The following is a 144,179-nucleotide window of genomic DNA, read 5'->3' as shown; positions in this document are numbered from 1 at the left end:
CAGAGCTTCAGACTTACTAGCCTGGATCTCATATGTAGCTCCACCCCTAATGATGTCACCACTAGGGGGCGGAGCTACACAGACCGACGGTGACAGAAACGAGGGAGGTAAGTGGACCTCGTCTTCTTTATACACTATATACAGCTATCTATAGATACCTGCATATCCTGTATACCACCCAAAGAGGCTATAGGAGCAGGGAGTCCTGTCAGTCTGGTGACAGGATTCCCGGCTCCTGTACAGTATATATGGGTACACTATGCCCCCCTGTATACTATACAGCCGGGGAGGTGAGTAGTGATGCTGTACATCACTCCTCATCTCCTTACACTCTGTGGATTGGGTACTCAGCATCCGACCCACAGAGTGGTACCTGAAGGCAGTGAGAGAACTGCCACAGGGGACAAATTTGGCCGTTTCCACACACCAGGGAAAACGCCAGAAAAAACGCCAGAAAAACTGCCAAAACTCAGGAAAAACCTGTGGCAGTTTTTCTGGCGTTGTGCGGGCTCTGGTGTGTCCCTCATATAAAGATACACTGGCGAATGTCTCAATTTTAACATCCGTGTTGAGGGATAGCCAATGTCATTGTATACATCTACCACAGTAGTGCACCTATATTCTTGTATTGTATTATTCTAATTGTTACACATCCACACTGTTTATCTGGTGTAGGATTCTATTGTGGCACTTGTAGTCTGTTCCAGGCATCCTCCATTGTATGCATTTTTTGCTGGGGATCGCCCCTAGCAACGGACTACAAGGGCAGGATCTGCTCCCCCAGTATAAATGCACAACTGCATTTGGGGTTGAGCACCTCCAGCCATTTGAGACCACGTTTTTTGTTGTTGTTTAAAAATTTATACTTGGAGGTGTGTAAACTCCATATGCTAATGCACCTTGAACATTTTCCAGGCAGCATTAAGGTTGCACCTGTGAGGCCATGCACCTATCAGCCAACTTGGGTGGGGCTTGTAGCCTTTCTCTCCCTCCTCCCATTGTATGTGGCTCAGTCACACCGGAGAGAACTGGGAGCAGGCTGCACGTTGGCCTAGTGCTACTGTAATTGCCCACTGGCCCATGGTTTTTGCTTATTACGCACAGGTAGGTTAGCGTTAGGTTCCGCGCCATTTGAGAAACCTTGGGGTTGGTGTGAGGGCTCTGGTGTGTCCCTCATATAAGGATACACTGGCGAATGTTTAAATTTTAACATCAGTGTTGAGGGATAGCCAATGTCATTGTATACATCTACCACAGTAGTGCACCTAAATTTCTGTATTGTGAAATTCCCAATAAGTTTGATGTGTCACATGACCCTCTTCCTATTGAAAAAACAAAAATTGGATTCAAAATGGCCGACTTCAAAATGGCCACCATGGTCACCACCCATCTTGAAAAGTTTTCCCCCTCACATATACTAATGTGCCACAAACAGGAAGTTAATATCACCAACCGTTCCCATTTTATTAAGGTGTATCCATATAAATGGCCCACCCTGTAGAGTAAATACCAGTATTTGTACCACAGTAAGCCAACCTGTGTATGCCTTTCAAAGAGTATAATGTAATTGGACTGTATTCTGTCTGCACCTGCATCTAGAAGTGTTTAGAGGTTTCATTTCTGCACTTTGCACTATGGGGACAGCTCATTTTACAAAATAACTGTTGGGTTCATAGAGGACCAACAAGTTAGCTATAACGCCATGACACTACCATCTGCTTCCCTTATGGGACTACTATTTCTAGCTAACCTGCACTATAACTCCTATTATCCTCTGGGTACCACACAACCACTCCTCTGCACCTCAGGAATCCTATCTTTCATACATAACTTAAATAACTTTAGTTGGAAAATGCACCATCTCGCTCAGCAAAGGGGCCCCCAGACGCCACCCCAAGTGTGTGTGTGTGTGTGTGGGGGGGGGGGGGGTCATTGTGTGATCAAAATGGGACTCTATTCTTCATAAGGCTGCCATATAACAGCTCATCTACCAGCCTGTTTACAACACCCAATGTAGATGTATAATTTCAAGTGCCAACTTGATTCCCACTACCTGTAAATAAAGGCTCATCAAATGTTGCAATTTTCAATTTTGCCCCACAAATAATTTTAGTTTGGTTTCGTCTTAGATTTTTTTGCCAAATTAATGATGTTATTACAAAGTAAAACTGATGGGGCAAAACATATGGGTCTTTAGGTGGAAAATTGAAAGCATTATGCCTATTAAAAGGCGAGGAGGAAAAAACTAAAGTGCAGAAATAAAAAAACAAAAACAGATGTCCTTAAAGGGTACCTCTCATCAAATAAACTTTTGATATATTTTAGATTAATGAATGTTGAATAACTTTCCAATAGCATGTTAATGAAAAATATGCTTCTTTCTATTGTATTTTTCCCGATCAGTCCTGTCAGCAAGCATTTCTGACTCATGCTGGAGTCCCAAACACTCAGAGCTGCCAGCCTGCTTTGTTCACAGCCAAACTGGCTGTGAACAAAGCAGGCTGGCAGCTCTGAGTGTTCTCCTTTGTGAACAAAGCAGACTGGCAGCTCGTAGTGTTTAGGACTCCTGCATGAGTCTGAAATGCTTGCTGCCAGGACTGGTAGCGAGACCCCTGGTGGTCATTTCTTCAAAGTGGAAAATTAAATAGAAAGAAGCATATTTTTTTATAACATGCAATTGTAAAGTTATTCTGCATACATTAATCTATAATATATCAAAAGTTTTTTTTTGATGAGAGGTACCCTTTAACCCCTTAAGGACCCAGACAATTTTCAGTGTAGGACCCGGCCATTTTTTGCACATCTAACCACTGTCACTTTAAGCATTAATAACTCTGGAATGCTTTTACCTTTCATTCTGATTCCGAGATTGTTTTTCCATGACATATTCTACTTTATGTTAGCGGTAAAATTTTGTCGATACTTGCATCATTTCTTCGTGAAAAATTCCAAAATGTTATGAAAAAATTGAAAATTTTGAATTTTTTTTAAACTTTGAAGCTCTCTGCTTGTAAGGAAAATGAATATTCCAAATACATTATATATTGATTCACATATACAATATGTCTACTTCATGTTTGCATCATTAAGTTGACATGTTTTTACTTTTGGAAGACATCAGAGGGCTTCAAAGTATAGCAGTAATTTTCCAATTTTTCACAAAATTTTCAGGGACCAATTCAGTTTTGAAGGGGATTTGAAGGGCCTTTATATTAGGAATACGCCATAAATGACCCCATTATAAAAACTGCACCCCTCAAAGTATTCAAAGTGACATTAAAAAGGTTTGTTAACCCTTTAGGTGTTTCACATGAAGAGCAGCAAATTGAAGGAGAAAATTCAAAATCTTCATTTTTTACACTGGCATGTTCTTGTAGACCCAATTTTTTTAATTTTTACAAGGGGTAAAAGGAAAGAAATCTTCCTAAAATGTATAACCCAATTTCTCTCGAGTAAGGAAATACCTCATATGTGTATGTCAAGTGTTCGGCGGGCGCAGTAGAGGGCTCAGAAAGGAAGGAACGACAGTGGGATTTTGGAGAGTGAGTTTTTCTGAAATGGTTTTTGGGGGGTATGTCACATTTAAGAAGCCCCTATGGTGCTAGAACAGCAAAAACATTTTTTACAAGGGGTAATAGGAGAAAATGCCCCCCAAAATTTGTAACCCCATCTCTTCTGAGTATGGAAATACCCCATGTGTGGACGTCAAGTGCTCTGCTGGCGCACTTCAATAAAAGGAGGAGTCACATTTGGCTTTTCTTGTTTTATAACTGTTTATTTTATAAGTTTACACAAAAAAAGGTTTTTGGGGGGGCATGTCACATTTAGGAAGCCCCTATGCTGCCAGAACAGCAAAAAAAAAAAAAAAAAAAAAACCTCAAGGAACTTAACAAGGGGTCCAGTGAGCCTTAACCCCTTAAGGACTCAGGGTTTTTCTGTTTTTGCACTTTCGTTTTTTCCTCCTTACCTTTTAAAAATCATAACCCTTTCAATTTTCCACCTAAAAATCCATATTATGGCTTATTTTTTGCGCCACTAATTCTACTTTGCAGTGACATTAGTCATTTTATCCAAAAATGCACGGGGAAACAGAAAAAAAATATCATTGTGCGACAAAATCGAAGAAAAAACGCCATTTTGTAACTTTTGGGGGCTCCCGTTTCTACGCAGTGCATATTTCGGTAAATGATCTGTGACGCCATGATCCGAAGTTTTTATCGGTACGATTTTTGTTTTGATCGGACTTTTTGATTAATTTTTTAATGGTATAAAAAGTGACCAAAATACGCTTTTTTGAACTTTGGAATTTTTTTGCGCGTACGCCATTGACCGTGCGGTTTAACTAATGATATATTTTTATAGATCGGACATTTACGCACGCGGCGATACCACATATGTTTATTTTTATTTTTTTTTACACTGTTTTATTTTTTTTTATGGGAAAAGGGGGGTGATTCAAACTTTTTTTTAGGGAAAGGGTTAAATGACCTTTATTAACACTTTTTTTTTTACATTTTTTTGCAGTGTTATAGGTCCCATAGGGACCTATAACACTGCACACACTGATCTTTTACACAGATCACAGGCGTGTATTAACACACCTGTGATCAGTGTTATCAGCGCTTGACTGCTCCTGCCTGGATCTCAGGCACGGAGCAGTCATTCGCCGATCGGACACCGAGGAGGCAGGTAAGGGCCCTCCCGGTGTCCGGTCAGCTGTTCGGGACGCCGCGATTTCACCACGGCGGTCCCGAACAGCCCGACTGAGCAGCCGGGTCACTTTCACTTTCACTTTAGAAGCGGCGGTCAGCTTTGACCGCCGCTTCTAAAGGGTTAATACCGCACATCGCCGCCATCGGCGATGTGTGGTATTAGCCGCGGGTCCCGGCCGTTGATGAGCGGGAGCCGGCGCAGGACGTAAATATACGTTCTGCGTCGTTAAGGGGTGAAAGGGGTATTCCAGGAAAAAACTTTTTTCATATATATCAACTGGTTCCAGAAAGTTAAACAGATTTATAAATTACTTCTATTAAAAAATCTCAATCCTTTCAGTACTTATGAGCTTCTGAAGTTAAGTTTGTTCTTTTCTGTCTAAGTGCTCTCTGATTACACCTGTCTCGGGAAACGCCCAGTTTAGAAGAGGTTTCCTTTGGAGATTTGCTTCTAAATTGGGCGTTTCCCGAGACAGGTGTCGTCAGAGAGGATTTAGACAGAAAAGAACAACCTTAACTTCAGAAGCTCATAAGTACTGAAAGGAGTAAGATTTTTTAATAGAAGTAATTTACAAATCTGTTTAACTTTCTGGAGCCAGTTGATATATATATAAAAAAAAGTTTTTTCCTGGATAACCCCTTTAAAACCTCACAGGTGTTTGACAACTTTTTGTTAAAGTTGGATGTGTAAATGAAAAACCTTTCCCCCCCCCCCCCCAAATTTTACATTTTTACAAGGGGTAATAGGAGTATTGAAATACCCCATGTGTGGACGACAAGTGCTCTGCTTGTGAACTACAATGAGGAGGAGGAGCACCATTGAGCTTTTGGAGAGTGATTTTGTTTGGAATGGAAGTCAAGGGCCATGTGCGTTTACAAAGCCCCCCGTGGTGCCAGAACAGTGGACCCCCCCACATGTGACCCCATTTTGGAAACTACACCCCTAACAGAATTTAATAAGGTGTGCAGTGAGTATTTACACCCCACTGGTGTTTGACAGATCTTTGGAACAGTGGGCTGTGCAAATGAAAAATTACATTTTTCATTTTCATGGACCACTGTTCCAAAAATCTGTCAGACACCTGTGGGGCATAAATGCTCAATGTACCCCTTATTACATTACATGAGGGGTGTAGTGTCCAAAATGGGGTCACATGTGGGGGGGGGGTCCATTGTTCTTGCACTATGGGGGCTTTGTAAACACACGTGACCTTCAATTCCGGACAAATTTTCTCTTCAAAAGCCCAATGGCGCTCCTTCTCTTCTGAGCCTTGTAGCCCACAGAGCACTTTACATCCACATATTGGGTATGTTCTTACTCAGAAGAAATGGGGTTATAAATTTTGGGGGGCTTTTTTCCTATTCTTCCTTGTGAAAAGGAAAAATTTAGGGTAACAGCAGCATTTTAGTGAAAAAATTTTTTTTTCCCATTTTTCCATCCAACTTTGATGCATTTTCATTAAACACCTGTGGGGTGTTAAAGAGCATTATACCCCTTGTTACATTCCGTGAGGGGTGTAGTTTCCAAAATGGGGTCACATGTGGGTATTTCTTTTTTTTGCGTTTATGTCAGAACCTCTGTAAAATCAGCCACGCAACTACAACTCCCAGCATGCCGAGACAGCTGTTTGGGCATGCTGGGATTTGCAGTTTTGCAACATTTGGAGGGCTACAGTATAGAGATGCACAGTGATCTCCAAACCATGGCCCTCCAGATGTTGCAAAACTACAAATCCCAGCATGCTTAGACAGCAAACAGCTGTGTGGGTATGCTGGAAGTTGTAGTTTTGCAAGATCTAGAGGGCCACAGTTTAGAGATCACTGTGCAGTGGTCTCTAAACTGTAGATCTCCAGCTGCTGCAAAACTACAAATCCCAGCATGCCCAAACAGCTGTCTGGGCATGCTGGGAGTTGTAGTTTTGCAACATCTGGAGAGTTACAGTTTAGAGACCACTGTATAGTCGTCTCAAACTGTAGCCCTCAAGATGTTGCTAGGCAACTCACCAGCTTCCGTAGGATCTAGGGAGCCAGCCGCACGACATCGCCGCCCACTGATCTCCGACACCGATCGTCACCCGCAGCCTCCGCCGATGAGTAAGTGGACTTCGGCATTGGTCCTCCTCGGTTTCCCTGTTCTGCCCCACCTATTGTGGGTGGGCAGAATGGGGAAACTGAAAGTTTAATGACCCCCCCTGGGCATTTGCGCAGGGTGCCTGCTGATCGATATCAGCAGTCACCCCGGTCCGGTCCCTGCCTGGCGCGAAATTCCCACAGGCGTACAGGTACGTCCTGGTTCCTTAAGTACCAGGGTGTCAGGACGTACTCGTAAGCCCTGGGTCCTGAACAGGTTAAGGGGATAAAAGACGAGGAGGAAAAAAACAAAATACAAAAATAAAAATTGGCCTGGTCATTAGGGCCAAAATAGGCTGCATCATTAAAGCATTAATGTGAGCATTATGTCATTGTTAAGGAAATTACTTAAGCGGGCCACACCTAAACAATATTTAGCTTTAGGGCTCCTTTCATGGGAGGCATTTCCTAACGACTTGTTAGTTTAAACGGAAAAAATTATAAAGATTTAAAATGTATTGCCAACTGTTTTTCCTTGGTTATGGTAATGCTCGAAGACTACTGAGAAATTATGCTTATAGTAAGCTGTAAACATACATTATGGCCCAGATTTATCAAACTGTGTGAGAGTTCTCACAGTAACCAATCACAGCTCAGCTTCCACTTTACCAGAGCTCGTTAGCTGAGCTGTGATTGGTTCCTGTGGAAAAATCACTAATTTTTTTCCTCTCACACAGTTTGATTAATCTGGGCCTATATGTCTGAAAGCATTATCAATACAAAGGAAAGAACAGACACATTGCAGCCAACTATAAGAGTAGTAGATTCTGTAAATAGTGTCCAAAGCAATACAAATTCTCAAGATGTAGATTCTATTTTTAACACAACTGGCAGAAAGATCCTAGAGTGAAAACCACGAGCAATAACACTGTCTGTAGGAAATGCTGCAATATTGTCTGTAGGAAATGATGTCCCCCACCCCCATGTCTGATCAGCTGTACAAGTAACACGGAATCATCTAAGAGTGGAACCTCCTGTTTTCTTAGGTTTTTTTTCTTAATGTCTTTGGTTGGGATAAATACTTTGAATGTTAGTATTGGCAAGAGGGAATTAAGGATGATTCACTGAGTTCCAGGACATTGTCTTACAATGTTTTTTCCTTTCCTAGAAAACAAGCGTATATTGATGGTCTGTTTACCAAAATAGCTTCATACACTAATGAAATGTCCCATGGCTCCAATCACTTTAGGACCATATTAGTACATAAAACATAGTAAATACAACTTAGAGTTGTGGCCCAGTACAGGAGCTGCTCTCCTGTACCTTTTTCTGTGTTGTGTGGGGGAACTCTATTTCAGTGTCCCTGAGTCCACCTTCATTATGTGTATCCTAAATGTTTAACAGTGTCCTATGTTATTTATTAATTTGTCTTTCTAATGTTCATATGCCTTTAAATGTTGTTACCAAGTCATGTAACCAGGGAAGGTGACAGTGACCAGGTGACTTGTGTGTGACCTATGGGAGTCCTCCAAATTACTCCCTTATATACTAGGGAGGAACTAGCTACAGTAGTTCAGTCTAGAGTCAAGACCTGAAAGTGTCTGGTGTCCTAACAGAGACCTAGACCTAACCACGCAGCCACACTTCAATCACCAAGTGCCCCTTCAGGTGAACGTCAAAGCCTGGAAAGCAACTGCAGGGGTGAAGTCTAGTCAGTCATAGTCAAGTCAGTCAAGTCTGCTAAAGTCAGCGTGGGTCTGCATAATTCAGTCCAAGTCCACTAGAAGTCCCAGCTAGCCTGCAAGTCTCCTAAAGTCACTTGTCATCTCCTTGGGCCTAACTGAGCTGTAAAGACTATTCCATCTGTCTGCCTCAGTAAAGCTGCCGTTGTTCGGTAGCTTTGCATCGGAGTGATTATTTTCCCAGCGCCTATCCCAGGAATCAGCGGCCATACCTCGGGTTGTGTAGAGGATAACCCTGCCCTGGCATCACGAAAACAAGGGGTTAATGCCATCTGCCCCTAGGGTAATAACGTCTGCCCTTCCTCACACCCTCACCACATTAGTATATAAATTAGTTCATTCTATGATGGGAAGCTCTCCCACAGACAACCTGTACTCCTGCCCCCTTAGAGCCACTGGAATGAACACCCAAAGCCACTCTACATACTGCTAGGGTGATGTAAATGGATAAACCTCCGCTATGGCACCAAATAAGTATTTAAAGCACGGCAGCACTGCATTAATTGTCTCCATCAAAATTGTAAAAAGGGTTGTTTTATTACTCTTTTTCCTCTCTTCAAAGAGTCTTGGGGGATATTGACCAATGTGCGCTTCACTAAAAACAGCAAAAATTTTAACATTTGCATAAGTTTTGCACAAGCTCCAGCTGTGCGCAAAATGTATGCAGTAGTTCTCCGATCTGCACCGTGCCCACCATAGGACTATGGTTTCAGCCAAAGGGGATGTGATCAGCCTACCCGCTAAATTTATTGCGGTTTAAATATATTGTTACAGAACTCAAAATCCTGCTTTCCTTTACACATTCATAATAACAAATTTAAAAAATCTGGCTTCCAGAAAAGTTTATACTGTATACCCCCCTAGTTCATTCCTGCTGACAGCAGGGACAGTATACATCACTGCACTATTACATAATATCATTACATTGCTCACATGACTATGAAGTAAATATGAAGTCTAGGATGGGGACAGCTGGGTACTTCCTTAGAGTGTCATGGCTGGTCCAGACGGTTTCAGACTTTATACATCACACACTTCAATAAAGTGGGTTCCAGACCCTGGCATAGCATCCATGTAGGCAGACCAAGCAACTGCTATGGGGCATGTGGGATGGGGGGGCAACTGCGGTGGTTTGCATGAATAGGCCCGACACCGCTGATCCCAAACCTCCCCTCTTCCTGTCAGCACAGCAGGACTTACTCTCAAGTTAGCGGGTTGTTGGTGGTTGATTAGTGGGGAGTATGGGGGCAATTCTGATTTTTGCTATGGGGCCCCATGAATTCTAGTTAGATGCCTGATTCCAGATATTGTTTATAAAACATACAAAAACAAATTTCCAGGCATAAACCAGGCACTTTCTTAGCCTGATGAACTGTCCAGTTTTCCAAAAGTAAATCTGTTTTCTGTTATATATTTTGTAGAATTTCTGATATTGCAATTACAAGTTTAACCCCTTAAGGACTGGGGGGGTTTCCGTTTTTGCATTTTCGTTTTTTGCTCCTTGCCTTTAAAAAATCATAACTCTTTCAATTTTGCACCTAAAAATCCATATGATTGCTTATTTTTTGCGCAACCAATTCTACTTTGTAATGACGTCAGTAATTTTGCCCAAAAATCTATGGTGAAATGGAAAAAAAATCATTGTGCGACAAAATTGAAAAAAACCCCGCTGTTTTGTAACTTTTGGGGGCTTCCGTTTCTACGTAGTACATTTTTCGGTAAAAATGTCACCTTATCTTTATTCTGTAGGTCCATACAATTAAAATGATACCCTACTTATGTAGGTTTGATTTTGTTGGACTTCTAGAAAAAATCATAACTACATGCAGGTAAATTTATACGTTTAAAATTGTCATCTTCTGACCTCTATAACTTTTTTATTTTTCCGTGTATGGGGCGGTATGAGGGCTCATTTTTTGCGCCGTGATCTGAAGTTTTTATTGGTACCATTTTTGCATTGATAGGACTTATTGCACTATTTTGGACTTTGGAATTTTTTTGCGCGTACGCCATTGACCGAGCGGTTTAATTAACGATATAACATTTCCGCACGCGGTGATACCATATATGTTTATTTTTATTTACACTGTGTTTTTTTTTTTTATGGGAAAAGGGGGGTGATTCAAACTTTTAATAGGGGAGGGGTTAAATGATATTTTTTTTTCACTTTTTTTTGCAGTGTTATAGCTCCCATAGGGACCTATAACACTGCACACACTGATCTTTATCATTGATCACTGGTTTCTCATAGGAAACCAGTGATCGATGATTCTGCCGCTTGACTGCTCATGCCTGGATCTCAGGCACTGAGCAGTCATTCGGCGATCGGACAGCGAGGAGGCAGGTAGGGGCCCTCCCGCTGTCCTGTAAGCTGTTCGCGATGCCGCGATTTCGCCGCGGCTATCCCGAACAGCCCACTGAGTTAACCGGCAGCTTTTACTTTCACTTTTAGCCGCGCGCCTCAGCTCTGAGCGCGCGGCTAAAGGGTTAATAGCGCGCGGCGCCGCTATCGGCGCTGCACTCTATTAGCTGCGGGTCTCGGCTTCACTATGACGCCGGGCCTGCCGTGATATGATGCGGGGTTACCGTGTAACCCCGCGTTATATCACGGGAGCAGGACCAAGGACGTACCTGTACGTCCTTGGTCCTTAAGGGGTTAAATTAATCTTTGGTTCATAAAATGTAATTTTCACAAAAAATGAAGGCGTTATTTTCATTAAAAACTTGATATCCTTTGTCTCAGACCAAGAGCCTAGGGCTACCAGTCTACAAGTAAGCTAAAGTCACAGCTTAGTCAGTGTCCAGTCAAGTCAAGTCAGTCACTGTCATCTATTGTCAAGTCAATGTGGCCTGCACTAAATTGTCCAAAACCACTGCAAGTCCCAGCAAGCCCTTAAGGTCTCAAGTCACTGGTCACCTCCATGGGCCTGGCTACACTGTATGGACTGTTCCATCTGTTACTCAGTAAAGCTACCATTATCTGTAACTTGGCGTCAGAGTCATTATTGCCCCTGTGCCTACCCCAGGATCCAGCGGTATACCTTCGGGTGGTATTGAGGATAAACCACGCCTTGGCGTCAGGAATACAAGGGGTTAATGCCATCTGCCCCTAGGGTAATTCCACCTGCCCTACATTTCACACCCCGTACCACAACTTTTGGCGTCACGAACAGGATACGGGTGTGCGCCTTATGCAACAAGTCCTCCCCAAGTCTGAACTGTGTCCAATATTGTCAGAAAATCGCATGCCGATGCAAATAAAATTTGCGCCAGAAAGTGTACGGGACTTTAAAAATTAAAAGTGTTTTACCCGAGGCGCTTGTGAAATAGAGGAGAGGTGAAGAAAGAACTGTTATTTGCCATTGTGAACTGCAGAGAGTCGGTACCTGAAAGGGTTAATTTGGGCTAGTGTTTCCTGCACACGCGATCGATTGCAGCTCTGCCCTATCAGTCCCCAGTGGTGAAGCCTCTTCAGCACGGTGAGGAGGAACCAAAGAGCCGCTCTTTGTTGCACAGTGGAGGATTTTGCCGACCAGACCAAAACAGGAAGATCCCTGGGCGCAGCCATATTGGAAGCTCTGGCTGTTGTGTTCGTCTCTGTGGTTATCTGTCAAGCACCCGCTGCGCTGCACCCGCTCTGCTAACACCAACAATTGCCAGTATTAAGTCTCCGGTGTCAGTAGCTGTTAGTCTTAACCCATTAGTGCCTGCATGTCTGGTCACAAGACTATTCACAACCGAGTGCCTGAAAAATAGAGGGAGAGCATCCATTACAGTACCCCCATTAGCCAATGGAGACCCCTTCACCTTGAGGGATTTCAAAGAGAGGATCCAGAGTTTGCTTGTCTTTTACTCTTTCCCTCCTAACCAATAGTGATGAGTGGCATTGGCCATATTCGAATTCGCAATATTTGGCAAATATATAGACGAATATTTGTCCTATATTTTCAAATTTCGTGTATATGTTATATTCGCATATTCACGTATTCGAGGAAGAAAACAGTGGGCGGTGGGCAACTTTACTAGTGTTTGCTAGGGATGTTGTTGATAACCTCTGAAAAGTGTATGTGCATCATTCTAATTGTCCCACAAGTGAAAAGAAGGAATATTCGAATATTCACAGATGCGAATATGCTAATATGCACATATGCGAATATGCAGGAAAAAGTGAATATTCGTAATTTCGAATATATAGCGAATATATTCGCAATATTCGTGAATTTGCGATAAAAATTTGAAATGACTTCCTCAATTTAGACCAATATATGGAGGGTTAACTTCAATATATTAACCTATAGATTCCCCTAGGGGAATCCAAAAATTACCCTATTTTCCCATATATACATATACTTTATGGTGATCCCACAAGCTTTATTAAATAATAGTTAAAGGTGTACTAAATGAACAAAACTACACACAGTTAAAAAGTTAAGCAGGAGAGGCAGCTCGATGTGTATAATATATATTGATATTCATTATATAAATTGGCAGAAAATTCTCTGCTAATATCAGTTGTCACTATTGATTGAGCTGAACGTGCCTGCAGTGCGCGTTCTGCAATCCGAGCTGCTACTATGCTTATTGTTTAAAAAATGTCCCTACTATGCCCCCCTCAACATGTTTCGCTGCTCCTGCAGCTTTGTCAAGAGGTGCAAATGCATTTGAAATGCAAATATTCGCACCCAACACTACTAACCAACAGGTGCAATTGCTCACAGGACAACTACAGGGATCAGCATTAGAGGAAGTCCGCACCTGGCCAGCCTCTGAGAAGGCAATTGTAGAGCAGATCTTTGAAGGACTGTATCAGGTATTTGAGTCACATTCTCCATCAGGTACATCTCCGGCTGTATGAAAGGTGATAAAAGCCAGGTGAGACCGTGAGAGCATATGCCGTAGCGCTATAGAATGCCCTAGAGATGGTATGTCCAAAAATGAGATGGTATAACTCCCGAGCAGGGCAACAAGGTGTTAATGGACAGATTTATTCATGGGGCTCATAATAAGTGGGACAAAGCCCAGCTGAGAATGTTGGCGGTCCAAAACCCCAACATGTCATTCCCCGCTTTCAAAAGACTGGCTATCCAGTGGCTAAGTGATTGAGTCCGGGACTGAGTTAGAGGAAGTTTGTACACCCCTTCCACCCGTTCATGAGCCACTAGGGGCGGTAGACAGACCTCTACCACCACCATCACCAGCCCCCATCCCAGTGTCCTCTACTTTGCCAGTCACCGCAGCCTCAGATTTACAGAGTGTTAGGCAGGACATTGAACAACTGACTAAGGCTGTGAAGGAGCTTGCCACCTGGGCGGCTCCACCTGACCGTGAACCGCCCCTGCCTAGAAAACCTACCCCTGCTCCTGCTCCCCCCCCCTGAAATTTCAATTACTGCAATCCTCTGCCCAATAGTCCCTCGGGGACTCAAAGACCGACATTGGAAAATGCAGTGCTGAGATTTAAACGGATTTCCCCTGAGGTCACGGACTGGCCCTCAGGAAAACAGTCATCAGGTCTAATCCCCGAATGACCTAAGTCAGGACTCTCACTTTATATTGCCTCCTGCCCCTATGTAAAAATTGTTGAAGACAGTGTACCATCACAAGTGTCTACTATACCTAAAAGTGTTTTCCATCAGCATTGGGATGCTAGTTTTTTATTGTGTGAGCCTGATGATGTTAACCTTCGAGTAGTTGCGGGTAATGGACCACCAGTCCCCAGACATGGATACTGGGAGCCAACCATTCATTTTGGAGAGCATGTACTTAGTGGTCAGGGAGTGATAGTAACTAATGTGACAGATAAGGGGTCTGCTGAGTTTATATTGGGGAGGAACATTATGAAGAATTGTTTCACTGAAGTGTTAGATACCTTGTATGCCTCTCTTCCCCATATGTCCCCTTCAGGCCAGCGGGCTGCGCAGCACCACTTGAAAGTTCTACAGGCTGCCTAGAGGAAACTTCTAGGAAGGGATATACATATGTCCTGTATATTGTATAGAGAGAGCTACCCCACTATGGATAATGGGAGAATAATAGCCTTTCATGTGACCTGTCTGGTAACCCCTCCCCTTCCTGTCCGACCACTTATCCCTGTAGCACAAACCCCTTGTTATGTCTGTTTTGGTCTGTGTTCACACACAGCCTATTGCTTGTGCATGAACAGTTTTATCTTCCCTTAGGAAGAGTTAAATGTCTCTGGCTGTTTCAGCTCTGTTAGCCAATAGCCTTTTGGGTGTGTCTATTTAATGTCAGCCCAGGCTAGCCTCTGGTTGCTGGTTATTGAGATCTTGACCTCCTGATGTCTTGCTGCTAACTTGCTACTGCCATGCTGCTAATGGAGGCTGGGTGAAACACTCTTTGTTTGAGTTTTTATATCTACTTTATCTGTTTTAGCATGTTGTTTGTAGTTTCAGGTTTTAGCCATGTTTTGGCATGCTCTTGTTTAGTCGGTTTTAGGATTTATTATCCTTTCTGTTTTGTATCTGTTCACACTATGTCTGACTCTTGCTTGTTACCTATGCTCTGTATGTTATTCCTGTTCTGGAGTCTTTTCAGACTCATCCGATTTTAGTCAGTGTTTCATGTATTATATTTCTGTTTTCCTGCTGGGCCAGCATCCTGACCACACTGCGGTGTGTGTGCAGCTGGTCAGCAGTCTATTTGGATTTATTGTTAATGGCTCTTCCTATAGTGGAGTGGAGTGTCCAGTTTGTGTGTCCAGTGTGAACAGTGTCCTATATTTTTATCCTGTGTATCTAGATATCCCTGTTACCTGTCCATGGAGAATCCGGGGAATTGAGAATTAGAACAAGATATCTCCGTGCTCCAAGGTGGACTCTGGGAGATTGCGTTCTAGTATCAAGACATTCCTGTTTCTACTTGAGGTATCTGGGATATTGCTATAATTCCTGTTTAGCTATAGATCCCTGTTTCTGGTCCATAGACTTGGAGTCTATTGGATGTTCTGGGGGATCATGCTGCTCCTGAAGTCTGTTGACTTATCCGTTTTCCTTTCTGGTGTTTTGAACTCTATTTGTTATTAGTTCTTGTATTCTGATCTCTTGAGTTTTGTACATGACTACTTATATATAGTGACCTCTGTTCATGATCACAGATCTATAGAGTCCTCTGTTCATGACCACTGAGTCCTCTGTTCATGTCCGACGATCTTTAGTGTCCTCTGTTCACATCCGCTGATGGTGTTTTCTGTGCTGCTCACTGATCTGTGTCCTCTGAACTTATATACTATAGAGTTGTATTTTCCTGTTAGTTTTCTGGTTGGTGACCGACTATTAGTGTGTGTTTTTATTAGGCCCCAGAACTTTAGTTCAGGGAGGGACTGGCACTCAGTTGGCAAGTTGGCAGGGAGAGCAGTTTTAGGGTCAGTTTAGGGCTCACTCTCCCTGTCCCCCGGTCAGTCCCTAACACCCCTGTTTTGAGAGATCTACTACACAGTGCATGTCATAAAACCTGACCTTGGCAGCTACCCCAGACTAATTCACTACTATCAATTGGCACAAGGAGCCACTTACTGTCAGACATTTAGGGTAGGGTCACACGTAACGGATCCGCAGTGTGGGTTTGGGCAGCTGGAGGCACACTATAGGCTCGAATGACCGGCGTATCCACAGCGAAAAAGACGCTGAGCTGGAGTCCAACAAAGGTCCTGGGCTCTTGCAATGGAGCTCCTGTACATCTTTTCTCCATAGAATTGATTCTAGTCTTCTCTATCATCAAGGCGATGAACAATAATCCTCTTTCTCTGTAGGCTTGGAGAACTTCCTCCGGATGGGATTAGGTGGGTATTCCCAGATTTCGAGGGTTCCGTACAGGAGCGAGGAGAGCCCAAATTTCTTTCTGTGCTTGATGAAGGGAAAGTCCTACAGTAACTTTAAGTCCTCCCTGTCCTAGAGCTTTCTACATGAATGTGTATAGGCCTAGTTGTAGTGTGTAGGTTAACCTCTGTGCTACTGGCCTTGGTACAGTGCTTGATGCAAATACATAAGCAGTATAGAAGTATGAAAACAACAAGAAGTATGAAAAGTGCAACAACATATAATTTAACAGGGTTCATCCGACACCCTCCACCAAAGCTTCACAATGGTCCCACTGGGACACTGCAGTAATAGGATATTAAAATATAAAACCTTTCGAAATAGGAGACACCCATGCTGGCATAGGAGGCCTTATAGGCCAAGCAATGCTTCCTGTGAAAAGAATAAACAAGGTAGATTTATTCCAGAAGAAAAAGGACATGATCTCTGGTACACCTGTTGAATGTTACTTCCTTGTAAGGCAATGCTTGACTTCTTTAAGAACTTTGAAGCATGATTAAGGATTTCAGAAGATCAGCTCAGAGGGAGCACAGGTAGAGCAAAAGAGTGAGGGCCTGTGGAATGGCTGAGGATTGTAGTCCTCGTGGCAGTCACTGTCTGTGTCCCACTGGACACGATGACATGCACCAGGGACTAATCACACATTGGTTGGCAATGTAGTTCCACCATGGCACGCGCTGTGTTAAAGTACTGGCCAATGGTGATGTGGGGTACCTTGGTGATTATTTGAAATGATGATGCCTGACTGGGGTGAACTATAACAATAATGGTTTTTAAGGTCAAGTTCATATCAGTGTTGTGCTCCAATCAGAGGATCTCTGCTGGCTAAGTCTGTTAAAACTATGAGACGAGCTGAAAAAAAAATACTGCAAGCAGTAATATTTTCTCTGCTCAACTCCTTAGAAAGGACACCTGACAGAAACCCTACAAACCCTTTTCAAAGTCAATGGGACCCATTGGTGTCCGTTGTGCCCTGACACGTTCAGCTGAATGAACCCCAAACAGGATGAAGCACAACACTCATGTGAACTTAGCCTTATACTGTAGAGTTTAGCAATATTTTCCACATAGGAGGGACACTTTTTAAACAATCAACAGGAAGGCGTTTGACTGGAGCAGGGTAAACCAATGAGTTAGTGCTTCTGGAATACAAGTGTTCTAAGCTAGTCTAGCCTATCTTGTTGCTAGCCCCTTGTCTTTCCCCCTGGAGAACCTTATAACTGCTTGGCTCTCAAAGACCAACATAGTCCATCCTTTAAAAGTGAGGGAAATATTTCATGGATTTAAAATTTTTAATAAATAAAAACCTTAAAAGTGTTGAGTTCATATGTTCCCATTTACCGTGAAACCCCTAACAAACATCTCTGCAACCAATTGCCTTCACAAGTCACAATCGCAAGTCACATAATATATGGGTTCCACCTATCTGCAATTTAATCTCACTAGAAATACACCTGTTCTGTGAAGGCCTCATAGTTTGCTAGAGCTCATTACTGTACAAACAGCAGCGTGAAGACCAAAGAGCTCACCAAACAGGTCAGGATTAAAGTTGTGAAAAGATGAATGGAGGCAAATACACGGCAATCCTACAACAAAATCAGATGCAGTTTGCAAAACACTTGAAACTGGGACAGGTGTTCATGTTTCACGATGAAAATAACGTTAACATACAGCTAGAGCTACTATGAATGGTTTAGATCAAAGCATGTTAGTGTCCTAAAATGGTCCAGTCAAAGCCCAAAATCCAATTCAGAAGTAATGGCAAGACTTGAAATTTTTTTTAAAGTAAATACAAGGTATATAGTAATACAAGGTAAATACAAGACTTGAAAAAAAAAGTTAGTAAATACAAGGTGCTTTTCTGTGCTGCGCTAGTGGTGGTGGCTAGCTCATGCAGCTGTGAATTAATTGCAGGGGTTAAGGAGGAAAGAAAGCAGTGATCTATATACATTGCTAATGCTAGTTCAGCTTCTGTATAGTAACAGTGGTGCACTATGTACTGCTGTTTACTATATGGTCAGCAGGGAAAAGTGGTGATGCTATGCTTCACCAGTTATCTATGTACAACCAAGATATGCAAAGCAGTTCTCACACGACTTTTTCCAAGTGTCTTTCTGTTAAAGCCAGTGTTTCACTTCAGCTAGGAGTCTTAGAAACTGACTGGGAATGTATGCCCAGCCAGAAATCTCTCCAGAAGGAAATAATACTGTCTAGTGAGAGGCCTGTAATCGTGGGACATAATAGGTAATGTTTCTCCTTGAAAAAGGTGCCATTAAGACTTATAGGCCATGTACGCTCCACTGGGTATTCTGGGAAGATAGGCTATGTAAAGCAGCTCTCACACCACTTTTTACATGAGGCTTTCCCTTAAAGTCACTCCAACTAGGATTCTTAAAACTGACTGAAAAAGTATTCCAAGCCAGAGATCTATCCAGAATAAAAGAATACCAATCTGCAGACAGTTGTTTTGAGTTCATGTCCCTAGTCAGTACAGAGCAGGGTGCTGGCTGGCTAGTGTGGGGCCACCAGGAAATTGGTGATACATTCTTTTTAATATTCGGTTATACAATCATTTGATTATGATTCATTTCTGATGACCTGACACCTATTAGGTTCAATTGACACCAACTTAAAGGGAAATTGACATCGGAATACCCAGCAATAAACCCAATACATAGGGTTATAGTGCAGGTAAACTCGATTACAATAAGGTATAATTTACCCAGAATCACGGTCCGGTTTCCGAGATACCCATTGTATTAGCCTCCATTGCTAATATGTATGGGGTGTCCCGGCACCGTATTTCCCCTTGTTGGGGGGTCCCCAAAGTCAGATTCCCTAGGACTGTGGGGGTCCGTTTTCCAAGTTAGCCCCTAGTCACCCCTTAGTAGGTTCATATTTATAGAAATTATCATTGTAAATATGTATATTGCATTACTCACTTGTTTGGCGTTGCAGGACCATAGGTCATGTGACCCGTTACCCAGAACTCTATGGTATGTTGAAGGACCTTAGGTGGTTCTTGTGTCACATGTTCACCCACAATGCCGTGTAACGGTGAGTGACAGTTTTTATGGACCAATCCAAAACAGCTCAGCCCCTGCCCATATAAGGGAGCTGTGGCCATTAATCGCTCTCTTGGGTTGCTGTCACTGAACGAGGTAGGACCTCCGCAACTTTCAAGTACGTTTACTAGGCCAAAGCCTTGCGTCCTCGGCCTATACCAAAGCTGTTGTACTTCTACAATTCCCCGCTACACTCCGCAAGATCACTGGACCTAAATACACCCCTAAATCCAGCAGATCTATGCTACGGAATCTTATAAAAGCTAAACTGAGCTTATCTGATCCCAACCAACTGTCAATCGCTGCTCATCTGTATAGACTCTGTTATCTGGACTGTTATTGATATTGCCTGATACAGAAAATCTTCAGTAAAAGTTCTTGCAAGTTTTCAGTTAAACAGTGGTTGTGGACATTCCATTTATTACGCACTCACCTATCGCTCTTGGGAAGGGTGGCGATAGGCCCAGCACCATTACAATATTTAACCCTCACCCTGGCATCACGAGTGACAAGGGTTAACAGCACCCTTTATTATTCAGAACCGCAACACCCCAACTACCCTATACCCCACCAAGGCACTACATGTAAATATGCTAATATGCCGGCTTTGCAAAATGGAGGTTTGACCTGGCATGCTGGGTATGGTGGGTCCCACCTCCATTGTGCAAAGTCAGCCATTTCAAGATTAGCAATTGAGACTAATACAATGGGTATCTCCGGAACCGGACCGTGGTAAGCGATACCTCAATGTAATCCAGTTCACCCACATTATAACCCTGTCTATCGGGTTTAGTGCAGGAATTTTACTTTCTAAGTGAAATCTTTGGCAATAATACACCATGTCTGCATTATCCGACCACCCCTTCAACTAAATAAAGTATTTGTAATAATAACACTCTGTTAGGTAACTGCTGTATTGGCAATGTCTATCCCTTGTCATTGATGGGAGTGTTTAAAGAGTGTTATTAATGGTGGAAAGGGGAGACTAGGCCAAAAAAGGAAGGCAATTCATTATTTTGGCAGCAGGGCCACAATAATAACTTCATTTCCGGATTTCAGCTCTCAAAATATTTTTCACTTCATACTTTGGGCTGTTGTACTTTGTACTGTGCCGGGTTTCCAATTCCTGACAAAACAAACCATTTCCCGATTAGTTTACTGGAGTTACAGTGACCTCTAGTGAGAAGAATTAAGAATTCTCTCTATTTTTATTTTATTTTTTTGCAGTTTTGATACTGCAATGCCAGTGGGGTGTATAACTGCATGGATACTAGGGTCACAACTGACTAAGGCATAAAAGGCATTTAACCCCTTCCTGACATATAGCATGGCTGGCCAATTTATGTCATGCAGTGCCAGTAGGCTTAGGAAGCGAGTGAACATAGCTATCAGCAATGACAGACATGAGCGATCATGCCGATTTCCTTCTTTTAACCATTTAAATGCCATGATCAATAGCGATCATGACAAATAATGACAAGTTGGGAGCATGATCGGCACTTCGTATATTTGTGGGGTGTGTATCTTTTCCTATTTTTGAAATAATATATGAAATAAATAAAGTATTTGGTATTGCCGTGTGCAGAATTTCCAGACTTTTAAAATATAACATTATTGATCCTGTATGTTTAACGACTTAATTACTTAAAGGGGTAAACCGGTAGAAAATATATATTTTTTTAAATCCACTGGAGCGAGAAAGTTAAACAGATTTCTATCCATGCAAGACAGGGGCGGATCCAGAGTCGAGTCTCGGGAGGGGCACTATTAGAGTATTTTGTGTTGGTGGACAGAAAATAAGATGTTGCTTACGGAACTTACAATATTATTAAATGTATCATACAGTCCTAACCTTGTTTAAGACTCTTAGGCCATGTTCACATGTCAGAATAATTATCAAATACACCAATTGCCACAGAATGGGAAAGTGCTAAAGAAGTTTTTACCATTTAAAACTACAGCTTCCAGTATGACCTAAGTAGTGGTAAGGGGATGCTGGGAGTTATTGTTTCACCCATCATTACTGCAGAACTTCTTCAGTGACTACAGCTCTGATGGGACACACACATGAGGATACAGAATGATATCAGTGACTACAGGTGACGTCTTCTCTATAGTCTTTCCTTATCTAATTCAGATGTACTTACCACGGGACTTGTTTCAGCTAAATGTTCTCTCTGCAGAACTTGATGCCCAGATGGCTCCTCACTATGTCAGCGGATTCTGATCCTCTATATAAAAACAATAATTATAATACTGCCAAACACTGTATTCTTCGAATATAATACTGGCACATACCTTCTGAATATAATTCTGACACACTGTACCTCCTGAATATACAACACACTGTACCCTCTGAATATAATACCGCCACACACCGTACCCTCTGAATATAATACTATCACACACCGTACCCTCTGAATATAATACTACCACACACTGCGCCATCTAAATATAATACTACCACACACTGTGCCCTCTGAATATAACACTATCACACACTGTGCCCTCTGAATTTAATACTACCACACACTGCACTCTCTGAATAGAATACTACCACACACTGCACTATCTGAATATAATACTACCACACACTGTGCCCTCTAAATTTAATACTACCCCACACTGCACTCTCTGAATATAATACTACCACACTGTGCCCTCTAAATTTAATACTACCACACACTGCACTCTCTGAATAGAATACTACCACACACTGCACTCTCTGAATAGAATACTACCACACACTGTGCCCTCTAAATTTAATACTACCACACACTGCACTCTCTGAATGGAATACTACCACACACTGTACCCTCTGTATATAATACTACCAAACACTGCAGTCTCTGAATATAATACTACCACACACTGCACTCTCTGAATATAATACTACCACACACTGTACCCTCTGTATATAATACTACCACACACTGCACTCTCTGAATATAATACTACCACACACTGTACCCTCTAAATTTAATACTACCACACACTGCACTCTCTGAATATAACTTGCTGTGCAGTGCACCCTCTGAATAAAATACCCAAATGTATTGTGGCCCATAAAAAAACGTACCACCACAGAAATTCCTCATAATCTACAATATACTTCTGAAATGCAGAACACTCTGTGCCTTCACATATAGTAATAATGCCCCATCTTGTGCCCCTACATAGAATAATTATGACCCGTCCTGTTCCCCCCACATAATAATGCCCTGTGCCCCTAACATATATTGCCCCCTGTGCTGTGCCCTTCACATATAATTCCCCGTTCTTTGCCCCTCACATATAATGCCCCCATCATGTGTCCCTCACATATAATGCCCCCCGTGCTGTACCCCTCACATATAATGCCCCCCGTGCTGTGCCCCTCACATATAATGTCCCCTGTGCTGTTCCCCTCACAAATAATGCTCCTGTCATATGCCCCACACATATAATGCCCCCTGTGCTGTGCCCTTCACATATAATGCCCCCGTTCTTTGCCCCTCACATATAATGCCCCCATCATGCACCCCTCACATATAATGCCCCCTGTCCTGTCCAGTCAGGGGGCATTATATGTGAGGGGCACAGCACAGGGGGCATTATATGTTTGGGGCACATGACAGGAGCATTATATGTGAGGGGCACAGGACAGGGGGCATTATATGTGAGGGGCGCATGATGGCGCATTATATATGAGGGGCACAGGATGGGGGCATTATATATGAGGGGCGCATGATGGGGGCATTATTTGTGAGGGGCACAGCACAGGGGGCATTATATGTGTGGGGCACAGCACAGGGGGCATTATATGTGATGGGCACAGAACAAGGGGCATTATATGTGTGGGGCACAGCACGGGCATTATATGTGAGGGGAACAGCACAGGGGACATTATGTGTGGGGCACAGCACAGGGGGCATTATATGTGTGGGGCACAGCACAGGGGGCATTATATGTGTGGGGCACAGCACAGGGGGAATTATGTGTGGGGCACAGCACAGCGGGCATTATATCATATAATGCCCCCTGTGCTGTGCCCCACACATATAATACCCCCTGTGCTGTGTCCCACACATATAATACCCCCTGTGCTGTGCCCCCACACATATAATTTATATGTGTGGGCACAGCACAGGGGGCATTATAAGTGAGGGGCACAGCACAGGGGGCCCCCCTGTTATGTGCTCTTAACATATAGTGCCCCCAGGGCTTTGCCCTTCAGCACCTCACATTAAAAATTCCCCTTTCTCTTACCCCCCCCCCCCCTAAGTTTTTAAATCCCCCTCCCCCTCCAATACAGTGCCCTTAACAGTGGCACATATTCTGTCCCAAAAATCCCCTGGGCCCTAAGCATACTCTTTTTACTTACTGTATGCTGGCCGCAGGGACGGGATTTCTGGGCGCCGGCGCGATGATGTGACGTCATCGCGCCGGCCTGCAGAGGATCGCGTCCCCGCAGCTCACACGCTGTGTACTCACAGCGTGTGACTGCCTAGGTTAGTGAATGGTGGAGCGGAAGCTTACAGCTTCGGCTCCACCATTCTAGGGGGCGGGGGGCAGCAATCTCGGGGGGGGGGGCAATTGCCCCGTTGCCCCCCCCCTGGATCCGCCACTGATGCAAGATGAGAGAATAAGTAACACAATGGCACTCACCATCCGGTTACTTCAGCTTTATTGAATCATCTTCAAAAATACACATGAGAAACAGTGCTTCTAAAGGGAGACATCGTTTGGAGCGGGGGGCGCTTGAGAAAGTACGCTCCAGTGTACAAAACAATTGTTGCATTCCTCATCTCCCCCCGCTACCAACGATGTCTCCCTGTAGAAACAGTGCGTCTCGTGTACATTTATAAGGATGATTCAATAAAGCTGAAGTAACCGGATGGTGAGTGCCATTGTCTTACTTATTCTCTCATCTTGCATGGATATTGAAGTTACTTGTCACAATAGAGCACCACCGCTACGGACTGCACTGTTAGGCTCCAGCCGGGTCACACCTCCTATCCTTTGAATTTTCATTGCATCAACAGGCAGTGCCAGATCTTCCTTGTCTTCAGTGGACTTTGCTACCTAAACAGATTTGTAAATTACTTCTATTAAAAAATCTTATTCCTTCCAGTATTTATCAGGTCCTGTATGTTACAGAGGAAGTTCTTTTATTTTTGAATTTCTTTTCTGTCTGACCACAGTGCTCTCTGCTCCATGTCAGAAACTGTCCAGAGCAGGAGAGGTTTGCTATGGGGATTTGCTTCTGCTCTGGACAGTTCCTGATATGGACAGAGGTGTCAGCAGAGAGCACTGTGGTCAGGCAGAAAAGAAATTCAAAAAGAAAAGAACTTCCTGTGGAGCACTGTAGTCAGACAGAAAAGAACAACTCAACTTCCTCTGTAGTATACAGCAGCTGATAAGTACTGGAAGGATTAAGATTTAAGGTCTGACCACTGGGATCCCCCGCAATCTCCTGCACGGGACCCCCACTCTCCCACTGCACTAGGCAGCGGCCAATACATCCCCTTTATGTATCTCTATTGGGGAGCTGGAGATACAGCCTTAGGGAAAGGAGGCAGGGATGCTGGATATGCCGAGTGCCGCCTCCAATATGCAGAAATTAGGGCTACATAGCACCGCAAACAGAATAGAGGCATGGAAATCTGTCAAGCCGGCTCCTGCCTCCATTTGACACAAGACTTCATTTGCTTACTAACAACAGGGGCCATATATAGACAACGGCTGGACATACATTATTTTAATCCTGTTCACCCGCACCATACCCTGGGTAATGGGTTTAGTGCAGGTGAACAGCCTGTCAGTTTTCTTTTATAGGATCTTATCATAACAGTTGTGACTGGTATGTTGAAAAAAGACTTTATCCCTGCAGCTCCTCATTGAAACTGTCAGTTTTCTCACTCACAGGGGGGTATTTATCAATTTTGCCTGTTGAAAGTTTCTTTTTACCCTTTTTTTTTCACTTTGGTTTTCGTGGACATGGACCAAATTTATCATTTGGTGCAAGTTGTTAGTACTTTTGGCTCAAATGTTGAAATCAGCCGTTCACAGCGCCTTTTACACAGAACTTACCGCCACAGAGGACGCGTATTTTACCCTGTAGAGCAGCCATTTCGGAGTCCCTCCTGCAGTATATCAGCAAGCGACACAAGTTATTTTCTTTTGTGGGGTTTATATATATATATATATATATATATATATATATATATATATCATGTGAAATGGATTTTATTTTCAACTTGAGTAGTTTTTTTGTTTTTGGTTACTTTAGTGCAGTGGTCTTCAACCTGCGGACCTCCAGATGTTGCAAAACTACAATTCCCAGCATGCCCGGACAGCCGTTGGCTGTACGGGCATGCTGGGAGTTGTAGTTTTGCAACATCTGGAGGTCCGCAGGTTGGAGACCACTGCTTTAGTGCTTACCTTTCCTGAACCTGTGTGGCCATGTCCAATGCTGACTCAACGGAGGGTGAAGGTTCCTCAGAGACAACTATGTCGCAGGATAGTATTGAGCAGCCCCGGAGGCGTCGCTGCTTTCACAAAAAAAATGTTTTTAATGTATTTTGACTCCTTTCCATTTTCTGACATTGCTAAGTGTGTTTTCTATGTGCAAAATTTCTTGGCAGGGATTTGCGCCAAAAAAACGGGATTTGCACCAAAATTGCAACAAAGATCGATTGACGCAAATGATGAATTACTGACTAAAGTTAAAATCACACACAGGATCGTGTGATTTTGAGAAAGTTCTAAAAATGACAGTGGAGAAGATGCACCAAACTTTGGCGCAAAAAGACACTGCGCCAAAGTATTGCGCAAAAGTTACGTTAAAAAAGACACATAAATCCTTTGATAAATACCCCCCACAGTCCTTACAACTGTGTGACACAATCAGTCATTCTTATGCTTAAAGGGATAATTCGGATTGCATAAGTTATTCATAATTTTTTCTGTTTATGGCCAGACCAACTGCATTGTTATATACATTTAATTCCTGAACTGATCTGTTTTCCCTGTTGGACAATGCTGTGTTGGGCAGGAAATAAAGAAAAGCCTGCCATCCTCTGTCCACTGTATCTCCTCTCTTCCCTTTCCCCCCAACAGAGACAGAGATAATGTGACACTTTGTCCTGGCTTTTAGCATCCTTGTCTTGTAAGCCATGCCCCTTTCTGACATCATACCTACAAGCCACCCTTTCTAACATTGTCCAACCAAGCCAGCCCTCTTTCTATTATAGCCTGTCAAGCCACGCCCCCTCTCACATCATACCAGCAAGCCATGCCCCCTTTCACTGGACTGCTATAATGATTTTTCCAACATTGTGGCAAAAAGGTTTGCTGTATTACTCCAATTGTGCAGATCACTGTAAAAATATTAAATTTTACATGAGTTTTGAAAATTGCAGCAGAAACTGCCAAAATGCTGTAAAAGCATGAAAAGTGCAGTAAAAAATTCAACATGTGAACACAGCTTAAAGACTTTAAATCTTCAGAAAACACTTCTGTGGTGTCGGGTGAGGGTAATGTGGGAATTAACCTTCTCGTGATGCCAGGGTGTGGTTGACCTATACACCACCCGAGGTAGACAAGCTTCTCCTGTACCAAGCATGAGGCAAATAATCACTCTGACGCAAGGTTACGGATAACTGGCTTTACTAAGGTTGGAAAGATGGTACAATTCGTTACAGCTCAGATTAGCATGAAGGAGATGCAGGGTGAACTTATGGAAGCTTATTGGCTTGTTGGGACTTATAGTTGATTGTGCTGTATATGACTGACTTGACTTGTATGCAGCCCAAACTAGACTTTAGTTGCCTGGACTTGACTAAATTGACCTGAATTGATCCCCGGACTGTAGTGCTTACCGCAAGGCTTTGATTTTCACCTGGGTACTGGGGTTAACTGGTAGTAGATGCATGGTTGCTGGACTAGGCCTCAGGCCTCCTTCAGGATCACCTCACAGACAGACTTCACCAAACTACCTGAGCAAGAGACTGAACTGAACTCTGACCTCACTATATTTGGGAGATATTTAGGGAGATTCTATTGGCAGGATAAGTCACCTGGTTCACCTTTACATACTCACCTAACAACAGATTTCTCACAGTAACAAGTTCATAGAAAATACCAATACATTAACCATTGCATAGCTTTGTATAATAATTTGAAATATAGAGTCCTGAGGTATGTGGGCCCAAGACGGATATTGAAGCAGCATGTACCACCCAGGATGTGCAGAAGTACAGAAGAACACGTTTTCTGTAGTGGGTTACCACACTTCAATTGTTATTATAGGTCAAATCACTTTTGCCTCATGCCAATATTTCTTTAAAGGAAAACTGTCAGCCTGTTCACCCACACTAAACCCAATACACTGGGTTATAGTGCGGGTGATCAGGAGTCCAACAACTTACTTAAATATGTCCATTAGGTCCTGAGATATATCCCCCAGATATATCCTCTGCTGACTTCAGTGAATCGTGTGCAGGGGTCAGGGCTTTTCTTGCTTAATTTACATATTCATTGTCTGTGACCCACATCCTAGTGATTTGGAGTCACAGACAATGAATACTGTATGTAAATTTAGCCGGCAAAGCCCGCCCCCTGTGCACGATTCACTGAATTCAGCAGAGGATATTCTGGGGGACATATCTCAGGACATATTTAAATATGTGCCCCCTCGGTCGTAACACCTCCACCCATTGACTTGCATTGAGGGGACGTGACTATGACATATTGAGGGGTGTGGCCGACCCCACAGCGTGAAAACAGCATTTGGAACATTTACTTCCAAACGCTGGCCAGTGGAGTACCCCTTTAACATTGAACCTTCCTCTTACTGTGGCACTGCTGTACAGGCCTCTGCCATCTTATCTGACTCAGGAGTGAAGAGAAAACCTCTCTCAAATGTGCTCTGCTGCCCACAGCACCTGACCGACCTTTCGGCGGAATGCTGCTACTAGCCCTGGACCAAGGCATCACCCAATTATACTGCCTTGCCTCTTCCTGTACATATGGTTCAGAAGAAAACCTCTCTAAGGCCTCTTTCACACTATGAAATAGTTCTGTTTAGGAACTTCCGCCACAAGTTCCGTCACTATATCAGGGAAAACCTGCCGTTACAAAACCCCTGACGGCCGTGACTAAATCACATTGCAGCCTATGGGGTTTTGTAACTGCCCGTTTGCACCCGTATATGCCCGTAATTCCTTCGTGAATACTACAGAGGAAATACTTTTCTTTTTGGAACACAATGCTCTCTGCTGACATCACGAGCACAGTGCTCTCTGCTGACATCTCTGTCCATTTTAGGAACTGTCCAGAGCAGCATATGTTTGCTATGAGGATTTTCTCCTACTCTGGACAGTTCTTAAAATGGACAGAGATGTCAGCAGACTTATCAGCATCAGTAAGTTTCATTAACAATCTCTCTTTCGTTCAGAGGAGATGTGTGCAGCAGGGGGCAGCATCACCCAGAACCAGCACAGGAGGACTCTGACACTGAAGCTTGGCAGTATCTGCTACACTAGTCTGTCTGTTGACCAGTGAAGAAGAAAGAAATGAAAAGCCTTTTCCATGTTACTCCAAGAAACTGACCATGAAGTACTTGCTGCTAGACTCTATTTACTTGCCAGATACAAAACACACCTTTCAACTAAACAACTATCTACAAATTGTGAACAGGCACTCAATAACCTATAACTATCTTGTTTAAGTTAACTCTTACTTCATTTATTTATTTATTTATAAACAGTGGATGCTGGTTAAATTTAAAAAACGAATATTGGTGGGTTTTGTGTGAAGTGTTTTAATCTTGCGATGTTTTATTGTTGGGAGATTATTTAGGCTCCCTGTGCACTGTTGTAGTCACACTGCCATTTGTATTGAACTACAGGCTGCAGTCCTGTAAAACAGCTCAGCATTACAGAACTTTAAAAGCAGACAGTCAATATAAATGGCAGTGTGACTAGAACACTGGACACGAAGCCTAAATAGTCTCTCAACAATAAAATATTGCATGTGTAAAACACTTCACACAAAACCCAGCAATATTAGTCTATTAGGATGTCTATTCACTTCAATGATGAGTCCTGCTTCGGTCTTGGATGCAATGACAGCTGAAGATTGGTCTGGAGACCATGTGGGGGATGCCATGAAAAATCCTTCACGAGGAAAGTCACACTGGTCCTGCTTATGGTGAAGAACTATGGTGGGGGGTGGCATAATGTATGGTAGTCTTTTTTCCAAGTACACTATGGCTATGTTCACACCTCAAAATTTCAGTGCGAAATTCTGGAATTCTGCGGGGAAATTCTGCTGCAGCAGAATCCCAATGAATTCTACAGGATTCTGCTGTGCTGTGCACACAGAGAAATTTCTGGGCCAGATTTTTCTGTCACGGAAATTTCAATCTCCGTGTCCACAGAAAGAATGAACTTGTCAATTCTTTATGCAGACTCCACTCCAGACTTGTCTCCCATCAAACACATCTGAGATGTCATTGATCCATAATTGCAGCTGCCAGCAATAGATGTTGATCATTTGTGTGCCCAAGTACATTCAGCATGGTAGAACCATGATTAATAACCTCATTGATAGCATGCCAAGGTGTGCAAGTGCTTTTATTTCTGCACCTGGCACTTATAATCGATGAGTAAATTAAGATGTTTTAACTAATTTGTTTCTACTTTTTATCATGTACATATCATTAACATGTCTATCGATCCTGTGATTCCTTAGTTTTTTCAAATGTTGCAGTAGTGACCTCACAGCCTGTATAACAATGTTTACTGTTGCGTCCCCTCAAAATAACTCAACACGCAGCCATTAATGTCTAAACCTTGGCAAACAAAGTCAATGAACCCCTATGTGGAAATGTCCAAATTGGGCCCAAAGTGACAACATTTTGTGTGACCAACATTATTTTCCAGCACTGCCTTAAAGGGGCGCTCCCTCCCATATGACATCACGATCTCCCGCTAGGGGCTATGACATCACGATCTCCCGGCACGGGCTCCAGCGTTCAGAAAAGTTTGTTCCAAACGCTGAGCAGCAGAGTACCCCTTTAAGCCTCTTAGGCATGGAGTTCACCAGAGCTTCACAGGTTGCCACTGAAGTCTTCTTCCGCTCCATGATGACATCACAGCGCTGGTGGATGTCAGAGACCTTGCGCTCCACCACCTTTCATTTAAGGATACCCTACTGATTCTTTGGTGACATGATTGCCCAGTCCATCACCTTTATACTCATCTTCTATCTAACATGACAGTGGTTGTCTTGGAGGTGTGTTTTTGGTCATTATCATATTGAAATGCTGCCCTGTGGCCCATTCTCCAAAAGGAGGGGATCATGCTCTGCTTCAGTATGTCACAGTACATGTTAGCATTCATGGTTCCCTCAATGAACTGTAGCTCTCCAGTGCCAGCAGCACTCATGGAGACCCATTGGACCACAGGATATAGTAAGCCATCTCCTTAGTCTGCTTGTCTTCAGCAAACGGTTTCAGGCTTTCTTGTGCATCACCTTTAGAAGAGGCTTCCTTCTGCGACAACAGCCATGTAGGCCAATTTGGTGCAGTGTGCAGTAGACCAAATGTAGACCAATTTGGTGCAGTGTCATATAGTCTGAGCACTAACAGGCTGACTACACCCACCTTTTCAACCTCTGCAGCAATGCTGGCAGCATCCATATGTCTAATTCCCTAAGACAACCTCTGGATATGTTGCTGAGCGTGTACACTCACTCAACTTTTTTGGTCGACCATGGCAGGGCTTGTCCTGAGAGGAACCTGCCCTGTTAAACCACTGTATGGTCTTGCCCACTGTTCTGCAGCTCAGTTTCAGGGTTCTGTCAATCTCCTTATAGCCTAGGCCATCTTTATGTAGAGCAACAATTCTTTTTTTCAGTTGTTTGCCATGAGGAACCTCCAGTGATCAGTATTAGAGAGTGTGAGAGCGATAACACCAAATTTAAGACCACTGCTCCCCATTCACACCTGAGACCTTGTAACACTATTGAGTCACATGAAATTGATGAGGGAAAATGGCTAATCGGGCCAATTTGGTCATTTCCATTTAGGGGTATACTTACTTTTCTTTTCAAGGTTTAAACATTCATGGCTGTATTTTGAGAGGATAGAAACATTAAAGGAAAATTGTTATCAGTGTCACCCACACTAACCTGTTGTAGTGACACTGACTAAAATAATACTTACCATGAGCAGGTCTGTAGTCCGTTGCAACGTTATTCTTTTTGTTTCTGTTTAGGTAAATTAGCAGCTTGGAGCTGTTGTAAAGTTGTGGATTTTGTGAAATGTTCACCTCAGGTTTTTTTTGCTACAGTCATGTGGCATGTCCCACAGTATTGTTATGGTTATTCCTTTTTGGGTGATCAACTGGAAAACAGTTTGGCCACCCTGTCTTTGATCTGCATGATGTAGGGAGGATCAGCCCCCACAGAAAATGCAATGCTGAAATGTTATGCTGTACAATGCCTCTTTGTAGAGTATTGCAGAAGTGGGGGATAAGATCGCGGGGGTCTGACTGCTGGGACCCCTGCGATCTCCTGCCCGATGCCTGACTCTTCTCCTGAATGGGGCGTGTCGACAACACACAAAGTGATGGCCAACACGCCCCCTCATTGGATCTCTATAGGAGAGCCGGAGCAAGGCACTTGGAAATCTCCAGCTCTCCCATAGAGCTACATGGAGGGTGTGTGTTGGCCATCGCTTTGTGCAGTGGTTAACATGCTCCATTTAGAAGGAGAGTCGGGGTGTCATGCAGGAGATCGTGGGTGATCCCAGCGGTTTGACCCCCACGTTCTGACTCTTATCCCCTATCCTTAAGATAGGGGATATGTTTTTCTATTCCAAAGTACTCCTTTACAGGAGTACTCTGGCAGAAAACAAATGTTTTCTGGTGCTAGAAAGTTAAACAGATTTGTAAATTACTTTAAGATTAAAAAATCTTAATCCTTCTAGTACTTATCAGCTGCTGTATATTACAGAGGAAGTTGTATAATTCTTTCCAGTCTGACCACAGTGCTCTCTGCTGACATCTCTGTCCATGTCAGGAACTGTCCAGAGCCGGAGCAAATACCCATAGCAAACCTATGCTGCTCTGGACAGTTTCTGACACAAACAGGTGTCAGCAAAGAGCACTGTGGTCAGACTGGAAGAAAGTATACAACTTTCTTACTGTATTTTATATGTAGTTTTATGTAATTTATGTTGATTTTCAAAAAAAATTTTGTATGCCCTGCCCTTTACAGCAGGGCTGTTTTGGTGGCATTTTGGGGATATAATGCAAACATGCACACCATTTTGACATACCTGCAATCTGAGGAAGGGAAAAAAAACTCTGGAAACACGAGAAAAGTGATAGGTAAGGAACACTACTCCTTAATTCCACAGTTATCTTGTAGAATAGGGGAGGAAAAATAAGCCTGTAGAGAGAGAGAGGTCTCTACCAATATCTATTACCAAGAAGGTGATGGTAGGTTTGATTGAACATTTAGCCCAAGAAAGGGCCACAGAGCACGAAGCAGGGGCCATCCTAGTTCTTGGACCTCAGTCTTTACCACATTAATTTTGTATCCTGAAAAGGTACCAAAATGAGACATGATATATCACAATGCAGGGAGGTTTGATTGCAGATCAGACATAAAGTGCAGAATATCATCTGCAGAAATGTCATTTTAATCTCCTTTTGCTTGTATTTGAGGTGATGCACCAGAGGCCCCATGGCCAAAATCAAACAACAAAGTGAAGAGGGGGCACCCCCGCATTGTGCCTTCATGGAGCACAAAGGAATTGGAGAAAAAATTGAAGGTATTTATAATAGAAAGCCAACCCCTATGGGGTGATCAAAAAGGTCCTAAAGGGGCCCATAACACCAAAACAATCCAACACCTCCCGAGCAAGTCACAGTGCACATTGTCATCCAGGGCCAAAAGAATTAGGGAGGTGCCTGGCTTGGGGAGATGTCAGAGTCAATCCGATACCAGTAACACCTTCTGGAGGTTGGTGACTGACGAAAATGAATTAGGGGATAACATGTCTGATTGCAGGGTTCCGGCGGCTTGGACCCCCCAGCGATCTCTGGGTCGGCGGTGTGGCATTATGGTCACGGAAGTCTGGGGCTTCCGTAATCGTGACGTCAGGCCGCAGCCTCCTCATTCATGTCTATGGCATGGCATCATGATCACGGAAACCCCAGGCTTCTATGACTGTAATGCCGCAGTGCCGGCCCGGAGATCGTGGGGGTCCCAGCCGCCAGACCCCTGCGATCAGCCATGTTAACCCCTATCCTCTGGATAGGGGATTACATGTCTAGGGGCTGAGTACCCCTTTAATAAAAGGTATCTTTTAATTTTTTTTGTTTTTTTAAAGAAGCTTAACATAAGCCATATTGACTTACAGCTGCTTCCCCATGTAGTTAGGAATTGAAATATTCAGTTAAACGTTGAGCTACTTGTAGAATTCTCCCAAACAACCATCTGAGCCAGGCGATTTATTGTTGGACCCCAGGAGTCAATGTAGGCAAGATAAGTTGGATAAGAAATGTCTGTACCTGTAAACCATCAGAATCATGAGAATGGTAAAGGACAGCATAATAACAGTGATGTGTGGAAACTACCCTTGAATGTTGCCCCTGTCACCCTTGAGTTCACTAATGATATGCGTCAAGCAAAGCTCTGACTTGTTTTTAAAGCAGAAGACATCTGTGGAATGGACAGCATTCCGTTCAGACCTCAAATCAAAGTACATCTTGGCCCCGTTACTGACCTCATAGGTATTGCTGGATGGAGAAGAAAGGTAGGCTGTATAAGCCTGAGAACCACTTTGGAAGTTTCCTATAGTAAGGGCACGCCCATGATGATCAGCTAACAATTCAAGCTTCCACCCTAAGAGTTTCCTTAAAGCTATTATCACTTGCCAAATATGATGGGGAAACTGTGTCACTAAATAGGTTATTAAGGGAAGTGAACGGGACCTGGGCATACCCAAGCATTAGTGCTGGAGTGGGTGAGGTAAGCAGTTCGTTTTTTAAGGAAATTAGATAAAACCTTTTAACCATTATTTCTTTATCAGGCTTATATTTACTGTCAAGTACTAACATATGAGGAACTAAAATATGAGGAATAGGAAGAATGACGAATACTGCAAAAACAGATATAATGCATATCATAACTGAAAAATATCTAAATGTGTAAGTAATAAAACTAATCGCAAAGTTCTGTGACAATGACTATACAGACTATAAGGGGACTTTATCACTGCATGTGCTAGGTGCGGACTATTTAAAGGGGCTGTCCAGTGAAGGACAACTTATCTTCTATCCACAGAATAGGGGATAAGTGTCTGATCATGTGGGATCCGAACGCTAGGACCCCCCCAGTCATTCTTAATGGCAGTACCGAAGAGACTTGAGTGCTGTACTCGGGTATCTCCAATGCTCCCATAGAAATGAATGGAGGATGTTCCGTCTGCAGCACGCGCTCCTCTCACAGAGCCAGGGTCCTGTTCAGGGATAATTGTCTGATCGCAGGGATAAGTGGTCTTTCACAGGACAATCCCATTAAAAGTCACAGAATTTTTGTGCAAGCCTGTTTTACAACTTTTTTTAAACTTTTTTTTTAGGCTGTGTGTTTTATATATTTTATTTTGTCTCTATCAATTTTTTTTTCTTTATTTTTTATTAACTCAGTTAACTATCATTGATATTGTTTTAACTATTTATTTATATTTTCAGCTTGTGCTAAGACTTTAGGAATTGATTTTATGAATATTTGTTAGCCGTATTTTATTGGAATATAATTATTCATAGGTTCATAATCCTTGACAGTTGTCCTAGAGATGCCAGATTTTAAATGCCATTTAAATATCACAGTGAGACTTTAAGCAGCAAAATCATTTGTGGGTGTTCAAAAATACAAGACAAATGCCAATTGAATATGATTAATAAATGGTTCAATAAACAAACACATAACACAAGATTGCTAGCATCACATTCTATTTTATTATGTTTCATAAAAAAAAAAAGCACTTCTGAAATGTATTATTAGAGAATAATGTAGAGGTTCTTGCATATTCCCTGTGTATACCTGTTTTAGCTAATGTGGCACGCATAGCTTTTTAGCCATCTTGATTCCTATTCCCCACTAATATGGTTTCCTAATGCTGCCTATATTTCCTAAGATGCCTCTGGCTTTTCAGAAAAAGGGTGGAGTCTCATCACTGCACTTGCTCTGAGTCCTGTCTAAGTGCAGTCACTGATAGACTGCACTGTCCCCTTACACTACAGAGTATTATACTGTATGTGATACAGGTGCAACCTGTCTTCTCTCTCCTTTTTACAGTAGCTCTTACATACAGGAGAGCAGTGTCAGGTAATCTGTATAAATATATAAAGCTAATCAATGTATGGACTCACATACTATTATATATCCTGGTTCAGCAAAGATCACAGCAGAGGTATTCTATAAATGGGGGCATATACGGTGGGGGGAAAAGTATTTAGTCAGCCACGAATAGTGCAAGTTATCCCACCTAAAAATATGAGAGAGGCCTGTAATTTTCATTATAGGTATACCTCAACTATGAGAGGCATAATGAGAAAAAAAAATCGCATTGTCTGATTTTTAAAGAATTTATTTGCAAATTATGGTGGAAAATAAGTATTTGGTCAATAACAAAAGTTCATCTCAATACTTTGTTATATACACTTTGTTGGCAATGATAGAGGTCACACGTTTTCTGTTAGACTTCACAAGGTTTTCACACACTGTTGTTGGTATTTTGGCCCATTCCTCCATGCAGATCTCCTCTAGAGCAGTGATGTTTTGGGGATGTCACTGGGCAACATGGACTTTCAACTCCCTCCAAAGTTTTTTCATGGGGTTGAGATTGTGAGACTGGCAATTCCCCTCCAGGACCTTGAAATGATTCTTACGAAGGCAATCATTGTTGCCCAGGCAGTGTGCTTGGGATCATTGTCATGCTGAAAGACCCAGCCACGTTTAATCTTCAATGCCCTTGCTGATTGAAGGAGGTTTTATTCAAAATCTCTCATACATGGTCCCATTCATTCTTTCCTTTACACGGATCAGTCGTCTTGGTCCCTTTGCTGAAAAACAGCCCCAAAGCATGATGTTTCCACCCCCATGCTTCACAGTACGTACACCATGGGGTGAGATCTTGCGTGGAGCCCCAGATCGAGGGAGATTATCAGTGATCTTGTGTGTCTTCCATTTTCTAATAATTGCTCCCACAGTTTATTTCTTCACACCAGGCTGCTTGCCTATTACAGATTCAGTCTTCCCAGCCTGGTGCAGGTCTACAATTTTGTTTCTGGTGTCCTTCATCAGATCTCTGGTCTTGGCCATAGTGGAGTTTGGAGTGTGACTGTTTGAGGTTGTGGACAGGTGTCTTTTATACTGATACAAGTTCAAACAGGTGCCCTTAATACAGGTAATGAGTGGAGGACAGAGTAGACTCTTAAAGAAGAAGAAGTGGTCTGTTAGAGCCAGAAATCTTGCTTGTTATAACACAGTATGGGCAATCTCACATTACTTAGTTGTGCAAGGTATTCTCGTAATTCCTTGGCAGCTTTAAATCTGCCATATCTTTTCTTTGGGTTCGCACATTCGTCCAACAGTGTCCAAAGGTTGCCATCTTTGGCAAGTTCTGCTGGAGGGTCGTGAAGAAGGCCACCAGAATTTCCACGCCAAGCAAGGTGACCAGATACTTATTTTACTGAGGAATTTACCAATTAATTCATTAGAAATCCTTAAATGTGATAATGTGATTTCCTGTATTCTTTCCCCCCATTCTGTCTCTCATAGTTGAGGTATATATCTATGATGAAAATTACAGGCCTCTCTCATCTTTTTAAGTGGGAGAACTTGCACAATTGGTGGCTGACTAAATGCTTTTTTCCCCACTGTACATGTAGAGCTGGAGAGAGGGCAGAGTTCTGAGCTGCCATGAGAGATCTGATAGGTGATGATATAATTCGGTGGTTCACAGTGAGGTTCACGTGAGGTCAGCTGACCCAAGACAGACCACTTCTTGTTACACATAAAGCTGTGTCATTTTCTTGGGGTGTGAGTGCTGGTCACATGACCCAGCTACAATAATGAAATGTATAAATGTAGCTGAGCTGGAAAAAAATAGATGGCACTGTAGGAATAGTAGTAGGTGCATTATATGGGAAAAAAATCAAAAACATGAAGAATCATATGTGTAAATATAGCAAACAATGTAACATAAATATGTATATTTCTGGAATGTGGGTTTGTGAGTTATTATTCAATATTAAAAGTTATTTTTCGGTCATGGGTTAATCAAATTCTTCGCTACTTTCACTTATACTTTCTGATGAACTCTGTCTGTAATGGTGGTGCCGCTTGCCACCCATCTTTCTTCTCTGTCCCCTATGGTGTTGAAATATTTTTCCAGTATTGACCTTTGTTGGAATATCCTTTGTATTAGCATTTTGGCCATTTTTTTTCTCATTTTTGTGCTTTTCTGTTTTTGTTGGTATTATTCTCCGTGTGGCCGTACGATTCTTAGTATTTCCATCACTGTTCGCAAATCTTTTGGAATTGTCCTTATGCGTTGTTGGTTGTGTCACAAAACTGGTACTGACATTATTTACACTTCCTGGGAAATCTATGGTTGGGCTCTGTTTACCAGTATCTGTGTCAGTGTAGCCTGGAATTTCAAGAAGTGCACTACCTTCAGTACCATAGTAATCATTTCCATTGCCATGTCCGCTGGTCTTCTGTGCATCTCTAGTGGGTGACAGTCCTGTTTGAAGTCCCTCTGTGGCATTGGAGAGTAGATCTGTGTCTTCATACACTGCAATGTCATTTTGGGCTGCATCTACTCTTTTATTAATAGTATCAAACTCATAATCAGGCCTATGGGTTCCGTATTTGGTACTAGTCTCTGTCTCAGATTCCTTTTTTTTATCGCGTATGCTTGCAGGTTTGTTGGTTGGAAAGAATGTATCTTCATAGCTTTCTCCATTTCTTTCACCATTCAAACCATTCTTCATTGTTGTGTCTTCAAATCTGTTGTCCTTCAATTAGATGAAATAAAACACAAGATGCAGGTGAGAAATAATAGAGGTCTTTGCCATCAAAGCTCCTATATGACGTCTTAAAGCTCTATTTGGGGAAGTGGCGAAAAACATTAAAAATTTAAAATCCACACTAAAATATCATGTGACCACTGTACCTCTTTACAAAGGGTAGAAAACCTATATACTTATTAGCAGATTAGCATATATATATATATTTTCTATCTGCCTAATCTTAAGCCACTTAGCGCTAAGGTTCTGGTATACCTATTTTCTGTGTAAATATCAGAAGGTAAAGTAATACCCATCTGGCATACTGGTACTTGACCTGATCCTTAAAATAAAGGGGTCACACTGTTAGTTTAGCACTGCCCTTTCTTTGTATTTTCTGCACAGGTTCTGACAGCCAATCTCTGTGCAAGGTATTGCAGAACAGCTTCATAACTTTAAGAGGACTGCAATCTCTTGCATAGCCAAAGCTCAGAAGCCCCACTGTGCGGGTAATACTTTGAAAAGAATGTACTGCTTAAAGGAGTACTCCCGTGGAAATTTTTTTTTTTAAATCAACTGGTGCCAGAAAGTTAAACAGATTTGTTTATTACTTCTATTAAAAAATCTTAATCCTTCGAGTACTTTTCAGCTGCTGTATACTACAGAGGAAGTTCTTTTCTTTTTTAATTTCTTTCCTGTCGGACCACCGTGCTCTCTGCTGACACCTCTGCCATGTCAGGAACATCAAGAGCAGGATAGGCTTGTTATGGGGAAAGAAATTCTAAAAGAAAAGAACTTCCTGTGGAGCATACAGCAGCTGATAACTACTGGAAGGATTAAGATGTGTTATTAGAGGTAATTTACAAATCTGTATAACTATCTGGCACCAGCTGATTTAAAAGAAAATGTTTTCCACCGGAGTACCCCTTTAAGCAGAGCTGCAGCAGGTGATTCTCTGTATCGGTGGGGGTCCCAAGAGATGGAAATCAGTAAATAATGGCATATCATGTACTACTTTCAAAATATGAAGAGATTTCCATCTAAAATGTAAAATTGGCTTTGTTGTGGTAACGCCACAGTAGTCAAAGTCAGGTTATTATGGTTATAGTACTTAAAGAGAGAGTCATTTCTCTGCATTGTTGCAGCTGACATCTTGTAAAAAGTGACAACAAGAAGTGAGCCATACTGGTTGTCACCTTTGAATTAGCTTATCTGGAAAAAAGTACTAGGTTTTTAGTATATATATATATATATATATATATATATATATATATATAGATAGATAGATATAATTTATTAACAAATGACTGTTTATTGTCAGAAGAATAATATCACACTACCGAGAACAGTGGTGTGCCAGGGGGTGCAGACTGCACCATGTGATACCCCCATGCAGGATGGTGTGGAATGATTCACTGCCTATCAGTCAATAGATACAGAGACTGGGGTGTCAGTGGTAAATCGTGGTAAAATTGTGGGGTAATTAGTGGAGGAACCAAATTCTAAACACTTCATGTGAACATAGCCTAAAAGGAGGTTAAAAGAAGGATTCATCTACAACTTAATTATGCTGGTATGTGACTTCACTGTGTGGTGAACACAGCCATGTTTAAACACAAATAGTGTCTGTTTTCAGTCTCAAAAATGAAAAATGTGTCCATATCACTAAGTGATACAAAAAATAAAATGCATTTAACATTTACATGTCATCATATAATAATAGATTTGTATTGATTTACCTTTGCTTCTTGGCTTTGCGGTAGAAATTCAAATACATAAAGATTTATTCCACTTTTGGAATCATGACCTCTGTAAACTAACTAAACGCAAGGAAGAAATTAAAAACAAAAACAAAAAAAAAACATTAAACTTAAATTAAAATGTAAAATTCGATATGGGAGGGAAATTATTTATTTACACTGTGAAGCTGGATGCATCTTGGGGTGGATCCCGATTACAGGCCACAATTGGTATGTATCAGTTGTGTATGGTCTGGCGTCCAGTGATTTTTTCAGGTCAGACAGTGGAACGTGGCAAAATGCTTTCCCCCTTCTGTCCTGTCCAACACTGCATGAATCTAAACTGTCTCATTCAAATTAATGGGATGAGTTTGATCATGAGTTTCCCTTCAACACTTTTCTACAGCCCCAAAAGTAAACTGAGCTGGTTCGCCAGACATATGTGGATCTGGGCTCAGTACTGAGCCGGGTCACCGATCATATGTATATGACGGTACCCTTTATGCATCCTACTGAGGGAAAACTGCACAGTAATACTGCACTGTTCATTGCTGTAGTACATTTAAAGAGAACGCCTGGTGTATCTCAATTCATTAATAAAAATTAAATGGGTATTCCAGTTGGCTCTGGAAAGTTAAACAGATTTGTAAATGACTTCTAGTAAAATATCTTAATCCTTACAGTACTTATCAGCTGCTGAAGTTAAGTTGTTCTATTCTGTCTGACAACAGTGCTCTCTGCTGACACCTCTGTCTGTCTCAGGAACTGTCCAGAGTAGGAGCAAATCCCCATAGCAAACATCTCATGATCTGGACAGTTCCTGAGACAGACAGAGGTGTCATCAGAGAGCACTGTTGTCAGACAGAAAACAACTCAACTTCAGCAGCTGATAAGTACTAGAAGGATTAAGAGTTTTTTTTAATAGAAGTAATTTACAAATCTGTTTCTGGAGCCAGTTCATATGAAAAATTTTTTTTTTTTGCAATACCCCTTTAAATCTAAGGCTATGTTCACACACTGTAGAATCAAAACAAAAAAATGACCATAAAATTGGTATAAAAAGCCAATAATATGTTATATAAAAAGTCTATAGAAAATGAGGCATCAGTGCACACACTGGGGGGAATTTCTTATTCCATGCATATATTCTGTCATTCTTATAACAGATAAGAGCTGTTTATTGCTTGCGTACGTGTGACTAATACAACAAAGTGGCAAACAATGTACAATACATTTTAATTGGAAGCAATTGTTTGTACAGTGATTGGCTTAAATGGTTTAAAGTTATCTTAGCTTATGAGTATGCTCATGGCCGGATTCAACTTGCACAAAAAGTATTTGACTTTAAAAAAAAATTACATTTCATAAATTTTACTTGAATATTAGGATACACTTCAAAATGAAAAGTGTTTGTAGGGAGCATATTGAGGACAGAAAACACAAATGTTTCAGCAATCAAGAGAATTGTGCAAAAATGTGCGACAATTTCACATCTGACCTCAATTGTACATCATTAATAAATTCCCCCCACTGTTTAAATAACAGCTATAACTCCAATGTTAGAATTAATGTTGTTTTCTAAACAATGAAGGGAATCTATGATTTGTTACGTTTCTTGTGCTATGTGCCTGTTGCTGTCTATTTCATGGCCTGTGCGCCAGTACATAAACCATGTAATACATCATCCCTTCATTCCCCTTCGAAAATAAACTACCCCCTGCATGGAGAAAAACTTAAAAAGTCGCATTTAATAAATTCAGCACACAATGACCCTGCCAAAAAGTGAAAGTCAGCAGCAGTCATGAAAAGTGACAATTCGATGCAAAATACACAGCGAATTAATAATAAATTCCCCATAAACTGTAAATAACATATTAGATTGAAAAGGCCTATTTTATGCCTATTTTACCACTGTATTTTGGTTTGATTTTACGGTTTGTGAATGTAACCAAAGGGTCTACTCACATGGCAGAATTTCCGCTTGCAGAATTCCGCCTCAAATTCTACATTTCCATTCACACACATCTATGGCTCTCCCATAGAGCTGTATAGAGGGGACATGGCGGCCCCCGCTTTGGGCGAGGGTCATGACGCGCCACTGTGAAGGAGAGCCGGTGCTCCAAACAGGAGATCGCGGAAGGCCCCAGTGCTCGGACCCCGCACGACCTAAAACTTATCCCCTATCCTTTGGATAGGGGATACGTTTTTTTCCCTGATACTTGTCCTTTAAGGACCAGGCCGATTTTTGTTGTTGCACTTTCTTTTTTCCTCCTCACCCTTTAATAGCCAAAACTCTTTTATTTTTTCATTTGCACACCCATATAAGGTCTTGTTTTTTGCAGGACCAATTGTACTTTGTAATGTCGTCATTCATTTTTCCATAACATATTCTCCAAAACGTAAAAAAAAAAATTTTTGTTCGGTAAAATTGAAAAAAATAAATAAAACAATTTAACAGATTGGGGTGTTTTTTTTTTATATGCCCACTGTGCGGTCAAACTAACATGTAATCTTGATACTTTAGATCTGCATGATTAAAACAATACCCAATTTGTATAGTTTGCATCATGTTTTCCTAATTTTAACAAATTTAAAACTTTTTAGAAATAAAAATGAAATTGTAATTGCCATATTCTGAGCCCTATAACTTTCTTATATTTTCTGTATACAGGGCTATTTGATCTTTTGTGCCATAATTTGTTGTTTGTATTGGTAACATTTTGGTATTGATCAGACTTTTCGATCGTTTTTTTTTTTCATTCTATGTTGGGGGTAGGATGTGTTAAAAAAAAAACAAATCTGGGGATTGGTATTTTTTTACGCTTACGACGTTTACCGTATGGGATACATAATGTTTTTTTTTTAATAATTCGGAAAATTACACGTGGCGATACCAAATATGTTTATTTAAATTTTTTTTATATGGAAAATGGGAAGGGGGATTTAAACTTTTGATATGGAAGGGATTAATGTATATGTTTAAACCTTTATTATATACACATTATATACACTTTATTTTACACATTGTTGGTCCCTTATGGGGCTTTTAGAAGGAATCATTAGATTGCTGCATGCCAGCTATTTGCGGCCACCCACAGCTACAGAAATCAGCTGCCTGGTATGGCGCGGGCTTGAGTCAGGAACCAGTGCCAAACACACTTAACGGCACAATGACATGTATACACATCATTGGTCGATAAGAGGTTAACTTGCCCTAAAGGAATAACACTAAACCATGTAGCTAAAAATTCACAATTTTATTAAATCCTCGTAAAAACCCAATAACAATACTATAAATAGTTAGTATCAATACACCAGAAAGAAAAAGTTCTCCTATGATGAACAACTGTTTATCCCAACGCGTTTCCCCTTGTATCTTATAATCTACAACGGTTCATCAGGGGATGACAACAACAGTATACAAATATATACCTAATAAGCACAGAGATATGGAGGAACAATATATATATATAGATAGCGTGCAACACATGGACAAAGGCACAACTTAATGCACAGAAGATGGAAGGACAATTAGAACTATACATATTTATAATACATCAAAGCAAACATATATACAGTACAAAGCACATGAATGCAGACAGATGATAGCAAGGCTTATTTGTGGCTTCATTTAAATATCCTCCGACTGATGTAGCGACCTCTAGGTAGTTGGATAGCAAAAAACTAGGTCACTGATAGAGTGAGAACCCTAAGATAAGGGCTCCTCCACAAAAAGAGAGAGAAAGGCTTAACAGATGGCCCCCTGGAATAAAGACCTGATAATAGTTGCTTCTTTACTACAGATAGCTCCAGACCACAATTGTCCAATCACGAGGATCCTATATGACCCTCCAAATTTTTAGATAAAGAATTCAGATAATAATACCACCTAGGTAAAAAAGCAACCTCTATGATGTCCACATAACCACAATATTTTCCAAAAGATGTCCAGTTACCCCATATCAGAATGCCATAGGCATGATACGTCCGTCCACGTGGATCGCCAGCCGCAGACGGACGTATCATGCCTATGGCATTCTGATATGGGGTAACTACACATGGATAATGGCTGGACATCTTTTGGAAAATATTGTGGTTATGTGGACATCATAGAGGTTGCTTTTTTACCTAGGTGGTATTATTATCTGAATTCTTTATCTAAAAATTTGGAGGGTCATATAGGATCCTCGTGATTGGACAATTGTGGTCTGGAGCTATCTGTAGTAAAGAAGCAACTATTATCAGGTCTTTATTCCAGGGGGCCATCTGTTAAGCCTTTCTCTCTCTTTTTGTGGAGGAGCCCTTATCTTAGGGTTCTCACTCTATCAGTGACCTCGTTTTTTGCTATCCAACTACCTAGAGGTCGCTACATCAGTCGGAGGATATTTAAATGAAGCCACAAATAAGCCTTGCTATCATCTGTCTGCATTCATGTGCTTTGTACTGTATATATGTTTGCTTTGATGTATTATAAATATGTATAGTTCTAATTGTCCTTCCATCTTCTGTGCATTAAGTTGTGCCTTTGTCCATGTGTTGCACGCTATCTATATATATATATTGTTCCTCCATATCTCTGTGCTTATTAGGTATATATTTGTATACTGTTGTTGTCATCCCCTGATGAACCGTTGTATATCATAAGATACATGGGGAAACGCGTTGGGATATACAGTTGTTCATCATAGGAGAACTTCTTCTTTCTTGTGTATTGATACTAACTATTTATAGTATTGTTATTGGGTTTTTACGAGGATTTAATAAAATTGTGAATTTTTAGCTACATGGTTTAGTGTTATTCTGGTAGAAAATAGCTATAGGACACCATTGTGTCCAACTGTCAGTGATATTGTTAACTTGCCCTAAAACCTCATATACATTCCTAAAATCCTTATGGCTACAACACAGCTGGACAAGTTAAAAAGTTAAAAATCACAAATTCAGATACAAAATATCAACTGGAAAAATTAAACATGGTCCATAATTTGTTGCTATTGACAGCAATGCTACTATACTGATAGTATTGATTATTGACACTATGATACTATGTTAGTATTAACCATTTATAATTAAAATTGTTCATAATTTACCTTTGGGCTTTCCTCACAGCAAGGCTTGTCAACATCAGTAAGAGACTGTGTCTTCATAAAAAACAAAACCCAAAGAAGATATTGGAACACATGTTGGAAAATATACTGTACATAACTTATCTTAAAGAATATGATACAGTAAGCGGGTTCACAGGATTAATAGTAGATCAGTTAATTTGATAGAGAAAACCCTAGACTATAACGCATTGCAATGCACAGGATTTTGTCTATTGCGACAAATACAGATCAAATGAATTCCACTATATGTGAACCCAGGATAAAAATACTAATAACAACTTATTTTATGATAATAAAATATTAATAGCCTTTTTCCTAGAGCTTTATAAAAGAAAGCTTGTTTGGTATTTTATTTTCATTCAGTGGCAGATAAAAGATAGCAAGAACATTTATAAGGTTAAGTTGTGCAACACAAAGATCGCAAGGTTGCATTGCCATGTTGTGAATGTGGTGGGATTACTATACAAAAAAAGATGTAAAATATCAAAATCTGGGTTTTTGGTTGCAGATTGCAAATCACTAGTGAGTATTCCAGCATACAGCCCAATTCATGTAGTGTGTGAATGCAGCTCTTGCTATTTTTTGGTGCATCTATTGGGTGTTAGAAGTCTCATGTAAACACAACCAAAATGCAACCTAAATAGTTGTGTGACTAGGTACAGTGAAAAGTAAAGAAAAACATGGTAAGTAACATATCTGGTAACTAAAACAAACTGTATCAAATATACTTACTGGAAGTGGAAATGCTTCTGAAATAAGACTGATCCATAACAGAATTAGCTTCATTTTGAATGTTTCTATAGATAAAACACGATAAGTTTATTCTGCCGCAAAACAAAGAATAATTATCTTTTTTTGTCCACGTGCCAGAATTTCTGCACCAAATTCTGCATGACTTTACAGGGGTTTTCAGTCCAAAGCCATCTTATCCCCTATCCAAAGGATTGAGGATAAGATGTCTGATCTTCATGCAGCACCTGCATTCGATGCGGGCTGCTTCTCCAGTCTCGGAAACCTCTGTGTTTCCGGGATTGGAGACGTGACGTCATGCCACGTGGAGGGGGCGTGGTGTGCTGTCACCAGGGGGCGTGGCGTCACAGTCTGGCGTCACGTCACATCTCCAGTTCCAGAAACACGGAGGTTTCCGAGACTGGAGAATGCGGGTGCTGCACGGACATAGATTGCGGGTGCTGCACCGAGATCGCGGGGTGTCCCAGCGGCAGGCCCCCCGCGATCAGACATTTTATCCCCTATCGTTTGGATAGGGGATAAGATGTCTTTGGCTGGAATACCCCTTTAAACTCAATACAGTTCAATGGGATTCCACTGTCCCATTCACACAGCAGAATTTCTGCTGCAGAATTTTGGCTGTAGGAATTCCATTGAAGTGAACTGGCTATAAATTCATGCAGAATTTTCATGCAGAAATTCTGCTGTGTGAACATAACCTTATTCTACATGTTTTTTATTTTTTATTTTATTGCACATGATATACTATATTTTTATTCGTATTATCTTATGTCATTTATATTTCACAGTTTCACATTTCACACAGTTTTAGGCCAATCCATCTAACATCAACTTCAGTACTACCCTTGCACTAGCGGTGAATACAGACATAATACAGTTAAAAAGTGGCTTAGTTATAGGAAGGGCACTTAGGCCTCGTTCACACTGCCGTCGGGCTCTGTTAGGTGGAGCTCCGTCTGCAATTCTGTCAAGTTCAGCGTAGAAAAAAATGGTGCAGGCAGTATTTTTTTTTATTCTTTGCTAAATTCCTGTAAAATTACCGGATCACTGACAGGCCCCATGCAAGTGAATATAAAATCGTCCCCTTTTCCATTAAAAATATATAAATAATACATATTTGGTATTGTTGATCAAAAAGTCTAATCAAAACAAAAATGGTTCCAACAAAAACTACAAATCACGGCACATAAAAAAAAATTACCTATCAGCGCATGCTGGCATTTATAGTTCTACCCTAGAGCCACAGGTTGCAGTTTTTTTTTTTTGTATAGGTGGCAGTTACTTGAAGGGGAGTCTGGGACACATGCAGGGCGGCTATAGAAGGTTCTGGTCAGACCTTGCGCCACAGCACTGCCACTCATCATACAGTAACTCCAGGAAACAATGAAGGGGGTATACAGTGGAGTGGGTAAACACTGGAGGGAGATACACACACTATAGGGGGTTACACACAGGGCAGGGGACACACACTATAAAGGAGGGTTCACAGTAGAGGGGACACACTATATAGGGGGTTTGCTGTGGAGGGAACACACCAAATAGTTCACAGTGAAGGGGACACTATAGGGGAGTTCACAGTGGAGTTGACACTATAGGGGGTTCACAGTGATGAAGACACTATAGGGGGGTTCATACTCCACAGTGAATGGGACACTAAGGGGGTTCACAATGGGGGACACAATAGAGGGTTCACACTTCACAGTGAAGGTAACACTAGAGGGCTCACACTTAATAGTGGAGGGGACACTATAGGGGGTTCACAGTGATGGGACATGATAAGAGGTTCCAACTTCACAGTGGAGGGGACACTAGGGGGCTCACAGTGGAGGGGGCACAGTATAGTATAGTGTCCCCTCCACTGTGAATTGTGAACCCCTCCGGTGTCCCTCCACTGGAAAGTGTACACACAGTAGAGGGAACACACAGTTCTTACTCCTTGTATGCTCATGCTGCATCTGCATGGTGCGCTCCTCAACTCTGCTCTCCAGTACTCCAGCTACAGAACAGGGTGTATGGCCGAGCTCTGCAACTCGACATATGGTGGCGAAGAGGAGGCCAGAGAGAGGAGCGTGTAGACAACCTCTCTTCTCCTCTCCTAGGATACCAAGTATGAGGAGAGGGAGTACGGCCGCGTAGAGCTCCACCAAGGGGCACATGCCAGCGAGGAGAAGGCTGTGTTTGGTGCAGGTGAGAAGAGCGCACCGGCAACCTCTCGTTTCTGGTACTAGGATCACAAGTTATAGGACAGGGAATACAGCCACCTAGAGCTCCGCCAAGGGCCAAATGAATGATATAAGAAGGCAGTGTGGTGCTAGAGAAGGAGCACTGACATTGTAGGGGGGAAAGCAAAAGCATAACTCCTGCATGTTGGCTGAATAAAGCACCGAAACAAATCCCCCGTTGTGTCCAGGGCTGTGGAGGGTTTAGTCAGGCTCTGCGCCACAGAAGTCTCACTGGCTATACAATGTGAAGGGTGGAGAGCCTCAGGGAGTTATGGCTGCTGGAACAAGGTGTCTCCTGCACTTCTTTGTCCGGAAAGCCACATCCCCTACTAAAAACACAGTCCTCTCTTCTTGATTTATCAATACAGATTAAATATGTCTTTAACTTTGATGCAGCCATGGGGAACACTAATATCCACCTATAGACACCTTCATTTATATTATCATCGGAAATCCTCCTTGCATATTAAATCTTTAGGAGAATTAGGTCTTGGTCCCATAACTGATGAGCAAAGGTTGGAGGTTCTGGAATATATACCCATTCTTTCTCTGTGCAACACCACACACTGCACCAGTTGTCTCACCTAAATCTTTTACAAATAGTGAATAAAACCCCGGCCTTCACAAATGCAAAATTAAAGCGAAACGCATATATATATATATATATATATATATATATATATATATATATATGTAAAATTAACAAGGGGCAGTAGGCCATTATACATAGTGCTATTGTATAATTAGATTGTACTATTTTTTTTACTTGCAAAATATTTTAGGCATAGTTTTCCTACTGGACTAGTTTCTTATACTATGTAAGGTGTATACTTCTAAAGATGCATCTATGTTAGTTGTATTCATGTTACTAGAGTTTCACTCTTGAATGAAATAAATACTGATTGTATAAAATCTAATAAAAACAATTAACCAAATACATAACATAAAACAATTCAGAAATACATATAAAAAATATTTTACCTCCCATCTATTACTGTGTCCTCCACTCTGAATTTCTAGACTGAATGAAGTCTATTCCAGAAATTTAAACATGAAGGCGACCAATCAGATTTTGGTGTCAGCAGTGGAAGGGAATGTGACAAAATTATTTCATACTTAAAATATATCTGTGGTGCCAACAATTGGGAAGAAAACAAAACAACATTCTGAAAAATAGAAGATTTTTTTAGCCAGCACAAAAGAAATGATTGGAATATTTTTAGACCTAAATTCCGTGTTATGTTAATATCAAGAAGTTTGGAGACACTGCAGAAGAAGATGAGCTGGAAAATACGGGAACTGCTAACCACAGCGATACTTGTGGCTTACTTGAGAACACCACAGGACAATGGAAAGTACAGTCAATATTCTACTATCTTTCATTAGGGTGGGAATAGAAATGTTCATTTAGACCAATGAAGAGTGCGACTTTTGGGGACTTGCACATTTCCAGTCACGTTTTATTAATTAGAGGTCTATGATCTATGTAACAAAAATGTTTCCTTTAGAAATGAATTCCCAGATACAGAAAGATCCTTTCCTGAAAAGCTTAATTACAGTGTAGTATTTTAGGGCCACTAACCACCATCACAAACAAATGGTGTGGGATATTTTATTTAGATTTTCTTGGTAACACTTTAGAATGCAAACAACATATAAACAACATATTTACCAGTCAATGCATGTTATTTCTTTTACATTGCATTAATAGTCTTATAAATTCAGCTACTGAGGAAAAGGCCCACGGCCTTGAAACCTGTTTAGCTTGTTTTATCATTCCATAACCACCATTTTATATGACTCTTGCTTCAACTTCATATTGGAAGTGCTGCAACCCCCTGAATTTGGTACAACTCAACAGGGTGCACTTACTTCTTACCGCTGACACGAGGACGCTACCACAGATCACATCGTTATCAACTTTGTTCCTTACTATTATCCTGTTCGTCATATGCCAGACACAGGTCCATGCCAACCTGTTTACTATCTACCAGCGTATACCATCTGCCAGTCTGCGCATCATCTGCTACATCTGCTACACCAGTTTACATCTAGGCCGGACATTGCTCCGTGCCAGAAGAAGCCAGCAGCAGTCAGACCATCCATCCAAGCACAGCGAGTGCAGAGAAGAGCCATCCTGACGTGCGCTCACAGACTTATTGCATCAGGACATTCTGGGACTTACAGTCGCCGTGACTCCGATTGCAGCGAATCCACTACCCTAAGGCCAGGACGCAGCTCCATGCCAACCTGTGATCGCAGAGTGATCTATAAGGTGGTGAGTGGAGCCGTGCACCAACCTCTCTAATTGATTTTAAGGGACATGTCCCACACTTATTATGAGTGAAATTCTATAAGAGACTGAGGCATTTGCTTATGGACATTTGATTCCTTTTAGATCTGAATGAGTGAACTAATCGTATGAAATACTTTCGTCTTTACATAGTTGAATGTGCTGACAACAAAGTCACATAAAAATGATCAATGGAAATCAAATTTATCAACCCATGGAGGTTTGGATATGGAGTCACACTAAAAATCAAAGTGGAAAACCACACTACAGGCTAATCCAACTTTGATGTAATGTCCTTAAAACAAGTCAGAATGAGGCTCAGTAGTGTGTGTGGCTTCCACGTGCCCGTATGACCTCCCTACAACGCCTGGGCATGCTCCTGTTAAGGTAGCGGATGGTATCCTAAAGGATGTCCTCCCAGACCTGGACTAAAGCATCCACCAACTCCTGGACAGTCTTTGGTGCAACATGGCGTTGGTGGATGGAGTGAGATATGATGTCCCAGATGTGCTGAATCGGATTCAGGTCTGGAGGACGGGTGGGCCAGTCCATAGCCTCAATGCCTTCCTCTTGCAGGAACTGCTGACATACTCCAGCCAGATGAGGTCTAGCATTGTTTTGCATTAGGAGGAACCCAGGGTCAACCGCACCAGCATATGGTCTCACAAGGGGTCTGAGGATCTCATCTCGGTACCTAATGGCAGTCAGGCTACCACTGGCAAACACATGGAGGGCTGTGCGGCCCCCCATAGAAATGCCACCCCACACCATTACTGACCCACCACCAAACTGGTCATGCTGGAGGATGTTGCATGCAGTGGAATGTTCTCCACGGCGTCTCCAGACTCTGTCACGTCTGTCACATATTCTCAGTGTGAACCTGCTTTCATCTGTGAAGAGCATAGGGCGCCAGTGGTGAATTTGGCAGTCTTGGTGTTCTCTGACAAATGCTAAACATCCTGCACGGTGTTGGGCTGTAAGCACAACCCCCACCTGTGGACGTCGGGCCCTCATACCACCCTCATCACCATTTGAGTGGACACATGCACATTTGGGGCCTGCTGGAGGTCATTTTGCAGGGCTCTGCAGTGCTCCACCTGCTCCTCCTTGCACAAAGGCGGAAGTAGCGGTTCTGCTGCTGGGTTGTTGCCCTCCTACGGCCTTCTCCTCTCCTGATGTACTGGCCTATCTCCTGGTAGCGCCTCCATGCTCTGGACACTATGCTGACAGACACCGCAAACCTTCTTGCCACAGCTCGCATTGATGTGCCATCCTGGATGAGCTGCGCTACCTGAGCTACTTGTGTGGGTTGTAGACTCTGTCTCATGTTACACTAGAGTGAAAGCACCAACAGCATTCAAAAGTGACCAAAACATCTGCCAGGAAGCATAGCAACTGAGAAGTGGTCTGTGGTCACCACCTGCAGAACCACCCCTTTATTGGGGGTGTCTTGCTAATTGCCTATAATTTCCACTTGTTGTCTGTTCCATTTGCACAACAACATGTGAAATTGATTGTCAATCAGTGTTGCTTCCTGAGTGGACAGTGTGATTTCACAGAAGTGTGATTGACTTGGAGTTACATTGTGTTGTTTAAGTGTTCCCTTTATTTTTTTCAGCAGTGCATATTATAGTTTACTTTTATTTTATTTTATTTAATGCTTGTGATCATACCTATATGCAACTTTTATCATCTTACTACTTGTATAGCAAGGGTCCATAGGTGCGGGTCCTCTACCCCATTGTATGTGTGCACAATTGCATTTGGGGTTGAGCACCTGTTATCACCTTGAGACTACGTTGTTTTGTTTTTCTGTTTAAAGTTAGTCATGTTGTACACATCCACATACACGTTTATCAGGTGTCAGGATGTGATTGTGGTACTTGTACTGGTAATTTTTGCTGGGGATATCGCCCTTAGCAACGGTTGACAAGTGCAGGACCTCCACCCCAGCGAAGGTGCACAATTGCACTTGGGGTTGAGTTTCCTGCTATAGCCATGTCCATGCAAATATAAGCCGGCAAGCGTCTTTTAAGGCTTATACCAATGCACCCTTTTATCTTATTGGGTAGCGTTGGGGGTTTCACCTGTGAGGCCTGCTATATATAAACCAGCAAGGGTGGGGCTTGTAAACTGTCCCCCCCTTCCATTGTATGTGTGCCTAGTACACACTGGAGGTGACTGGGGAGCAGTCTGCAAGTTGGACCTTAGGCTGCTGTATATCTGGTTCCTGGTTCTATGCATCTGGCCAGGCAAAAAAGGTTAGTGGTTAGGTCCCGCATCACATGAGAAACCTTGGCGTGGTGTGCGGGCTCAGGTATGTCCTTCATATAAGGATATACTGGCTAATGTCTCATTTTTACATCCGTTTTGAGGATTAGCTAATATCATTGTATATATTTACCACAGGATTGAAACCCCACTTTTGTCCATAGGTGCGGGTCCTCTACCCCATTGTATGAGTGCACAATTGCACTTGGGGTTGAGCACCTGTTATCACCTTGAGACTACGTTGTTTTGTTTTTTTGTATAGCAAGGGCCCTGCTTGGACAGTAGTGGATTACAATTTTATTGAATGTACATTAAATATTTGATACTTAATTAGCTTTATCTCTGGTCCAGAATATTGTTTCTACTACCTACAACTGTGACATTCTCACTGCATATCTTCTTTCTTTTCTATTTATCTGCCCACTATCTACTCTTCATGATCCTTTGAGGACAGGTTTACTACACTTAATTTAAACAATTATTAAAGTGAATCAGTTGTTTCACACTGCCTGAACCACATACAGCATGAAACATTATTATGCTAGGTTGACATCAGGTTTGTGCCCTCCAAGGCATAGACATGTCGGCAGAATGTCTGAAGGAGATGCTGATGTATTCATGTATGGACAGGCACAGGTCCCATTTATGTCAATGACCCATCCCCCCCCCCCCCCCCACACACACCTCCATGTTGAAATGGTGCTCATTGGAACTTTTTAAGTGGTTTTAATTGTTCTATCCTTCTATGTCTTTAACCAATAATCTTGTATTTTTATAATAAACATTTGCTGTGTATGGGTGTAGATTCCTTTAGTGCTTCCTCTTTTTTCTTCTATGTAATTCATGCATTTATTGCACTAGAATAGCACCCCAACTCTATATTTTGATATAAGGTGGAGCCGCCATTTTTTTAAAATTGGATTATTAACCTATATGTAGTCAGCTAATGATTGGGGGCCTTTTCTCTGTGTATACATGTTTTGTCCTAGACTTAAAGGGGTACTCTGGTGGAAAACAATTTGTGTTCAACAATCAACTGGTGTCAGAATGTTAAACAGATTTGTAAATTACTTCTATTTAAAAAATCTAATCCTTCCAGTACTTATCAGCTGCTGTATGCTCCACAGGAAGTTCTTTTCTTTTTGAATGTATTTTCTGTCTTACCACAGTGCTCTCTGCTGACACCTCTGTCCGAGTCAGGAACTGTCCAAAGCAGGAGAGGTTTGCTATGGGGATTTTCTCCTTTGCTGGACAGTTCCTTACTCGGACAGAGGTGTCAGCAGAGAGCACTGTGGTCAGACAGAAAATAAATTAAAAAAAGAAAAGAACTTCCTGTAGCACATAACGCAGCTAAAAAGTACTGGAATTATTAAGATTTTTTAATAGAAGTAATTTAAAAATCTGTTTAACTTTCTGGCACCAGTTGATTTAAAAAAATAAATAAATAAAATAATAGTTTTCCACCAGAGTACCCCTTTAAACATGATGTGAACAACCCTTTACTCTGTACATGAGCCAGTAGCAGGGTATTAAGTGAAGCTGGCATTTTTTTCACCAGCTTCTCTATTTAATCTCTTATTGAAGGCAAGATATTGTATATTTGAAGGTCCTCAGATTGGTATTTTAACTTATATAAATAGAAAAGCTATATTTATAAAGTGATTTTCCACTTTGAACAATTCATTTTTATTTTAAAGGCCCCATGATGACAAACTATCACAGGTTGTCCTTAGATATGGGCTATAATCTGTGGTGGAACACAATAGCAAGTGTTCAATTCCTGTGCAGTGCCACTGCAGGGTAAATGAAATATTACACAATGTACAATGGGTTGTCTGTGTAATGTAAAAACTGGTATGAGAAGCAGGTATTATCCTGTCTTCTAACAACTGATTGATTACCGTATTTTTCGCCGTATAAGACGCCATTTTTTCTTCCCCAAAACGTGGGGGGAAAAGTTGGTGCGTCTTATACGGCGAATATACGCCCGAGGCTGCTGCGGGCGAGAGCGGGAAGTCAGCGGTAAGTACAGAGGCTGCGGCAGTGCGGTACAGCGCTGACTACCCGCTCCCCACCCGCAGCAGCCTCATGACCGCCGGTGAATTTTTCACCTCACACCGGCTATGTTTATTGCCCTACGCCTGGAACATACAGTTCCGGGCGCCGGGCAAGTGAATTACTAATAACTGTATACTAAAAACCAGGGTGCCTCCAGCTGTTCTGAAACTACAACTCCCAGCATGCCCGGACCGGCAAAGGCTGTCTGGGCATGCTGGTAGTTGTAGTTTCACAACAGCTGGAGGCCCCCTGGTTTTTAATATACAGTATTAGTTTTTACCTGCTCTGGCCGGCCCCCGCCTGCAGCCGCACACAGGAGCCGGCCCGGGCAGATAAAATCATAGGTTTTCCTATGCCGGACATCGCTATGTCCCGAAAAATCTTTTCGGGACATAAGGATGTCGGCGGGTCACTCACCATTCCCCGGCCGATGCGCGTCCTCCTCCGGTCCTCCTGCGGTCTTCCTGCGATCCTCCGCCTCTCTATGGTTGTACGCATGGGACGTCAGTGACGTCCCGTGCGTACAACCATAGAGGCGCCGGAAGACAGGAGGACCGGAGGAAGACGCGCGCCGACCGGGGCCTGGTAAGTGACCGGCGGTGTGTAATCTTCAGCGTTCCGGTCACCGCTCCTCCGGTCCCGGCACCTACTGCTATGGTCCATAGGCCATAGCAGTAGATTGTGACACCGGACCAGAGGAGCAGTGACCGGAACACTGTGGGGGCAGCAGTACAGACATACAGCCTCCAGCCGTACACTGTATATGGCTGGAAGCTGTATGTCTGTGGGGGGCTGCCTACCATTGTGGGGGAACTATACTGCCAACTATTGTGGGGGGACTATACTGCCAACCATTGTGGGGGAACTATACTGCCAACTATTGTGGGGGAACTATACTGCCAACCATTGTGGGTGGGGGGGGGAGTTGCCTACCATTGTGGGGGAACTATACTGCCAACTATTGTGGGGGAACTATACTGCCAACCATTGTGGGGGAACTATACTGCCAACCATTGTGGGGGAACTATACTGACAACCATTGTGGAGGGGGGGGGGGGGAGCTGCCACCATTGTGGGGGAACTATACTGCCAACTATTGTGGGGAAACTATACTGCCAACCATTGTGGGGGAACTATACCGCCAACCATTGTGGGGGGGAGGAGCGGCCTACCATTGTGGGGGAACTATACTGCCAACTATTGTGGGGAAACTATACTGCCAACCATTGTGGGGGAACTATACTGCCAAGCATTGTGGGGGGGAGGAGCTGCCTACCATTGTGGGGGAACTATACCGCCAACCATTGTGGAAGAACTATACTGCCAACCATTGTGGGGGAACTATACTGCCAACTATTGTGGGGGAACTATACTGCCAACCATTGTGGGGGGGGGAGCTGCCTACCATTGTGGGGGAACTATACTGCCAACCATTGTGGGGGAACTATACTGACAACCATTGTGGGGGAAACTATACTGCCAACTATTGTGGGGGAACTATACTGCCAACCATTGTGGGGGGGAGGGGGAGGAGCTGCCTACCATTCTGGGGGGAACTATACTGCCAACCATTGTGGGGGAACTATACTGCCAACTATTGTGGGGGAACTATACTGCCAACCATTGTGGGGGGAGGGGGGAGGAGCTGCCTACCATTGTGGGGGAACTATACTGCCAACCATTGTGGGGGAACTATACTGCCAACCATTGTGGGGGAACTATACTGCCAACTATTGTGGGGGAACTATACTGATATAAAATATTTTACTACAGTATTTGGTTCAGAATCTTTTTTTTTCTAGATTTTCCTCCTTTAAAATTGGGTGCGTCTAATATGCCGGAGCGTCTTATATGGCGAAAAATACGGTAGTTTGAATCAGAGGATCACACTGGTCACCTAAGGGCTTGTTTAGATAAGGAGTTTCTGAATAGTTACCCAGTTTTTAAAGGGGTACTCTGCTTCTCAGTGTTTGGAACAAACTGTTCCGAACACTGGAGCCGGCGCCGGGAGCTCGTGACGTCCTAGTCCCACCCCTTCAATGCAAGTCTATGGGAGGGGACGTGAGGTTTTGTAAGGTTGAAAAAAGACAGACATGCAACCAGTTTAGTCTACTACACTATAGTGTTTCATAGATACACAAACTATACTCATGAAGTAGATGTCATTAATTCCTGGCTTCAAATCTGGCAATCTGAATACATCCCTGGATCAGCAACTCTTCTCAAGACTCTCATAACTATAACCTGTCATTTCATTACACTCTAAAAAGGAATCTAGACCCATTTTGAACTGTTTTATTGAACATGACCACTTCCTGTGCAGAGCGTTTGATCTCACTGCTTACAGTAAAGAATCCCTTTTTCTGCTGGTGTAGAAACTTTTGGTGTAAAAGATGTCCCCTTGCTAGAGATACAGTCTTGAATATAAAAAGACAAGCAAGATAATGGGAGAGGTCTTTGTATTGCCCCTGATATGTTTATACATAGTTATTATTTTTTCCAAACTAAATGACCCTAATTTGGATAATACATTCATCATCATTGAGTATCTGTCATCCAATAGTGAGTTCATATTCTTTTTATGAATTACCCATTTGCACTCATATGTGCTTTCATAAATTTAGCTTGCAACTGTCTGGATTTTACATAAATTACTGCCATGTCGCTCCCAACAGCAACCACCAAATACCCCATGCAGTGCACATAAATCTCCCTAGGAGCACCAAACAATACAGTGTAGCATAAAATACTTCCCTAGCTCCATTTACTACTATAGTGCAGCACACTTATAAGGGGCACACTGGGATGATAGTAGTAGTAGTTTCAACAGGACACTCCTTGTTTGTATGAATTAGATAGGGTGCTTGATAGTGAGACTAGCCAGAGACTAGCCGGGCACTAAAAGCAGGAAGTTGACAGGGGATGGAGGTCACAACCACGATATTGACAGCACCAAGGAGGAGCATCGGAAAGTAAGTTGATGTTTATTATTTTTATTCCGGCAGCCCGGGCAAAGTGAATACATTTTTTTTTTTATTGGAGCCCTCCTTAAATATACCTATCTATATATATAAAAAGAGAAGACCTGACTCAATGACTCATCAATGCCCAGCCTAAACCCTTGGACCTAGAAAAAAAAAAAAGGAAGAAAAAAGGATTTTTCGAAATTCAACCCTTAAAGGGTGTACTGTTCCACAGCCGCTAGGGATCCGGAGAAGTGATCACTAGGTGGAGAGGAAGGTCGACTACCTTCTCACCTGTTTGCAATGTCTGGCGCTGGGGAGGTAAACCGACCACTCCATCTCCCAATATGGAATTCTGCAGCGGGAGAGCTGCACCAACTGTGCTTTCACCAGTACCGTTAAACAGACGCTGGGGATCCAGGCCGACTGCCTGCGATCCCGGCTGTACCAGTGTAGGGATCACGGTTCCCTCTGTAGCTGCAGTATTCGTTGTTGAGCAGAGTATAGTAGGACTCTGCCCTGAAGCCGGTGCTTCAGCTGGGGCTGTGCTCAGTAGGTGGAGAGGGAGGTAAACTGCCTCCTCATCCAGTTGCAACCTCTTGCGCTGGGGGGATGAGCCGAATGCTCCATAAAATTCTCCATCTGGGGAGCCGCACCGTCTGTGCTTTCTCCTGTGCTGTTAAACAGTTTCTGTGGATCCAGGCCAACTGCCTGCGATCCAGGGTGGACTGGTAGAGGGATCACTGACCCCTCTGTAGCTGTAGAGCTGGCACTGGTGTCTGATGCTGGACAGAGTGTAGCAGAACTCAGCCCTGATGCCGGCGCTTCCAGCCTGGTGTCCTGACCGGATACTGCTAGAGCGTTGCGGTCCGGTGTGCAATCCATGTGAAGGGGAAGACAGAGACCAGCCGTCTCATCTGTGCGGGTTTCCTCTGCTGTACATGGCTCGTGACCGTAGAAATCCCCCTCAAACAAGGACAGGTAGTCTTCCTAGAGATACCATTCCTGATACGTCAGCCAAGATAGATCCGGTTCCAGGTCTGGCACCTCCAACTGCGGCAGCATCTCTCTCCGCTTGTCCTGGATGTCCCAGAGTCTGTATGCCTCGGTACGGCCAAAGTCGTACCGCTCCTCGAATGCATCCCACAATAGACCAGGCCTTCCGGAGAACAGGCTGTGTTTGGCTCCGACTACCTGCAGCTTGCCCACCAGTACAGGGCACGGTAATGAGCCTCGAACTCCATTTCTTTCTGCACCAATCTGTGCAACTCAACCATTTTGTTACCCGTGGGTTGCTCTCTGAGGTAGCGAAGCCGCAAGTGGACCTTTTCCCTGAAGCGCTGTTCTGGGGTGGGCAGGGCTTGTGCTCGGCTTCTCACCGACTCCTCAAGAAGAACTTCCCAAATCTGCAAGCGAATTAAGGCTCTCTCTTGCATGGACATCTCTTCCATGGCATACTGCAGCTTCGCTATACGGAGTTGTGTCAGCTGTGTAAGGACCCTGTTCACACTCTCTCGTGGAGGATCTTTGAAGAGACCCAGGAACCACTGCATCTCTCTTCGGAAATCCTCCATCCTTACAGGCTCTTCCTCGCCAGGGTAAGTTGCTGAGACTGGGGTCAAGCCAGTGGCTGTATCTCCCCCAGCTGGGCTGCCTCAGTGTCGATCCTGGAGAAGTCAGATCCCACCGTTGCCACCAATTGTGACGGATTGACTCCGCCAAAAGTGACTTCTCCTTCCGAATGACAAGCCCCAGCATATCACAGGCAATATCCCCAGGCAGAACTAGAGATTATTGCATCCTTGTACCTAAAGAACCAGGCAACACCAGTCTTCAGGTATAAAATCAGAACTCTTTATTGTGGAACAAGTGTCTTCTTTTATAGGAAGGACATCACAGGGAAGGGTCAGTAAAGACAATATAGGTGACAGTGAGTCTGCGAGATAATCCAATAAAGGTGATTTGCTCTCCCTATACAGTGCCTTGAGTACAAAAGGTGGAGGTGTGCAGAAGTTGGACTGTGTGCAAAAAGGAGAAGCATGTGTAGAATTAGTGCATTGTTCAAAAGGTAAACCGTGTGCAAAAAGTGGACCGTGTGCAAAATGTGAACCATGTGCAAAAGTTGTATTGTGTAAAGGAGGTGGACCGTGTGCAAAAGGTCGACAGTGTGCAAAAGGTAGACCATGTGCAAAAAGGTGTATTGTGCACAGAAAGTGGACCGTGTGCAGAAAGTGTATGAAAACAGTAAATAAAAATATTTTAACTCTGAGCTTTATGTCACTGGACAACATCAACTGAGGGGTACCAATCCATCCAAGTAGGTAGGGTGACTCTAGGATCCATCACAAAGGGGTTCTCCGGTGCTTAGACATCTTATCCCCTATCCAAAGGATAGGGGATAAGATGCCTGATCGCGGGAGTCCCGCCGCTGGGGACCCCCAGGATCTTGCACGCGGCACCCTGTTTGTAATCATTCTCCCCAGCGGCGGGACTCCCACGATCAGGCATCTTATCCTCTATCCTTTGGATAGGGGATAAGATGTCTAAGCACCGGAGAACCCCTTTAAGGGGGTCGAAAAGGGGTTGAAAGTTTGTATAGAAGTCCGTCATTTTTTAAGCTAGAAGCATGAAACTTTGTTTTTAGGCTAACAATTAGAGATAAAGAAACACGTCTTTTAACATTTTCTAAAATTCCACCCCTAAAGGGGTGAAACGGGAGTTCAAATTTTGTATGAATTAAAGGGGTATTCCAGGCCAAAACTTTTTTTTATATATCAACTGGCTCCGGAAAGTTAAACAGATTTGTAAATTACTTCTATTAAAAAATCTTAATCCTTCCAATAATTATTAGCCTCTGAAGTTGAGTTGTTGTTTTCTGTCTAACTGCTCTCTGATGACTCACGTCCCGGGAGCTGTGCAGTTCCTATGGGGATATTCTACCATCATGCACAGCTCCCGGGACGTGACATCATCATTGAGCAGTTAGACAGAAAACTTCAGAAGCTAATAACTATTGGAAGGATTAAGATTTTTTAATATAAGTAATTTACAAATCTGCTTAACTTTCCAGAGCCAGTTGATATATATAAAAAAAGGTTTTGCCTGGAATACCCCTTTAAGATTAGGTTGATTAAAGGCCTTGCGCGCAGAATCGGTAGAAATCCTCAAAGGATGTCGATCTTCAATTCCATGGAACAGCAGATGTAATGTTTGTTAGAATTCGGGTTGTTTGGATGCCCGTAGACTTTACCCAGAGCGGCCTCATTACTATAGGATCGTAAAAAGTAGATCTATGTTACACAAATTTAACACGAGCGAAGCCACAGACAAAAGCTAGTCTTCTATAGGTTGATAACAGATAACAGTTTGTGACACCAAGGTAGTGTAAATCACCACACTACAAGGTGAAGCAGTCCTCCTGGGCCAAGTACTGAGGTAATGAATACTCCAGATGCAGGGTTAAGGAAAACTGCCTTTGCTGTGAGGATCACAGACAGATGTTACCGTGTTTAGCAATGTAGAGCAGAGCAGGGGGAATGCAGAGGAACCCAAGGAATCATTAAATGGGCACTGTCAGATACAATAAATTTTGATATGTTATAAAGCATGCAAAAACAATGTGTTTTGCAATTGCGTTCATCAAAAATGTTTCAGTCTTTCATATAGAAAAAGCCAGTAAAAAAACTGGCCACTAGAGGTCCCCCTGCCTCCTGGGACACATACCAGTCCTGCAGTGTCCAGTGGTCATCGACATGTCATGGACACCATGAGTGATTGACAGGGCTGCAGGCAGGTCCAAGGCCCTCTGCGAGTCAGAGCAGAGTGAGGGAGGGGGGAAGGAGTCATCACAGTGAGGAGAAGAGAGGGACACGCCCCATGCTTCTGCATGAACAGATTCTTCACTGAGCAAATGATGGCAAGTAAATAAAGGTAATTCTGAGAGAAAGATGGGTCATAGACACATACAAATTAGATGTAGTACACTTTATTATCTGACACTTGACTTGACTAAGCTAAGGCTGGGTTCACACTCCGTTTTCCCCCATACGGGAGCGCATACGGCAGGGGGGAGCTAAAACCTTGCGCTCCCGTATGTCACCGTATGCGCTCCCGTATGTCATTCATTTCAATGAGCCGGCCGGAGTGAAACGTTCGGTCCGGTCGGCTCATTTTTGCGCCGTATGCGCTTTTACAACCGGACCTAAAACTGTGGTCAACCACGGTTTTAGGTCCGGTTGTAAAAGCGCATACGGCGCAAAAATGAGCCGACCGGACCGAACGTTTCACTCCGGCCAGCTCATTGAAATGAATGACATACGGGAGCGCATACGGTGACATACGGGAGCGCAAGGTTTTAGCTCCCCCCTGCCGTATGCGCTCCCGTATGGGAGAAAACGTAGTGTGAACCCATCCTTAGTTACTGACTTGACTGTACTTTAGTGGCTTAAAATTACTGTTACATGTTACAGGAAACGCTGACCTGTAATCCACAAAGCAGCCATTTAAATTCTCCTACGCCAGGGATTTAATCCAGACCTTTTGACCTCAGCTGCCAGAGGCTTTCACTGACATTTTCCTGGACTAGCACTACAAGGCCTGTTGACTCACCGGCTTCTATGCCCACAGCTAGTAATAACCGATTTCTTCTGTGTGGAGAAGACTTGCAGATAGCGTTGCTGCTTGACTTTAGGTTTTCTCTTGGGACGACTCCATTGTTTTCCGGCAGCACTCCTCTCCTCTCCACACTGCTACCTCAGCTCTCCTCCACTCCACTCCAACTAACTTGACCCCTCCCTAACTAGACTAGTTAAGGCAAAGGTCAGGGGCTCCCATTGGGCATAATGATCACATGACCTCCTCTGCATTTTTCCCTTAACCCCTTAATGACCATGGACGTGTATGCACGTCCTTGTGCTGTTAAGCAATCATGGCGCGGGCTCCCAACTCAAGCCTGCACCATACTGGCCAGCCCCCAGATGATTCCTGTTGCTGGGGTCGGCGTTGATAGCCGACATGCGGTGATCGCCGCGACCAGCTATTAACCCTTTAGATTGCAGCTGCCAAAGCTGACAGTGGTGTCTAAAGGTACCTTTAACTGCTCCCTGGTGGTCCAGTGGGGTGGATCGCCCCCCCTGCAGTGCAATCGCGGGGTGGGGGGGGGGGGTGATCCACTTCTGAGGTAGCCGAAGGGCTTACCTCTGCTCCTATGTCGGCTGCTGTGCTGTGAATGGTAATGCCTGGCAGGGCCAGGCTTTATCAATTGAGCGCAGAGCACACAGATCAATGTGGTTCTATAAAACCACATTGATCTGTATGAGGAATCAAATGATTCCTCCTAAAAGTGTAAAAAAAATAAAAAAAAGTTTAAAAACACACACATTAACCCCTTCCTTATTAAAAGTTTAAATCACCCCCTTTTCCTGAATTCCAAATAAAAAATATATAAACATAATAAAAAATAAACATATTGGTATCGCCGTGTGGGTAAATGTCCGAACTATAAAAATATAAGTTTAATTAAACGGCAAGGTCAATGGTGTACACGTAAAAAAAAATTACAAAGTCCAAAATTGCGTATTTTTGGTCACTTTGTATACCCTAAAAAAATTTATAAAAAGTGATCAAAAATTCAGATCAAAACAATCATGGTACTGATAAAAACTTCAGCTCACGGCGCAAAAAAATTGCCCTCATACCACCCTGTACACAGAAAAATAAAAAAGTTATAAGGGTCAGAAGAGGGTAATTTTAAACATACTAATTTGGTGCATGTAGTTATAATTTTTTTAAAGTAGTAAAATAAAGAAAACCTATATAAATTGGGTATCATTGTAACTGTATGGACCTACAGAATAAATATTAGTGTCAGTTCTACCGAAAAGTGCACTGCGCAGAATCGGATGTCCCCAATGGTTACAAAATGGCTTGGCTTGTTTTTTTTTCCAATTTTGCCTCACATATATTCTTTTTCTGGTTTTGCCGTAAATTATGTGGTGAAATGATTGATGTCATTACAAAATACAATTAGTGGCGCAAAAAATAAGCCCCATATGTGGGGGGCAAAATTAAAAGTGTTATCATTTTTAGAAAGTAATAAGAAAAAATGAAAATGCAAAAATGGAAAAACCTGTGGTCCTTAAGGGGTTAAAGGCATATTAACATTTAATAAGATCAGCATAACAAATATATCAGAAATCATTACATAACAAGACGTAATGTTAAATAACACAACACTTGGTGCAATGGGACCAGACCAGGCATTTTAGTGAAGCACCTGAGGCAGCATTTAGGAGCCATATCCTGCACTGGGACACCACATGTATTTACTTAGAAAAGGAAGGCTTATCGAATCAATGATGGCTTAATTTTGGTGATGTTGAGAGCTTATACATAAGTATATTTATCAAATTTAAAAGCACATAATATTCCTAACCGATACTTTTTCAGAGACCCAGTGGAAAACTACACAAATACCAAAGTGTAGCACAAAGCACCCCTCTTCTGGCAGAAGCAGGAACAATATGTCTCATCAGACTGCTGGCAGCACCTCATAAATTAAGTGCTTCACAATCACACAAAGACCCTCCTGTAGCCGCTGGGCTGATAATTCATATAAACTAAGCACTTCTCCTGATCATTGAGTACATTGTATTAAAGGGGTTATCCACCATAAGGTGATTTTAGTATGTACCTGGCAGGCAGTAATGGACATGCTTAGGAAGGATCTGTGCTTGTCTTGGGGCTAAATGGCTGTGTTCTGAGATTACGATAACACTGTGGCTAGCTTTTTGTGAACTGGTATTTCCTATTTGAGTTTTCTTCTTTTGCCTACAAATCCCATAATTCCATTTCCTCCCTCCCACACAACAGCCACCCCACCCATTGAAACGTAAATTAGCTGCATCCATTCAAAAAGACTTGTGGTTTTCAATCAGGGTGCCTACAGCTGTTGCATTAGTTGCAGATTGATCTCTCTCCCACCAAGCGATCACTCCACCCATTGAAGCAGACAGGCTCCCTGTCATCAGCTGACTAGTGAGTCAGGTCTCAGCCGCATTGCAGCCTGGGAAAAATCTAAGAGAAGAGTCATTTTGTATGCTGGTAAAAACAAATATTGGGGTGAAAATCACAGAAGAATTGTGAGAAAACCGTCACACACAGGTACAGACACTATATTATGAACTAAACTAACTTTACAGTACCTGTAGCAAAGTCAAAAAAATTCCTGGAATACCCCTTTAAATGCTGCTCAGTCTATGAGTAGAGATAAAGAGGAAGCTCAACACAATGTATATTGTTGGACTTGTCACAGCAGGATGACCTTGGACCTTGGAGGGGAGTAACTTTCTGTAACATATATTTGGCAAGCAAGGCCTATGCATCGGACCCCAAAGTACAGTTGTGATTATAAGTTTACATTCTGAAAGCAAAATTTCTAAGGTGTGTATGTACCATTTTTAACCCAATAATGATGCAGATATTCTGGGCCATACTGACACTGAGCTTATTTCTTTCATTTTCTAACTACCTCACCCCAAGAGCCACGCAGGATAACACAGGCGACAATCAATTCACTTTACAGCTTCATCCAGGCCTGAGAAGAACTGCACAGTTTTAATTATCTCCCTTAAAGGGGTACTCCGGTGAAAACTTTTTTTCTTTTAAATCAACTGGTGGCAGAAAGTTAAACATATTTGTAAATTACTTCTATTAAAAAAAGTAATTCTTCCTGTACTTATTAGCTGCTGAGTACTACAGAGGAAATTCTTTTCTTTTTGGACTGCTCTCTGATGACATCACGAGCACAGTTCTCACTGCTGACGTTATAATAATAAAACTTTATTTATTGTTGTCCTTAGTGGGATTTGAACCCAAGTCCCCAGCACTGTAAGGCAGCAGTGCTAACCACTGAGCCACCATGCAGCCCTTAGCATACATCTGCTATGCATGGTTGCTAAAATGGACAGAGATGTCAGCAGAGAGCACTGTGCTCGTTATGTCATCAGTGTTCCAAAAAGAAAGGAATTTCCTCTGCAGCATTCAGCAGCTAATAAGTACTGGAAGGGTTAAGATTTTTTAATGAAGTAATTTACAAATATGTTTAACTTTCTGCCACCAGTTGATTTAAAAGAAAAAAGGTTTTCACCGGAGTACCCCTTTAATGTGCCTCTTTTCATAGGCCTTTATTGGCTTCTCTCTAAACACAAGTGTTTATTGCTGTGCCCATGAGTTAATAGGCTTCCATGAGTGCTGTTTGGTATAAAGTGAGGGCCATTTTATAGCTTTGGACCAGTAATGTTTTTGGGCAACTCCAACATGCAGTTCCTTTTTCAAATATTATTCTATTGTACTATTGTAACAGTCAGGGAACTACGTTTGAGAAACGCTTGTTTTTAGGAGAAGTTGCTTGAGGTTTTTTGTTTTCTACGATGACAAATTTTCTGGAATTGGGGCTGAAATCCTTCTTAGCTGACCTGACAGTGGCTTGGTATTGATAGAATCCATCATGTTCCATTTGTTGATAAGAGTTTGAATAAAACAAATTGGTATTTTCAAAGCTTTGGATGTCTTTTCTCACAGATCTTTTGCTCTTCTGATGTTTCATCAGCCAGCAAAGTCACTGCAGTTTATTTGATACACACAAGGGTTTCCCATACACTAAGAACCTCACTGACAATACACAGACACTGAAGGCAATTACAAGACCCAGGTAAGGCTACATACTCATCTCAATCTACGTGTGCTAACTTGAGTGTATACTATGGGGAAAATTTAAAGGAAGGGTTTATACTTCTCCCACCCACTAGATCCACTATTGGCTTTGGTTAAAACAAAATCTGCAGCGCCAATTCTTCACAAACATAACAAAATATATAAACCTTTTACTCCTCTTAAAAGAAATTTAAAGAAGCAGTCCAGGACTTGGCATGCATGGATTGCCTGCCATCTTGATTGATATTCCTCTCTAATATGATTTCCTGCAGCTGCCTGTGATTACTTTTGCTTGAACTTTCACAGTATGTAGGTCATTGACAGATTAACAGGTACAAAATGGTACACTACTTAGATGTACGTATGTGGTATGCACTGATGAGGGCAGAAAAATGCGCTACAATATACATTAAAAAGTCTGTATTTTTGTACAAAAAACAGCTGGTGAATACTAGTGCTTGGACTTTCACAGTATGGTAGGCCCTTGACAGATTAACAGGTACAAAATGGTACAATACTTAGATGTACATATGCAGTATGAACTGATGAGGGCAGAAAAATGCGCTACAATATGCATTAAAAACTCTGTATTTTTGTAAAACACCAGCCGGTGAGTACTATTGCTTGGACTTTACCATATTGTACCTGTTAATCTGTCAAGGGCCTAAATACTGTGAGACTACTTAGATGTGGTATGTGGTATGCACATATGAGGGCAGAAAAATGCACTACATTACGCTTGGAAAACGTATTTTCATAAAACAACAACCACTGATTAGTTTTCCCTGGCCTTTCACTTTATGTAGGCCTTTTTACAGATTAACAGGTACATGTATGAGGGCAAAAAAAAGCACTACAGTACACTTGGAAAATGTATTTTCGTAAAACACCAGCCTGTGACTACTTTTGCCTTGACTTTCCCAGTATCTAGACTAGTTACAGCCGCAGGACACAACAGTGCAGCACCACAAAAAAAAAAAAAAAAAAACGCACTCTGTCACAGAGTATTAAGAATGATGTGAACTGCTGGTTAGTATACCATCTACAGATTAGTATAAGCAGCTCATGATTTCTTGTGGAAAAAATACAGGGTGGGCCATTTATATGGATACATCTTAATAAAATGGGAATGGTTGGTGATATTAACTTCCTGTTTGTGGCACATTAGTATATGTGAGGGAGGAAACTTTTCAAGATGGGTGGTGACCATGGTGGCCATTTTGAAGTCGGCCATTTTGAATTCAACTTTTGTTTTTTCAATAGGAAGAGGGTCATGTGACACATCAAAATTGTGAAACAATGATGTTCTTGGTTTTAACGTAACTTTATTCTTTCATGAGTTATTTACAAGTTTCTGACTACTTATAAAATGTGTTAAATGTGCTGCCCATTGTGTTGGATTGTCAATGCAACCCTCTTCTCCCACTCTTCACACACTGATAGCAACACCGCAGGAGAAATGCTAGCACAGGCTTCCAGTATCCATAGTTTCAGGTGCTGCACATCTCGTATCTTCACAGCATAGACAATTGCCTTCAGATGACCCCAAAGATAAAAGTCTAAGGGGGTCAGATCAGGAGACCTTGGGGGCCATTCAACTGGCCCACGACGACCAATCCACTTTCCAGGAAACTGTTCATCTAGGAATGCTTGGACCGGACACCCATAATGTGGTGGTGCACCATCTTGCTGGAAAAACTCAGGGAACGTCCCAGCTTCAGTGCATAAAGAGGGAAACACATCATTATGTAGCAATTTTGCATATCCAGTTGAATGGCCCCCAAGGTCTCCCGATCTGACCCCCCCCCCCCCTTGATTTGTATTTTCATTTGGTGTTGCAGTTACATTGTGGTACACCCTTGGCGTTTGTAGGTATATATCTTATAGAATGCATAGAATGACATAGAGATAAATGAGGAGGGTGGAGGGAAGGAAATTAACTGCTAGGAGGGATATGATAGATGATGATGGAGTCCAGTAGTTCACAGGATGTTAATCAACAAGGGATACATCACTTCCTGTGACACTGTAATTGTAACATTGTACATTGTAACATTGGTGCTCACATGACCCAACTGCAATAATTCATTGTATAGTTGCAGCAGGACTGGGATCAAACACATGGCATTACAGGAATACTGTTTGCAACAAAACATAGTTACTTTAAGATTCCTCGAAGAATTTCATCAGTTTCTAATTAAAAATCTATCCATATTAGTAAATCTTACTCAAAAACACAACTCCTGAATAGTCAGCAAATATTTTATTATAATTTTGACATATTTTATGAAAATCACTTGAAACAGCAAACATAAGTTTATATTTTCACATAATGCTTGACTAGGTTTCAAAGAGGTGAAAACATATTTACTCAGGGCTTTCAGCTATGTACAGATATCAAATACTTTTCAGTATCAGGTTCGTTGTTCTGTCTAATGCTTATGGCCCCAGCAAGGTTCCCCACTAAAATATCAAGTGGTTCATTTGTCTTTCATTCACCAATATGCGATTCACCAAAGTCTTTCAGATTTCTTCACAATACAGAATTCATTTGGAGAATCTTTTTATTCACTGTATCTCAATGAAAACATCTACTGTAATCCTTCTGTTATCCTTTGAGAAAAGATATCAATATACATAGGGTGCCAATGAAGGTTAAATACGTAAAAATACACATATACTTTTGAGATATATTAAAGGGGTACTCCACCCCTAGACATCTTATTCCCTATCCAAAGGATAAGGGATAAGATGTCTGATCGCGGGGGTCCCGGAAGTCCCTGATGTCACGACTCCGCCCCCGTGTGACATCACTCCCAGTCCCCTCAATGCAAGTCTATGGGAGGGGGCGTGACGTCACACGGGGGCGGAGTCATGACATCACGGACTTCCGTTCCGGTGGTTGGGACCCAGACCCTCCAGCGCTTCTGGAGCAGAAACAGGTGGGTGCCGCATTCTATATTGCGGGGGTCCCCAGCGGCGGATAGGGGATAAGATGTCTAGGGGTAGCGTACCCCTTTAAACCATCCCTTCCTAATCTCTGCAATAACTGACTACCCATAGCTCTTCCAGTGATAGAGGAACCTGTAGTATTTTAGGAAAAGAAAAGGGAGATACCTGAGTTGGACAACCAGACCTGACTGATCCCATTAATAATAATAATTACAATAAGTAACAGAGCAGTTTTGTTGAATGATGAACATTTATGATTTGGTTAAACTCATAGCAATTCAATAATAAAAAAAAGAAAATAATAAATCATAAAACTCATCATGTAATGTGTTCAATCCAATGGTTTGTGTCTACTGATAATAATGTTGATGGTATTGTTGAGCGTAGATCTGATACAGGTGGTTTCTATAGTGATAATCATCTTCATACCTTCCGTAGGTATCGCCTTTAACTCCTCTGGGGTCAACTTCATTCTCATGATAATAATAGCCATTTTCATACTGATACCCATTATTCTCTGGTTCATATACAGGTACAGTGCTTGCAACACCACCATTGCTACCTTCCTCAGTACCTAGGTTTTCATAATCATTACTCTTGGGGGGATCAGTGGGAACGCCAGCTGTTTCCTCGAGTTGCTGAGTTGCAAGTGCAATGGTGTCCTGAGTAGGCTGCGCTTCAGTGCTACTCTCCTGGGCTGTGCTTGACTGTTCTCCATTATCAGTTGTTGTCTCATTCTGGCTAGCAGTACTATCTTCTACCTATTTAAAGGAGAGAAAGGTAAAGAGTAAAATCCCACTGCACAATGTGGTTCAGTTGTCACTTACCATCCGTCACACCTTAGTGTGAGGAAACCTCGAATTCGGATTTAAACAATTTGCTGTACTGCCCATCTGCTGTAGAGAAGACCAACTCCCCTAGTAGACCACTATTGAATGTAATTTTGGGTGGTCATCTTAAAGAGATTTCACCATATTTTAATATTCCTTTCACCCCATATTCATTGCTAAATGGTGATAACATTAACCCACAAATAAAGAAGGTATGATGTTGCTGTTGAATCGCCTAAATTACTTTACTCATTAATAGAATCAATAGGATTTGGCATCACTTTATGATTGGTGGTGGTCCCAACTAAGAGACCTCCACCGAATGTAAGGACTAACCCATTTTGGCAACTTTATTTTGCAGGTCATTACCACATAAAGTATGTATTTGTTTTTTTTAATATGTATTTACTTTTATGTTATGAATTGATCTATTTTAAAATCAACATGTCTTTATCTGTTTTTTTTTGTCATCAAACTATTTAATTTTTTAATTTGACATTTTAAATCCATTTGAACATTTTTTTTAAATGTGCTTTACATATTTATAATTATTACAGGCATCTGTATCAGTGGTGTCCAGCAATAATAGGCAACCTTTTGGTCCTTTGTTAGGTCACAGGTTACCAGTTTACAATTGCTGGCTCCACTAATGGGAGTGTCTGGGTTGATGGAGATAGCAATAATTTCTAAGTATGTCAGCACTGTGACCAGCACTGATTGTAGCACTTAAATGGAATCCGTCATTCGTGTAACCTGCACTAACCTGTCAGTACAGACAGGTAGTAGAGGTGACACTGATGACAACGATACTTACTTGGTCCCATTCCTGCTGTGGTTTTCTCGCAATCTTCCGCCATATCTTCTGTTCCGGGGCTGACTTGGAGCATGGGCCGAGCTAAGTAACGTCACCGCTGCTGTTCTCTGCTGGGTCCCGCTGCTAGCAAATGGTGATGTCACTAAGCTCCACCCATGCTCCAAGTCGGAACAGAAGATATGGCAGAAGATTGCGGACAAAATACTGAATGGAACGAGACCAGGTAAGTGTCATTGTCATCAGTGTCACCTGCATTACCTGAATGTACCGACAAGTTAGTGCAGATGACAGTGATGACAGATTTCCTTTAAGTGGTGAAACAACCAGGATTAGCATTTTCTCAGAATTGGCCATTAGTGCAGTATAGTTGTGAATAATAGATGTCCTCCCACTGGGGACCTGCAATACCCATAATATGCATGTACAGATTTGTGTAGGAGTTATTGTTACCATTTTTCATTCAGGGCATTAAAAGTTGGTGAGTTCGGTCAAAGAAAAAGTCATGATGACAAAGCTAAAGCATATTGAGGGAAAAAGGCAAGTGCAACAATCTACTGACCTTGCATATGGCCATTTAAAGGAATACTCCGATGCAAAACAATTTGTTTTAAATCAACTGGTGCCAGAAAGTAAACAGATTTGTAAATGACTTCTATTAAAAAATCTGAATCCTTTCAGTACTTATCAGCTGCTGTATACTACAGAGGAAGTTCTTTTCTTTTTAAATTCCCTTTCTGTCTACGCACAGTGCTCATGTCAGGAACTGTCCAGAGCCGGATAGGTTTGCTATGGGGATTTGCTCCTGCTCTGGACAGTTCCTGGCACGGACAGAGGTGTCAGCAGAGAGCACTGTGGTCAGACAGAAAATAAAATAAAAAAAAGAAAATAACTTCCTGTGGAGCATACAGCAGCTGATAAGTACTGGAAGGATTGCGATTTTTAAATAGAAGTAATTTACAAATCTGTTTAACTTTCAGGCTCCGTTTTTCCACCGGAGTACCCCTTCAATACATCAAAGTATATAATGATTGAACTGCTTCTCTATATTGGTTCATGTCTTTAGTGGAATCATAGAGGGATACAATTGGGTATATAGGATACCCTTGATAAAGCTATGAATGCCTCATGTGAAATAAGAATTTACATCAGCTGTACCTGCTGCATTAAACAACCAAAATACTTTATTTATTTAGTGTATATTCCCACGAACAGTATCCTGCACATATTTGATGCACAGGATTCAAAGTTGCAGACTTCAATGTAAGCGAAATGACTGAACAAAGCTGCAAATCCTGTGCAGGATAATGTATGTGTGAATAGGCCCTTAGTGTATATTAACTGATTTACTTATTGTATTGCTGGTTTGGCTATTAGTCATTTTTTTTCTGCATACATAAATTCTATATCGCCCCACTGATTCTATAAACTCTATAAACTCCACCCATTAGCGCTTTTAATAGTTTTGTGTCTATGAGAAATTTATTATGAAATAATACAGTTGTTTGATTATAAATGGGTTTGGGATATATTATCTTATGGGTGGGGGATTTTGGATGTTTAGTATTGGGAGTTTTTCAATGCTTTTACTTTACTCATTGGGGTTACCTTTCTGATTGTATACACAGGTTGAAATGCAGTTGTTGTTTTTATAGTATTTTCACTATATTTAATTCTTCACATTGTTCTTTTGAATAAATACTAATGTGGGAAAGGTTGGTATAGAAATCTGCATATATTTGTAGCCATGGATAAGTTATCTTTAAAGCGCAACTGTCATCAACTTGGAAGGCCCCAGACTACTATAATAAGAGCACTGATGACAATAGATGTAGTGTAGTCATACCTTTATTGTAGTTTCTCCTTCTTTTATAATGTTTTTAATAATTTTCTTCTGTGGTCATACACAGTCGGATAGGCGTGGCTTCGGGTTCCAAAAGCCCTGCCGCTGCCACGCCTATCCTCTCTGTCTGTGCTGGGGCCGTTGTGTAGTAAGACACAGCAGTCCACAGCGAACGCGCTCCTGCCTTCTCCGACGTGCACACACACGGCCGGCATGAATTGACTGAGCGAGGCTGCTTATTATCCTCCTCTTCCTTCCTGTGGCAAGGGACTTGGTTGTGTAGATACTAGAGGCAGAGAGCACGTTCGCTCCCTGCCTCTAGCACTGCACATGTGCCCAAAGCGCTTTGATGGCGGGAGCAAGCGCTCGCTCAGTCAATTCATGCCGATGGCGCATGCACATCGGAGAAGGCAGGGGCGCATGCGTTGTGGACCGCTGTGTCTTGCTATACAGCGGTCCAAGCACAGACAGAGAGGATAGGCGTGGCAGCGGCAGGGCTTTGCTAACCCCACGCCACGTCTATCCGACTGTGTATGACCACAGAATAAAATTATTAAAAACATTATAAAAGAAGGAGAAACTACAATAAAGATATGACTGCATTACATTTGTTGTCACCAGTGCTCTTATTATAGTAGGCCGGGGGTTTTCCAAGTTGGTGACAGTTTCGCTTTAAGACAATAGTGAAATTAATGAAATGCTTTTTTTTCCCTCCATGGCACATACAGAGTAATGCAACATTTCAACCCATATGTGGGTATTTATCAAGCATGCTTAAAAAAAGACGTAGACATAGTGATGATAGGATTGGTGGTGTCTGTGGATGCGGACTGGTGACTGTGCCTTCATATTTGTAATCGCAACAATTTCTCTAACTGTATAGACTTTCAGTGTGTTGTGAATGTTGCCTTTGGTGCAATTAATCAAATTCAGGGCAAGTGAACGATGGTCCAGTTGCCCTTAGCAGCCAATAAGGGTCCATTTCTTGTCTTTCAGAGGCTACTAACTAATAATAAACAGTTGTTACCTCTGGAGCAGAGGTTCCTCCATTCTCCTCTTCGCCTCCTTCAGAGTCCGCCTCCTCTTCTGCCCCATTCCCTTCTGTTTCCTCTGATGCAGCATTTTTGCCGGCATCTACTGATTCCTCCTGCTAAAAGATGTTAAAAAATGTATGTAATACTAGGAAAACACATTACTACGGTACTGTATATGTGGATGGGGCTTTTAAATCCCATCCATGCATACAGGAAAAATGTTCATGAACAGCTGTACACGCTGCAGGTTTTTACATCAGATTTCACCCTTTGTAATAGGTAGGGTCATATCTGTGGTAAATCTGCAGTACAATCCAACACAAAATCTATAATGATGGAATCCCAGTGGATTTGCAGCATAATAATTCAGCTACAGCTAAATTTATCCTAGAGCATTATTCATGACATATATTCTAAACATTAAAAGGTAACTCTGGAAAAAAAAAGATGAAAATCTTAATCCTTCCAGTACTTATCAGCTGCTGTATACTCCACAGGAAGTTCTTTTCTTTTTGAATTTCTTTTGTGTGTGAGCACAGTGCTCTCTGCTGACACCTCTGTCCATGTCAGGAACTGTCCAGAGCAGGAGCAAATCCCTATAGCAAAACTATCCTTCTCTGGACAGTTTCTGACATGGACAGAGGTGTCAGCAGAGAGCATTGTGGTCAGACTGAAAAGAAATTCAAAAAGAAAAGAACTTCCTCTGTAGTATACAGCAGCTGATAAGTACTGGAAAAATTAAGATTTTTAAATAGAAGTGATTTACAAATCTATTTAACTTTCTAAAGCCAGTTGATATGAAAAAGAATAATGGTTTTCCACTGAAGTACCCCTTTAACCCCTTAAGGACTGAGCCCTTTTTCCCCTTAAGGACTCGGCCATTTTTTGCAATTCTGACCACTGTCACTTTAAACATTAATAACTCTGGGATGCTTTTAGTTATCATTCTGATTCCGAGATTGTTTTTTCATGACATATTCTACTTTAACATAGTGGTAACATTTGGTGGTAACTTGCATCCTTTCTTGGTGAAAAATCCCCAAATTTGATGAAAAATTTGAAAATAAATTTGAAGCTCTCTGCTTGTAAGGAAAATGGATATTCCAAATAAAAATTTTTTTTATTGACATTCACAATATGTCTACTTTATGTTTGCATCATAAAATTGAAGTGTTTTTACTTTTGGAAGACACCAGAGGGCTTCAAAGTTCAGCAGCAATTTTCCAATTTTTCACAAAATTTTGAAACTCGTTTTTTTTAAGGGACCAGTTCAGGTTTGAAGTGGATTTGAAGGGTCTTCATATTAGAAATACCCCACAAATTACCCCATTATAAAAACTGCACCCCCCAAAGTATTCAAAATGACATTCAGTCAGCGTTTTAACCCTTTAGGTGTTTCACAGGAATAGCAGCAAAGTGAAGGAGAAAATTCACAATCTTCATTTTTTACACTCGCATGTTCTTGTAGACCCATTTTTTGAATTTTTGCAAGGGGTAAAAAGGAGAAAATTTTTACTTTTATTTGAAACCCAATTTTTCTCGAGTAAGCACATACCTCATATGTCTATGTTAATTGTTCAGTGGGCGCAGTAGAGGGCTCAGAAGGGAAGGAGCGACAAATGGTTTTTGGGGGGGCATGTCACTTTTAGGAAGCCCCTATGATGCCAGAACAGCAAAAAAAAACACATGGCATACCATTTTGGAAACTAGACCCCTCGGGGAACATAACAAGGGGTAAAGTGAACCTTAATACCCCACAGGTGATTCACAACTTTTGCATATGTAAAAAAAAAAAAAAAATCCCTAAAATGCTTGGTTTCCCGAAAGTTTTACATTTTTAAAAAGGGTAATAGCAGAAAATACCCCCCAAAATTTGAAGCCCAATTTCTCCCGATTCAGAAAACACCCCTATTGGGGGTAAAAAGTGCTCTGCTGGTGCAGTACAGGTCTCAGAAGAGAAGGACTCACATTTGGCTTTTTGAAAGCAAATTTTGCTCCAGGGGCATGCCGCATTTAGGAAGCCCCTGTGGTGCCAGAACAGCAAAAAAAAAACACATGGCATACTATTTTGGAAACTAGACCCCTCGGGGAACGTAACAAGGGGTAAAGTGAACCTTAATACCCCACAGGGGTTTCACGACTTTTGCATATGTAAAAAAAAATGTTGTTTTTTTCCTAAAATGCTTGTTTTCTCAAATGTTTACATTTTTAAAAAGGGTAATAGCAGAAAATACCCCCCAAAATTTTAAGCACAATTTCTCCTGATTCAGAAAACACCCCATATGGGGGTGAAAAGTGCTCTGCTGGCGCACTACAGGTCTCAGAAGGACTCACATTTGGCTTTTTGAAAGCAAATTTTGCTCTGGGGGCATGCCGCATTTAGGAAGCCCCTATGGTGCCAGGACAGCAAAAAAAAACAAAAACACATGGCATACTATTTTGGTAGACCCCTCGGGGAACGTAACAAGGGGTTAAGTGAACCTTTATACCCCACAGGTGTTTCACGACTTTTGCATATGTAAAAAAAAATTTTTTTTTTACCTAAAATGCTTCTTTTCCCAAAAATGTTACATTTTTAAAAAGGGTAATAGCAGAAAACACCCCCCAAAATTTGTAACAAAATTTCTCCTGAGTACGGCGATACCCCATATGTGACCCTAAACTGTTGCCTTGAAATACGACAGGGCTCCTGTTACGCCTAGCGCTCCGGGTCCCCGCTCCTCCCCGGAGCGCTCACGGCGTCTTTCTCCCTGCAGCTCCCCGGTCAGTCCCGCTGACCGGGAGCGCTGCACTGTCATGGCCGTTGGGGATGCGATTCGCACAGCGGGACGCGCCCGCTCGCGAATCGCATCCCAGGTCACTTACCCGTTCCCGTCCCCTGCTGTCATGTGCTGGCGCGCGCGGCTCCGCTCTCTAGGGCGCGCGCGCGCCAGCTCCCTGAGACTTAAAGGGCCAGTGCACCAATGATTGGTGCCTGGCCCAATTAGCTTTATTGGCTTCCACCTGGTCCCTGACTATATCTGACCTCCTCCCATGCACTCCCTTGCCGGATCTTGTTGCCTTGTGCCAGTGAAAGCGTTTTGTGTGTCCAAAAGCCTGTGTACCAGTACTTCTGCTATCCACCCTGACTACGAACCTTGCCGCCTGCCCCCGACCTTCTGCTACGTCCGACCTTGCTTCTGTCTACTCCCTTGTACCGCGCCTATCTTCAGCAGCCAGAGAGGTTGAGCCGTTGCTAGTGGATACGACCTGGTCACTACCGCCGCAGCAAGTCCATCCCGCTTTGCGGCGGGCTCTGGTGAAAACCAGTAGTGACTTAGAACCGGTCCACTAGCACGGTCCACGCCAATCCCTCTCTGGTACAGAGGATCCACCTCCTGCCAGCCGGCATTGTGACAGTAGATCCGGCCATGGATCCCGCTGAAGTTCCTCTGCCTGTTGTCGCCGACCTCCCCACACTGGTCGCCCAGCAAGCCCGACAGATTGCCCAACAAGATCACCAGCTGTCGTACTTGACCACCATGACTCAGCAACTCCAGTCGCAGCTACAGCAGATTCAGTCTCAGCTACAGCAGCAGCAACCATCTCCTCCGCCAGCTCCTGCACCTCTTCCGCAGCGAGTGGCCACTCCTAGCCTCCGCCTGTCCTTGCCGGACAAATTTAATGGGGACTCTAAGTTTTGCCGTGGCTTTCTTTCGCAATGTTCCCTGCATTTGGAGATGATGTCGGATCAGTTTCCTACTGAAAGGTCTAAGGTGGCTTTCGTAGTCAGCCTTCTGTCTGGAAAAGCCCTGTCATGGGCCACACCGCTCTGGGACCGCAATGACCCCGTCACTGCCTCTGTACACTCCTTCTTCTCGGAAATTTGAAGTGTCTTTGAGGAACCTGCCCGAGCCTCTTCTGCTGAGACTGCCCTGCTGAACCTGGTCCAGGGTAATTCTTCCGTTGGCGAGTACGCCGTACAATTCCGTACTCTTGCTTCTGAACTATCCTGGAATAGTGAGGCCCTCTGCGCGACCTTTAAAAAAGGCCTATCCAGCAACATTAAAGATGTTCTGGCCGCACGAGAAACTCCTGCTAACCTGCATGAACTCATTCATCTAGCCACTCGCATTGACATGCGTTTTTCTGAGAGACATCAAGAGCTCCGCCAGGAAAAAGACTTAGATCTCTGGACACCTCTCCCACAGTCTCCACTGCAATCTGCGCCTAGGCCTCCCGCCGAGGAAGCCATGCAAGTGGATCGGTCTCGCCTGACCCTGGAAGAGAGGAATCGCCGTAAGGAAGAGAATCTTTGTCTGTACTGTGCCAGTACCGAACATTTTTTGGTGGATTGCCCTATCCGTCCTCCACGTCTGGGAAACGCACGCTCGCACCCAGCTCTCGTGGGTGTGGCGTCTCTTGATGCTAAGTCGGCTTCTCCACGTCTCACGGTGCCTGTACGGATTTCTACTTCAGCCAGCTCTTCCCTCTCAGCCGTGGCCTGCCTGGACTCTGGTGCCTCTGGGAATTTTATTCGGGAGTCCTTGGTGAATAAATTCCGCATTCCGGTGACCCGTCTTGTCAAGCCACTCCACATTTCCGCGGTCAACGGAGCCAGGTTGGATTGCACCGTGCGTTACCGCACGGAGCCCCTCCTAATGTGCATCGGACCTCATCACGAGAAAATTGAATTTTTGGTCCTTCCCAATTGCACTTCCGAAATTCTCCTTGGACTACCCTGGCTTCTACACCATTCCCCAACCCTGGACTGGTCCACTGGGGAGATCAAGAGTTGGGGTCCCTCTTGTTCCAAGGACTGCCTTAAACCGGTTCCCAGTACTCCCTGCCGTGACCCTGTGGTTCCTCCTGTATCCGGTCCCCCTAAGGTCGTTAGGGACTCTGCCTGCCACAGAAAATGCCTCTCCCCCCCTCCCAGTCCACTCAGGCAAGCCTCGGTGCCTCCTCATGGCCCTCGTCCTGGTGTCACACTGCCCCGTGCCAGGCCTCGCCCTCTGCCCTCCCTCCCCATTCCCACTCCTGCTGTACTGCCTGCCATTGAGGAAACCATCCATTCCTTCCCGGTGTCCTCATCCCAGGGGAGGCAGTCACCGGACAAAAAAAAGGAGAGACCTAAGGGGGGGGGGTACTGTTACGCCTAGCGCTCCGGGTCCCCGCTCCTCCCCGGAGCGCTCACGGCGTCTTTCTCCCTGCAGCTCCCCGGTCAGTCCCGCTGACCGGGAGCGCTGCACTGTCATGGCCGTTGGGGATGCGATTCGCACAGCAGGACGCGCCCGCTCGCGAATCGCATCCCAGGTCACTTACCCGTTCCCGTCCCCTGCTGTCATGTGCTGGCGCGCGCGGCTCCGCTCTCTAGGGCGCGCGCGCGCCAGCTCCCTGAGACTTAAAGGGCCAGTGCACCAATGATTGGTGCCTGGCCCAATTAGCTTTATTGGCTTCCACCTGGTCCCTGACTATATCTGACCTCCTCCCATGCACTCCCTTGCCGGATCTTGTTGCCTTGTGCCAGTGAAAGCGTTTTGTGTGTCCAAAAGCCTGTGTACCAGTACTTCTGCTATCCACCCTGACTACGAACCTTGCCGCCTGCCCCCGACCTTCTGCTACGTCCGACCTTGCTTCTGTCTACTCCCTTGTACCGCGCCTATCTTCAGCAGCCAGAGAGGTTGAGCCGTTGCTAGTGGATACGACCTGGTCACTACCGCCGCAGCAAGTCCATCCCGCTTTGCGGCGGGCTCTGGTGAAAACCAGTAGTGACTTAGAACCGGTCCACTAGCACGGTCCACGCCAATCCCTCTCTGGTACAGAGGATCCACCTCCTGCCAGCCGGCATCGTGACAGCTCCAAAGTGAGAGCGCCATGTGCATTTGAGGCCTAAATTAGGGATTGCATAGGGGTGGACATAGGGGTATTCTATGCCAGTGATTCCCAAACAGGGTGCCTCCAGCTGTTGTAATACTGGGAGTTGTTGTTTTGCAACAGCTGGAGGCTCTGTTTTGGAAACAGTGGCGTACCAGACGTTTTTCATTTTTATTGGGGAGGGGGCTGTGTAGGGGTATGTGTATATGTAGTGTTTTTTATTTTATTTTGTGTTAGTTTAGTGTAGTGTTTTTAGGGTACAGTCGCACGGGCAGGGGTTCACAGTAGTTTCTCGCTGGCAGTTTGAGCTGCGGCAGAAAATTTGCCGCAGCTCAAACTTGCAGCCGGATACTTACTGTAAACCTCCGCCCATGTGAGTGTACCCTGTCACATGAGGGGGGGGGGACATCGAGGTGTTGCAAAACTACAACTCCCAGCATGCGCTGACAGACTGTACATGCTGAGAGTTTTAGTTTTGCAACAGCTGTAGGCACACTGGTTGTGTATCACTGAGTTTGTGACCTAACTCAGTGTTTCACAAACAGTGTGCCTCCAGCTGTTGCAAAACTACAACTCCCAGTGCATGCTGGGAGTTGTAGTTTCCAACAGCTGGAGGCACACCGGTCGTGAAACACTGAGTTAGGTAAAAAAAAAAACTTCACAACCAGTGGGCCTTCAGCTGTTGCAAAACTGTAGTTATGCAACCAGCAGATGCACCACTACAACTCCCAGCATGCACTTTAGCTGTTTGTGCAAGCTGGGAGTTGTAGTTATACAACAGCTGAAGGTACACTTTTTCATAGAAAAAAAGTGCCTCCAGCTGTTGCAAAACTATAAGTCCCAGCATGCCCATAAGGGAATACTGGGATTTGTGGTGGTCTGCCTCCTGCTGTTGCATAACTGCTGTCAATCACCTCCAACTGCTGCTCCCCAGGTCAGTCTCTCGCCGCCGCTCCTGGGGCCCCGATCCCAACAGGGACGCCGGGGATCGGGGTCCCCAGCTCCCGGGGTCCACATCCCGCACCCGCAGGGGCAGAGCGGGTTGCGGGAGTGACACCCGTAGCAGGTGCCACGAATCAGGGCAATCGTGAGGTGGCACCAGTGCCACCTCACCCCTGCTGGCTATGGCTGTTCGGGGCCCTGATCAGCCAGTAATTCCGGGTCACCGGGTCACTGGAAATCCGATTGACCCGGAATCTGCCGCAGATCACTGGGCTGAATTGTCCAGCGATCTGCGGCCATCGCCGACATGGGGGGTCATCATGACCCCCCTGGGCAATATACCGCGATGCCTGCTGAACGATTTCAGCAGGCATCGGGTACCGGCTCCCCTCCGGCTAGCGGCGGGGGGCCGGGATTTGACAGGACGTACTCAAACGTCCTGAGTCCTTAAGGACTCGGAAAAGGGGCCGTTTGAGTACGTCCTGCGTCCATAAGGGGTTAAAGCTACACCATTCTATATATGTTCCAGTTTTAACCTATTGCTGTTTTGCCTCTATTTCATAAAATTTCTTACTTCTGCTTACATATATGTATTGCCCTAATGTATGTGTTATTGACGAATACACATTGCATCACATATTAGAATGTCATGTCATGTCTGTCTTCATTATTAAGAGAGCCATCTGAAATCTATAGTCCGTTTAGTATATTTCTGCCTTTTGTCGTGTTTGAGGTTAACCTTTATGGTGGTTTTAGAAGTAAGAGTACATTGCTGGGAAAAGATCCCTATAATGAGTCACAAAACCACAGGATTTAAAAATGGTCGACAAAATTACACGCTACATTTATGTTTTAAATTCTGGACATACAAATTTAGTACATTCTTATTGAGCAAAACGTTATCGTCAGTTAAACTTTGGTTGTCTTTTTTCTCTTAATAGTACAAAAGGGTTTAGATGGGTTATTTTTGAAAAATATAGATAAATAAAAAATTTTCTGTATAAGTAAACACTGAAGATTTTCTACTACTGACTGAAAGCAAAGATCTTGATAACTGTGAATAATTCATACCCAAATATTTAAGAAAACCGCAATATGCTAAATAGGCTGAAGATGGCAATGAATTATATTTACAAAAAATTATGAGTTCACCGGTTATGGTGCAGACGAAGACTTACCAAAGAATTAACAAACTGTATCAAACAGCAGCAGCAAATAATAACAAATGCATTTAAACTATAGTATTGCCTGAGGAAAGCTGGAACTTCATGCAGGAGATCGCTGGGGGTTCCCAGTGGTATCCCCCCGCAATCAGAAATTGATCCCCTATTCCAAAATGTATCCCCATAAACTGGAGTACCCCTTTACATTCGAGAAAACCATTCCACCTCATGCTGTCATGTTAAGCTCAAAGATATCAACAATTATTATAAAATTATTTTATAAAGCAAAAATAGAAAAATGGAGGTTACAGCTTTTATGGCCAATTTGTTCACAGTTAGTACATACCTCATCAGAGCTATCTTCATTTTCCTCTGAAGAATCACCGGCCTAAAATATAAAACATGATATGTGATCTGATAGTATTGTGCAATAGGAATATATTACTATATATATATATATATATATATATATATATATATGTTTTTAGTATCCTTACCTTGGCGTAAGTTATATGTTTTGAAGGTGCCTGAAAGTACACATGTCTGAAAAAGTTGTTGATATATCTATTTCTTACTGCCTGAGGAATGGAAAAAAATTGTAGACCTTAACTAATTGTACATCATGATACTGTCACAGGAAATACATTATACAGTATTTTATAAAGTGAAGTTCTTACTTGTATCCACTTTAAAATAGGCATGTCATTAGGTTTTATAGGATACTAGCTGAGTACCTGGTTTTGCCCGGTTTTTCCTTCCAAATCCTTTTTGTGGAGGAAAATAAACAAAGGAGGAAGCTTTTGACTTCATATGCAGTCCTCATATATTGTTGTCATATCCCAACCCCACATCCCGACCTCCTGTCCCGACCTCCTATCCCGACCTCCTATCCCGTCTTCCTATCCCGTCCTCCTACCCTGTCCTCCTACCCCTACCTCCTATCCCGACCTCCTATCCGTTCCTCCTATCCCGTCCTCCTATCACGTCCTCATTTCCCGTCCTCCTATCTCGAGCTCGTATCCAGAACTCCAATCTCGAGCTCCTATCCCGACCTCCTATCCTTTCCTCCTATCTCAACCTCCTATCCTGACCTCCTATCCCGACCTCCTATCCCGACCTCCTTTCCCGTCCTCATATTTTGACCTCCTATCCCGACCTCCTATCCCATCCTCCAATCTCGAGCTCCAATCCCGACCTCCTATCCCGACCTCCTATCCCGTCCTCCTATCCCGACCTCCTATCCCGACCTCCTTTCCTGTCCTCATATCTCGACCTCCTATCTTGACCTCCTATCCCGACCTCCTATCCCGACCTCCTATCCAGACCTCCTTTCCCGTCCTCATATCTTGACCTCCTATCCCGTCCTCCAATCTCGAGCTCCTATCCCGACCTCCTATCCCGACCTCCTATCCCGACCTCCTATCCCGACCTCCTATCCCGTCCTCATATCCCGTCCTCCCATCCCGACCTCCTATCCCGACCTCCTATCCCGACCTTCTATCCCGACCTCATATCCTGTCCTCCTATCCCGACCTCCTATCTCGACCTCCTATCCCGACCTGTAATATGTGTACCAGGTATTGAAATATCTCCAGCCATACAGAAGTTATGTGAGAACATACATTTCCCATTGATTTGCATGGGACTTTAAACAAAAACCACGACCCTCACAAATGGGGGTAGTTAAGGGTTAAATGAACTATCCTATATTTTAAGTGGACATATAAGTAACATGTGACCAAGTATTATTGAAATATTTCAAGCCGTTGGGAAGTTATGCAGTAACATATATTTCACATTGACTTGCATGGGACTTTAAACATAAGCCCTGCCCCTGGCAAATGGGGGTGAGTAAGGGTTAAATTACCTATCCTATGTTTGTTGTTGACATATAAGTAACATGTGTGCCAAGTTTCATGTTAATATCTTTAGCCGTTTGAAAGTTTTTGTGGAACATACACACATACATACACACACACACACACACGTTGAGTTTTATATATATATATAGATAAAGTAAGGGCATGGCTGTATAGGGCTTTTGATACTGAATCTGAATATACCCCTTATTAGTTGACCTCTCCTGTATCAAAGTTTCACAAGATATGCAAATGAGACTTTGGAGCTCAATGGGTGTTCCCCTTAAATGGGCACTGTCACCAACTTTATTTTTTGATATGTTGTAGTACTTATGTACTACAACATATCTCTAATATACTTTTATTATTTTTTTTTCATTAAAAAGGTTTAATTTACATTTAAAAACCGGCTACTGAAAAAGGACTGATTTTGGAGTGGCAATCAGTCCTTTTTCAGTTAGGCTGCACTTGCTCCCTGCCTTTCAATCAGACAGGTGGGAGCGAGCGCATTGGCTCCCCGGCCACTCCTCCCGCACATCGCCGCCGCTGCCTCGTTGCCGCCGCTGTCCCTGCACGCCCGCTGCTGGACTCTGCAGTAACTTCAAGTGTAATGAGGGAATGGGCTATGTGGGGCGGGGCTGGGGGGGAGGAGGGAACGGGCTAGTGCCGTATCGGGGGGGGGGGGGGTAAACGGGCTAGCAAAAAAAAAAAATAGGATGGTGGGAGCTACCCTTTAAGTGCTAGAGGGGAGTGACTAAGTGGTAAAGGGGCTGAGCTGTGCTGGGCTCTAGCAGTTGAGGGGAATGGCTAGTGTGTTCCAAAGCCTAGTTTGCAATTTTTAAATTCTTATATTTTGGCACTGAAGGGGTCAATTGACTGTAAAATATAAAAAATCAAAAAAGGATAAAAAAAAAATGTAATGAGAAAAAAATAATAGAATGAAATAATAAGGTCTGCCTCCCTCTCCACACACATATTTCAGACATTCTGCATGACACAAACATGTTTTGCATGGGCATAAAGGTGCTAAGGCATTCACGTGTTCCTGTCATGCAGAATGTTCTTTACACAAAAAGATAAATAATATTCACCTCTGGCCAACAGTTTTAGTTTGCGCATCCTGAGCCCTGCTTTCTGCTTTTGCTAAAAAATATTTTTGCTTGGATGATTATAATCACCTTGTACATATATTTGGCATTGCTATGTACCAAAGAACAAGATGAATAATTTTTGGGTCAAATGTTATTAATTGAATAAATAGCCTTAAACATTTTGGATTCCTGACCTACAAAATAAATTAATATCTGTTCCAATTTTAAATACTTTAATATGAAATATCAATGTGTTAAACATTTGTGGGAGACTAACATACAAGAAAATTAAACACATCTAGAATGCAGCATTCCAAAAAGTCCTCAAACACCTCTAGCCATTAAGGGTCTATATATGCCGGTGTACATGATGCAGTGTGTGTGCCCCTATGGTGTTTTGTGGGTGTGTAATTCAAGCCTGCAGGGGCATGGATTTGTAAATGTGACCTATTATCCTGTTGAGATGAGAAGAAGCAGCAAAGTAAATATGAAGATACAAAAAAGGCAATCGTTTTTGGCCTTCTTTAACCCCTTAAGGACGCAGGGTTTTTCAGTTTTTGTACTTTCGTTTGTTCCTCATTACCTTTTAAAAATCATAACCCTTTCAATTTTCCACCTAAAAATCCACATGATGGCTTATTTTTTGCATTACCAATTCTACTTTGCAGTGACATTAGTCATTTTATCCAAAAATACACAGAGAAACGGAAAAAAAAATCATTGTGCGACAAAATCGAAGAAAAAACGCTATTTTGTAACTTTTGGGGGCTTCCGTTTCTACGCAGTGCATATTTCGGTAAAAATGACACCTTATCATTATTCTGTAGGTCCATACAGTTAAAATAATACCCTACTTATATAGGTTTAATTTTGTTGTACTTCTGGAAAAAATCATAACTACATGCAGGAAAATTTATATGTTTAAAAATGTCCTTTCTGACCCCTATAACTTTTTTATTTTTCCACGTACAGGGCTGTATGAGGACTAATTATTTGCGCCGTGACCTGAAGTTTTTATCGGTACCATTTTTGTTTTGATCAGACTTTTTGATCACTTTTTATTAATTTTTTAATGGTATAAAAAGTGACCAAAAATAAGCTTTTTTTGACTTTGGATTTTTTTTACGTGTACGCCATACACCGTGCGGTTTAATTAACAATATATTTTTATAGTTCGGACATTTACGCACGCAGCGATACCACACATGTTTATTTTTATTTACACTGTTTTATTTTTTTCATGGGAAAAGGGGGGTGATTCAAACTTTTATTAGGGAAGGGGTTAAATGACCTTTATTAACACTTTTTTTTTTTTACTCTTTTTTTGCAGTGTTATAGGTCCCATAGGGACCTATAACACTGCACACACTGATCTCTCATGCTAATCACATGGTATTAACACACCTGTGATCAGTGTAATCGGCGCTTGACTGCTCCTGCCTTGATCTCGGGCACGGAGCAGTCATTCGTCGATCGGACACCAAGGCAGGTAAGGGCCCTCCCGGTGTCCTGTAAGCTGTTCAGGACGCCGCGATTTCACCGCGGCGGTCCCGAACAGCCCGACTGAGCAGCCGGGTTACTTTCACTTTCACTTCAGACGCGGCGGTCAGCTTTGATCGCCACGTCTGAAGGGTTATTACAGGGCATCACCGCGACCCGATGTCCTGCCATTGATAGCCGCCGGGACCGACCCGATGTGACGCGGGGACACCGCGTGACCCCGCGGCATATCGCGGGAGCCAGCAGAGGACGTAAATATACGTCCTTCGTCGTTAAAGGGGTACTCCGGTGGAGAACTTTTTTTTTTTTTTTAAATCAACTGGTGCCAGAAAGTTAAACAAATTTGTATATTACTTCTATTTAAAAATATTAATCCTTCCAGTACATATTAGCTGCTGAATACTACAGAGGAAATTCTTTGCTTTTTGGAACACAGAGCTCTCTGCTGACATCATGACCACAGGGCTCTCTGCTGACACCTCTGTCCATTTTAAGAACTGTCCAGAGTAGGAGAAAATCCCCATAGACAACATATGCTGCTCTGGACAGTTCCTAAAATGGACAGAGATGTCAGCAGAGAGCACTGTGGTCATGATGTCAGCGGAGAGCTTTGTGTTCCAAAAAGAAAATAATTTCCTCTGTAGTATTCAGCAGCCAATAAGTACTGGAAGGATTAAGATTTTTTAATAGAAGTAATTTACAAATCTGTTTAACTTTCTGCACCAGTTGATTAAAAAAAAAAAAAAACCTTTAAAGTGCCCCTGTGGCCAACACTTGGGCATCTCTGGTGATCCTATAGAAATGAAGAATGCATGTGCCTTCTACTGCACTTACTCCTCACTGAGATCCAGGGTCCCGTTCAGAAGATTGCGGGGTTCCAGTGGTCAGACCCCCTGTGATCAGCTACTTATCCCCTATCGCGTGGATAAGGAATAAGTTAGTTTTCACTGGACAATCCCTACAATGGCTAAACCTATGGTTAGAAAAGACACTCTGCTGTTCAGTAACAATATTCAATGTACTACTATTCTAATATATTGCTATATATATTGCTATAATAAATTAAAGTACAAAAGATGTTGTGGACAGATCAATAAGTAACATATCTCTATACAAAATGTGTTGCACTCTGTAATGAGTGTGGTCTAGTAGTGTATTTCTGCTATTTATCTGAGCCTGGTCTTATATATATATATATATAGCTAATGGCCAATGTCCTGACATGGTTCGGTGATAACGCAAACAGCAGCAGGCATTGGATAGAAGGGCATATTTATCTAACCATATTGCACACACAAGTTACATAGTAGGTATGCCAGTGGTTTGGGTCAAATGAAGGTCTAATCCATCAAAAAAGGCCCAGCTTTGAAAATGGATTTTGCATGCCTGTCCAAGTAGAGCCATGACATTTTTACTGGGCTGTGTATTCCCTTTAATGATCATTTACTGTGCAACTTCCAGTGCACAGGAGGTGTATGCGGTGCTCCTCTATAATTATGTAATTGTAGGTACTCTCTGCCAAAACATATATAGATGGCGGTCCCACACATACACACATCAGATGCTTTAAAATAACATTTTTCCTGCTCGAAGCTACAAATTGCATCCGCTTGCCAAGATTTCTTTTGCCTTTAACACATTGCTGCCACTTGTCTTTATATTTTTTTAGCTACTGTACAATGAGTCTTTAAGGGTTTGAGCATAACTTTACAATCTAAGTATAGATATAATCTACATACCCCAGTTCATCCAAGCTCTTATAAAGTAGTTTTGTGATGTAATGATGATACACCCTATAGTAGAAATATCTACCAATAGCTTAGTACTCCACCTTTTTCTGTTTGTCTCTTGAGTCCCTCCTCTAGAGGGAGAAGCTTCTGAAATAAAAGGAACCTAAGGGGAAACCTGATGCATTTTTCCTAAAGGTCTAAATTTGAAGGAATAAAGATTAAAGGGGTGGTCTGGGAAGATAAAATTGAAAAAAGGGGACAGTCTGGGTTAAAAAAAATTAAGACATGAACCTTCACATGGATAATGTAGATGAAAAAATAAAAGAGTTATAGCTTTTAAAAGGCAAGGATGCAATAACGTGTAATACACAGGTATAATATAGGGCTCATGGACACCTATAGAAGCTGAGCACATGCACGGTGCACAGGTATATAGAGGTACAGTATAGGGCTCATGGACACCTATGGAAGCTGGCCACATGCACGGTGCACAGGTATATAGAGGTACAGTATAGGGCTCATGGACACCTATAGAAGCTGGCCACATGCACGGTGCACAGGTATATAGAGGTACAGTATAGGGCTCATGGACACCTATAGAAGCTGAGCACATGCACGGTGCACAGGTATATAGAGGTACAGTATAGGGCTCATGGACACCTATAGAAGCTGGCCACATGCACGGTGCACAGGTATATAGAGGTACAGCATAGGGCTCGTGGACACCTATAGAAGCTGGCCACATGCACGGTGCACAGGTATATAGAGGTACAGTATAGGGCTCATGGACACCTATGGAAGCTGGCCACATGCATGGTGCACAGGTATATAGAGGTACAGTATAGGGCTCATGGACACCTATAGAAGCTGGCCACATGCACGGTGCACAGGTATATAGAGGTACAGTATAGGGCTCATGGACACCTATAGAAGCTGGCCACATGCACGGTGCACAGGTATATAGAGGTACAGCATAGGGCTCGTGGACACCTATAGAAGCTGGCCACATGCACGGTGCACAGGTATATAGAGGTACAGTATAGGGCTCATGGACACCTATAGAAGCTGAGCACATGCACGGTGCACAGGTATATAGAGGTACAGTATAGGGCTCATGGACACCTATGGAAGCTGGCCACATGCATGGTGCACAGGTATATAGAGGTACAGTATAGGGCTCATGGACACCTATAGAAGCTGGCCACATGCATGGTGCACAGGTATATAGAGGTACAGTATAGGGCTCATGGACACCTATAGAAGCTGGCCACATGCATGGTGCACAGGTATATAGAGGTACAGTATAGGGATCATGGACACCTATAGAAGCTGGCCACATGCATGGTGCACAGGAATATATAGAGGTACAGTATAGGGATCATGGACACCTATAGAAGCTGGCCACATGCACGATGCACAGGTATATAGAGGTACAGTATAGGGCTCATGGACACCTATAGAAGCTGGCCACATGCACGGTGCACAGGTATATAGAGGTACAGTATAGGGCTCATGGACACCTATAGAAGCTGGCCACATGCACGGTGCACAGGTATATAGAGGTACAGTATAGGGCTCATGGACACCTATAGAAGCTGGCCACATGCACGGTGCACAGGTATATAGAGGTACAGTATAGGGCTCATGGACACCTATAGAAGCTGGCCACATGCATGGTGCACAGGTATATATAGAGGTACAGTATAGGGCTCATGGACACCTATAGAAGCTGGCCACATGCACGGTGCACAGGTATATAGAGGTACAGTATAGGGCTCATGGACACCTATGGAAGCTGGCCACATGCACGGTGCACAGGTATATAGAGGTACAGTATAGGGCTCATGGACACCTATGGAAGCTGGCCACATGCACGGTGCACAGGTATATAGAGGTACAGTATAGGGCTCATGGACATTATAGAAGCTGGCCACATGCACGGTGCACAGGTATATAGAGGTACAGTATAGGGCTCATGGACACCTATGGAAACTGGCCACATGCATGGTGCACAGGTATATAGAGGTACAGTATAGGGCTCATGGACACCTATGGAAGCTGGCCACATGCACGGTGCACAGGTATATAGAGGTACAGTATAGGGCTCATGGACCTCTTAAGAATTTCCTGTATATGCTCATAAGTCCTATACTGTACCTCTTTACCGAGCATGTGACCAGCTTATATTGTCTTGCCTTCAGAAGTTACCTTATATCTTTACAGCCCTTTCTGTGCTTAGACTCAGTCAGTGGACAACGGCAGGCTTGGGTTGTGCATGCAGCAGGCGCAAGTGTAACTACACCTCTCCTGCTCCACTCTTCTTTGTCAGCTTATATCATGAGCACTTGAGCAGACGTTCCTCCGTGCGGCACGTTTGCTCCTCTAAGAGTGGCAGAGCCCATGGGCACCTGGAAGATGCTGCTGTGGCACCAGCAAGCATTTAAAGGGGTTATCCAGGAAAAAACTTTTTTTTTATAGATCAACTGGCTCCAGAAAGTTAAACAGATTTGTAAATGACTTCTATTAAAAAAAATCTTAATCCTTTCAGTGCTTATGAGCTGCTGAAGTTGAGTTGTTCTTTTCTGTGCTCTCTGACTACACATGTCTCAGGAGCTATTCAGAGTAGAAGCAAATTCCCATTGCAAACCTATTCTGCTCTGTGCAGTTCCTGAGACAAGAAGAGATGTCAGCAGAGAGCACTGTTTCCAGACAGATAAGAACAACTCAACTTCAGTAGCTGATAATTATTGGAAGGTTTAAGATTTTTTAATAGAAGTAATTTACAAACCTGTTTAACTTTCTGGAGCCAGTTGATCTAAAAAAAAAGTTTTTCCTGGAATACTCCTTTAACAAAAAAGAAAATAAAGCAAGTAGTTGCGGCAAAGGGCCAGGCCCCCTAATACTGCCTATCCTGATGGTGGCCCTGATTACAACTGGCAGGTATTCTGTCATTATTGGTTCCCTCCAGAGGAAATCATGCAGGGGAGATGCACCTCCCCCACCGTCCCCTGTTCCTATTCCTATGGGAGCTGCAAGTGGTCCTCAGAGCGCTCTGCAGCCTAATGTAATCACGGAGCTTCAGGCTGTAATCACTCCCACTCCAGCGTGATTGACAGCAAGGGCACTGCCAGTGTTACCAATTGGCTCTGTATACTTACTGAAGTTTTGGGAGTCCAGAAGCCATTTAATGCCCAGGGATATACACAACTTTTGAGCCTTTGCCGGATTTCAGTGAGCAGAGGGAGTAAAGCAGTAATGTCAGTGGTGCCCGAGCTGTCAATCAGGCCTGAGGGGCAGTGATTACAGCTCAGAGTTCCATGACTATATGAAGATGCCACATACCCCAAAGTCTACTTGTAGCTCATTACCATACCTTTTGGGACCTCCCTACAGATGCTGTTTTCTTAGTTTCTGGGTCCACACTGACCCATCTCAGCACAAGGAAGTTTCCGCTCCATCAATCACTGGCTGGGGAGTGTCACCGCTTCGGCATGTGATTGGTTAAGCAGGCATTTCCTGTGTGTGGAGATGGGGACCAGCATTTGGTGAACAGCAGGGGCACAGGCAGGCGACACTGTTCACCTCACCACTTTGATTAATAAATAGTAAGTGAGACAGAATGACATTGTGTGACAGATTAAAACTTACACTGAGTCACAATTTTTGTACGTAGTAATCTGTGTCACAAAACCAAATTTGGTGAAAAGCAGGTTTATGAATACATGAAAAAAAAAACATGTAGAAAAGTATATATCTCCTCTAGTGTGCTTCTATGGTATAACTATCCCACATATAGCACCAAACATGGGACCATACCACCAGCAAGACATATGCAATTTGGTTTTCTTTCGAACATCATAATTCATAATATGGACTGACGTGACTAAAACCAGTATAAAGATTGTTATGGTAAACAAAAATAAATTACTTACTCCTTTTTCGTCAGAATCATCCCCTTTCCATTTCCTCTGAAAACGATTTATCTTAACAAACAAAAATAATTTGTGCATATTAATGTTATGCATTAAAATGAAATGTTTGTTAAAGCTGGACTACCTTTTGAAGTCACTATTGTAACTCAAAGGACGTGTAGAAAATTATGAAAACTGTCTATTTTTTTTCCGATCAGCAATATAATTGTAATGGATTGTATACTATGTGTCTAACCTAGAATAATCTTGAACTTTATTAACATTTCTTAACACGTTTAGATACTTATGCAATTACACGTGTGTTCATGGGAACTCCTGCCACCAAGATGTCAAATTTTCAATGGAATTATTAAAATTCTTTTTTAATTGGCTTTACTATGAGATCTATAAAATAGTGGGACCCTAGTGCACTGGCCTTGGGGCTGATCCATCCAAGCAAACTAAAATACCACTACAGTGTTACAAATGTTGTGAGTACATTGTTCTTTACTACATTAGATGATGACTTCCCCACATTAGACATAGGGGTAAGTAGTGCAGCCTGCCCTCACAGATTCCACTAATGCCTCTTATAAAACGTAAGTTAGGTCTAGTAAATGAGGATGAAATGCAATGTTGTTTACATGTGCCTGCCCCTCTGTAAATTTTCCAATTCAAATTTCTTACATAAAATGCACTGCTGAGACCCCAAAGAAAGATAAATATGAGTGCCGTCTTCATTTTTCTGTAACAAAAAAAAGAAATACACATGCTTAAGAAAATGATAAGACGTTAATAAACTAATAATGGTTAAGGAAGATCCCTTTTTTTATCTTGAAGCAGCATGGTGCCCCAGGGTGTATGTACCATTGGGGCAGCTCAAGCGGTTGCTAAGGATCCCCTAAAAAAAGGCGCCAGTACAAGTCAGCTCTCCAAAGGCCATACCACATTAACAAGCAAGGTTGTTGGAATTTTTAAATCAAGTATTTGGAAAAATATGAGATGAAAATAAGCATCAATCACGTTATCCTTAGATGATAATTCTTAAATAATAGTTGTGTCACCAATCACCAGCAGGGGACCTCATTTTAACCTTTAATATAGTTTAGAATAACTGTATTTCCCCTGTTAGCTTTAATAATTAAAACCAAGTACAAAAATATTCTTTTTTTGTAATTTTCTTCCCGGATTATAAATGTTTTGTTTTAGATTTTTGCACATGATTATGGGAGCAGCCATCTTGACTGCTCTTCTGCCTTTCTCCATGAACAGCAGGTGACAGATTGTTTTACAGCAGCAATGTGGACCATAGGAAAGTGTATTCTGGGAACGATTGTTGGATTTCTATAGAGTTGTAGGCATGTTCTGTGACTGATACAGAAGTCACTATGCAGAGAAGTAGAGGAAGGGAGCTGAGACCATCAAATCTTGTCTGCAGTGAGGTCTTTGCTATTTGCATCCAGCTTTATAATAGTTGTCACTTTTCATTGTGATTCTGTCTGTGAAGATAAATCTCCTCATAATCACGGGCAGGATCTGCACGTTTCGCTCTGCAGAGGTTTGCTCCCTGACAAAGCTTAGCAGAGAGAAACATGCGTTGGGGGTTACACACACTCTTGGGTGAGAATCTTTAGGACAGATATTGTGGCTCATCTTGTAACCTTGGGCCTTTTCCTTTATCTTTGATGTCCTTTCACTATTTCATGTTTTTCAACATATTTACTTCTGTTTTGGTTGTTATGGACTTAGATTTATTATGTCCCATCTTGGCCAGGGTGGAGACCTATTCTTGCTCTCACCCTGGTTTAACCCTTGTACTTTTTTCTCTCCAGAGGTGGTGTGTATTTTTTGTAGGGGGTGAAATTTGATTTTTAAATGAAAAACTTCATGTTTTGTATATACACTGTGATCAGTGCTTTCTTTGGTGTACATATGCCTGTGATATGTCTAAAGATTTTTCCTATGACAGATATACTTAAACTCTTGTGATATATTAAACAGGGCAAGCTAATATTGAATAGTCATTTATATGCACATTGATTTCATGTGTAATTCCATGACCTCAGGGTAGCCAAGAAGGGATCACATGACCTCTGTTTAGCCAATTGCCTTGAAAGGAGGAGGAATGGTCACCTGACCTCAGAGAAGCCAATAATGCATTGAATACAGTGAAAATTCAATATAAAGGCATCATAGGAGTGTGTTAGAGGCATCATAAAAGCGTATGCATGCAGCTGTTATTTGAGGGAGAGCCCCTGTTTTCAAGGGACAGTATGTGCAGGGTGTACTTTACAGCCTAGATAGGAGTAGGACCGCTCCACTTTTACAATATTCCAAAGTATTTTACAGAAATACTGCAGGGTGCTGCATGTGTTTACTCAGAGAGCAGATCAGTTTTACAGACAATATGGGACATTTATCATGGTCTTTACCCTTTTTTGTATGTGTGTATAAAACTGTCCCTTAAACAGCCGCACAAGCTGTTTTGCGACTTTTGTTGCCCATTTCCACATAAAGCAATGTTTTTAGTGAGCTGTGCAAACACATTGGGGTTTATTTACTAAGAGTGTAGGTTTCTTTATGGGTTTTGATTTCCAACTGGTATTTTCCCAAGGTATTTACTAAGGTTTCCCTACATTTTGCACTTTTCCCTACTTTTTTGCTTTTTTTTACAACTGTTCTGATCTGTCAGGTTTTTCCAAGCTCAAATCCACCACATTTTCTTTGACAACCTTAGTAAATATGTTGGGATTTTTCAAAACTGTTGGGGACACGCCCCTTTTATCGGGACCACGCCCACTTTCCCCTGTTACCACGCCCGCTTTTCGGGGTTTTCTTGTAAAATGGAGGGTTTTGGTTTTTTTGGGTCGCAAATTGTGTCACATGGAACGTGCAACACAATTTGGGCGCAAGACCTGACAAAAAAGTCGGGATCACATTAGTAAATAAACCTCATTGTCTAATCACATATTCAAGCGTGCCAGCTTTTGTAGTGGCACACAAATAAGTTGGGAAAATCATTTAAAAAAAACAGTTTTTTATGAGTTTTGCAAACATATTGTTAAGTCGCATATTGAAGCATTGCAGTAGCACCCAAATAGGGGGGTAAAGGCAGTGGGAAAAGGATTGTGTCATTTTGTATAATTCCAACTAAAAATGTTAGATAAATTAAAAGCTAGGCAAGAAATGGTTAGAGGAAAGAGCACTCTTGCCATGTCCTCTGCCAGTAAGCATGTGGGTGGCGGTACCAGCAGTGTGGACACTAGCCATATGCCCAGGCTCAGGCCAAGTAGCAGCAGCCATTTGCCCAGGCCCAGTACAAGTAGCGGTAGCCATATGCTTAGGTCCAGTACAAGTAGCAGCAACCATGTGCCATGGCGGGGTATTAGCTGTTGTAGCAGCCATATGTTTCTGCAGTAGTAGCAGGATCAGAAAGCCTGAGTTGTCTATATCTTCCAGGGCAGGTGTTGTTTCGGAGGATGTGGCCATTAGGGACTGGTTGGCTTGTTCTTAGTCATCTTAGGAGGGGGAGGACTCTGACACTATGACATTAAGCCAGGTGCCAGTGGATTTCTTCTTCTCTACCATCACTTGGCACATTAAAATTAGCACTTCTGCCCTTACCATTTTATAATGTCTGTCTTTGCTGCCCTCTCTTAATGGGCCCCCAATTTTGTTACTCAGAGGAGACAGCACTTTGGGTGCTAAAAACAAGGATAGTGATGAGGAGGAGTTATATGAAGACAGTCAGCTTCTAGAGTGTGTTGCAGAGGTGGTGGAGGTGGAAACAAGGGCCAAGCATAGCTGTGGTAATATGACTGGTAGTAACTTTACAGGGTGCCAATCTTGTTGCTACTCCCCATAATGGGTTAATATGTGGATAGCTTGTAAAAATGTTGTGCTTCTTTACTTGCCAGGCACATCACCTGTTGCTACTCCAAAAAAGGGATAATTTTGGACCACTTTAAAAAAGCCATTGCATCTTTCAATACCTTCTTTTGTGTATTAACACAAGCAGGCAACTGCCACGAAAAATGACTCATTTTTCGACTTTTTTTTTGTCTAGTACGGTGTGTGTTTAATAAACTGTTAGTCACCACTGTTTTTTGAAAAATGTGCTCATCTTATGTATCTACCCTTTTGTTGTGTTTACCTCCATTAAAATTTAATTTGCACATTATCAAAGTAACCTGTGGGGTGCATTTCATTTCTGTTTATTTTCTGCTATTTCTTATTTCTCTCACGGTACAAGTAATTTTTCTGTTGTGTTCTACTGTTATATCTGTCTGGGAAGTGTTCTTTCTTAAGCCTAGTTATTGCATTTCTTTCATAAAAAGATATTTTTAGAAAACAGTATTCTGTAGGATAAAATGTTCTCTCTAGATTAATTTTTTTTTTTTTTTTGAAGGGGAAAACCACATCAAATATATTTTCACTAACTATAACAGTATGCAGTCTGTTCGTGGGTGACTCTCACCAGTGAAGATGTCTGATGAACGTGTTAACTGATATTGAAATGTTTGGCTCTATGTTATTTATTCCTGAATAGGCAACTTTGGGGCTCTAAAGCTTGATGCAGCCTCTTCTGAAAACTGTAGTAGTCCTCTTCATGGACTGCATTAAAATTATCTTTTGACTAATAACTAAGACAAGTCAAAAGAGTAAGTTTGATTGGATTTTCTTTTTATATTTTGCTTTATTTTAAATATGTAGAAAAACATCAAAAAGTAAGCAACCTTGGTTACCACTCTGCATAGACTTATGTGGCCCACAAATTCCAAAGAAACTTAGTTTTTACCAACCTTCCAAGATTTTTCTTCAACTGCTATTAAAAGTTCCCTTACATTCAGAATCAAAATAAAAAAATAAATACATTTGGGCTTATTCTGTACGTTGATTCTAAATGTTCTGAAACATATAATATCATTTTTGAAAAATACTTTTTAGACGTGTGGTTGTTAGACTATTGAGCAACAAAAAAATGTCTCTAAAAAAAAAAAAGGCAACTATTGAAAGGCCTTTGTTGAACTTCAATACAGTTGGACACATAATTATATACAATCTAGTTAACCATATATTTGATACTAATTTCTCTTGTCTTGTTTTAGTAAAAATGTATAAAGGGATAAAATATATAAAACATAAGTGAATAAAAAGTATAAAGGGATTCTTACCTTTTCTGAAGTGTTCTGAAGCGTAGAGTGAAGAGCACAGATTTAGCCTGTTGTGTTTGTTGGACATATTGCAATATAAACTCCCTCTTTGTTCATTTCTAGCCAATCAAACCACAGGAGTGACATCACCAAGTGCGTTCTCAGCAGAAGAACGTGTAATGTCAACACTTGCGATGGTCACAAAGTTTAGAAATAACGTCCCTACAATGCCAGCATGTTTGTTTCCTTCCATATAATTGAAGGTCTAAGTTTACTGGAAGGGTTTGGTCACCAGTGCCAACATATAATGATGTTTCAGAGTATAGTAGAGGGCAATAAAAACCTTTCATCTAGTTTTCCCTCCAAAACTATTTTAAGTAAGGAGCTTTTGAGAACCAAGTTCACATGCGAATGAATAAGGAACTTATGTTCTTAATATTTAGATTCTCAGGTTAAGGGCCTATTTCAAATAAGTAAAATAAATTGCAAAGTCCCATTTTCATATGTATACTAGGTGAGTACCTGGTCTTGCCCATTCTTTCTACCTAAACCTTGTGGAAGAGGAACAACAACAATGATATATAAATAGCACAATATTTTATATAAAAAAAAAAAAGTAACATCTTTAATTTGATTCATCAGGAAACGCTGGGCGAGTGCTGTCTAATCCGCACTGTGTATTGCCTTTCCCCCAGCTTTCCCAGTCTCCTGAACCCACAGCAGTGATAGGCTGCTTGTCCTCCCTGCTGTAATGGCTGAGGTAGGTGGATGCATTGACCTGTGAGGAAGATGGCTTGGGCCATAACAGGGAACGGAGTCTAAGGTGCCGCTGGCTTTCACCAGAGCCCGCCGCAAAGCGGGATGGACTTGCTGCGGCAGGCAGCACCCAGGTCGCTACCCCTAATATGACTCATCCCCACAGGCAGCTGAGGTATAACGAGGTACAGGAAGGATGAGGCACATACGTAGTTAGGACTGGCAGGAGGTCAGGGCAGGCGGCAATGAAACAAGGTCAGGTCACGTAGCAGGAGATCAGAAGGCAGGCGGCACAGGAGCAAGGTCAGTAAACGTAGCAAGGGATCAGATACACGGGAAGGCAAAACACAATATAAATGGTTTCTCTTGGCAACTAGGGCACAAAGATCCAGCAGGGAACCAGAGGAAGTGCCAGAACTAAGTGCCGGAACTAAATAGGGTAGGTTTGGGACATGCATCAACGCACCGGCAGAGACGGGCAGGAGAAGAGGAACAGAGTGGGGCTTCCAAGCGAGCGAGCCCCTCAACGTGAGGAGAGGGGCCAATAGGACCAGAATAAGACGGGGTGGAAGGTAAGCAGCAGTACGGGGTTCGCATACGGGCGCATCCCGCAATGTAAACCGCCGCACTACTGGCAGTGGGGGGAAGAGCCCTAACACCTGCACTCCTTACTGCAGCAGTGCTGCCATGCCCTCTCTCTGCCCACCCCCCCTGATGTCTTCTCTACACCCCTTACTTTTCTCTCAGCCCACAATAAATTGTTGTTGTGAAGAGTATATTGAATATATAAGAAGATATTGTTACTGTTCGTTACTATGGATATCTTTACGTTATTTATTAACCTTTTCGGTACATTTTCACTGCCTATATAGATATCTTGCTCCCACAATATCTGATTTATATCGGCACAGTAGCCTAATCATGTCACTCAATTATATGATTCATCTACACACTTTTGTGGTGTAGCCTTCAAATAAATGGTTAATAATTCCTGCCTGTGTTTATAGCTGTAATGTCTGTCTTGGTTTATGTTCAGACACGGCCATTGGATTTAGGTTGTGGCTGAACAGTTTGATGTTCCCCGGCTACGGAATAGTTAAAGCTCTTAGCCTTTCACCCAATGGCAGTGTGGGTGTGTCTATATATCGCCAGCTCAGTCTAAGTTCTGAGCTGATGATTGACCTGTTGCTACTATGATGTCTGTTTGTGCATACATGCCGCTATGAAGTCTGTTTGCTTGTGCAATAATGCTGCTATGTCTGTTTGTGCATTATACTTCTATGTCAGCTTGAGCATTTACCTTGCATTTATCTTGTGATATGATCTGAGTTTTAGCTATGGTTATAGTTGTGACAACTTGCGCTCCAGCCACTCACTCTGGCCGTGAGCGCATTGTCCCCTTCTCTCCCTCAGCCGGCGGGGCTGGGATTCGCATCGCGTCACTCACCTATGTCCTCTGCTGCTTCCTCTCATCTCCGCCTCATAGGGCGCATGTGTTCCGGAGCTCTACGATTTAAAGGGCCAGTGCACCCGTAATTATCCGTTGCACCTGTCACACTGCTATAAGTTTCTGCACCTCCACATACCCCTGCCTGATCTTTGTTGCCTTAGTGCCTGAGAGAAAGCATTCCTGTGTGTTGCCTTGCCGTTTTCTGACCTCATTGTTCCATGACCGGACCTTGCTCCTTTGCTGCCTGCCTACTGAACTCCTGCTACGTTCCTGAATATGCTCCTGTGCCGCCTATCCTGACAATGAGTTGCTGTATCCTACCTGTGCCTCGAACCTCCTCAGCTGCCTGTGTGGTCAAGTGGTCGAGCCGCCTGTATGCCAGGGGGTAGCGACCTGGGTGCCGCCTGCTGCTGCAAGTCCATCCTGCTTTGCGGAGGGCTCTGGTGAAAACCAGTGGCACCTTAGACCCCGCTCCCTGTGCAATTTGCCTCACAGGTCCAGCGGATCCACTACCACAAGTGTTCCTGTCTACTGAACCGTGAGTGTTACAGTAAGATTCGGTCATGGTTACCACTGAGGTACCTCTGCCAGAAGTCTCGGATTTTCCTTCCGTTGTGGTGCACCAGTCTCAGCAGTTGGCCCGACAAGTGCAGAAACGTATTCAACTGTCTGCTACGTTGCAACGATTTCTAGCCATGCAGCAGCAACAGCCACAACCTGCTCCAGTGTCTCCACCAGTTCCTGCAGCGTCTTCAGGCGGTGACCTGCTTACCTCCAACTTGACAATGTTTCTGGCTTAATTCCACAGTGTCTTTGAAGAACTCGCATGTGCTTCTTCTGTCGAGATGGCTCCTTTGAATCTCTGCCAGGGAAATTCCTCGATTGGTGGCTATGCGATCCAATTCCGCACTCTGGCCTCTGAGCTGGCATGGAACGATGAGGCCTTGTGTGCCTCTTTCAAAAAAGGATTGTCTTTCAGAATAAAAGACACCCTCACTGCCCGAGATCCTCCATCTTCTCTAAGTGAATTAATCCATCTTGCTACACATATTGATGTGCATTTTGCCAAAAGGCAGGAGGAACTATGCTTCGAGAGGGAACCAGCTCGTACTCGGAGATTTCCTCGTTTGGCTCCTGTGTTTCAACGCCCATCGCTACAAACTCCTGTGCCTCTTGCTGAAGAGGCCATGCAAGTAGATCGTTCTCGCTTGACACAACTGGAGAGATCTCGATGATGCAGTGGGAATTTGTGTCTGTATTGTGCTAGCCTGGAGCACTTTCTCAAGGACTGTACAGTTCGCCCTCAGCATCCGGGAAATACTCGCACCTAGGGCACGTGGGAGAGGCGTCCCTAGGTGTGAATACTACCTCTCTTCGCTTGACCATTTCTGTACAAATCCACACTTCAGTCAAGTCATCATTCACTACTTCTGCTTTTTTTGGACTCTGGTTCAGCAGGCGACTTCATTGATGCCTCCTTGGTCCACAAATATCATCTTGCTGTTACTCGGCTTGCCAAGCCTTTGTTCATCTCCTCTGTTAATGGGCAACGTCTGGACTGCTATTCCGCACAGAACCTCTTGTTTTGCAAGTGGGTGTTCTGCATCAGGAAAATATGGAATTCTATGTGCTACCTCACTGCACTTCAGAGCTTCTTCTAGGTCCCTCTTGGCTCCAACGTCATTCTCTGCAGCTTGATTGGAGATCAGGAGAGATTACTCGCTGGGGACAGTTCTGTTAACATTGTTGTCTCAGGAAAGTTAAGCCTAAACTTGTTTCTTCTCATCCTCCTCTGCCAGGTCTGCCTCTTTCATATCAAGATAACTTGGATGTCTTCTGTGAAAAGCAGGCCGAGACTCTTCCTCCACATCATCCTTACGAATGCCCCATTGATTTACAGCCTGGGAATATGCCACCCCGTGGAAGAATCTATCCTTCGTCTGGTCCTGAGACTCAAGACATGGCTAAATATATCCAGGAGAACCTCCAAAAGGGATTTATCCAAAAATCCTCCTCTCCTGCCATAACAGGTTTCTTCTTCATGGGGAAGAAGGATGGTTCTCTCCGTCCATGTATTGATTATAGGGGACTTAACATGATAACGGTCAAAAATCGTTATCCACTTCCTCTGATCTCTGAGCATTTTGATCGTCTATGTGGTGCCAAGGTCTTCACAAAATTGGATTTGCGGGGAGCTTATAATCTGATTCGTATCCGTGAGGGTGACGAATGGAAAACAGCCTTTAACACCCGTGATGGACATTTTGAGTATCTGGTGATGCCTTTTGGTGTTTGCAATGCTCCAGCCGTTTTTCAGGGATTTGTAAATGATATCTTTCGAGATCTTCCCTACACCTGTGTTGTCATATATCTTGATGATATCCTGATCTTCTCATCCAACCTAGAGGAGCATCACACACATGTTCGTCTGGTTCTTTAACACCTCCGTAGGAATCATCTATATGCCAAACTGGAGAAATGCCTTTTTGAGAAATCAAGTCTTCCGTTCCTCAGTTACATTGTTTCTCATCAAGGCCTGCAGATGGATCCTGATAAACTGACTGTGGTTTTGGATTGGCTTCGCCCTGCAGGACTTCGGGCTCTTCAATGCTTTCAGGGATTTGCCAACTATTATCGTCAGTTCATCCCACACTTCTCTTCCCTGGTTGTTTCTATTGTGGCTCTCACCAGAAAGAACTCTAACCCTAAGTCGTGGCCTCCTGAAGCTGAAGAGGCCTTCACATGCCTAAAGACTGCATTTGCTTACGCTCCCATGATTTGTAGACCTGACCCGGAGAAACCTTTTGCTTTGGAAGTTGATGCCTCTTCCGTAGGAGCTGGTGCCATTCTTACCCAGAGAAACTCCATGAGTAAGACTGTAACGTGGTTTCTTCTCTAAGACTTTCTCACCAGCAGAGAGAAACTGCTCCATCAGAGATTGAGAACTACTTGCTATAAAACTTGCCTTGAAGGAATGGCGTCATTTGTTAGAAGGGTCTTCACATCCAGTCAGTATCTACTCTGACCCCAAGAACCTTCTATACCTTCAGTCTGCTCAACGTTTGAATCCCCGCCAAGCAAGGTAGTCTTTATTCTTCTCCAGATTTAATCTCTTCATTGATTTCCGCCCCCGGTGACAAGAACGTCAGAGCTGATGTTCTTTCCAGGTCCTCTGAGGTTGTGGGTTTGGACTCCTCGTCTAGGCATATTATTCCTCCATATCATTTGATTCCTGTCTCTCCAGACATTCTTCAGCAAGTTCCTCCAGGAAAAACGTTTGTGCCCACCAGATTGAGATGCAAGGTTCTGAAATGGGGTCATTCTTCTTTTTGGTTGGGTGGTGGTTGATCAGTTTTCCAAGATGGCTCACTTTATTCCTCTACCTGGTCTCCGATCTGCTTCACAGCTGGCAAAGCACTTCCTGCAACATATCTTTCGTTTACATGGTCTACCAAATTATATTGTCTCGGATCGAGAAGTTCAGTTAATTTCTAAGTTTTTGAGAGCTCTCTGTTCCTGTTTTGACATCAACCTAGACTTCTCCTCTGCCTAACACCCTCAGTCCAATCGGCATGTGGAGAGGGTTAACCAAATTCTGGAGACTTATTTACGTCATTTTGTCTCAACTCGTCAGGACGATTGGGTTGGTCTTCCTTGGGCTGAATTTTCCTACAACCATAAGGATTCCGAATCCATGAGGACTTCTCCGTTCTTTGTCGTCTATGGACATCATCTCCGTCCTCCTCTCCCAGTCTCTGTTTCCATCGGTGTGCCAGCTGTTGATGTTCTGATCCGTGACTTATAGTCCATCTGGCAACAGACTCGGCAATTTTTGTCTCAAGCCTCCTCTCGCATGAAAACCCAGGCTGATGAAAAAAGAAGATCTCCTCCGTCTTTTTCTCCCGGTGATAAAGTATGGTTATCCTCCAAGTACATTAGTTTCAAAATTCCCAGTTACAAGTTGGGTCCTTGCTTCCTGGGTCCGTTCGAGGTCCTGCAAAGAATTAACCCAGTCTCACTTCCAAACTCCTTCCATGTGTCACTCCTCAAGCCTCTGGTAACTAACCGTTTTTCTCAAAAGAACACTACTTGTATTCCCGTTTCTGGTTCCTCAGGTGTATTTCAGGTTAAGGAGATCTTGGCTACAAAGTCGGTGCGAGGTATGAAATTCTTCTTAGTCGACTGGAAGGGATTTGGTCCTGAGGAGAGATCCTGGGAGCCTGAGGAAAATATCCTAGATCATAGTCTTCTCGAACATTTTCTCAGCCCCAAAGGAGACCAAAGGATTGGGTGCTGTGACTAATTGCGCTCCGGCCACTCACTCTGGCTGTGAGCGCATTGTCCCCTTTCACCTTTGATCACCCATCGTAAAAATAGGACCATTGGAGATAAGTTGAAAAGATCTACTAATCAAAAAGTTACCAACAAAAATTCAGGTTGCAAATGGCTCACCAGTTTTAGTCCCACTGTTCTCACAACTTAGCTGCTGAGTCCGTAAAGTTGGGTAGTAATCTCCATTTAGTTAAAGATCTGATATCATGTCTGTAATGTCCATTTATTTGTTTTTGTGTTTTTATGTCTTGGGGTCTGTTCAGACATTAGTTTTTGTCTGAGCAGTCCCTGGCTAGGGAATAGTTAAAGCTCTTAGCCGATGAGAACTCAGGTGGGGCAATTTAAACCTGAGCTCTGCTACACTCTGGGCTGGTGATTAGTGCAATGCTGAATATGTCTGCTTAATAATGCACCTTGTATTTATATTGTAATATTTCTGAGTTTTTAACCATGGTTAATTGTCCTGTTTATCATAGATTTTAGTCTGTGTTACATTTGTCAGTTTTTAGGATATTTATGTGCGTTCTACTTTAGCCTTGTTTCTTAGTCCATGTGCACACTGTGAGAATCCTGACCGGTGTTCCTCCTCGTTGTGGAGTTTGATTTTGTGGAGTTCAGACTCATCCGTTTCTCTGTCATGTTCCGTGTTTTATATTTCTGTTTTCTTCTAGGTCAGTATTCTGATCACACGGTGGAGTGTGCTGGCTGGCTAGAAGTCTATCTGGAGTTATTATGCTGTCTACTCCTTTTGTGGAGTGGGGTGTTTAGTATGTTCTTTGTATGTGTCCAGAGTTGTTTGCTTATCTTTAGAATTTATAGTACATGCACTAATCAAAGAGTACATGATCACTGATCTAGTGTTTCCACTGTGCTTTACCATTGGTCTATAGTGTCCTCTGTGCTTACTCACTGATCTGTGTCCTCTGAACTTAATCTGTTTATGTTAGTAATCTGAGTCCTGTGTGAACAGTGTTCTATGTTCCTGATCAGTTTGGTATTTAGCATTCAGTTCTTCCACCCACATAAATCACCCACATAAAAGAGGCACATAATGGTAATGTCAATGTGAGGAAATTCACTGGCCTTGAAAGGGTTAGATAACCCCCTAGAGGCAGCGACTGACATTCTTACCTGTTTAGGACGGAGGCTTATTGGATAGTGGAACTTGCTGCTACAATGGCTACACAGGATTGAATAAAAGATACATGGATGGTGAGTGCAGTCTTTGCTTTGTCTTGTTCTATGCATTACTACTCTTATCAGACGTAGCACCGCCCATATCCACATCCCTTCGGGTTCCCAGCGTCAGATAAGGCTTAGTTATATCACGGATGGCTACAAGTAGTTAAATGGACGCAAATGTTCTCAAGTTGCTCATCTTGTCTTCAATGAAGGACCTGCACTTGGTGATATGTGGAGCGAGTCTCCTGGGGTACACTTTTGTACTGTGGATGGCTGGTGGAAGTTGGAGCACCCAAGATGGTGTAGGTGCAGGAAATCCCTGGTTTGCTCACAGAGGTTATACCCATGGGAAATCTCTGCTACATAGATTACAAAGGGCAGCTTTACGGCTACTTGTCCCTAAGCTGGGGCCAGAAGCCTAATACAGATGTGCAGCTTGGTGGAATCTGTGTGCACTATATAAATAAATAATTATTATTATTATAAGAAATTAAGAATTTGATGCCTTTTCCTCAGGTGCTGGACTAGGGTACGAAGACGGCAGAACAGTTCAGCGTTAACGTGTAAAAAGCAGGAGGCCTAACATGGTCCTTTTAGCTACAGTGGCCTGGCTTGACCTGTTCCCTCTGGTGAAAACACAGCTAGTACATCCTCTGCTATCCTATACTACTATCCTATATATATATATATATATATATATATATATATATATATATATATATGGGAAATACTAAAAGATGTTATAGAATGACTGTGCTGAAGTTATATGTTTAGGACATGGGTGAATTCACATGTAGAAAAATATCACATTCACAGAGATTGCATTTATATGTCCATTTTATCCAAAAACTTGTTCACTTAGTACAAAAGTATAATATGCAGGATGTGGAACAATATATTCACCCAGTGCAGCAATATCGCAGGTACCATACTCAGCACAGCGTCTTTAGAACATGTTAATCCCCTCCTGGGGCAGTCCGTTCCTAGCCGATGTGAGTCGCCTTCCTTAGGGAAAAGATGAAGCACTCGCTGGCGTGCGAGCAACAGTCGGGACATTTCAGGAATTATCTCCCTTTCTCAACCTAACTTCCGTGCAACCACCAACAAAATACGTACAGGTATCCTCACACGAGATTTTCCTGTCTGAAATTCAATGCTAGCGTTCTTAGCCATTGATTCCAGTACACTTCTCTGATTCAGCTTCCTTTTAACCTGTTCGTTACCATTTCCTTCCACTTCTTCCAGAACCAGCCACAACATGTCTGATGTTTTTTTCTATAAAAATAAACCTTTTATTGGAAACGTATTCCCTTTCATAGGATGTGTTGCCGCATCCCCTCTTATTATGCCATTGCAATTCTGGCAGGCCCTACAGTGAAATGTACCTTTTTTTCAAGTAAAAAAAAAAACTATGTTTAGATTCATTTTTCACAGCAATGTCCGAATGAACCAAATTGTTCGCTATAGATGTATTTTTACGGTACGCGAACCTAGGTCTCTGTTTAAATAGGTTACCATATTTTTCATCTGCTTTCAACACATTAATATTAATAACCTTCCTTATTAGTTTTAAATCGGCATCATATGTAGATAAGAATGTAAAGCCCCTATCTTTTTGTTTGTTTTAGCACCCTCCTTTTCTCAACTGATCTCTAGATATCTGATCCACTATCTTTCTAATTTCTACCAGTTCAGCCCTCTCATAACCTCTTTGGACAAATGTATCTATAATTTTCTCCTTATTTTTTGTGTATTCCTCTTCTGTACTGTAAATTCTTTTTGCCTTATTAATTTCCCCTTGGGGATCCCTTTGAACACTTGTGGAGCATGTCCGATCTTCTTATGTAACAAGTTATTCCTTCACTTTCCTTGGTGTACAATGTAGTCTCAAATTTCCCTTCTTTTACACATACCTCCACATCAAGGTAGTGCATATGGCTAGGGCTGAATTCACATGTAAACTCTATGGGGGAGATTTATCAAAACCTGTCCAGAGGAAAAGTTGCTAAGTTGCCCATAGCAACCAATCAGATTGCTTCTTTCATTTTTTAAAAGGCCTCTGAAAAATGAAAGAAGCGATCTGACTGGTTCCTATGGGCAACTCAGCAACTTTTCCTCTGAACAGGTTTTGATAAATCTCCCTCTATGAGAGGATGACAACTATTCAGATATTCTAAATACTCCATCAGTTCTCCTTGGGTCCCTGTCCACAGGACGAAGACGTCGTCCACATATCTTAACCACTTTTTTATGTGGAAACCTAATGGGTGTGCTGGTACGAACTTTTCTTCAAACTTCTTCATATAAATGTTAGCTAGACTAGAGGCCACAGGGGACCCCATCGAAGTCCCCTGCTGCTGCAAATAAAAATCTTCCTCAAAATGAAAGTTATTTTAATAAAAATTAGTTCTAGCAGACTTATCAGGAATCTTATTTGTGCATTGTCCAATGATACACCCTTAATCAACTCCTCTCTGATAGCTGACATACCTTACTGTGAAGGGATATTCATGTACAGGCTTTTTATATCAAGTGTACACAATAGTTCATCACCATCTGCAGTCAGTTCTGAATCATGATTCAAGAAACCATTAGTATCCTGCAAGCAATTTGGCAATTTCTTAACAATTTTTTGAAGGAAAGAATCAACATACACTGCTAATGGGTAAAGGACTGCGTCGACCCTGAGACTATGAGACGTATCCCTATGACTTTTCGGCAAAAGGTATAATACAGGAACATGGGGATTCATATTAGTAAGCATTTCTTTTACCTAATTAGAAATTAACCCATTGTTAAATGCATCCTCTAATCTACCATCCACTTTTTGAAAACTTTCCAATAGACCACTGTTCACATTTGGGTCAAATGTACTTCTTTTTTTCAGTTTACCTTTTAACCCCTTAAGGACCAAGCCCATTTTGACCTTAACGAGCAGGCCAATTTTATTTTTGCATTTTGGTTTTTTCCTCCTCATCTTCTAAAAATCGTAATTCTTTTATATTTTCATCCACAGACCAGTATGAGGTCTTGTTTTTTGCTGGACCAGTTGTCCTGCATAATAACATCACTCATTTTAAAATGTATGGTTCAACCAAAAAAATACTATTTGTGTGGGGAAATAAAAAAATAAAAAACACAATTTTGCACATTTTGGAAGGTTTCATGCCATATAATTTACAGTGAAAATGACATGTGTTCTTTATTCTGTGGGTCAATACAATAAAAATGATATCCATGATTACATACTTTTCTATTATTGTTGTGCTAAAAAAAAATAGCAAACTGTTTAACCATATTAGTATGGTTGAAATCCTTCTATTTTGACGACCTATAACTTTTTCATTTTTCCGTATAAGTGGTGGTATGGGGGCTAATTTTTTGCACCATGATCTGTACTTTTTATTGATACCATATTTGTCTATATAAAACTTTTAATAATTTTTTATAACATTTTTTAATAAAATGTGACAAAAAAATGTTGTGCTTTTTTTTTATGGGATCAATAACATTATATCTTAATAGTTTGGACATTTACGCATGCAGCAATACCAAATATGTGTATTAATTTATTTTTTACTTTATGGTGGTAAAATGGAAAAAAATGGCATTTTACATTTTTATTGGGGGAGGGGATTTTTCAATTTTTTTAAAAACTTTTTTAAAACTTTTTTTACTTTTATTTTTACACTTTAATAGTTCCCATAAGGGACTATTTATAGCAATCCTTTGATTGCTAATACTGTTCAGTGCTATGAATAAGGCATAGCACTGATCAGTGTTATCGGACATCTTCTGCTCTGGTCTGCTCGATCTCAGACCAGAGCAGAAGACCCGTGGCAGGGGAGGGGACCTCCATGCACCATTCTGGATGATCGGATTGCAGCGGCAGCGCTGTGGGCGATCCGATCATCCATATTTATGACTACACTGCCGCAGATGCCGTGATCTGTATTGATCACAGCATCTGAGGGGTTAATGGCATACATTTGTGCGATCATGGATGTCGGCCATTACCGGCAGGTCCCTGGCTGCGATCAGCAGCCGGGACCAGCCGCGCATGATCTGAGCATCGCTCCAATGCTCATGGTCATGTACAGGACGTAAATATACCTCCTGGTCCGCTAAGTACCGCAGCACCAGGACGTACATTTACGTCCTTGGTCATTAAGGGGTTAAATCATAGCTATTATCACCTTTTCACCTTCTTCATTTTTATTCTCATAAACATGGGTGCAAATTTTCATTTCACTGCCTATCAGTTACCCTGGTACAAGTAATAAAAAGTACAGTACAATGGAAAATATTTGGACTCAGCATTGAGTGGACAGGATTCAATCCTCAAATAGTGCAATCCCCAAATATATTGGTTATGTGTTCTACCTGTGACAGGCTGTTCATTTGTTAACATTTAGCACTTAAAGGATTACTCCGCAGAAAAACATTTTTTTAAAATCAACTGGTGCCAGAAAGTTAAGCAGATTATTAAATTACTTCTATTTAAAAATCCCAATCCTTCCAGTATTTATAGGCTGCTATTTGCTCCACAGGAAGTTCTTTTCTTTTTGGATTTCCTTTCTGTCTGCCCAAAGCGCTCTCTGCTGACACCTCTGTCCATGTCAGGAACTGTCCAGAGCAGCAGAGGTTTGCTATGGTGATTTGTTCCTGCTCTGTACAGTTCCTAAAATGGACAGAGGTGTCAGCAGAGAGCACTGTGGTCAGACAGAAAGGAAATTCAAAAAGAAAAGAACTTCCTGTGGAGCAAATAGCAGCTGATAAATCCAGCTGATAAATACTGGGAGAATTAAGATTTTTAAATACAAGTAAATTACAAATCTGTTTAACTTTATGGCACAAGTTGATTTAAAGATAAATGTTTTCCAGCGAAGTACCCCTTTAAAGGGACAATTGGATGGAGATATATTGCAGTGCCTTAAAGTATTACTGTCATTATCAACATCTTTTCACATGGCGATCAGACATGTGAAAAGTTGTTGATCGCACCGGGTCTCAATCCTGAGAACGGCTGTGATTGTGAATTATTAGACGGGGATGCGGGCGGCATCGGCATCAGGTCAAAAGTTGTTTTTAATTACAGTAAATGTTATACATTTTAAAAGGTCAAAAATTGTTTTTATTGACAGTAACATGTGGTGTCCCGGTACAGGACTTGGTCCTGTCCCTTGTCCCCGCAGCTAGAGTCCCCCCATGTCTATAGGGCTCTCCTGTAGGGCTTACCCCTAATCGTCTTAAGTAAAGTGTGTACTCATTTATTTAATGTATAGGAAAAATATGTATCGGACCTTAGTGGTTGTTACGCCGAGCGCTCCGGGTCCCCGCTCCTCCCCGGAGCGCTCGCTACACTTCCCTCACTGCAGCGCCCCGGTCGGTTCCACGGACCCGGGGCGCTGCGTTACCACCTCCGGCCGGGATGCGATTCGCGATGCGGGTAGCGCCCGCTCGCGATGCGCACCCCGGCTCCCGTACCTTACTCGCTCCCCGTCAGTTCTGTCCCGGCGCGCGCGGCCCCGCTCCCTAGGGCGCGCGCGCGCCGGGTCTTTGCGATTTAAAGGGCCACTGCACCGCTGATTGGTGCAGTGGTTCCAATTAGTGTTTACACCTGTGCACTTCCCTATATCACCTCACTTCCCCTTCACTCCCTCGCCGGATCTTGTTGCCCTAGTGCCAGTGAAAGCGTTCCTTGTGTGTTCCTTGCCTGTGATTCCAGACCTTCTGCCGTTGCCCCTGACTACGATCCTTGCTGCCTGCCCCGACCTTCTGCTACGTCCGACCTTGCTTCTGTCTACTCCCTTGTACCGCGCCTATCTTCAGCAGCCAGAGAGGTTGAGCCGTTGCTAGGGGATACGACCTGGTCACTACCGCCGCAGCAAGACCATCCCGCTTTGCGGCGGGCTCTGGTGAAAACCAGTAGTGACTTAGAACCGATCCTCTAGCACGGTCCACGCCAATCCCTCTCTGGCACAGAGGATCCACTACCTGCCAGCCGGCATCGTGACAGTGGTCATGTGATACACAGTTGTAATGTATAAAATGCTGAAGGACCTTTGGAGGTCTTGTGTTGTACCTAGAGTTCACTGGGTTCATAACTTACAGGTTCGCTGACCAATGAGCTTTGTCCCACCCTCTTAATATATAAGGGGCTGTAGCCACTAAATTCTCTCTCTTAGTTCCGGATTATCAAGCAAGCACAATCACCTCAGCAGAAATCTCAATTCATCTAGGCCCAAAGCCTAAGAACCTGCAGCCACTAAACGTGAGTTACTCAAAGCTCAAACTACTGAATTCTGTGTGACTACTATCAGCTCAAATATTCTAAAAAAGTAGCACAGTGGCTAGCATCCAAAGCTCATTGATTCCAAGTCCCAGCAAACCTGTGAGGAACCTGTATCCCGGTTCACTCTTGAAAAGACTGTTATGTTAAGGACTCCAGCTCATTCACAGATCTAATAGCCTTCTTTATTCACACGAAGTTACATGGATCACAGGTACAGGATGTGACGCGTTTCGGCCAGGTTCCGTGTTTGAATCTGTGGGCTTCGGGGTGAGCTGATCTACACATTTACTCTTATGTTAAGGACTGTTTCATAGATTTCGCAAGTAAAGTTTCTTCAGTTTACTTCATAAAATCTACTGTGGACATTCCGTTATTTTCCCTGCCGTTTGTGGGACGGTTGGCGGTAGGAACATTACTATTGAGGAAACCGTATCCTGGCGTCACAACATTCAAGGGTTAATACCACCAGACCCTACACAATTAACGCAACACCCTAGACACCATTACACTCTCCCGGCACCACAAACACTTTATACATTTAAAAAAATCATTATGTGCATACGCAATCTATTTTATGGTAAGCACAGAAAAGATATGCAGGAGAACTTTGATGCTTTTTATTGAAATGGATATATTTTCCTTATACAAAGTAGTGTCATATGAACCATGTGGTTAATATAAGATTACAGAATGATAAAGTACCATCTACCAACTGGTACACAATGCTCAAGGTTTGATTCCCTACATTTATAGTAACACTGATGATGCAATTGAGTCATCGATGTATCTCATTTTCTTCTATCACATCATTTTCTTCTATCACACCTGTGTCTTCCATGTTTTCTGCGCTGTATTCTAAGTGTGTGATGGACTCTGTGGAATGACTAGGGACATTCGAGTCGCTTGAATTACTAGATTCATTGGAAACAGAATCACTTGATTTACTAGATTCATCAGGCTCATTGGATTGACTTGATGTATCTTGACTCACTGAGTCACTTGAGGACCTAGATTTACTATGCTCATTGTTGCTCTCAGTTACTGGAGTCGTGAAAGCACTGTTTTGTACATTGGGCTCAGCCGATTCTAAAGGGTCACTTTCTTCTTCTAAAACAATTGCGTTATTAATGACATCACTGAAAGAGTCCTCTGATTCAGTATTGTAACTAGACTCATTTGAACTATCAGCTTCATTTGGCCCCGAGGGATTGCTAGATTCTGGGGAACCTGTGGGGTTGCCTGACTCATTCGAACTAATGGGATCAGATTCACTTGAGTCAGTGGTATCTGTGATATTTGAGGAGAAATCTTCTGCATTTTTGGTCCATCCCACAGACTCATTTTGATCTTGTGACTCATCATTCTCTTTGAAACTTTCTTGTGAGTCCCAGTCATAGGAAATGTCTGGTGACTGGTAAGGATCACTGGGAGTATCTTCATAGTCGATGCTTCTTTTTTGTAATTGTTTCATAATGCTTCCTTTTACCAGTTTGTGTTTCAACATGTCATTTTTAGGTATTTTTCTTGATGTGTTATAAACATTTTGATTTGAATGAATGATTTTATTTGGCCTGGGTTTTTTTCCACCGGTTTTCTTTTTTGGAAGTTTTTGGGGCAGGTGACTCAGATCTCTTCTATGTTGGATCTTTATTTTGGGACTTCTTCTTATCTCTATGTTGGATGTTTGTTTCCTGACCCCTGAATCGTCCTTCTTGGCTTGCATACCAATAATATTGTCATTTAATGACCGGTGCATTGTGGGATTCATTTTAGGTATTTCTGTTCTATATGGCTGCATCTGTTTGTTGGCAGAGTTTTCATGATGATCTCCATTATTCTCGTGATTGTCAATCCTCCTCAGACCTTCTTTGCGTTCTTGAGATATTGTGATCTTAAAAATAAATTTGTATATATTATTAACCACAAAAGTAGTCTGAAATGTTTCCAAAAATAGGTATTTACCATAATATAATGAATTTATCTATGCTTTTAATGAAAATAATAAGGTTCTTTCAGGCAGTTATTTCAGTGTGATGAAGATAAAGTAAAAGATTCTTTGGACATTAGATTAGGGCAGGGATGTGTCTGAACATAGGCATGCAGTATCTGAACAAAATTATGAGGCAGGTAGGTTAGGTAGGTAGGTACTTTTTAGAGATGAGTACCAATCGCTAAATTCAAATCTTGAGCAGCAGTGGTTATTCATTTTGTAGTTCCACTTTGCTAGCTCTCCCATTTCCTGGGACAGTCATACGAGATGTTTCAGGAAATCGCAACACTCTTTCTAGGTAAAACTTATGGGGGAAGATTTATCAAAACCTGTCCAGGTGAAAAGTTTCTGAGTTGCCAATAGCAACCAATCAGATAGCTTCTTTCATTTTTCACAGGCCTTTTCAAAAATGGGCAACTCAGCAACTTTTCCACTGGACAGGATTTGATAAATCTCCCCCATTGACTGGCACTGCTTGAAATACGGATTACACAATTCATACAGTACTTTTGCTCATCTCTACACAGCATGCATTAGTGTACATGGGGGTAATGCATACAATGCATTGAGAAAGTTCACTTTTTCACTTTTTGCTATGTTGCGAACTTAGGCTAAAATAAAAAAATATATTAAAAAAGCAGAGAAGTTTTCCCCCATCATTTTCACTTAATACTCCATAATAAATATTGCATTGGCAGAACCATTCAGACCCTTTACTTAGTTGAATCAGCGATTACTGCCTCCAGTCTTCTTGGGTAGAATGCTACAAGGTTTACACACCTGTATTTGGGATTTTTCTGGCATTCTTCTCTGCAGATCAAGCTCTGTCAGGTTGGATGAGGACCATAGGTGAAAGTTATTTTCAGGTCTCTCCAAAGATAATCAATTGGGTTCAAATCAGGGCTCTGGATAGGGCGCTTAAGAACATTCACAAAGTTGTCCTTAAGCCACTTTTTGTTGTAATGGCTGTGTGCTTAAGGTCATTGCCTTGTTAGAAGGTGAAGTTTTGGCTCAGGCTGAGGTCCAGAGCACACTGGTCAGGTTCTCATTAACAATATCTCTGTACTTTACTCTAAGCAAATTTTCCTCAACCCTGACCAGTCTCATCCAATCCCAACAGCTGAAACATCCCCACAGCATGATGCCACCACCATGCTTAACTGTAGGGATGGTATTGGATAGATGATGAAAAGTGCCTGGTTTCCGTCAGACATGATGTTTAGAATTGAGGCCAAAAATTTCAATCTTGGTTTCATCAGAGCATCTTGTTTCTTACAGTCTGAGAGTCCAATATTTGTAATTTTGCAAATGGCCTTGCAAGTAGTCATGTGTCTTTTACTAAGGAAAAGCTTATTTCTGGACACTCAATTGTATAGCCCAGATTGGAGTGCTACAGTGATGGTTGACCTAGGAAGTTTCTCCCACCTACAAACAAGGTCTTTGTAGCTCAGCCAGAGTGACCATTGGGTTCTTGGTCACCTTTCTTACCTTGACCCTTGTCCCATGATTACTTATTTTGATGGGACGGCCATCTTTAGGAGGTTCTGGGTTGTTCCAACTTCAATTTACCAATTATGGAGGCCATTGGGGTCTTGGGAACTTATCCAAACCTGTGCATTTGTACAATTGTGTCTCTGAACTCTACAGGCAGTTCTTTGCACCTCATGGCTTGATTTTTGTTCCGATATGCATTGTCAGCTGTGACGACCTTATATAGGTGTGTGTGTATTTCTAAATCATCTGAATTTACGACAGGTGACTCCAATCAAAGTGCAGAAACATCCCAGAAATGATTAGGAGAAATGGGAGGTCCCTAGAGCTTCAAGTGTAATAAGAAAGGGTCTGAATACTTTTACTTTTTCATTTTGAATACATTTGCACAAAATTGTTAAATTCTTTTTTCACATTCTTATAATGGGATATTGAGTGCAAAATAATTGGGAGAAATAGATTTTTTATTTATTTAGCACAAGGCCGCAACATAATGAATTGTGATAAATCTAGGGTTTTATACCCATGTCACGTTAATGTTGCAGTGGATTGCATTAAAAAAATGCATGGTATTGTGGCAATTTGAAAAAATTGTGGTAAAAATCATGACATGTAACGTGATACTAAAGCTTTGGCTTGAGTCTAAATAAGCCTACAGGTTGCAGCTACAATTTAGGACAGCAGTAATTTACTAGAATAAAATCCACAGTCACAAAGAGCAAAATATACTTATAACAGGGGTGGTTAACCTTTTTCCTGCCAAGGGCCATTTAAATATTTATGCACTCATTTTCAGGCCGTGAAAAATTATCCACTTAAAAATTAGCCAGCCATATTGTCAAACATTTAAACCGTAAATCCAGCAATGTTCCGGCCGAAGGATATCATTTTAAAATTCACAGGGGACTTCTGAGCCTAAGACTTGCCCCGAGACTATCACAATCTGGAGAGTGATTTGTCGAAGGTCCCATAGACTTGAATGGGACTGCTGGCAAATTGATACCGTATTTATCGGGGTATACCACGCACCGGCCTATGACATGCACCCTCATTTTACCAAGGATATTTTGTTAAAAAAAGTTTTTTACCCAAATATCCTTGGTAAAATGAGGGTGTGTGTGTGCATGCGTATACCCTGATACACTCCGAGGAAAGGCAGGGGGAGAGGGGCCGTCACTGCCCGCTTCTCTCCCCCTGCCTTTCCTGGGGTCTAGAGCCCTGCTGCCGCCGCTTCTCTCCCGTTGGCTATCTGCGCCGCTGCCCGTTCTTTCCTCCTGACTATCGGTGCCGGCGCCGATAGCCAGGGGGAGAGAAGGGGCAGCGGCACTCATTGCCGGCGCCGCTGCCCCGTTGCCTCCCCCTTCCCCGGTTGTATAATTACCTGTTGCCGGGGTCGGGTCTGCGCAGCTTCAGGCCTCGGGTTTGCGTCCCCTGCGTCGTTGCTATGCAGTGCACCGCGCGGCGCAATGACAAGTGACGAGAGACCCCGGAAGAAGTTTGGTGACGAAACGTCGGGTGCAGGAGGACCAACTACTGTCTCCACTAGGCAAGTTATTATATTATATATTCTAATTTTCAGTGTTAGGCAGCGGCCTTTGCCCCTATTGGCACTTTTTCACAATAGAGGGCAACTTATTAAAGGTGCCTACTGTTTATTGCACCTTAGTGTCTAATGTTTACAATACATTGGCTCAACACATGGCCAGAACTTGCTGCTGTACACTATCTTGACCTCCTTTTCTCTTTTCCCTTGGTTGTCCCTGGTTGGATATGCCCATTACAAGGGCTATATATATCATGTGTAATTTTTATGCGATTTTAAATGTCTGTTTTAGTCATGTTCAATAAAGTTTTTTGATACATTGATCTATATACGCTGTTTCACTGTGTATTTAACTTAGTTATAGCGTATGATCGTTTGCCATTGGCGATTGCTGTTTTGTGCCATGCAGTGCATAGCAACGACGCATGGGACGCACACCGGAGGCCTGAAGCAGCGCGGACCCGACCCCGGCAACAGGTAATTATACAACCGGGGATGGGGGAGGCAACGGGGCAGCGGCGCCGGCAATGGGTGCCACTGCCCCTTCTCTCCCCCTGTCTGTCGGCGCTGCTGCCCCATTGCCGGCGTTGCTTCTCTCCCCCTGGCTATCAGCGCCGGGGCAGCGCCACAGATAGCCAGGGGGAGAGAACGGGCAGCGGCACCGATAGCTAGGGGGAGAGAAGGGCCAGCAGCAGGGCTCTAGACCCCAGGACAGGCAGGGGCAGAGAAGCCAGCAGCGACGGCAGGTCTCTGCACCTGCAAAGCCGCTGCAGTTCATTGATTTAAAGGGGCCGCTTTAAATCATTGAACTGCAGCGGCTTATCGGCGTATAACACGCAGGTAGACTTTAGGCTAAAAATTTTTGCCTAAAAAGTGTGTGTTATATGCCGATAAATACGAAAGATTGTTCAGATAGATTCATAGATAGGCTCAAATGTTCCTTGGGAATTTTAAAAATACATCCTGCAGCTGGAACATTGCTGGATGTACTCTTAACTGAACTCCTAATGTGATGGCTGGAACTGCTTCTCTTTGGTAAGGCTTGTGATGCTGCTATTGATAATTTTGCTACTCACAACTGCTTTTCAAGGTTTGCGCCAGTCAGTCAAGTTCAGACCAGTCTAAAGCATATCTCAGGCAAGCAAGAAGTTAGCCAAGGAGGACTACATGTCTCATACTGCCTAGAAGCAACTGTGATTCCTGAAGCATTGTTCAGCAAACATTGCATAAAATATTGAACTGTTCCTATTTATCCTGCAAGTTACTGAAAGTAAATTTAAAGTTGTTTCCGTAACCATGCATCTGTGGTCTTTATTGCCTCAGCACTTGGCCAAGAAAGTTACTTATCCTTGGATTGTGGAGGTTAACACTACCCTGGTGTCACTCTATTCCAGTTACAACACCACGTCAATTCACTACACATGCCACCCCACCCCATTAGCTACCATAGATGCCCTAGTGGGGCATATTGTTGCCTGCAGCCTTCAAGCCTCAAGGTCTAGGATGTGTTAGGACACTTGTGGCAGTGCCACGTCACATCTTTCCTACCAGAATGTCACAGCACCCCTGGTCGGTCCTTGCAGCACACTGATTGGAAACCATTGGCTGGCTGGATAAGATAATGTCACGAGCCTTATTTGATACTACTACTTAATGTTTCAAAGTCACAGACTGTGAGAGCTTTGGTGACAGATGTTCTTTATAGGAGCTGTGTCTGGACTCTGGACACACATCAACTTTGATTTTGTAAAATAAAGAAACTGTAAGTTTATTTGTTTACTATTAAGGTTTTACTTACTGGTGATGCAAGAGTTAAACCAAGGAGATATCCATAAAAGAGAAACGTTTTCATTCTTGAAACAGGAATCTAAAAAATATTTTACATGTATTACATTTTATAAATATACAAATAAATAATTCAAATTTTAATTTCCATTTCCATTTTTTTTTTAAAGAAAACTGCCCTAAATTGCAGTTCATATGGGAATTAAAAAGGATGTACACTTTTCAGTTTTTGCTGCACTCTGGGTATCCACATGGGCAAGGGGGTGTGGCTTCCTGCACAACTATGTGCAACTTGCACAAGAGCTGGCTCAGGTTTCACCAAGTGTCACATCATCATCATATGTGTCCGTAGGATTATGCCTTTATGAGATCTTCAGCTGCTTATTAAAGGACATCTGACGCAAAATACAACTTATCCCCTATTCACAGGATAGGGGATAAGTGTCTAATAGCGGGGGGTCCGACTGCTGGGACCCCCGCGATCTCCCAAACGGGGCCCTGCATTGCCACTCGATGTGAGCAGCTAATGCACGTAGGGTCAACCTCTCTGAGGTCGACAGTATGCCCCCTCCACGCCCCCTCCCCATACAGTTCTATGGGAGAGGTGGAGAGGCACGAACGCTGCCTCCCCGCCTCTCCCATAGAGATACATGGAGGAGGCATGTCGGCCATGACGTCACGCTGCGGCCGGCATACCTCCTGCAAGGGAGAGCCGTGGCCCCGTGCAGGAGATTGAAGAGAGTCTCAGCAGTCAGACCCCCTCCCCGCAATTAAACACTTATCCTGTGGATAAGGTAGAAGTTGTATTTTGCTGCAGATGTCTTTTAAACATTTTTGTTGAAGCTCTATGATGATTCATGATAGCAGTATAAGCTCTGGTCACTAACCTGATTATGTGCTTCATTTTGGGTATGCCACCTCTGTCTATGATATTGTGAACAGCCAACAGTGCAAATCTGCATGGGAGTGGGCATCAACTCTTACACTACACAGGTGATGTTAGCGAGTGATGTCAGCTATGTGCAAAGACAGTTTAAGAAATGCAGCATCGCTGTTACGCCAGATGCATATCGGACAGATTAGCTGTCTAGTTATTGGAATAAAATTTCAAATAATTATAATTTCAATTTTTTTTACATTTTTGATTAGCAGATTTTTTTTTTATTTTTTTTATTTTTTCTAAACTGTTTACTTAAATTTAAAATTGCAAGGCAGTACATGAAGGACAGGGTAGAAGCATGCATGCAGCATGTCATGTGTATTTTGAACAACAAAAAATAATATTGACTATGCCCCTCCCCCTCATTACATTTTCAAGAAGAGGCAGAGAATGGAAACATAAAAATTGTTCCCCTTCCATTTTGCGGATGCCTATGATAGCGAGTCACTGATAATAACTACTCTATTATACCAGTGGCAGATCCAGGGGGGGCAACAGGGCAATTGCCCCCCCCCCAAGATTGCTGCCCCCCACCCCCTAGCATGGAGGAGCCAAAGCTGTAAGCTCCCGCTTCACCATTCACTAACCTTTCACACACGTTGTGAGTACACAGCGTATGAGCTGTGGGGACACGATCCACTGCAGGCCGGCGCAATGACGTCACATCATTGCGCCGGCGCCCGGAGATCCCGTCCCCATGACCCGCATCCTGTAAGTAAGAAGAGTATGCTCAGGGCCCAGGGGATTAGGGGAACAGAATATGTGCCACTGTTAGGGGCACTATATCATACAGGAGGAGGGGGGGAGGGGGATTTAAAAACTTGGGGGGCAGAGAAAAGGCAATATTTAATGTGAGGGGCTGCAGGGCAAAGCACAGGGGTCATTATATGTGAAGAGCAAATGATGGGGGCCCCCTGTGCTGTTCCCCTCACATATAATGCCCCCTGTTCTGTGCCCCTCACATATAATGCCCCCTGTTCTGTGCCCCACACATATAAATTATATGTGTGGGGCACAGCACAGGGGGCATTATATGTGAGGGGCACAGCACAGGGGGCATTATATGTGTGGGGCACAGCACAGGGGGCATTATATGATGTAATGCGCCCTGTTCTGTGCTCCACACATATAATGCCCCCTTTGCTGTGCTCCACACATATAATGCCCCCTGTGCTGTGCCCCACACATATAATGCCCCCATCATGTGCCCCTCATATATAATCCCCCCATCGTGCACCCCTCGCATATAATGCCCCCTGTGCTGTGCTCCTCACATATAATGCCCCCATCATGCGCCTCACATATGATGCCCCCTGTGCTTTGCCCCACACATATAATGCTCCCCTGTGCTGTGCCCCACACATATAATGCCCCCTTCATGTGCCCCTCATATATAATGCCCCCATCGTGCGCCCCTCGCATATAATGCCCCCTGTGCTGTGCTCCTCTCATATAATGCCCCCATCATGCGCCCCTCACATATGATGCCCCCTGTGCTTTGCCCCTCACATATAATGTCCCTGTGCTGTGCGCCACACATACAATGCCCCCTGTGCTGTGCCCAACACATATAATGCCCACATCATACGCCCCTCATATATAATGCCCCCATCATGCGCCCCTCACATATAATTCTCCCTCTTCTGTGCCCCTCACATATAATGCTCCTGTCATGTGCCCCAAACATATAATGCCCCCTGTGCTGTGCCCCTCACATATAATGCCCCCTTAGGGCACAGGACAGGGGGCATTATATGTGAGGGGCACAGCACAGGGGGCATTATATGTGAGGGGCACAGCACAGGGGGCATTATATGTGAGGGACACATAATGGGGGCATTATATGTGAGGGACACATGATGGGGCATTATATATGAGGGGCGCATGATGGGGGCATTATATGTGAGGGGCACATGATGGGGGCATTATATGTGAGGGGCAAAGAACTGGGGCATTATATGTGAGGGGCAAAGAATGGGGGCATTATATGTGATGGGCACAGCACAGGGGGCATTATATGTTAGGGGTACAGGACAGGGGGCATTATTATTATGTGGGGGGAACAGGACGGGTCATAATTATATGTAGGGGCAAAAGAGGGGGCATTATTACTACAGTGGTCCCTCAACATACGATGGTAATTCGTTCCAAACGAGCCATCGTTTGTCGAATTCATCGTATGTTGAGGGATTCGTGCAATGTAAAGTATAGGAAGCTGCTGTCTTCTCCGGTCCTCTGCTGTCTTCTCCGGTCCTCTGCTTTCTTCCGCAAGGCCTTACTGGGCCTGCGTAGCGACGTCATTACGCCGATGCGTACGCCATTTCTATTGGATGACGTCCGCAGCAGCGTATTGACGTCATCGGAGAGGGCCGAAAAGACACCGGAAGACCAGCGCTGGACCCGGAGGGCACCCCGGAGCATCGTGGAGGGGCTGCTATCTGGCAGCAGCTTAAGCATTTGGCGCTGCCAGATAGCACTTAATGCGATGGCCCCGACATAAAAAAGCATCGTATGTCGATGCTGACATCGACATGTGATGGCCTCTGAGAGGCCATCGTATGACGATTTCATCATATGTCGGGGCCATCGTAGGTCGGGGGGTCACTGTATATGTGAAAGCACAGTGTTTTACATTTCAGAAGTATAGTGTATATTATGAGGAATTTCTGGGGTGGTACCTTTTTTATGGGCCACAATACATTACGGTATTGTATTCAGAGGGTGCACTGCACAGCAAGTTATATTCAGAGAGTGCAGAGTATAGTGGTATTAAATTTAGAGGGCACAGTGTGTGGTAGTATTATATTCAGAGGGTGCAGTGTGTGGTAGTATTATATTCAGAGGGTGCAGTGTGTGATAGTATTATATTCAGAGGGTACGGTGTCTGGTGGTATTATATTCAGAGGGTACAGTGTGTTGTATATTCAGGGGGTAAAGTGTGTCAGAATTATATTCAGAGGGTGTGTGCCAGTATTATATTCAAAGAAGACCGTGTTTGGCAGTATTATAATAATTATTGTTTTCATATAGAGGATCAGAATCGCTGACATAGGGAGGAGCCATCTAGGCGTCACATTCTGCAGAGAGAAGATTTAGTTGGAACAAATCCTGGCGGTATGTTCCATCTGAATTAGATACAGTGGGGATCAAAAGTTTGGGCACCCCAGGTAAAAATTTGTATTAATGTGCATAAAGAAGCCAAGGAAAGATGGAAAAATCTCCAAAAGGCATCAAATTACAGATTAGACATTCTTATAATGTGTCAACAAAAGTTAGATTTTATTTCCATCATTTACACTTTCAAAATAACAGAAAACAAAAAAATGGCGTCTGCAAAAGTTTGGGCACCCTGCAGAGTTAATATCTTGTACCGCCCCCTTTGGCAAGTATCACAGCTTGTAAACACTTTTTGTAGCCAGCCAAGAGTCTTTCAATTCTTGTTTGAGGTATCTTTGCCCATTCTTCCTTACAAAAGTCTTCCAGTTCTTTGAGATTTCTGGGCTGCCTGTCACGCACTGCTCTTTTAAGGTCTATCCAAAGATTTTCAATTATGTTGAGGTCAGGAGATTGTGAAGGCCATGGCAAAACCTTCAGTTTACGCCTCTTGATGTAATCCCTCATGGATTTCGAGGTGTGTTTAGGATCAATATCCATTTGTAGAAGCCATCCTCTCTTTAACTTCAGCATTTTCACAGATGGCATCAAGTTAGCATCCAAAATTTGCTGAAATGTTATTGATTACATTTTTCCTTCTACTCGTGAGATATTCCCTGTGCCACTGGCTGCAATACAGCCCCAAAGCATGATTAATGCACCCCATGCTTAACAGTTGTACAGAGGTTCTTTTCATTAAATTCTGTTCCCCTTCTTCTCCAAATGTACCTTTGCTCATTCCAGCCAAAAAGTTCAATTTTAACCTCATTGGTCCACAGAACTTGTTTCCAGAATGCATCAGACTTGTCTATATGTTCATTTGCAAAGTTCAAACGCTGATTTTTTGTAGTGAGGATGCTGAAGAGGTTTTCTTCTGATGACTCTTCCATGAAGACCATATAAAGACAAGTATCTCTTTACAGTGGAATAGTGTACCACAACTACAGTTTCTGCCAGATCTTTCTGGAGGGATTGTGCAGTCAAACATGGGGTTTGAATTGTTTTTCTCACAATCCTGCAAGCTGTTCTGTCTGATATTTTTCTTGGTCTTCCAGTTCTTGCTTTAACTTCCACTGTTCCTGATGACTGCCATTTCTCAATTACATTCCAAACAAAGGATATTGACATCTGTAAACGTTTTGCTATTTTCTTATAGCCTTCTCCAGCTTTGTGAGCGTCAACTATTTTCAGCTTCAGATTTCTAGACAACTGCTTAGAAGAACCCATGGTGCTGATTGTTGGGGCAAGGTCAGATGAGATTGACATCACCTGGTCTTCCCAGATGATGATTGAGAACAATCCATGACACTGGCAGGTCTCAGCTTTGGAAAGGGGGCAGTGCATGCTATATTCTGCAGGGTGCCCAAACTTTTGCAGATGCCATTTTTTTGTTTTCTGTTATTTTGAAAGTGTAAATGATGGAAATAAAATCTAACTTTTGTTGACATATTATAAGAATGTCTAATCTGTAATTTGATGCCTTTTGGAGATTTTTCCATCTTTCCTTGGCTTCTTTATGCACTTTAATACAAATTTTTACCTGGGGTGCCCAAACTTTTGATCCCCACTGTAAGGAAAGACTATAGAGAAGATGTCACCTGTAGTCACTGATATCATAGTGTATCCTCCTCACTATGTCCCATCAAAGCTGTAGTCAATTGTAAGTTCTGCAGTTATGAAGGGTGAAACAACAACTCCCAGCATCCCCTTACCACTGCTTAGGTCATACTGTGAATTTTAGTTTTAAATGGTAAAATCTTCTTTAGCACTTTGCCATTCTGTGGCAGTTGGTATATTTGATTACTATTCTGACATGTGAACATGGCCTGAGAGTCTCAAACAAGGTTAGGACTGTATGATACATTTAATAATATTGTAAGTTCCGTAAGCAACATCTTATTTTCTGTCCGCCAACACAGAATACTCTAATAGTGCCCCTCCCAAGAGTAGACTCTGGATCCGCCCCTGTATTATACTAGATAACCAGGGATGTACCCTTTAATAAATTTACTGCTTTAGACTACCAAAGATCCTACTACTTTGCAGGTGCTATTGGGTACAGGGCTACTAAGCTGGCACTGTTTATGGGAGTCACTTGTTGGCACTATGTGTTTTTTTGTTTATGTGGGGAAAACTTTTCTTGCTATGAAAAATGCTGTTGATCTGGACACTCTGATGTTACCCCTTAACAAAACCCTGTGTACTCCTCCTGGATCATATCACATTATATTGAGGGAACTCATAGTGTTTTCTTTATGGAATCAGAGATGATTCTGATAATTACAGTACACCCATTGTGTACAACATCAAAGATTTTGTCAATGTGTACATGGAGAAGTAGAACTTTTGTCATTTTAAGAACTAGTACAGAGAAGTCTATAATTACTGGGACTATCCTTGGAAATACACAACAACAACTATGTGTGTGGTACTGCCGAGACTATTATAGGGCAGTGCCACCAATTATACGACCACTTGGCATGGTCATAAAGCCATTGAAATATATGTTATGTATGCCTAATATATTTAAACTTCTTACAGAAGTACAGCTGGCAAGTACAATTCTTCTTCTCTGCAAAAGGTCAATAAGGGGTACTCCTTTACTACTTTAAAAGTTCTGTACTTGGGTATCTCCGGTGCTCCCATAGACAGTGCATGGAGAGATGGGCCCTGTTCCAGAGATTGTGGAGGTCCCAATGGTCAGGCCCCCTGTGATTAGACACTTATCCTGAGTTAGTGGACTACCTCTTTAAGTTGTAGCTCAAAACTGAATGGTTAAAGCTATTGGCAATTTATCCTACATGAAATTTGACTAGGCCTGGGTATAAGAACTATGCTTTCTGAATGTCAGTGTTGGAAAAATTGACCAACTGTAACATGGTCATCCTCTAAATTCTTTTCAGAGCATCTTATCTGTATACTATATAGTTCCATCTTAAGGGAACTTGGAGACGTGACATCTTATCTGTATACTATATAGTTCCATCTTAAGGGAACTTGGAGACGTGACAGCTGGATCTGTAAGTAAGTGAGACTATTAGCCATGTTTACACAGAGGAATTTCTGTACTGAACTCCGCAGCAATATTGCACTCGGAAATTCTGCTGCAGCTGCATCCCATGGATTTCAGAAATAATTGCCGTCTATGGAGACGGGGCATGTCTGAGCAGTCCTAGCACCGGCGGAACATACATGTTTTCAGGCATTCTGTGGTGTGAACAGAGCCTTCATCAGACATCAGAGGTGGAAGGCTACAGAGTAATGAGAAAAATGGAACCCTTCTGTTTCAGTGGCTCTAAAAAAAATATCTAAAATGCAGATATCCACACAAAGATCTCGTATAATGCATTATGTTATTTATTATAGTTAATAAAATGTATATTTATTTAAAGGGGTACTCTGGCCCTAAGACATCTTATCCACTATCCAAAGGCTAGGAGATAAGATGTCTGATCGTGGGGATCCCCATCTCTCGTGCAGCACCCCCTACCATAGGCTGCACCCCCTACCATAGGCTTGCATTGATGGGGTGGGGCGTGATGTAACAATGGGGCGGGGCCAGGACGTTATGATACTCCAGCCCCGTGGTCGTGAGTCTTCGGACACAGAGCGATCATCATTTCATACAGCTGAGACAGGTGGGTGCTGCATGAGAGATTGCGGGTGTCCCCAGCAGCGGGACCCCTGCGATGAGACATCTTATCCCCTATCCTTTGGATAGGGGATATGATGTCTTAGGGCCAGAGTACCCCTTTAAGGAAAACTACAATTTCCATTATCATATTTCATATAGATGTATCCAGCTGATGCATGTGCTTTTGAGTGATAGCACTAGAGCCTCACAGTTATATTGTCTAAGGAAGCATAGCCCTTCAGAAAAGAAGGCATTGGTACTTGTGCAGACTCATCTTGAATATAAAGTCTTTAAACTCTAAAGGGGTTATATTAACTAGAGTTAAGCACACTTAAAGTTCTGTATAACTCTGCCAAGGTCATCTAGGAATCAGATGCGTAGCTTGTAGCTTCTGAGCCCAAAAGCAAAATCTGCAATAGGGCCCCATATGCCAATTATAATACTGGTCTCTTTTAGGACAGATGTGCTTTGGGGCCCCCTTAGGCACCAGGGCCCGATGTGACTGCTACCTCTGCTACCTCTATAGCTGCGCACCTGCTAGGAATGTATTTAAGTAGTTTTAAAGTGGTTTTAAGGCTAAGTTAAAGGGGTACTTTTTTTTTTTTTTTAAATCAACTGGTGCCAGAAAGTTAAACAGATTTGTAAATGATTTCTATTTAAAAATCTTAACCCTTTCAGTACTTACCAGCTGCTGTATGTTCCAGAGGAAGTTCTTTTCTTTTTGAATTTATTTTTTGTCTCACTACAGTGCTCTCTGCTGACACCTCTGTCCATGTCAGGAACTAATCCTCATAGCAAATCCACATAGCAAATCTATCCTGTTCCGGACAGTTTCTAAAATGGACAGAGGTGTCAGCAGAGAGCACTGTGGTCAGACAGAAAGGAAATTTAAAAAGAAAAGAACTTCCTGTGGAGCATATAGCAGTTGATAAGTACTGAAAGGATTAAGATTTTTAAATAGAAGTCATTTACAAATCTGTTTAACTTTCTGGCACCAGTTGATTTAAATAAATAAATAAATAAATGTTTTTCCAGGGGAGGTCCCATTTTTATGTCAAGGTATCACCTACACTACCTCTGCAACACACTCCAAAAGCTGACTGTCTTCACACAATAATGCTATCCTTTTGTTTAGCACTAGTGGGGGATGGGGAGCAAAGATAGAAATGATGGAACAGACCATCTAGACTGATATTTCCATCACACTATGTAACTGTAGACGTTATTGTCAGAATTCTTCCTCCTCCTGAGAAAACCTTGAACCAGTCAACCAGTCCACAATGGCCTTATTATCCTTCAAAACTAAACTTCCCCTGAAAGACAGTGATCATTTTTCCTTCTTGATGCTGCTGCTAGTAATAAAACCAGGCACTTGGCTGCTGCTGCTATATCTACTTGGCCTGGGCAAATGGGGGGTGCCCACAGAGCTGCTACTTCCACCAACATGCTTACTTGCAAAGAACATGGCAGGGGTGCTCTTTCCTCTACCCCTTCCTCTGTCAATCATTTATTTAAGAGACATTTTTTATTAACTAGATTTGGAGGTTATTGTTATGTTTTGGGGTAATTTGGTTCTCACCAAGTAGTTAAGTTTTGGAGAATATATTCTACATAGAAACACTTTTAATGTGTATTAAATCCAGGTACATATATTATATGTTTGATTAAACCCAGAAAATACAGGTAACTTGGCCTGAAAAAATCAGGGGCGTAGCTAGAAACCTGGGCCCCCCCTACCCATTACCCCCCCCCTGACGACCTGCTTTCCCAATCCCTGAGGACCCCCTTACTCGGCCTCAGCCACACAAAGATATCAATGACTACAGCACAGATGGGACACAGTCAGGAGAACACACAGTGATTTAGGTGACTTACAGACAGGGCCGGACTGGGACCAAAAATATGCCCGGGCATTTTAAAATAAGCAGCTCATTTTTATGGTGGGGGTCTGACTGATGGGACTCCCACCAATCCCCTTGGTTCAAGTGGCTCTCCAGATGTGGGAAAGCTGCAACTCCCATCATGACTGAAGAGCCTCAGGATTTATGGGAGTTGTAGATTTGCAACAGCTGGATTGGAGTACAGTGTCAGCCATCATAACTACAGAACTTACAAGTGACTACAGCTCTGATGGGACAGTGAGGAGAATACACAATGATATCAGTGACCTGAGTGACGTCTTCTCTGTTGTCTTTCCTTTTCTTCCTCATCTGGTCCAGACGTCAGGACAACTTCCAGCTCCATCTTCTCTGCAGTCTAACACCCGGACATCATAGGTTCCTTAATTTGTCAGCAGATCCTCATCCTCTGTATGAAGACAATAATCATTAGATTTCTGCCAAATACTGTACCCCTGAATATAATACTGTCAACCACTCTACCCCCTGAACATAATAATTCCAAATACTGTACCCCCTGAATATAATACTGCCACCTACTGTACCCCCTGAATATAATACTGCCACCCACTGTACCCCCTGAATATAATACTGCCACCCACTGTACCCCCTGAATATAATACTGCCACCTACTGTACCCCTGAATATAATACTGCCACCCACTGTACCCCCTGAATATAATACTGCCACCCACTGTACCCCCTGAATATAATACTGCCACACACTGTACCCCCTGTATATAATACTGCCACCTACTGTACCCCCTGAATATATTACTGCCACCCACTGTAACCCCTGAATATAATACTGCCACACACTGTACCCCCTGAATATAATACTGCCCAATACTGTACCCCCTGAATATAAAACTGTACTGCCAAATACTGTACCACCTGAATATAACCCTGCCTCACACTGCACCATCTAAATATATTATTGCCACACATCGTACCCCCTGAATATAATACTGCCATATACTGTATCCCTGACTATAATACTGTCACACACTGGGCCCCTGAATATAATACTGCCACACACTGAACCCTCTCAATATAATACTGCCACACACTGAACCCTCTCAATATAATACTGCCACACACTGTACCCCTGAATATAGTCCTGTCAACCACTGTACCCCTAAATATAATACTGTCACACACTGTACCCTCTAAATATATTATTGCCACACACTGTACCCCCTGAATATAACACAAGTACACATTTTTACCACCTGAGTAAAATACTACCACACACTGTAGCCTCTAAATATAACCCTGCTATACGCAGTACCCTGAATATAATATAAATCTTTCTCCCGATTCCTTTGTTCCAACCTTTTCCCTCTAGACTTGTAAGTCCTGTTCATGCTCCCCTGAACTCCCCCTACATTCCTAAGTCCTTTCCCATGTAAATAACATCACTCCCCTACCACCAACATACAGTCCCATGTAAATAACATCACTCCTATACCACCAACATACAGTCCCATGAAAATAACATCACTCCTATACCACCAACATACAGTCCCATGTAAATAACATCACTCCCCTACCACCAACATACAGTCCCATGTAAATAACATCACTCCTATACCACCAACATACAGTTCCATGTAAATAACATCACTCCCATACCACCAATATACAGTCCCATGTAAATGACATCACTCCTATACCACCAATATACAGTCCCATGTAAATAACATCACTACCCTACCACCAACATACAGTCCCATGTAAATAACATCACTCCCATGCCACCAATATACAGTACCATGTAAATAACATTACTCCCCTACCAACCAACATACAGTCCCATGTAAATAACATCACTCCTATACCACCAACATACAGTCCCATGTAAATAATATCACTCCCCTACCCCCAACATACAGTCCCATGTAAATAACATCACTCCCCTACCATCAATATACAGTCCCATGTAAATAACATCACTCCTATACCCCCCAACATACAGTCCCATGTAAATAACATCACTCCTATACCACCAATATACAGTCCCATGTAAATACCATCACTCCCTCTACCACCAATATACAGTCCCATGTAAATAACATCACTCCCCTACCACCAACATACAGTCCCATGTACATACCATCACTCCCCCTACCACCAGCATACAGTCCCATGTAAATAACATCACTCCTATACCACTAATATACAGTACCATGTAAATAACATCACTCCCCCTACCACAAACATACAGTCCCATGTAAATAATATCACTCCCCTACCACCAACATACAGTCCCATGTAAATAACATCACTCCTATACCACCAACATACAGTCCCATGTAAATACCATCACTCCCCCTACCGCCAACATACAGTCCCATGTAAATAACATCACTCCTATACCACCAATATACAGACCCTTGTAAATAACATCTCTCCCATACCACCAATATACAGTCCCATATAAATAACATCACTCCCCTACCATCAACAAACAGTCCCATGTAAATAACATCACTCCTATACCACCAATATACAGTCCCATATAAATAACATCACTCCTATACCACCAATATACAGTCCCATATAAATAACATCACTCCTATACCACCAACAAACAGTCCCATGTAAATGACATCACTCCTATACCACCAATATACAGTCCCATGTAAATAACATCACGCCAATGCTTGTCTCCATTCCTACGGGAGGTCCCTGTTGCTTTTTCATGGCGATACTAATGGGGGAAATGTATCCAACCTTGTGCAGTGGAACAATAGAGCAGTTGCCCAGAGCAACCAATTACATTTCAGATTTTTCAGAGGCCTTTTTTTTAAAATGAAAGCTGGAATCTGATTGGTTGCTATGGGCAACTGCTCCAGTGTTCCTCCAGCATGCCCGGACAGCCCTTCAGCTATTGTAAAACTACAACTCTCAGTATGCCCAAGCAGCCACTGGCTGTCTGGGCTTGCTGGGAGTTTCAGTTTTGCAATATCTGGAAATCTGGTGTACTAGTTTGTCTCAGTATTAGAGGAAGGCATTCTGTATAGTAAAAGCCCCACACACACTCCATCATCAGTGCCCCCCTCCCTCATCATTACATACGCACCCTGTCCTTGGTCTCCTAATCAACATTACTTCACATCCCCCCCCCCCCCCCCCTCATCATAATTACACCTCCCACCAATCCCGGCTCTACTCACCTTCCTGAAGCTGAATGGTGCAAGGCTGGAGAGACTGCTGCTCCTGTCACTGACAGCTCCCGGGGATAAATCTTGCGGGGTCAGAGGCTGTGACAGGTCACGTGCTTGCCTGCGCTGCTCTCATCAGCCCTCTGCCTCTCCATCTGACCCTGCTGCAGCAACAGGGCCCCCACTTTTTAAAAAAGTGCTGGCAGCGGCGGGCCCGGGACCTGTTTCTGCAACGTATAGTATAGTGAAGTGGCAGGGGGGCCCTGCGGGTCCCCCGGGCTATGGGGCCCGGTCGCGATTGCGACCCTTGTGACCTCTATAGCTACGCCACTGTTCCAAATTCACTCTTGCTTTGTATTGTAATGCGATAGCTTTTATGAGGTCGTACTGCAGTGACACTGCTGGGATCTGTAGTGCACCACCTGGACTCACTAATGCAGAGAGATGACAGGTGGTGTCTGAGGTCAGCCCACTGCTAAATGCTTTTCTCATCCTGCTTTGCATTGTAATGTGATAGTTTTTATGGCCTTGCTCTGCAGTGACACTGCTGGGATCTGTAGTGCACCACCTGGACTCACTAATGCAGAGAGATGACAGGTGGTGTCTGAGGTCAGCCCACTGCTAAATGCTTTTCTCATCCTGCTTTGCATTGTAATGTGATAGTTTTTATGGCCTTGCTCTGCAGTGACACTGCTGGGATCTGTAGTGCACCACCTGGACTCACTAATGCAGAGAGATGACAGGTGGTGTCTGAGGTCAGCCCACTGCTAAATGCTTTTCTCATCCTGCTTTGCATTGTAATGTGATAGTTTTTATGGCCTTGCTCTGCAGTGACACTGCTGGGATCTGTAGTGCACCACCTGGACTCACTAATGCAGAGAGATGACAGGTGGTGTCTGAGGTCAGCCCACTGCTAAATGCTTTTCTCATCCTGCTTTGCATTGTAATGTGATAGTTTTTATGGCTTGCTCTGCAGTGACACTGCTGGCATCTGCAGTGCATGAATTGGACACAATAATGCAGGGAGGTGACAGGAGGTAACTGTCTGAGGTCAGCCCACTGCTAAAAGCTTTGCTCAGCCTGCTTTCTATTAGATTTGTAAAGGCTTGCTGGGATCAGTAGTTCCTCTGTACACTGCTCTCTTTATCTCACAATTTTCTCTCCAAGATGGTGGCTGCAATGCACTTCATAGAGTTTTATCAGGCTTTTAAACCCAGCTCTTTGCTGTTTCATAATAGGCCTTGGAGATGTATGTCACATAATATAAGCAATGATTGGATAACCTTGGGTTATGTCATCTTACTGCTACCCTATGTTGTGCTACCCTGACGTCATCTCAGTGTTCCTAGTACTTCCATAATTTACTTATCCCTTCTGCTAATAATAGCACTGATGCCAGACTCGCTCTAGCCAAGCCTGGCAAAGTCCGAAAGTTCTGTGAGCTGAATTTACCCTAAAGTTTTAAGCGAGACCGGCTTCGCCTTGCTTGGCTTACTCATCTATAATAATAACTATTTGGTGCTGCTCACATTCTATTTCTTTGCTTAGTGCTTGCTGCTTGACTTCTTTGTATCCCCGCTCCTTAAGAGCAGAGATTGATCTGTGACCAGAGTTGAAATCTATTGCCTAAGGGCTGAGGTAATCTGGAATGCTTTATCTTAAAGGGGTACTCCGGTGAAAACCTTTTTTCTTTTAAATCAACTGGTGGCAGAAAGTTAAACATATTTGTAAATTACTTCTATTAAAAAAATCTTAATCCTTCCAGTACTTATTAGCTGCTGAATGCTACAGAGGAAATTCCTTTCTTTTTGGAACACTGATAACATCACGAGCACAGTGCTCTCTGCTGACATCTCTGTCCATTTTAGCAACCATGCATAGCAGATGTATGCTAAGGGCAGCATGGTGGCTTAGGTTCAAATCCCACTAAGGACAACAATAAATAAAGCGTTATTATTATTATAACGTCAGCAGAGAGAACTGTGCTCATGATGTCATCAGAGATCATTCCAAAAAGAAAAGAATTTCCTCTGTAGTATTCAGTAGCTAATAAGTACAGGAAGGATTACGTTTTTTAAATAGAAGTAATTTACAAATATGTTTAACTTTCTGCTACCAGTTGATTTAAAAGAAAAAAGGTTTTCACCAGAGTACCCCTTTAAGGGTGCCATCACATATATCCAGTGATCCAGCTCAGTTTTTCTCTGGCATAGTAGAAAAGCACAAGATGGAAATTAAAAACTGATTACATTCATTTCAATGGGACAGTTCAGATTTATCCAGCACCTCGAACAGGACGCCCAACACACCAGACGGGGAAAAAAAAAGTCAGTCCTGATCAGGTAACTGGCATGCATAATACTAATAAGGAATTTAATATTAACTATGCCATATTTATCTAATGTAAATCAATACCATCAACCTCTAAACCTTTGCTTTGTTGAACTTTATAAACATATGTTTTTTGTTAATATCATGAACATTTGTTTTATTATAGTGATTCTATGTAACCATGCAGTGTAAGTCAGATGCCATGTCCTCATTGATTGTTACTAGTCTTTGCAGGACTTCAGTGCGGCTCTTGGCTGTGCTAGTTTTCTAGAATGTTGTGTATACTACCATAAAATCATTCTTTTAAAGATGTGTAATTGTAAATCATTGTTATTGTAGGGCTAAGACTCACAATTGACTTGGGAGTGTGCTATATAACATGAATCCCTTCCTGCTATAGGACATATGCATACGTACTAGCATCCGACACGTTTGCGCATTTGGACGTATGCATACGTCCTAGCGATCTCCGGCACTGCCGCGGGCAGTGCAGGAGATCGGCGACGGAACCCGGCTGTTAATCATAGCCGGAGTCCCGCCGCAGCAGCCAGAGCCGTGATCGCGCCGGTGCCAGCAGCATTAACCCCCTAGATGCCGTGATCAATCCTGATCACAGCATCTATGGTGTTGACAGGGGGAGCGCTCTCCCCTGTTCACCAATGGCGGTGCCACGATACGATCGCAAGTCGCTGTTGGTTGCTATGCCAGCAGGAGGTCAGATCATGACCTACTGTCTGCCTGCTACGGAAGCCTGTGAGATCCAGCCAGAGGCTGGATCGCACAGGCTGTAGTGTCTGCAGCTCATCAGGTCATACTGTGCTGCAGTACAAATTTATTGCAGCATAGTATAACCTGTAAAAAGTGTAAAAAATAAAAAGTTCTTCAATAAAAGTATGAAGTGTAAAAAAAAAAGCCCCTTTCCCAATAAAAGCCCTGTATTATCACCAAAAAAGATCAAAAACACAAATGATATACACAATAGGCATTGCCATGTCTGTAATGACGTTTACTACATAATTATAATGTAAATTATCCTGCACGGTGAACACCGTAAAAAAACCAGCAAAAAAAGCGCAAAATTCGCCAATTTTGGTACAAATAGTGGAATAAAAAAGATCAAAAGGTAGAACGTATCGCAAAACTGAGACCAATAAAAAGTACAGCTCATCTTGCAAAAAATAAGCGCTTACTCAATGGTATCGAATGAAAAATAAAAAAGTTACGGCTGTTGGAAAATGAATGGCAGAAAAAGAATTTTTCTCAGAAAAGGAAAAAGAACATAGAAAGCTATATAAAATGGGTATCGCCATAATCATATTGGCCCAGAGAATAAATATAGCATTACTTTTACCGCGCAGTGTACACCATAAAAAAAATTTTAAACGCCAGAAATGTTCCAGTTTTTCACAATATTTTGACGTTTTTCACAAAAAATGCTGCATGTGTCAACAAAAATGCATCACTTATATAAAGTTCAATATGTCACAGAAAAACAATCTCAGAATCGCTCTGCTCAGAAAAAGCCTTCTAAAGTTATTACCATTTAAAGAGATACATGTCAAATTTTAAAAAAAGAGCCTGGTCATTGAGGTAAAAAATTATATAGGAGTTCACCACCATTATAACTAGCTAGGTATAGTCTAAAACAAAACTAATAAATATAACTCAAAAAATATTCAACTTGAATTCCAAAATGAAAAAGACATATTCTAAACATACCTGATCATCCAATGCTACAGACAGTGTTTGTTCTGCTCACACTGCTGGATCCACACAGGTTTATTGCAGGTAACAGAGCCCATTTAAACTCTATGTAATGATTTGATCTACCAATCCAAGTAGGTTGTGTAATGATTGTTGTAATCCACATTGTACACACTAATCATTCCAATTGTGTGTTTCCTGGCATGCTATTACTCACTAGGCCACTTTCCAAAGAACTCTAGAGCCTAATTATGCTTTTTGGCATATTCATCAAATCAAGCGCTCAATCCCCCCGGCCTTCTATGAAGAACAGTCAGGAGAACACATCAATAGGGTTTAACAAAGTTACCAGTTACAAACCTTTCTGTGCAGGCTCAGTGTGGAAGGAAATTGGACAATTGCTTTTATTTATAAAGTTACTATAATCAATGTTAAACTAATAATACAAATCGTACACACTATGAATGTTGTACTAAAATTCCTCTGCAGGGCAAATGTGTGGCCAGCCAGAGCTTCCTATGGCAAATACTGTCAATGCGGCAACCTGTTGAATGCTAGGGTATAAACATAATATACATGTGGCTACAGCTTGAGCTGTAAATATGTCTGATTCTTCTTTTCCCCAACATTACAGGTGAAACTCGAAAAATTAGAATATTGTGCAAAAGTTCATTGTATTTCATTAATGCAACTTAAAAGATAAGATGCATGAAGAGCTCCAAAATCTCCTGGACAGATGCGTTGACCCGGGACTTAATGAAGCACAGTGGACCAACACCAGCAGATGACATGGCTCCCCAAATCATATAATATATTAAGTATTTGGGGTTTTCATGAGCTGTAGGCCATAATCACCACAAATATGACAAATCAGGGCTTGAACTATCTTGCTTTGCATGTAATGAGTCTCTCTCAAATATTAGTTTCACCTTTTAAGTTGCATTACTGAAATAAATGAACTTTGCACGATATTCAAATTTTTTAAGTTCACCTGTATTTGCTTGGGGAGAGTCAGGAAGCTTCAAACATATCAAACAACTGGCTGAATTCTATAGATTTGGATGACATTTTTTTCTTATGTGCATTGGGGCCTTAAGACTTCTAAAATGGTTAACCAAAATGACTCCTTACCCCCAGAAAAAAGACCCCAAATCTTAGCCACTATGTGTCTCACTTCCCTAAAAACTGCTATCCACTGCCTGTTGTTATTTTAATCTGTAGCAGCAGAGAGACCAGGACAAAACACAGGATGTGGGGGCAGAGCTTAGATAGTGCTATGCATGAGAGTAATCCTGGACCGTGTGCATGCAAGCTGAGCCAGTTTGCCTCCTCCAGAGGGCCAACAACATATGTGAATAGGCAAATAAAGACTTTTATTTTATCTATGACCACCCGTAAAAATTATACTTGTCTTCTTATTATGCACACAGTGCTGCCTCCTGAATGTAATTCTCTCCCCTCCTTCCTTTAGCTTCTCACCTTATCATCTGTAGCTTGTCATCATCATCAGCAGGTGCAATAAATTACTGCCTAGATCATAGATCTATAGTAACAAAAAGCACAGTGCCAATCTTTTCTGTCCATTGTACTTTTATGAGCACTATTGCATAGCAGAGAGGAGAAGGGGCTGTGTTCTGGTTGACCAGAAAAGAAAGGGAAAGAAAGTCAATATGTAAGTACTGCTTGCAAACAGCCCAGTTATGGTCCTGCCCACTGAACTCAAAGGCTCAATAACAGCAGTGAGAGTTAAAAAACCATGTTGCCACCATGCTGAAAGTTTAGTGTAACCAAACTTTGCAGGTTCTTAATATTCTTTTGAAAGTACAGGTACGCTTTAAGGGACCTCTACAATAAAAAAAAAACTTATTCAAAGAAGGCTATTGAAGCCAAGATTAAAGATAAACATTTCATGTAATGGTTTAATTTCCACTGAAAGACAGTTTGCACTTTTCTCAATGAGAGATTTCTATATGCTCTCCTTAGAAAATCCAATAAAATTAAAGGACCGTTTGGGGTTCGAATGATATACTAGACCTTCTATAAAAGCAGACGATGCAACTTCTGTAGGGCTCACGGTATAAAAATTCTCAACAGTTTTCTTCAAACAATCATAACTTTTGAGGAGGGGCGTGGCCTGCATGGGGAGCTGAGTGGACACGTGTGTGCCGAGCTCCCGCTACCTGCGGGAATTTACCCTGAAAAATACCCCTGAATCTGGCTTGATTCTTACCTGCCGTGGTGCTTTGAGGTCCGGATACCCTCCTGCTGCAGTGAAAGTGGTCCCTTAGCGATTCTCCCGGGTCCAGGCGGCAGTGCACGGATCGCTGGAGGTGATGGGCAGCAGCTATCCTACGCTGGCAGTGCTCACAGAGGTGATCGGTCCTGCGGTGTGCAGGAGGAGGTGCTGTGTTCCTTGTGGTGAGCCGCTGTACCCCTGCTTCTCTGTGTCCTGCTGGATCCTGGCTGCAGTTCGAGCCTCTGCCATTATCAGCCTTCGTGGGCAGGGCCTGGTACTGTGCTTGGTCTCCTTGGCAACTCCCGCTCTGCATGGTCTTCTGGGGTGGCTCGGCTGCAATGCTGCTGTACAGGGCTCTACATGGTGGTGCTGGAGAGTGGCTAAACTTCTTCTCTACTGTTTGAAGGGGCCAGCGGGGGAGCGAGTGTCCCATAAACTCCTCCGGACTCTCCCGCAGCTCTGTCTTGGCTTGCCTACACCCACGCAACTGTGAGTACTTCTCCAGCCACCTCTGCCTGCCTCTTCTGGATCATACAGGCCCTTCCTTGCTACTGGTCTTGCTGGGACTTTCAGTTGTTGGAGTGCTTGCAGCGATCTTTGTGCCATCTTACTAGGAGACACCTGTGGTGGACTGCCTCTTCTGGATTGTTCAGGCCCTTCCCTGTTCCTGGGCTTGCTGGGACCTATAGTGGCTGGAGTGCTTGCTGTTGTGCTCCGTGCTATCTTACCTGGAGACACCTGGAGACTTTGCATTCTGAGGCTAGCAGGCGGTCGCAGAGTTAATTTGACGCTCAGACGCCCCTCTCTACTAAAGTGGTGGCCAAAGTTGCGAAGACATTAAGCCAGTTTTCTAGACCTGCGGGATCCCCTGGCAGTTTTCCCCTTGGTTCGTCCATGTCTCTGGCTGGTTATTCTCAAGGTCCGCCACCTCTCCCTCCCCCTGAGCGGATGCAGTATGATGCGGTTACTATAGACAAGCGATTTACTGACATTTTGGCGGCTATTACTTCATGTGACACCTCCATCATCTCTAAAGTGGATGAACTTAGACAAGAATTCGTCATTTTCCGCCACAAGACTCATAAATTAAGAGGTGGAGCACAAGGTTTCTGCAGTGGAGGACACCTTGCGCCCTGTCCCACAGCAGATTGCTTACTTGTAATGTCAATTTAAGGGAGTGGTGGACAGAGCTGATGACTTTGAAAATCGCTTCCGGCGTAACAATGTTTGGATGGTGGGCCTTCCGGAAAAGGCAGAGGATGCTGATCCTGTGGCATTCCTAGAATCCTGGATAAAATAGATTTTGCCTGCGGATACCTTCTCTCCTTTCTTCTCAGTGGAACTGGCCCATAGGGTACCAGCCAGGCCTCCTGTCCCAGGGGGGCCGCCCCGGCCCTTTCTGGCTAAGATTTTGCACTTCAAAGATAGAGATGCTATCCTGAAGGCTGTGAGGCTTAAAGGGGAAGTTCCCCCTTGGTGATAGCAGCGTTTCCTTCTACCCAGACTTCTCCGTGAAATTAAGAAAGCAACGCACCCATTTTACGGAAGTCAGAACAAAGCTTCGCTCCAAAGGATATAGTTTTGCTATGTTGTACCCGGCTTTTTCACTTCAACCTTCTGAGGCAATGCAGTGGGCTGAGGCTGCCCCTTGAGCTGCTCAGACTGATCTCCCTATATGACTGCCTGTTCCCTTCCTAGTTAGTTAGTGGTTTAGGGAGCGGAGTGGTAGTCATCCGAGGATTTTTAGGGCATGGGTTTGGTTGCTCTATAACACTCCTAGGGCCCATATACGTACCAATTTAGAGGTGTCTAAATCTTTCCCGTTGGGCAGGGGCACGAGGCAGGGTTGCCCGCTGTCTCCTTTCCTGTTTGTGCTGGCTGTGGAGCCTCTTGTGGCGGCAGTCCGTGCCTTAGAATCCATTAGGGGAATCATTAGAGGGCCCTTGATTAAAAACATCTCTATGTATGTGGATGATACTCTGATCTATTTTGCAGATGTGGAGGGCTCACTGGTTGCTTTGTTTGATCTTCTGGATAAGTTTGGGGAGGTCTCTGGCCTAAGAGTTAATTGGGTGAAATCATGTATAATGCCCTTATCCCGGGAAGGGGTTCTACCATCTACGGTGCCCAATTGTCTTCAGGCTGTTTCTCCCCGAGCACCCCTGTGGGGTAAACCTCATTTGAAACACCTGCAGGAGTTGAAGACACCCGGGTTCTGGAGCTTCCATGGAGTTAACTCCTTAACGACGCAGGATGCGGTGACCCCGTGTCATATCGGGTTGGTCCCCGCTGCATCCCGAACAGCTTGCAGGACACATCGGGTCAGTCCTGGCGGCTATCAACGGCCAGGACTTGTGGCTAATACTGGACATCACCGACCGCGGTGATGCCCGGTATTAAAAGTTCAGACGCGGCGATCAAAGTTGACTGCCGTGTCTGAAGTGAAACCGAAAGCATCTCGGCAGCTCAGTCGGGCTGTTCGAGACTGCCGCGGTGAAATCGCGGCATCCTGAACAGCTTGCAGGACACCAGGAGGATCCCTACCTGCCTCCTGCGTGTCCGATTGGTGAATGACTACTCCGTGCCTGAGATCCAGGTGGGAGCAGTCGAGCGGCGATAACACTGATCAATGCCATGTTAATGAATGGCAGTGAACAGTGTGTGCAATATTATAGACCCCTATGGGAGCTATAACATTGCAAAAAAAAGTGAAAAAAAAGTGTTAATAAATGTGATTTAACCCCTTCCCTAATAAAAGTCAGAATCACCCCTCTTTTCCCATAAGAAAAAAAACTATGTAAATAAAAATAAAAATAAATATATGTGGTATCGTGGCATGCGTAAATGTCCAAACTATAAAAATATATCATTAATTAAACCGTACGGTCAATAGCATACATGTAAAAAAAAATTCCAAAGTCCAAAATAGTGTATTTTGGTCACTTTTTATACCATTAAAATGAATAAAAGGCGATAAAAAAGTCCAATCAAAACAAAAATGGTACCGATAAAAACTTCAGATTAGGTTGCAAAAAAAAGCCCTCATACATCCCCATATGCAGAAAAATAAAAAAGTTATAGGGGTCAGAAGAGGACATTTTTAAACGTATAAATTTTCCTGCATGTAGTTATGATTTTTTCCAGAAGTATGACAAAGTAGAACCTATTTAAGTAGGGTATCATTATAACCGTACAAACCTACAGAATAATGATAAGGTGTTATTTTTACAGAAAAATGCACTGCGTAGAACCGGAAGCCCCAAAATTTACAAAATGGCATTTTTTCTTCAATTTTGTCTCATAATGATTTTTTTTTTCTGTTTCGCCGTGAATTTTTGGGTAAAACGACTAATGCCACTGCAAAGTAGAATTGGTGGCGCAAAAAATTAGCCATCATGTGGATTTTTAGGTGGAAATTTGAAAGGGTCATGATTTTTAAAGGTTAAGGAGGAAAAAACGAAAATGCAAAAACTGAAAAACGCTGAGTCCTTAAGGGGTTAAATTTGCTATGCACTTGTTTGGGGATGACTGGATCTTTCCTTTGCTGAAATGCGGAGCCGTTTTAATGTCCTTCCTGATACCCACTTTTGGTATTTCCAATTGAGACATGCGGTTTCCACCCAGTTTGGCTCCCTGGATGTTACTCCTGCATTTAAAGGGGTATTCCAGGAATTTTTTCTATTTGACTATGCTACAGGGGCTGTAAAGTTAGTGTAGTTTATAATATAGTGTCTATACCTGTGTGTGACGGTTTTCTCACAATTCTTATGTGATTTTCACCCCAATTATTTATTTTTAACAGCATACAAAATGGCTGTTATCTCAGATTTTTCCCAGGTTGCAATGCGGCCGAGACCTAACATCACTAGTCAGCCTCTCTGCTTCAATGGGTGGAGCGATCGCTTGGTGGGAAAGAGATCAATCTGCAACTAATTGTATTTTTGCAACAGCTGTAAGCACCCTGATTGGAAAACACAGGTCTTTTGAATGGATGCAGCTTCAATGGGTGGGGAGGCTGATGTGTGGGAGGGTGGAAAATGGAATTCTGGGATTTGTAGGCAAAGAAGGAAACTCAAACAGGAAATACCAGTTCACAAAAAGCTAGCCACAGTATTATGGAAATCTCACAATATAGCCATTTTGCCCCAAGACAAGCACAGATCCTTCCTAAGCATGTCCATTATTGTCTGGCAGTTATGTACTAAAATCGCCTTAAGGCGGAGAACCCTTTTAATTATTTGGAGTTGCTCCTGGGAACCACTGACCTGTCTAAGCCTCTTACTCAAGCATTTGCCTTATTGCAATCTGTGTGTCCAAATCCGTTTGCTTTAGCATATTTGAAATGGGTAGAAGATATTCCTGATCTTTCAGAGGAGATGTGGAAGGAGGTGGTTATGACATATTATGCCACTGTGGTTAGTGCTCGTGACATGCTTATCCAGTCCAGGTTTATTCTCTGGTGGTATTATACTCCTGCTAAGTTGCATCGTAATGTCTGATGTATGTTTCAGGTGTGGGAGAGCAAGGGGCACTATTTTACATGCGGTGTGGACTTGCTCCTGTGTGGTGCCTTTCTGGAGGGACATAATGCAATTTTTGTCGGATCATCTGGAATTTCTCTTTATTCGGTCACCAGAGATCTGTTTGCTAGGATCGACAGATTGGTATCGGGCTTTTATAGGCGCATTTAAATTTTGTTCCTTTTGTTTTGTGCACGTAAAGTTATTGTTATGGCCTGGAAGGATGTGTCCTCTCCGATTTCCCGGTGGATTGCCTTAGTGAATAAATATGCTCCTCTATATCATGCCCTGTATGTGCCCAAGAAGTTTGACATGGTGTGGGTGCCTTGGATGTTGTTAGATGCATCTGCAGATCCCCTGACTCGTGGGGCCTCCCTGTCCTAGTGCAGGTGTGGTGATGAGTGGTGAGCTCCTAGGATGTTTCTTGGTGTGTGTGTGTGTGTCCGTCCAAGGTAGTTGTTGTGTTGGGTTGTTCTCTCTGTTAGTGAACCATGCCCTCCTAATTTTTCTATTTTATGGTCTATTTGAGATTGGTTCCTCCTGTTGGTTTTCCTTGCTTCCTGTTTTAATTGACCATCCCTATATTTTGGAGTTGTTGGGGTTGTGGTGTGCTCACTTGGGGGGGGGGGGGGGCGGATGTTTGATTCTGTATGTTGTTGTTTTCTTTAATTGAAAATTCGTAAATAAACATTTTTTAAACAATCTTTTGAGGTATATAGAATAAATTCAGACCCCAAGGATGTAACCAAAACTAACAGTTATGGTACATAATGAATATTAAATTATAAGAGAAAATAAGAAAATATAAGTACAACTACTGAGGAAGGGGTCAGCAATTTATGCAGCCAGTACCCTGAAATGCATCTAGTCCAGTCTGAATGAGCACCTAAGATGTATCCACACTGTGCTACTGAGACACCTGAACGTCCAACTCCGCTTTAGCATCTTGTTCCACCTATTTGAGCCATCTGACTGAGTTCCCCGCTTACCTTCTCCACCTGAATGCGGACACCAGTCTGACTTAAGACGCCGCTACGGCTCACCAGTCCTGACAGTCAGAACAAGTCAGAGCACGTCGATCTAACAAACATGTTAGCAGTCTCTCGATACATGACATCTCTACAGAACTGTGTGAGACCTCTCGGATTATTGAATGCCGGAGGGTGCAGCCATAATTGAAAATAGGGGAGTTTGGTTCATTTGTTTGTGGCAATAGCACATCAATCAGTAGTATATAATATATTTACAGATTTCTAATAGTGTGGTTATTTGCTCTAAATTGATTTTATGCTATTACCATATCCCATTTACAAGGGCCCTGTAATGGGACATTATCATTTGTTGATATTTTTATATTTTTAAATGTAGTAAATTTGAGTAGCTGTATTATTCCAGTAATGCAGATGCAAATCAAAAAATGTTGCAGTATCTTGTAATACCTTTTTTTATTGGACTAACAGCATTTTGTAGAGACAAGCTTTCGGGATTGCTCCCTTTATCAAGTCCAAAGCAAATCTAAGCTCACAAGCAGAAGACACAGGTTACATATAAATATTTTTTTTATAAATATTATTTGTATATGAAGCACGGTCTCTTTTATATTTTCTCTCATAATTTAATATTCATTTTGTACCATAACTGTTAGTTTTGGTTACATCCTTGAGGGCTGGATTTATTCTATATATATAATTTTTTTTTGCACTATTGAGTATTGGTGAACATCAAGTGAGACGACGGTTGGTATAGTTGTGAGCTGCACATATTTTCTTCATTTTCTTCATTCTCATCATAACTTTTGACCTCAGCCATCACTATGGGAAACTCCTATAGGTTGAACATTACCACTATTGGTATATGGTATGTGAGTCTGCCAGTTGTTTCCCAAGCACACCATATACCATGCATATCAACATTGTTTTCTGACTCTTTTCTAAATTGGCTATGAATCCTTATGAATTCTGTGTAGATCATGAATCAAATTGTTTTTTGTATCCAGAGGAGATGTTCACGCAGGTCCGTAGCAAGAGAGGATAGTATGTACATTATCCCTTTATCCTATGATCTCTTTACTTCTGGAATTTTGTGTGTTTTTTGTGGTTCATCATTGTTAAACACACACGTATAGTATAAGTAGTAATCTCCCTCCACATGAGTTTGGGATGAGAGGAACTAAAAGCAAAATATGGCTCTTTTTACACCATGTTTGTGGTGTCCAATTGCTGTACTCATTGGGCAATCTTCTGACACATATGACAAATGTATCCGTAGACCCCAGGTTTGTGTTCTGTTCTGTTTATCTGCTTGAATAGTGCTGACCTATGTGCATAGAGCAGGGGCAGCTACTCAGCATTGTAAACACTGGGTGCTAACAGCGGTCATAACAGAATAAACACAATATACTTTACATCATTTTATTTTAGTATGCAATAAAACAAAACATTTAACATAACTCGGACAGTATCAGCTAATAAATACATTAGAAAAAC

General features: G+C 42.6%; 2 protein-coding genes across 8 annotated transcripts; both read right to left on the bottom strand.

Annotated features, from left to right (window-relative positions):
• Nucleotides 1-69,914: 69,914 nt before the first annotated feature.
• On the bottom strand, nt 69,915-106,936 carry IBSP (integrin binding sialoprotein). Its single transcript, XM_056558277.1, has 7 exons — nt 106,921-106,936; nt 92,822-92,879; nt 92,156-92,206; nt 82,541-82,621; nt 82,390-82,431; nt 74,076-74,198; nt 69,915-70,325 (listed from the first exon to the last, which is right to left on the bottom strand). The coding sequence occupies exons 1-7, from the start codon at nt 106,926-106,928 to the stop codon at nt 69,915-69,917; spliced, it is 774 nt and encodes a 257-aa protein (XP_056414252.1). The 5' UTR covers nt 106,929-106,936.
• A 4,984-nt stretch (nt 106,937-111,920) lies between these two features.
• On the bottom strand, nt 111,921-131,193 carry LOC130303900 (dentin sialophosphoprotein-like). Of its 7 annotated transcripts, none has more exons than XM_056551871.1 (3): nt 130,915-131,193; nt 118,125-118,193; nt 111,921-113,193 (listed from the first exon to the last, which is right to left on the bottom strand). In XM_056551871.1, the coding sequence occupies exons 2-3, from the start codon at nt 118,176-118,178 to the stop codon at nt 112,078-112,080; spliced, it is 1,170 nt and encodes a 389-aa protein (XP_056407846.1). In that variant the 5' UTR covers nt 118,179-118,193; nt 130,915-131,193; the 3' UTR covers nt 111,921-112,077. The 7 variants fall into 7 exon arrangements, with proteins under 7 accessions (XP_056407846.1, XP_056407843.1, XP_056407842.1 ...); XM_056551868.1 differs by lacking the exon at nt 130,915-131,193 and adding an exon at nt 130,472-130,524; XM_056551867.1 differs by lacking the exon at nt 130,915-131,193 and adding an exon at nt 130,418-130,487.
• Between the last annotated feature and the right edge of the window lie 12,986 nt (nt 131,194-144,179).

The sequence above is a fragment of the Hyla sarda genome, chromosome 1 (genome assembly GCF_029499605.1).
Source record: "Hyla sarda isolate aHylSar1 chromosome 1, aHylSar1.hap1, whole genome shotgun sequence".
NCBI lineage: Eukaryota > Metazoa > Chordata > Amphibia > Anura > Hylidae > Hyla > Hyla sarda.
This window is presented reverse-complemented; position numbering and strand designations above follow the sequence as displayed.

Bases quoted from the DNA above. Each gene is read 5' to 3' on its own strand.
- IBSP (XM_056558277.1), bottom strand. The intron at 92,207-92,821 runs GTAAGAAATTTG...TTGTTTGTTAAG, and splicing joins GTCTCAGCAGTGCATTTTAT to ATAAATCGTTTTCAGAGGAA. The intron at 82,432-82,540 runs GTAAGGATACTA...TTTATATTTTAG, and splicing joins AACATATAACTTACGCCAAG to GCCGGTGATTCTTCAGAGGA.
- LOC130303900 (XM_056551865.1), bottom strand. From the start codon at position 119,085: ATGCCCACTCCCATGCAGATTTGCACTGTTGGCTGTTCACAATATCAT. The intron at 118,194-118,998 runs GTTAGTGACCAG...AATATTTTTTAG, and splicing joins AAAATGAAGCACATAATCAG to ATTCCTGTTTCAAGAATGAA. The intron at 113,194-118,124 runs GTAAGTAAAACC...TTTATTTTTAAG, and splicing joins GTTTAACTCTTGCATCACCA to ATCACAATATCTCAAGAACG.